The sequence below is a fragment of the Crocodylus siamensis genome, chromosome 6, assembly GCF_052110815.1.
Source record: "Crocodylus siamensis isolate JL-2025a chromosome 6, ASM5211081v1, whole genome shotgun sequence".
In the NCBI taxonomy this organism is placed as follows: Eukaryota; Metazoa; Chordata; order Crocodylia; family Crocodylidae; genus Crocodylus; species Crocodylus siamensis.
Window position 1 is genome coordinate 24128546 of NC_143400.1, and position 122097 is coordinate 24250642.

General features: G+C 59.0%; 9 protein-coding genes and 2 long non-coding RNA genes across 40 annotated transcripts; 4 read left to right on the forward strand and 7 right to left on the reverse strand.

Annotated features, from left to right (window-relative positions):
• Positions 1-8377: 8377 nt before the first annotated feature.
• On the reverse strand, positions 8378-18641 carry GAPDHS (glyceraldehyde-3-phosphate dehydrogenase, spermatogenic). 2 transcript variants are annotated; one of them, XM_090052763.1, is made up of 12 exons: positions 18507-18521; positions 15220-15346; positions 13500-13670; positions 12867-12963; positions 12087-12193; positions 11874-11964; positions 11571-11689; positions 11240-11321; positions 10971-11122; positions 10451-10613; positions 9808-9905; positions 8378-8785 (listed from the first exon to the last, which is right to left on the reverse strand). In XM_090052763.1, exons 2-12 carry the CDS (start codon positions 15249-15251, stop codon positions 8713-8715), a joined length of 1185 nt encoding a protein of 394 aa, XP_089908889.1. In that variant the 5' UTR covers positions 15252-15346; positions 18507-18521; the 3' UTR covers positions 8378-8712. The 2 variants fall into 2 exon arrangements, with proteins under 2 accessions (XP_089908889.1, XP_089908890.1); XM_090052764.1 differs by lacking the exon at positions 15220-15346 and having other exon boundaries at positions 18507-18641.
• Positions 18642-20070: 1429 nt separating this feature from the next.
• Positions 20071-27276, reverse strand: LSR (lipolysis stimulated lipoprotein receptor). Of its 2 annotated transcripts, XM_090054551.1 has the most exons (10): positions 26972-27276; positions 25475-25816; positions 24022-24141; positions 23102-23158; positions 22644-22790; positions 22191-22367; positions 22018-22077; positions 21647-21778; positions 20663-21159; positions 20071-20454 (listed from the first exon to the last, which is right to left on the reverse strand). In XM_090054551.1, the coding sequence occupies exons 1-10, from the start codon at positions 27039-27041 to the stop codon at positions 20419-20421; spliced, it is 1638 nt and encodes a 545-aa protein (XP_089910677.1). In that variant the 5' UTR covers positions 27042-27276; the 3' UTR covers positions 20071-20418. The 2 variants fall into 2 exon arrangements, with proteins under 2 accessions (XP_089910677.1, XP_089910678.1); XM_090054552.1 differs by lacking the exon at positions 23102-23158 and having other exon boundaries at positions 20072-20454; positions 26972-27273.
• A 4313-nt stretch (positions 27277-31589) lies between these two features.
• FAM187B (family with sequence similarity 187 member B) lies at positions 31590-33280 on the forward strand. Its single transcript, XM_090053575.1, has one exon. The coding sequence runs from the start codon at positions 31837-31839 to the stop codon at positions 32515-32517; it is 681 nt and encodes a 226-aa protein (XP_089909701.1). The 5' UTR covers positions 31590-31836; the 3' UTR covers positions 32518-33280.
• Positions 33281-34291: 1011 nt separating this feature from the next.
• On the forward strand, positions 34292-51608 carry MAG (myelin associated glycoprotein). Of its 4 annotated transcripts, none has more exons than XM_090054159.1 (11): positions 34292-34406; positions 40617-40707; positions 41219-41587; positions 42160-42456; positions 43033-43290; positions 43396-43656; positions 44381-44668; positions 44782-44878; positions 46749-46842; positions 47170-47244; positions 47995-48129. In XM_090054159.1, the coding sequence occupies exons 2-10, from the start codon at positions 40641-40643 to the stop codon at positions 47233-47235; spliced, it is 1797 nt and encodes a 598-aa protein (XP_089910285.1). In that variant the 5' UTR covers positions 34292-34406; positions 40617-40640; the 3' UTR covers positions 47236-47244; positions 47995-48129. The 4 variants fall into 4 exon arrangements, with proteins under 4 accessions (XP_089910285.1, XP_089910286.1, XP_089910283.1 ...); XM_090054160.1 differs by having other exon boundaries at positions 47203-47244; XM_090054157.1 differs by lacking the exon at positions 47170-47244 and having other exon boundaries at positions 47995-51608.
• A 3909-nt stretch (positions 51609-55517) lies between these two features.
• LOC149861734 (sialoadhesin-like) lies at positions 55518-66482 on the reverse strand. 3 transcript variants are annotated; one of them, XM_090053078.1, is made up of 11 exons: positions 63891-66482; positions 63123-63221; positions 62334-62690; positions 61855-62097; positions 61342-61614; positions 60457-60705; positions 59914-60001; positions 58459-58513; positions 57970-58120; positions 57195-57254; positions 55518-56466 (listed from the first exon to the last, which is right to left on the reverse strand). In XM_090053078.1, exons 2-11 carry the CDS (start codon positions 63184-63186, stop codon positions 56456-56458), a joined length of 1551 nt encoding a protein of 516 aa, XP_089909204.1. In that variant the 5' UTR covers positions 63187-63221; positions 63891-66482; the 3' UTR covers positions 55518-56455. The 3 variants fall into 3 exon arrangements, with proteins under 3 accessions (XP_089909204.1, XP_089909205.1, XP_089909206.1); XM_090053079.1 differs by having other exon boundaries at positions 57195-57251; positions 63123-66482; XM_090053080.1 differs by lacking the exon at positions 61342-61614 and having other exon boundaries at positions 63123-66482.
• LOC149861735 (uncharacterized) lies at positions 58969-66614 on the forward strand. The gene is made up of 3 exons (XR_016443108.1): positions 58969-59346; positions 59835-60057; positions 66478-66614. It is a non-coding gene; the product is annotated as an uncharacterized LOC149861735 (long non-coding RNA).
• Positions 66615-69688: 3074 nt separating this feature from the next.
• On the reverse strand, positions 69689-79707 carry LOC149861736 (uncharacterized). Of its 17 annotated transcripts, none has more exons than XM_090053082.1 (6): positions 79523-79700; positions 78660-78714; positions 78171-78321; positions 77177-77291; positions 75121-75180; positions 69689-74392 (listed from the first exon to the last, which is right to left on the reverse strand). In XM_090053082.1, exons 3-6 carry the CDS (start codon positions 78176-78178, stop codon positions 74147-74149), a joined length of 429 nt encoding a protein of 142 aa, XP_089909208.1. In that variant the 5' UTR covers positions 78179-78321; positions 78660-78714; positions 79523-79700; the 3' UTR covers positions 69689-74146. The 17 variants fall into 17 exon arrangements, 16 of the variants coding, with proteins under 16 accessions (XP_089909208.1, XP_089909210.1, XP_089909211.1 ...); XM_090053084.1 differs by having other exon boundaries at positions 78660-78742; XM_090053085.1 differs by having other exon boundaries at positions 79267-79700.
• Positions 79708-85689: 5982 nt separating this feature from the next.
• ATP1A3 (ATPase Na+/K+ transporting subunit alpha 3) lies at positions 85690-98012 on the reverse strand. Of its 2 annotated transcripts, none has more exons than XM_090053077.1 (23): positions 97922-98012; positions 96103-96192; positions 95894-95953; positions 95593-95796; positions 95313-95426; positions 95070-95204; positions 94869-94986; positions 94483-94751; positions 93898-94096; positions 93564-93673; positions 93277-93411; positions 91033-91225; positions 90550-90725; positions 90239-90375; positions 88672-88822; positions 88348-88516; positions 87790-87944; positions 87123-87246; positions 86890-87035; positions 86559-86689; positions 86374-86475; positions 86203-86294; positions 85690-86121 (listed from the first exon to the last, which is right to left on the reverse strand). In XM_090053077.1, exons 1-23 carry the CDS (start codon positions 97925-97927, stop codon positions 86093-86095), a joined length of 3045 nt encoding a protein of 1014 aa, XP_089909203.1. In that variant the 5' UTR covers positions 97928-98012; the 3' UTR covers positions 85690-86092. The 2 variants fall into 2 exon arrangements, with proteins under 2 accessions (XP_089909203.1, XP_089909202.1); XM_090053076.1 differs by having other exon boundaries at positions 96103-96231; positions 97922-98009.
• LOC149861738 (uncharacterized) lies at positions 86613-90232 on the forward strand. Of its 3 annotated transcripts, none has more exons than XR_016443107.1 (3): positions 86613-86726; positions 88325-88473; positions 89766-90232. It is a non-coding gene; the product is annotated as an uncharacterized LOC149861738 (long non-coding RNA). The 3 variants fall into 3 exon arrangements; XR_016443106.1 differs by lacking the exon at positions 86613-86726 and adding an exon at positions 87150-87268; XR_016443105.1 differs by lacking the exon at positions 86613-86726 and adding an exon at positions 87177-87313.
• Positions 98013-99864: 1852 nt separating the features above from the next.
• On the reverse strand, positions 99865-112533 carry GRIK5 (glutamate ionotropic receptor kainate type subunit 5). Of its 3 annotated transcripts, none has more exons than XM_090051788.1 (20): positions 112236-112533; positions 111004-111139; positions 110553-110717; positions 110221-110318; positions 109932-110097; positions 109591-109769; positions 108904-108957; positions 108637-108798; positions 107962-108114; positions 106947-107051; positions 106727-106834; positions 105942-106109; positions 104939-105052; positions 104337-104446; positions 104008-104181; positions 103398-103563; positions 101805-102030; positions 101362-101490; positions 101025-101146; positions 99865-100474 (listed from the first exon to the last, which is right to left on the reverse strand). In XM_090051788.1, the coding sequence occupies exons 2-20, from the start codon at positions 111086-111088 to the stop codon at positions 100142-100144; spliced, it is 2817 nt and encodes a 938-aa protein (XP_089907914.1). In that variant the 5' UTR covers positions 111089-111139; positions 112236-112533; the 3' UTR covers positions 99865-100141. The 3 variants fall into 3 exon arrangements, with proteins under 3 accessions (XP_089907914.1, XP_089907915.1, XP_089907913.1); XM_090051787.1 differs by having other exon boundaries at positions 99866-100474; positions 105921-106109; positions 112236-112532; XM_090051789.1 differs by lacking the exon at positions 104008-104181 and having other exon boundaries at positions 105921-106109.
• A 1162-nt stretch (positions 112534-113695) lies between these two features.
• On the reverse strand, positions 113696-117459 carry LOC149861740 (zinc finger protein 574-like). 2 transcript variants are annotated; one of them, XM_090054475.1, is made up of 2 exons: positions 117344-117459; positions 113696-117075 (listed from the first exon to the last, which is right to left on the reverse strand). In XM_090054475.1, exon 2 carries the CDS (start codon positions 116925-116927, stop codon positions 114489-114491), a length of 2439 nt encoding a protein of 812 aa, XP_089910601.1. In that variant the 5' UTR covers positions 116928-117075; positions 117344-117459; the 3' UTR covers positions 113696-114488. The 2 variants fall into 2 exon arrangements, with proteins under 2 accessions (XP_089910601.1, XP_089910600.1); XM_090054474.1 differs by lacking the exon at positions 117344-117459 and adding an exon at positions 117258-117319.
• Between the last annotated feature and the right edge of the window lie 4638 nt (positions 117460-122097).

Consider the following 122097-nt stretch of genomic DNA (forward strand, 5'->3'; position numbering starts at 1 on the left):
ATTTATTCTTTGTTAGCTGGAAACATATTAGTTTAACGACCGGCGGCACCTGCGCTCCCCCGACCCTCTGTGGCATAAACATCCAGCTCAGGCCCCACGGTCCCTGTCGGTGCAGAGAGACAGACATACAGGGTGAGTCTCCCCCACGGGAGGCAGTACAGAGGCTAGGGCAGTGTTAGCTGCCAAGAGCCCCGGCTCCTGGCGATGCCGGCAGGGGGTCCTGGGGTGCCAAAACCCCCATTCTCACCTCGTAGTGGGGATCTGGGTCCAGGGGGCCATGGTCACCAGCATCTGCAGCAGGGGTGGGCAAAATGCAGCCTGCGGGCCGGATGCAGCCCACCAGGCCATTATATCCGGCCCGCAGGGCTCCTAAAAAATTTAGAAAATTAGTATTTATCTGCCCCTGGCTGCCTGTCATGTGCCCCCCTGATCGCTTACTGAGTTTTGGCATGCTGTCCTCTGCCTGAAATAATTGCCTGCCCCGATCTGCAGGGAGAGAGGGAAGCAGTGTGGGGCTGGCTGGGATCTCACCCCCCGTCTGCCCCAAGAACCCAATTTACCCTTCTCGCATCTCCCGAGCCAGCACCTCGCCCCCACACCAGCCAGGAGGAGAAGGGCCCCAATGACAGCTTGGAGATGTTGCAAGTGCTCAGACCCCTGGGGGAGACAGAGGGGCCAGGGTCAGCTGGAGGCACTCGAACCTGCATAACCCAGAGCTTCCGGCACAGAGACCTACCCCAAATGGTGATGTTGGGAGACTCAGTGACCCCCACCTCGTTCTGCACCATGCAGTGATATATCCCAGCATCCTTTGCTGCAATGTTCTCGACCTCCAGCTCCTGCTCAACCTTCATCTCCTTTTTGTCCTTGTACCAGGTGTAGGTGACGGTGTCGAGGACACTGCTGTCAAAATGGAAGATTAAATGCAGGGACCCTCTTCTCTTGGGTCAATCCAGGACGGGGGCATGACCTGAATCCCCTTGGGGGCATTTGCAAGGGGAAGGGGAGTGGAGACTGCATGTAAAGAGGTCCAGAAGAGCATGGCTTTGTGCCCATTTCACAGAAATCCTAGCAGTGAAGGGCTGGGAGGGACCTCAAAAGATCGAGTCTATCCCCCAGCTCCACACGGCAACACGGCTGAGATCAGATGACCCCAGCAAGGTCTTTCCAGTTGCCTCTTGAAAATGTCTAAGGTTGGGGCCTGTGCCCCATCCAAGAGACATCTAGTCCAGGTTACCATCAAGTTTCCTTGCATCCAACCTTCAACCATCCTCCAACAGTTTATGCCCATTGCTCCTGGTCCTTCCCCAAACGGCTCTTCTCCCGATATTCCCCCCTTCCAGACTTATAAACAGCCACCACGTCCCCCCTCGCTCTTCGCCTTCCCAGGCTGAACCCTCCCAGATCCCTCAGTCTTTCCTCATCAAGTTTGTCCTCCAGGACCTTCGTCGTCCCTGTGACCCTTCTCCCAAGACTCCCCACGTCTGTTTTGGACATGCAGCACCCAGGCCTGGACACAGGATCCACTGGGGTAGAGAAGAAGTATCACTTCCTCAGTCCTGCTTGCCACCTCAGAGAATGCATTCCAGGATGCTCTTACCTCCGTTGACCCCAGTGTCACATGGGTGGCTCGTGTTCATCCTGTGGTCACCAAGGATCCTGGTTTCCTGTGATAACCACCTTCTACTCAGCTCCATTCAGGTCCTAACGCTCCATCTTCTTGTCCTCATTGCCATACAACGCATCCATCTCCTGCTCGTTGGCCCTGATGCTGTGCAGCCTACTCCCCTCCTCCTGGAGCTCCTTCACCTGGCTCTCGGGAGACCCCACCAAAGCACTCCCCACCCTGCAGATGCTTGGTGCTGGCTCTTTAAGAGTCCTGGGAGCCCTTCAGGGGTACTCCAGTCCTGAGTAATTGTGACCCTGGGGCCGCAGGGACCCCTGGAGACCCCTGGTTGGGGGTGATGGGGCAGAGATAGGGATGCGGGAGTGGGCAGTGGCGGAGGAGAGGCCGGAGTTGGCATCAGGGCCAGGGTGGGTGGAGGGGAGAGGCTCCCAGTCCAGGACAGAGCCAGGCTGGGGAATGGGGCACAGTTGGGTGCCTGCGGGTTTGGGCTGGGAAACCAAGGCAGCCATCAGACGTCACATCTGGCCCCTTGACAGCACTCACCGTGTTCAGGGTACAGTTGTGGGGGGTTCCCAGCACTCACAATGAACTGTAATGAATTGTTGGCAGAGGTGCCCAGGAGCCCACAGCTGGGACCAGAAACCCAGACGTTGCAGGTGTAGATGCCTCCGTCATCAACACTGGCATTGCAGATGTGCAAGTCCTGGCTGGATCCCTGCAGCCGCTTGTCCCCGTGGGACCGGACGTACCCGGCCCCAGGCACCTTCCTGTACCTGGTGCTTTCCCTGCAGCCACTGGATCCCGACCTGCAGCTCCCCTGGGGGAGTGAGGCTGACAGCAGGGCCAGGGCCATGTGCTGGAACTGGGGTCAGAGCAAAGGAGCCCTGCGCTACCCCCCAACACCACTCCCTTCCCAGGCAACCCAGGCCTCAGGGCTCCCAGGCCCCCTAATCCCCCCAGAGCTGGGAGAGAGCCCAGGCGCCTGGGCTGGGAGAGACCTCCACGCAGAGCTCACCTGGGTCGGTTCTCCTTATGCCTGCCCTCGTCCATATGTCCGTGCACCTGACAGCTCAGCACCGCATCACGGCCTGCCCAGGATGGGGACAACGGCAGGACCCTCTGGCCGTCCTGCTTGTACTAAGCTGGGCATCCCAGGCAGCCACAGTGCCCACAGCAGGAGAGGTCCCCCTGTCCCCGTCCTGTCCCCAGGGTGGGACTGCACGGCTGGGCTGGGAGGAGAGATGCCCATGAGCTCTGGGGGAAACTGATGGTCTCTGGAGTGACTCCCAGCTGCCCTAGACCATCCCAACACCCATCCCAGATTTAGCACAGCTAAATTCTGGCAGAGAGGGGGCTGGAGGGACAGAGCCAGCTCTGGAGCTGTCCTCTCCTCACGGATGCGGCCAGCGGGGGAAACGGGACCTGATTACCTGCCACGCGGAGCCGCACGGCCAGCTGCCATTCACGGTCCCAGCCTCTCTGAATCCAGACCCAGTAGGTGCCCTGATCCTCTGGGCGCAGCTCCATGAGCTGCAGAGAGCAGTTGCCCCGTGGTCTGCTGAAGAGCCGGGTCCAGCTTCTGAAGGCTATGTCGATGCGAGCCTCCGCCCAGCGATGCACGACGATGGATCCGTTCTGCTCCCACCACGCGGCTCTGATCTCCCGCCCTTCGTAGCTGGAGTTGAGGGTCCCACAGGAGCCCTCCTGCCCCAACACAGGGACTTGCGGCTGGGTCCCCAAGGCCAGTGGCTGGTGGGGAGCAGAGCAGCCTGGAACTAGCCTTGCTGGTAGGTGACAAGGGGCCATCTCCCCCTGAACAAGCCAGGAGCCCAAATCATCTGGTAACTCCCATGAGAATTAGGCTCTGAAAGGAGGTGATGTCCAGGGGACAACCCAGGTGTCCAGGCTCCCACAACCCCCCTGCTCTACTAACTTCCCCCGACCACAAAGCTGGGGGGAACCCAGGCATCCCAGCTCACCTCCCAGCAGGCCGAGGGGGGTCAGCAGGGCCTAGGTGCCTCCACCACAGCCCACCTCATTTGCATGGGGGTTTTGGGGGGGAAACCCCATGAAAAAAAGGGGCTGTGGAGGATGTTTGCAGTTGGAGCAGGGCAGAGGGGCCAGCAGGGAGCAGAACCATTACTTTATTCTGCATTAGCTGGAAACACTAATTTATTCTTCGGCAGCTTAGCAAGCAGTGCTCGCACTTTGGGGGACCCTCTTCTGGACTCTCCAACACGGTATAAGTGTCTGGGCTCCGGCCCCACAATCCTTGTCCCTACAGAGAAATAGACACTGTGTGAGACTACCCCGTGTGGGGCGGTACAGGGGCTAGGACTGCATTGGTCCCCCCATAGCCCCAGGGCCCTGACAGTATGATGGGGCCTGCACTCAGGCACCTAGGGGAGGCTGAAAGGGGCTGAGGTCAGCCAGGCAGGCTTGAACCCACAGCACTGGCAGGAGCCTCAGACACCCCCGCCCACGGGATGATGGGGAGAGATGGAGATGAGGGAGCAGGCAGGGATGGAGGGGGAACCGGGAGTCAAGGCTAGAGGGACCTAAAGCCACAGGGGCTGGGAAACCCTGTGGGAACGGTGGCTCTAAGGTGGCAGGGGGAGCCCCAAGGCCATTGGGCATCACGTCCGGCCCCTTTAAAAGCTGTGGCAGCACTCACCATGTTCATGGTGCAACTGGGAGGGGGACCCAGAGCTCGCACTGAACCCCGATGGATTTGTTGGCAGAGGACATCCAGATATTGCAGGTGTAGATGCCTCTGTGGGCAGTGCCGGCATTCGCAATGTATAAATCCCAGCAGGTTTCCTGCACCCGCTTGCCCCCACGGGGACAGGAGGTACTGGACACAGGCACCCAGGGGGGTACCGCAGAGAAGGATGCGCCTCCCAGCACTGGGTGCTTCCCAACCCACAGCACAATGGGTGGGGGAGGGAGGCCAAGAGCAGGGTCAGGGCCCTGCACTGGAGCTGGGGTCAGAGCAAAGGAGCCCTGCGCTACACCCCCACCCCCTTCCCAGGGAACCCAGGCATCAGGGGTCCCAAGGCAAAAGACATCCCCGCGTGGAGCTCACCTGGCCATTGGGGCCAGCTCTCTTCACCGCTGCGCTCACCTGCATGTATCCACACACCCAGCACCTCACTGAGGAGGAGCCGGGACGGGGACAACAAGAGCCAGCTGCCCCTGGATCCTCTGCCCGTGCACACTAGCCCAGGCTGGGGCTCCCTGGCAGTCGGGCTACACGGAGCAGGAAAGGAGGGTCCCCTGTCCTAATCCTGTCCCCAGGGTGGGCCTCCACAGCTGGGCATCTCTCCCCCCAGCCCATGAGCCAGGCTGAGCCCAGGAGTGCGGGCTCCCAGCTGACTTCCCAGATAGTCATGGCTCAATTCTGGGGCTGTCGTCTCCTCATGGCTGGGGGAAGATGGGACCTGCTCACCTGATGTGCAGAGCTGCACGGCTCCATGGACGAGCTGGTATTTACGGTCATGGTCCTTCTGAATCCAGACCTCATAGGTGCCCCAGTGCCCTGGGCACAGCCCCAGAGAGCAGCTGCCAGGATGCCCGCTGAAGGACCAGGTCCGTTTTTTGAAGGCAGCGTCAATCCAAGCCTCGTCCGGGTCATACATGGCAATGGATCTGTTCTGCTTCCACCAAACGGCTCCGATCTTCCCCCCCCCGGCCCCGAGATGTTGTAGCTGCACTCAAAGGTCAGGCAGGAGCCCCCTTCTCCAACATGGGGTCTTTTGGGAGGGTCACAGCCCAGTCCCCAAGGCCAGCGCCTTGCGGGGAGCAATGCACCCATGGTTGTGGACTGGAGCCACCTTGGCTGGGGGGTGAAAAGGGGCTACCTCCCCCATAATGAGCCAAATCCCCTGGTCACCTCTTAACAGAGCCTAATTCTCATGGGAATTAGATCCAGAGAACCCATATGCCCGGGCTCCTAAACGCCCCTGCTCCAACTCCCCCAGACCACAGAACTAAGGGGACCCAGGCCTCCAGGCTCCCAGCTCACCACCCAGCAGGGCCACGGCCGTGTTCTCCCAGTGCCAGGAGGCCATGGGGCAGGGGCCCAGCTGAGGGCAGCACCAGGGCAGGGGTTGGGGTGCCCAGCAATGTGCCCCCCCAGAGGCAAGGCCATGGGTCTAGTGCCCCCTAGTGGCCAATGGATCAACTCAGATGGGGCTGCAGTGGCCACCTCTGGCACCCCCTGGAGGACCCCATTGGCCACTACCTGGTGCCCCTAGAGCCACCCCACAGCTCAGTGCCCCTGTAGTCCGTGAAGCTCCCCTATAGCCCAGGGGCAAGGGAGCAGCCCCATCCCCCAGGGCCCACTCCCCTTGGGTGTGGTTTATAGCTGTCACCACTTCCACCTCCTTCACACATGCCAGTGTGATACCTTAATCACCCGGCCACAGCCAGGCCCCACATCAGCAACACCTCCAGCCCTCATTGTGCCCAGAGCCTTTCCTAGGGCAGTGGCACCAGGGGCATGAGGGTGACCCTAACATCCAGCCTGCAACCCCCCCACCACACCCTACTCCCCTCTGGAGAACCCGGGTGTCCAGGCTCCCTGCACCCCCATTCTGAACCCTCAGACCCCGCTTCCCCTCCCACAGCAGGGAGACCCAAGTGTCTGGGGTCCTGGGGGCCAGCTCTGCTGGGGGTGGAATGGAGGGTGGGGGGAGGTTGTTCAGCACCCAGGTGGCCCCGATCCTGGTTCTGGCTCTTACCGCCCTGGCACTCAGGCCTCTGTCCTGGTCCAGGAGCTGGCTCCACTGGGCAGGGTGGGGGGGGCGGGGTCAGGCAGAGGACCCCTCCTAGGCATGCCTGGTGCTGTCCACCCCGCACTGCAACTCCAGGCAGGAAAGGCTCCTATAGTGCATGCTCTGGGAGAGCCAGTGGTTAGGCCTGGACACCTGGGCTCTCTACAGCTGTGGTCAGAGCAGGGGGCTGGGGGCCTGCGCACCTTGGTTCTCTCCAGCTCTGGGAGGAGTGGGGGCTGGGAGGGGGAGGTGAGAGCAGGGGGTGCTGGGAGCCCACGCACCTGGGTTCTCTTCCCAGATCTGGGGGTTGAGTGGGTTTAGAGGAGCATGGCAGGACTCCTGGGTTTCAGGGTCAGAGGCTGAAGCTGGGATCCAGGCTCCTTTGCCCCTGGGAGGTGGGAGCCTGGCAGTGAAAGGGTTAAAAGGGACCTTTCCCCACCCCTCCCCCCAAACACCTTGAACCTGTGCCTCCAGGGACAGCGCCCCCCCCCCCCAGTGATGGGCACAGATAAGGGCATCCCCAGAACCCAGGCATCCCAGCTCTCAGCCCCCATGCCCCCCACCCACCCATCTGCCGCATACGAAAACCATGTCCCTTACATAAAAATGCAGGACAGTGGCTGGGGCAAGGCTGAGTTGTGCTCACAGGACTGCCACAAGACAATTAAACTCTGCTAATGGCTTGCAACCCATTAGGTGTCGAGACAGTGGAGGGCTTGCGGTACCCAATACCAGACTCATGCCATAAAATAATAAAAGTGATTAGAATTGTTGGCAGAGTCCTGATGCATTCATCATATGCGTACCTAAAAAAGCCCTTTAAAGAAAGGCTGAGCCACTGAAGGCAAGGAAACTGCACGTGCACTTCAATTGCCCTAGCAGCTAAAGAAAACAAAATACTAAATATACATCTTGAAAGAAACCTGTAAAAGCTGCATTGAGTACAGAGATCTTTCTGCATTTGACACCCTCACATTTCTCAAAAGAAGCATCCAATGTCACCCTAAAGGTGTTAGAAATGTCCAAACCATTCAGTGCACATCTAAAGTTATGAGCTACTGGGCACACTGGGGGTCTTGCTACATTTGGCTACAGCAGTGCTTGGACTCCTGGGTTCCTCCCCAGCCACAGGGCAGGAGTCCTGAGCTCTCGGACACCGGGGTTCTTTGGTCCTTGCGCCAGGAGGGGGGTGGGAAGCCCAGACGCTTGGGTTCCCCATTGCCCGTGTCCAGGCTCAGCCCCTGCCCAGGGGCCACGTGTTAACAAGAAACACCCTGAGAGCCTGGTAATTCAGCACAGCCTCATCCTGATTGAAGCCCACCTTGAGGTACCTCCCCCCACCTTCTGGAGCGGACACCAGCAGTGGGCTGCTGTTCTGGCCCAGTGTTAATGAGATGCATTAACCTCATTAAGCTAATGAGGACCACGTAATGTCTCTGCCTGGGTCCAGCTGGAGGTCCAGCTCCCAGCAAGCCCCTCTCATCAGGATGTCATGTCATCCATAGGGACAGGCTGCTGATAGGACCCAGGGCCCATGTTAATGAAAGATGCCTCAGAGTCCACCAATTCATTAAGAGACAGCTGGAGCGATGGAGGTGGGCAGCCAATAGGACCTGGAGTCTGCAAACTAATTAAAAAGGCATGTTTATTATGAGGAAGGCCCTTGGTTGGCCTAATAACCTCATTCTCATTCACACCCAACCCTAGGACCTCAGGAGAAGACACCACAGATGGAGATGGGCAGCTGATAGGCCCGTTTCATAGGTCCCATCTGAAGCTAACAAGGGTCACTTCATTAAGGAATGTAGATGGGCAGCCAATAGGACTCAGTCTACTCATTAAGGGGCCTCTCTCTCATTCACACCCAATGCCCACGGGTGGAAATGGGACATGGAGTCTGTGTGAAAACAGACCCATCAAACACTAACGAGGACTGGCTTTGCCCCCACAGAGACAACACCTAACGAGGCGGGGGTCAACGCTCAGGTGCTTTATTTCCGACATGGACAAGACCAACAGCAGCTACGTCCTCACAGGGCTACACTAACCCAGGGCCGGTACGGCCCCCTGCACAGGCAGTGGGGGTGGAGGAACCCAACAGCCATGTTTTTACATGGGGGAAAACCCAGCAGCCATGTTTCTGCACGGAGGGGGGGGCACAGCCAAGGCAGGATGGTGTGGGGCTGAAGCCCCTAGGTTTGTGTACACGCACGCGCACGCACACGAACACGACAAGTACACGCGGAGACGGGGGGAGGGGGTCACGAAAGCCATGGGAGGGGGTAGGGGGGGTCCTATGGCCCAGTGGGCTCAGTTCTCCTTAGAGAACATGTGGCTCAGCAGGTCAGCCACTCGGTTGCTGTAGCCAAACTCGTTGTCATACCTATGGAGAGAGAAGAGGCACAAGTCTCAGCCCTGCCCCCCACCACATTCATCTTGCCTAAATCACATGCAATTAGCAAAACATGCCAAAAGGAGGGGGCATAATCATAGGGTAAATCAGCCATCATATAGTTTCATAGTTTGTAGGGTCGGAAGGGACCTGAGCAGATCATCTAGTCCGACCCCCTGCCATGGCAGGAAAGAGTACTGGGGTCAAATGACCCCAGCTAGATGTTCATCATATGCTAATGACCAATGTGGGGTTCCTCTTTCACCGATCAGGAGGTAATTAGCTATTGTAGACCACTAATGAAGGAGGGTTTGTTTATAACCATGTGCTAATTAATCTATATTGATTGACTCTATACAGGTAATATACAACAAGAGGGTTGTCATTCATGAGATTGTAATTAGCAACTGCATACTAACAAGGAAGGCACCTAAATGACACAGGTAATTAGCTATCAAAGGAAGGGGTTGTTTATCATATGGTACTGAATACAGACTGTTAAGGGGTTGGTAATTTATAATCATATGGTAATTAGCAATCAAATAATCATGTCATTAAATAATAATCATATGGGAATCCAAGCTTTGATGGTCAGGGAGCTGGGAGCCCAAGTTCATTGCTCTTTAGGGCAATTGGTAATTAACCCTGGGCTGCTTTGCATTGGCTCCACCCTGGCCCTGCATCTGCATACAACTCACTACTAATTTGCATATTAAATAAGGTATGGGGGAAACTGTTCTTTGTTAACCCTTGGCAGGTCACTGGGGGCGGGGGGCACAGAATTAGGTATAGTTAGAATTGATCAGCTAACAAGGTCTCATTAACCCTGGGCTGGTCTCTTGATGACAGGGCTCGTTGGGCCCAGGGTGAAGGACATCAGGGTCCCCTACCCATGGGGCGTCACCAGGAGACCCCTCCCCCTACCAGGGAGCCAGGACTCCTGGGGTCTCTAGATGGAGCCACACCCCCAGAGCAGGCTGGGAGGGTCCTGGGTCCAACCAGCTAGGACTCACCAGGAAATGAGCTTCACAAAGTTGTCATTGAGGGAGATCCCAGCCCCAGCATCAAAGATGGAGGAGCGAGTGTCACCAATGAAGTCCGAGGAGACCACCTGGGAGCGAAGAGGGGGGTGTGAGAGCCGCCACTGAGGCCAGGGGGTGCTGGATGCTGCCAGGATGGCTTAGAGGGGTCCCAGCCCCAGCAGAGGATGTCTGCCTCAGGTTTCCCCCGCAAAAGACAGCATGGGTCACCCACAACACTTAGGACCTCAAGCTCAGCTCAAGATGGCCACTCCAGGTTTAGCCACCTCCCCCTTCCCTCCAAGATGGCAGCTACAGGTTTCCCACCTCAACACAGAAACCAAAATAGCTGGCCCAGGTTCTCACCCTCCCCAATCTCCACAACCCAAGGTGGCCACCCCAGGCTACCTCCCACACAGCACCCAAGATGGCCACCCCAGGTTCAACCCCAACTCCACAAGATGGCCACCCCAGAAAGCCTCCCATGCAATCCAAGACAGCTGCTCTGGCTCCCTCTCGCACCCTACCCAAAATGGCCGCCCCAGGTTGTTCCCCCCCTGCCCCCACCCAAATCCAGGATGGCCACTCCTTGTTACCTTCCCCGCACAGCCCAAGATGGCCACCCCAGGCCCCTCACCTCATCCTCTGTGTAGCCCAGGATGCCAGCCATGGGCCCGTCGGCCGCCTTCTTCACAGCCTCCTTGATCTCTGCATAGGTGGCCGGTTTGGCCAGACGGCAGGTGAGGTCCACCACTGAGACATCGGAGACTGGCACGCGGAATGCCATGCCTGTCAGCTTCCTGCGCAAAACAGGCTGCACTCATTGGCTGCCCCCAGACCCTGGGGTACCCCTCCCACCCCCCTCCACAGGGCTGCCCCCAACCCACTTGAGATAAATCAATCACCACCAAACCCTCTGGACAAGACGCCGCCACTGGGAACAGGTCACATACTGACCACATATTAAACGAGAAATGCCCTAGTCTTGGCTAATAGGTGCTCATTAGCAGAATGGGCCTCATGCCCATTCATAACATCTGGAAAGGACACGGCCCATGCAGCTGGGTCCACCAATACTGGGTATGTATGGGTGAGGAACACGCCCACCTTAGCAAGCTAACAAGGGCTTCTTAATTAAGATCCCATCCGCCCCATACCCGTTCAGCTGCGGGATGACCTTGCCCACGGCCTTGGCAGCGCCGGTGGATGCTGGGATGATATTCTGGTGGGCGCCACGGCCATCACGCCACGCCTTGGCCGATGGCCCATCCACAGTCTTCTGCGTGGCCGTGTAGGCATGAACTGTGGTCTGTGGCAACAGGAAGCCAAAGGGAATTAGGGGCCAAGCCGGTGCAGCACTGGGACCCCTGCTGGCCAGGGGTTGGCACAGGGAGTGGGGGGAAAACAGGTGGTCACAGGGTCTTACCATGAGTCCCTCCACGATACCAAAGTTGTCATGGATGACCTTGGCCAACGGGGCCAGACAGTTGGTGGTACAAGAGGCATTGCTGCAGGAGGACAGAGGTGTCACCTGCACTAGGTCAGGCTAAAGCCACGGGGCACCCAACCTGGCATCCCCACCCACCTCAATGGAGACATCTGCTCACGTCCCTCAAGGAAGCCTACCAGCCTGTTCTGAAGTAAGAGGCCACAATCCTCCTGCCTTCCCTAGCACTGGGGCCAACTGGTTTGGTGTTGGGGGACCCATCCCCAATACAGTGGCCACCCAACTCCCTCATGGCAGATAAAGATCTCACCTCACGATGGTCATGTGGGCCGGGTCATACTTGTCCTCGTTGACACCCATGACGAACATAGGGGCATCGGGGGAGGGGGCGCTCACCACCACACGTTTGGCACCACCCTGGAGATGAGTCTGGGGGAGGGCGGGGATGGGACACATGGAAGACATGGGGTCTGGTGGAAGCTCCTCCCCACCACAGATGGAGATGTGGGTCTGGCCCAGTTCTCCACTGCCTTAAAATTGAGGAAGGGGGACCCCAGGGACCCAAGCCAGCTCTTGGGATGAGACATGCCCCACCCCCACCAGACAGACTCACAGAAGCCTTGTCCACGCTGAGGAAGACCCCGGTGGACTCCACTACGTAGAGCGCGCCAGCCTCGCCCCACGGGATCTCGCTTGGCTTCATGCTGCAGTAGACGGGACCTTGGTTACAGACCTCAGGGCAACTCAGCACCATGCAGAAAAGGACAGACCCAGGCAGTGATGCCTGAGGGGTCTCGTGCCACATGTGCCACCTGCCCGAACTCACCACTGGAAGACAGAGATCTCATTCCCATCCACCACCAGCTTCCCGTCCTCAGCCTTCACCTCCCCCTTGTAGCGGCCGTGAGTAGAGTCATACTTGAACATGTAGACCTGTGGCAGGGGGAGGAAGGAGACACCTTGAAGTTGCCCCTCCACACCATTTGTGGCCTCACCAAGTCATGGGAACTCCTGCTCCATTTCCTTGTGACCCTCAAGGGGTCCACTGACCAGCCTAGGAAGGCAATGATGGCTGCTGGGAGGGAACTCAGGTGACCAAGGGGCTGTAGACTTTGCTGACAGCCTCATACTCCAGAGAATATGACAGGAAGGTGCCAACATAGGGCCTGAGCCCACAACCAAGTTCAAACATCATGGGTGGAGCCAGCCACCACCCTGGCGTGGCACAGGGAGAGCCAAGTAGACCACTACAACACAGATTGCTGGGTTGGGGCTCCACAGAAGGTTCAAAACCAATGCTGTGGTCTCTTACGTGCACAAAAGGGTCACAGGCACGGCTACTGGCCAGCTGAGCCCCCTAAATGATCTCAGCTTACTTGGCTGGACTAGCAGAGGGGGAAGAGGGCAGATCCCTCAATTTGCAGGCAGGGGAACCCTGCTCAGATATAACCATGGCACAGATGCAGCAGTGGGTCCCAGGGCTGAAGCCTAGGAAACGCCCTGCAGACCACGATGGGTGTTCAAAGGTGGGGCACGTCCTCCGGGGGGTCACCTCCCAGGGGAGGAGAAGGTCCCAGGCAGGGTTTGGGGGGTGGCTTGGCCTTACCATGTAGTTGAGGTCAATGAAGGGGTCATTGATGGCCACCACTCTGAGTCCCTTCTGCAGGCAGGCACGGAGGACCAGGCGGCCAATCCGGCCAAAGCTGGAAGAGGAAGGAGTGGGGTTAGCAGCTGAGACCCAGACCTCCCCCGCCCTCATTCCAACAGGTGCTTAGAACCAAAGCCAGGAAACTCTTCTGGGATCTGTGCACAGCCAGGCTAGGGGAGCCTGGACAAGTGACATCGCTGAGATGCAATTTGTACCAGTTCCCAGGGTTTCTGCTGGAATTAGGAGCTGCTGCCAGGCCAGCTCTTGCCTGCCCCAAGCTGCAGAGACCCTCTGCAATGGCTGCTTGGAGACAGTAGGCAGAGTTCAGGAGACTCAGACCCTGGTGTCTGTTTGCTCCACAGACCAGACATGTTGGTGCCACAGCAGTGCCCCAAGGGACAGTTGGGAGGAAACTGAGTCACGCCTGCTCAAAGCTACTGGCAGCTCCTGACATGTTTGCAATCAAGAGACAAGTGGAACAGGCAGCAACACCCCTGCTACGTCCCAAGTGAGGTGGGGGGTACTCCAGAGCCTGGAATCCCCTCCCCCATTCAGTGGGCAGAAGTAAGGGGATCCTGGGGGTGGGCTTACCCGTTGATGCCAACAGTGAGCTCCGACATGGCTGGTTCGGGGGGGTTTTCCACTGGCACTGGTGCCGGCTCCTCCGCCTTCTCAGGCTTGGGGGGTGATGGCGGTGATGGAGGCGACGGGGGTTTTGGGGGCGGTGGGGACTGGGGCTTCCTTGGCTGAGCGACCTCAAGTCTGCAGGCAGGGGTGGAGGGAGGAGAACAGGGGGTCAGTGCCCAGGAGGTCCAGAGATGATGATGGGGGAGGTCAGAGATCAAGGAGCTACAAGTGGAATCCTATGACTCCAGCTGACTTCCTGCCCTTTGGGCAGGGGGCTGGACTCAATCTTCGGAGGTCCCTTCCAGCCCTAATGTCTATGAAGTGGCCCAATCAGAGCAGCTCAGTGGGACCAGTAGCTTCTCCCAGCAAGCAGCGGTACCAATGTCGCCTCTTCCAGACCCCACAGACATTCCTTCCTGACCCACCCTTGAGCTTGGCCCCGACATGGGGGCTTGACGTACAAAAAATGCGAGGGCAGCGCTTGGAGGTCAGCACGCCCGCCCGGCCCAGCATAGTGAGATGTTATATGTGGCTGTCCCCTGGCAGCTCCACCCCAGAGCAGCTCAGCACCAGGTGAGCCACCCCCCCAGCGGCTCTGCCCCAGAACTGGCTGCCTCTTGCCACCATTCCCCTCCAATGTCTGTGTAAAGGTCTCTCTCAGGCATCCACTGGGCCACCAAAACTGGACACTGCCTGTCTTCGTGACGATGGTGCCGATTAGCGAAGCTAATGAGGACAAGACCCTTATTATGCTGGAGGAGGCACATGCTGTCCCTATCTTGGTTGATGGCACAATCTGCCTAAGATCCAGTGTCCCACATCTCATTCTCTCCTGCAACCTGAGACTGGCCCGGCTTCTCCTGTGGCAGCGCCCAGGAGAAGGAGGCCTTGTTCTTGACTCCCACTAATGAATGCCCTCGCCTTCATAAACTGGTGCCAGGCGGGACCAAAAGCCAACAGGGGATCCGGTTGCATGGGGCCAAAGTGGAGGGTAGGAGCTGTGGGACCCAAACCATGATGATGCAGGGAAAGAGGCAGGTACATTCAACCATGGAGATATCATATAGTCCTGGGCCTCCACATCCCCTAGAGAGACCCAGAGAGAGACTGGGGGAGCAGCGAAAAAGGTTGGACAAAGGTAGGGGGGAAGATTACAACCCCTCTCCATGGCTGTGCACGTCTTTCTGCCCCACCTTGGACACTGACAGTGGGAGGATAGTTGGCTAATGGAGAAATAGTAGAATTTGAGACCTCCACTGTGGCTAGAAGGGGGACTAGGGGATGAAAACAGAGGTCAGGCCAGGGGGCGAGGAACAACACACAGATTACAACCCTCTTCCACCCACCCATGGCTGCAGGGGTCTTTGCCCCTCAGACAGTGAGGGAGTGATACCTGGAAGGTATTGCAGAAATCACAGAATTTGGGACCTCCACCCTAGCTAGAGGGGGTGACAAAAGGTCAGTGGCTGGGGTGACAGCGACAAATACTAGAGGAACACAGTGGGGGGGGCAGAAGGGGAAGGGGGGGAAGACTCAGGACAACTCCCACCCCATGTCCCAGCTGCCTATTCTCCCCTTTAAGACCCAGAGCAGAGCAGCCGTCCCTCCGGGGTCCCCCCACTCCTCCCCAGGGATTGCGGGGGGGCAGGCTGTCCATCAACCAGGTGCCATCAGCTGCACTTACCTGAAGACCTTGACACTAACAGAGGATGCCATGGCGGCTCTGGGCCCTGCCTGCCTGCCTGCCTGAGACGCCGGGGAGCTGCTCTGTCTGTGGCTAAACACGCCGGCTCCCAGGAGCTTTTAAGCTGCTATGAAGACAAGGCCAAGGAGGGGGGTTTATTGGGGTGGGGGCAGCACTGGGGATGCCTGCAGAACGACAGCACTCAACCCCAGAGAGCTGGATGCGATCAGGGTAATAATCCCACTCCCCCATCTTTTTTAAGCCAGGAGGATGCCAGATGGGAGCCAGAAACCAGTTTAGGTTGAGTCTTGTTAATTAAGGGGGAGCGAGGAAGCCCTCAGTCTGGCCCCTGGTTGGTTAAGTACCATCCAAGGGAGGCCCCAGCACCCACCGCACACACACGGGGATCTGCGGTGCCTGGGGAAATGGCTGAACACAGACACGCACTGCACATGGGGGCCCCAAGTACCCACCACACACTTCTATGTTGAACCCAAGCATCCAACTAGACACACACCACACAGAACCTAGGCGCCCAGAACCGGGGGGTGAGGTGGTCAGACACTCCCTCCTGAAGGCCCTTTGCAGCAGACAATTGCGGCCGTGGTTCCTGTCTGGGCAGAGATGACGACCCCTGGGGACCCCTGTGCAGGTGGGCAAAGGTGGCAAGGGCCCAACAGCCCCTTCCCCCCCAGCAGAGAAGCCAGACGCCTGGGTTGCACAGGGCCTGGGTCACTGTGACCTTGCACTGGAGCCAACGGAAAGCCTGGGTGGATGTCAGAGATGGACAGGGAAAACCCTCAGGTATCTGGGCTCCTGTGCGAGCGCCCTCCAACACCAGGATGGTCTTAATAGATCTCATGAGATCCCCAGTGAGGGGACCAGATCCCTTCTGAAGGGCACAACCACCTCTCACGTCACCACCTGTGCACCTAAGCCCCTTTGCAACCTGGGGCCCAAATCACTTCTCCTTTCCCAGCCTCTGCCTGGAGGGGAAACTGAGGCATGAGCGTAGCCAAAAGCAAACACCATCCGCTGCAGCCATTGCATCCCCCATCCCACAGCACCGAAGCCAGGCATCTGGCCCTCCCCCGCCCATTTTGGCGATAGGGGCTTATTCTGGGCAAAGCAGCCAAAAGACATTGGCCCAGACCGAGGAGGCAGCTGGTACCAAGGGAGCATCCTTCTTCCCTGATCCCCTAGATGGACAGATGGACATGCGGGTGTGTATAAATTAGCTGCCTTAGACCCGGCTTTAGTCCCCCACTATTCTGGAAGCCAGAACCAGTACAGGTGGCAAAAACAGTTTGCCTAGCAGCCCCCTAAATTCCCCTTCCCCTCCCTGGTACCCCTGTTTGGGGCAGCACTGAAGCCAGGCAGATGTCACCCCCCTGCAGGGACTGCCCATCCCAGATGCCAACACCGCACTGCAGCAGTGACGGTGCAAGGTCACTGCCTGCAGACGGGTGCCAGACTGGCACGTACACACAGTGCCTGCCCCCCCCACCACTGGTGCCCAGCAGTGCCCCTCCCTCTCAACCTGGAGAGGGGACCCAGGAGCTGGGGAACAACCTCTCCTTAGCCCCTTCCGCTGTAGTGGAAACATCAGGGCCAGTCCCCAGGACAGACGTGGGGGGGGCCGGAAATCCCATTTGTATCATGGGGAGAGATCCTGTTCCCACCCCACCCAACTGTTACATGATGAAGGGATTGGTTTTGGGGGCCAAACAGGATCCAAGCAGACTCCTCTAATTTTGGTCCCTGAGAAAAGGTCCAGGCACTGGTACCCAGGACTGATCCAGGTCCTGGGCTGAGCTACCTCCTCCCAGCTGGGGAAGGGGCAGCCTCTACCTTTCCTCATCCCAACAAGGCGGAGGGGCCTGGGTGATGCAGCAAAATGGATGGCAGCACCGCCCCCCCGGGAAGATCTCAAAGCTGGGTTTTATTTTAGGAGGAGGGAAACTGAGGCACAGAGATTCTGCTGCCTCAGGAGATCATGCTCCCCCTTTAAGTAAAGGGACTGGAAGGGAAAGGAGTTGGGGGGGGTAGATGGAGGCCCCCCCATTTCCACAATGCAGGTGAAGTGCATGATGGTAATCTCTGAGGGGGGCAGTGGAAGGGAATAAACCAGTTATCTCCTGCCTGCCCAAGTCTCCATCCTTGCCCCGGGGGTGGGAGTGGTTCCCACTCGGCCAGAGGGCTCTGCTGATTCTCAGGTCCCCGGGCCCAGGACCCGCAGCCATCCAGCGTAAGGGGGTGTCAGAACAGCCCAGGGGCCTCACCGCAGCAGGGATAATACAGGAAGGTGGGGGGGTGCTCCTCTGCACCATTGTTTCCTCCCCTCCCCAGGGCACAAAGAGCCCTGGAGTAAGGGGAGGAGAGACCCTGGGTGGTCTTGGGGAACGCAGGTAGCCCTGCCCCTCCCCCATCCCATTGCAGGGCGGGGCCTAGCATTCGCATGACACCAAGGGATGTGGGATACAAGGTGAATCCCCATTTCTGGGAGGGGAAGGAGGGGATCCTCCAGCTGCACCTTCTAGAGAGATCCAAGATGCAAGCAGGGGGGCTGGGTGTAGGGGGGCTCCTCCCCCTCCAGGCTGCAGCCCCTTTCTCCCCTCCCCACACTATCCTCCAGAGCCGGCCAGTTTCTACCCCCCAAAAACACCAGTGCTCAATACCACCCCCGAGCGCACGCGCATGCGCACAACTGCCTGCACGTAGCCCTGGTCCCCCCTCCACACTGCATGGCTGTTCCCAGGCAATCAGACCCCACCCCCTCCTCATCTCCATCGTCCCAGCTCATCTCACAGCCCCTCCACGCCCAACCCTTGAGTCAAGTTACACCCCTGACCCCAGCCTCTGCAGGGAAGCCTCCAAAAGCTCATCCTCCCCTCCTCCTGGAGCCCCCCACCGCCACAACAGGCTCCCGGACATGCCCAAACACCCGCCCCCCTGTGCCCCCAAATCCCCTCCCCTGCTGGGCCCCAAAAACCTCCCCAAGGCCAGGACCAAAGGCAGCCCCCCCAACCCACTTTTGGGGGGGAAAGGGATTGATACAGCCCCCCACCCCAAGACCTTTGCAATACAGTCCAGCCCCAGCCCCCTCCCTCATCAAGGACCTGGAAGTGTGACCCACCCAACCCCCCACATCTCCACACACCACGTATATTCCCGCTAGACCCCCAGAAGGCCCCTGCTCCCCTACACATCCCCACTGCCCTGTGGGGCCCAGCCTCATCTCCCAAACGCACAGCGTCGCCCTAGGGCGCCGCCGCTGCCGCCCTTACCCGCGTTAACACCGTTAAGACGGCTGGCGTCGAACGAGAAGGATGGTGGCACCCAGCCACCCTTATATACCCCCAACCCCGGAGAACGCCCCACCCCTCCTGCCCCGCCGCTGGCCAATCAGGGGGCAGCGCGCGGGAGGCCTCCTTCCCCGCCCCGCCGCCTGGCACATGCGCAGAAGCAGGCCTGGAAACCGGGAGTAGCGGCGTGAGAAGGTTCTTTCCAACGGTCGAACACGCGCCACCCGCGCATGCACAGTGGCGGTCCGGAGCATCCTCGGGCGTCGTGCACCTGCGGCCCCCCACAACCGCAAGGGATTCTGGGGAATGGAGTTCCGTCCCCCCACCATAGACACAGACGCAGACATAAGACACGGCCTGGACCCAGAGTTGCGGGCGGGGGGGGACGGACAGCGGATAGCCCCCCAGAGAACCGGGGTCCGGGCTCCCCCCAGCGGCGGGCTGGAGGGCACCCAGGCGCAGGCTATGCAGGCCGCACCATGAGCCAGCACAATGGGCACATGAATAATTAATGAGGCGCGGGGCTGAGGCCTGGTCTCCCTTCCAACCCTTTGACTAGGCCCCAAGGGGAACCCTGTCGCCATGGCAACCCCTGGCATAAGCTAGCACCCCCCCCCCAGGGAAGGGGGAGGGGCTGTTGTCCCTCTAGGCCAGCAGGTGACTCAGCAACACCATCCTGACACCAGGGCCCAATTACGGGGTGGGGGAGGAGGGCCCTGACCCCTGGCTCTTCTCCAGTTCCTGAAGGGCAGTGGGCAGCTACAGCAGGGAGCCAGGAGCCCACCACATGAAGCAGGGGGCTACATGTAGGAAGCCAGGACACTTGGACACCTAGGTTCTGCCCCCCACCCTCCTACCCCCCCAACCCTCTCTGTGCCCCTAGACTTCTCCATCCTTCACCATGGACATGGGTGGGGGCAATCCTGGTCGAGGCCAGGGGCCAGCTCTGCCCTGTTGGGGGCGTTTGTACAGCACCAGCTGCAACCCCAATCCTGCCACACTGATCCTTCTTAGCACCCGTGAGGGATAATCCTGGCATTAAAATAGCAGCAGACAAGGGGGAGGGGGGTGGAAACCACATGACCACCACGGCCCTAGGGGGTAGAGGAGGGGCAGCTGCAGGGGTAGGGAAGATAGCTGCCTCCCTCCCAAGTTTGGGAAAGAGCCCAGGCAGCCAGGCTCCCAGCATCAACCAGCTCTAAACCCTGCTTACCCCCAACCTGGGGGGGCAGAACGAGGTCCTGCAACCCCTCAGCCCCAGCAATCTCTGTGCATGGTGAGGAGGGATTTAAATTTTGTATAGGCCAGGGTTGAGACGTGGCCAACTCTGGGGTGGAGTTGGGGGGAGATAGGGGGAATACTGCCAGAGGGGGAACACCCCCCCCCTTCAGGCCTCACTTGTTTCTTTTGTATAAGATTTATTTCTTCTTTAAAACATCCTTTTTTGTACAAATGACACATCTAAAAAAAAAAAAACAAAACAGTAAGAACAGTGTGGGGCAGAGACCCCAGTCATCAGGGCCCTCAGGCCTCCCCCCCTCCTCCCCACGCTCCACTGCCTCCCACAGCTCTTGTCCCCCCACCTCCCACAGAGGGGAAGGAACCCAGGCCTCTGGGCTTTACCCCTCCCCACCTACAACCCCACACAGAGGGGAGAAAATCCAGGTGTCCAGGCTAACGCACTCAGGCTACTGAGGGCAGGACCAAGCCCTCTGTAGGGGGGTAGAAGTCAGTCCACAGGCCAAATCCTTGGTAAGCATAAAGCTGCTGAGGACTGGGCCTTGCGAGGCCCCCCAATATCCCTCCCCCCACCACTATGGGAGCCAACATCCACCAGCATTTGCCCATGGTGGGGGAGATACAGGGGGGGCGGGGGCCGGCAGGATCCAGGCGCTCACACCACCAGGCTCTCACGGCTCAGGGCCTGATTCTGCAGGGGAAACACAAAGCGGGGCGGGGGGGTGTTGTTACTGGGTGCCAAGATGTGCCCAGCTCTGGGGTTAAGCAGCTGAGCATAATGATACCCAGAGATGGGAGCCAAGACTGGTACCACCTGACAGCTGACCCCCCCCCACCCCCCAATGCACCCAGCTCTGAGGCAGAGTGGCAGCACAGAACGCCCCCCACTGGCTCCTTACCCGCTTCAGCCGGCGCTCAGCCCGGCCCCGGGAGGAGCCGGCTGACTCAGTCTCACTGTAGGCGGGGGGTGGGGGCGGGAGGGAGCGCCCACTTGACCCGCTGTCGCCATCATCCTGAGCCTTGCGCCGCAGCACCCCCCGCAGGAGCTCCGTGTCATAGCCCTGCCCCTTGGGCTCCCATGGGTTGGCCCTACTCCGGGGGTCAGGCTCCCACAAGTCGTCTCGGCTACGGCTACGGCGCCCACGTCGCTCCTCCTCCCGCCAACGGGGGGAGCCACTCTCATGGGGGCGGCCCCGGCCCTGCCTCTCAGGTACTGGGGACCAATCGCGGTCCAGGTCATCCACAGAGCGGGAGCGGGTGCGCCGAGTGGGGGGCAAGAGGCGCCTGCTCTCACTGCCTTCTTCCTCCAGGTCACTGAGAGGGGACAGGGGGCGCCCACGGGCAGCACGGCGCTGGGTGTCCTCATGCAGGGAACTGATCTCGCTCATGACCGAGGCTGTGTGTGTGGGAGAACAGGGAAACAAGGGGTTAAACAGGGCAGGGGGCATCAGGGGGTGCTGCACGGTGGCCAGTAGGGGGTGCCAGGGCTGCATTAGCCCAACTGGGGGCTGTGGTGCCCAATGGGGACCAGTAGGGGGCACCAGACCTGCTACAATTCCCATGAGGGCCACTGGGGGGCACTGGGTCCCTTCTCCAGGCTGTTATAGAACTGAGGGGGCACTAGTGGGCACCATGCAGTAGCCAACAGGCACCCCCCAGGGGGCACCAGACCCATTGCCATGTCCCCTCTGGGAGCTGTTATGGCTGGGGGATGCACATGGGGATGCTGTGCATTGGCCAATGGAGACCCCCCCAGTGGCATCAGCCCAGCTGGAGGCTGCAGTGGCCAATGGGAGCCACTAGGGGGCACTAGACCCATGGGGAGGAATAGCTTTGGGGGGCACATGGTGCTGCATGGCGCTCCTTGGGGAGCAGGTATTCACCCCTTTCAAGCCGACTATTGCCTGGACCAGGATGCGTGGCGTCGAAGTTGGCTAGCTCCTTCTCCATGTAGTACAGCACCCGCATGGAGTCGTCCTGCTGGTTGGCCTGGATGCGGTACCCACTGCGCAGCCCTGGCGGGGGCAGATGCAACCAGTTTTGGGGTGCGGCAGCTGCACAGAAGGGCCCTTTTACCGCCTCTCCTCCCTTCCACCCAGGCTTGATTTGGCTCCAGCAAGCTGTCCCACGCCAGTCGGTCTCCTATTTGCCCACCAGCCAGGCCAGACCCTGCTTAGTTTGCTCACCTTCTCCCACCACCCAGTGAGAGGGCTAGGAGCCATGTGTGATTGACAGCTATCCGTCAATACTGTACCTGAGCTCCCGGTGCTATGGGAGTCCTGCAGCAAAGGCACCTGGGAGCTGTGGCCACCAACTGCGAGGAAACCACATGATTAACAGAGGGTCCTGGCAGGTGTACGGGACCCGCTTTGGGTCAAATGGGGGAACCGAGATATGAGAACAGGAAGAGGACTCAAAGCAACATACCTGAGCTGGCGCGGTCATAGTCGGCCCTGTAGCCGTTGTAGACGGGCCCCATGGGGATAAGGGTGGGGGGTGGCCCTGGCTTGAGGGCACCAGAGGGGCCGTAGAGGCTGGGCGCATAGGCACTTGGCGCATAGACGCTGGGCACCCCTGAGGTGGCCGCCTTGCCTGCTGCATAGACTGGTGGGGGAGAGGGAGGGGGTGGATGGGCATCTGGTAGAGAACCCACGTGTCCGGGTGGTTGAGTTCCCCCCACACTGTTCAGACCCTACTAGGATACAACCCAGGCATCCAGGCTCCCATCTCAACCCTTCACTCCCTTCAAAAAGTTTGGAAAGAACCCGGGTGACCAGGCTCCCCCGCACTGGAATACAACCCAGGCGACCCACCCCCCCTACCCGCCTGGCACCGAGACAAAACCCAGGAATCTGGGTCCCACTGGCCCCCCGTACTCACGGGCCTCGGGACAGCAGCAGCGCTGGGGGCAGCAGGGGCAGCGCACGTAGCAGCAGCAGGTGTGGGGGCAGCACTGGCACCAGCACACACCCAGTGCCAGCACCAGTACCAGTGCACCCAGTGCCACCAACACCACGAACAGCCAATCTAGGGGGGACACAGGTGAGGGGGAGCATTATATTGCAGTGCCTCATCCCAGAGCCAGCTGCAGCTCAGCCCCCACAGTGCTTATGGGGCTGGGGGGGGATTGAGGCACTAGGCTTTGCACGCTGTCCTCCTCCCCCCAGGCAGCCCTGCCTCTGTTTTCTCCCTACTTGTGGGGGGCACTGAAGTCAGAATAAACTGTGGGGTGGGGGGCTGCGAGCAGGGGAGTTGGGGCCTGGGACATCTGGGTTTTCTGGGGTGGGACCAAGGAGCCCAAGCCCCCCAGATAGTAAGAGCCAAACGGCAGTGGGTACCTTGCAGGGGCCCTATCTCAATGCCTGGCAAGAGCTCGGAGACCTCGGCTGACCAGCCTGTGACAGAGAGAGGAGGGTTCTGAGGGCGCAGAAAGAACCCAGGCATCAGGCTCCCCCACTTTCACCCCCAGGCCCCGTCCTCTCCAAGAACCCAGGCACCTGGGCTCCCTTGCTTAGCTGTGCCCCCCCGGAATGGCAAAAGCCCCAGGCATCTGCCCCCACGCCCCACCTAACACCCAGGAGACAGGTGGGGAGGCAGGCTGGTGCCCTCTGGGGGTGGGACGCTGTCAAGCAGGGGTGAGTAGGGGAAGGCATTAGGCTGGTCCTGCTAAGTCAGCAGCTCCTGCTCAGGGCAGACGCTCAGTCAGCGAGTCCCAAAATATACCCCCCTCCCAGGGGAAGGGGGGCGGGCAATGGAGCTGCCACCGCCCCCCCCAACAGCAGAGGCTTCTGGGTAAACAAACTCCCCACCCGGAAGGAGTTGCGTGATTGGCCACGAGCTGAAGGAGCCCATTTTCAGGTCTGTGCCTCAGTTTCACCAACTTAACTGCAAGCGGCCTGGGGGGAAGCCCATTAATCGTCATGCTAATTACTAATGAGACCCCTAACAAGGGGAGCACCAGGAGGCCCCCCAGTACAGCCCAGTTCAGACTGGCCGGCAACTGGTCCAGCCCAACATGTGCCCAGCTCTGGGGTGGGTAATGATCCTGCTGGGGAAAGAGGGGCAGAACTATGTGCTGCTAGGACCTCCCCCTACACCCCTCAAGTGTGCTACCCTCCTGGAGAACCCAGGGGTCCGGGACCGGTGTCTGCCAGGAACCCAGGTGTCCTGGTTCCCAGAATCCTCTTGGAACTTGGGGGGGGGGGGTAGAGGGCAGGGCTCACCTGGTGGGGGTTCCACAGACCCTGCCCCCGCTTACCCAGCACAATGAGTTCAGCATATGCCTCGTTGTTGCCCTGGAGATCCTGCGATGATGTCACAGTGCAGTAGTATACCCCGCTGTCACCCCAGGCCGTCTGCTCGATGCTCAGGTCTGCATCTGGGGGGCACAGGGGCATTAAGCACCCGGACAGCTGGGTTCCTTCCCCCCAACCCCATTGGCTCCCAGACCCCATCCCCAGTCAGAACCCAGGCATCCAGAATGCAGAGTGTGGGGGTCACCCTCTCAGGACCCTCCAGGCCCAGGCAGGATCAGGCCCACCAGTGCCAGACCAGTGACAATCACCAGAGCCCAGCCTGTCATTAACAGGCACTAATTATGCAAGTGAGGGAGGGGGAAAATTAGAAGGGGGTGCTCTGTGCCTCAGTTTCCCTACCTGGAATCACTGTCCCCACCTGCTTATAAGAAGCTATTGTAATGCACTTAATACACCCATGGGGGGCATCACAACCCCCCGCTCCCGATTGAGAGCCCTGGGAGCTGCTATAATGCAGCTAATATGCGAGTCTGCCCAGGACCCCACTACCTGGCTTGAGATGGGGGCACTGCCATAATATACCTAATACAGGAGCGGACGATTATTTCAGGCAGAGGGCTACTTATGGAGTTTTGGCAAGCCATTGAGGGCCACATGACAGGCTGCCAGGGACAGATGAATATTAATTTTCTGAAATTTTTAGGGGCCCTGTGGGCCAACCAGAATGGCCTGGTGGGCCACATCTGGCCCACAGGCTGCATTTTGCCCACCCCTGACCTAATACACAAGTCCACCCAGGACCCCTCTACCAGGCTTGAGATGTATGACGGCAGTGCCCCATAGCCCATCTACAGAGGGTCACTTTGTGCCTCAGTTTCCCCACCTGGAATCAGTGACCCCTTGCCTCCCCCCCACCTCGCTCTGTGGAGCGGATACCGTAATATATCTAATATACCCCCAAGAGTCACCACCTTGACCCCGCCCTCCCTGTACCTAGGGTAGGATCCCAGACCCTACCATAATACAGGTAAGGTGACGTGGATTTATGACCAGGACTAACTGCTGTACCTGACATTTTTGCATTACCACGAAGCACCTAACATCCAAACAGACCAAATTGCTTTACGCCTGGCACACACCACGCTCCCCCTTCCTCTGGGCACTACCATAATATGCCTAACATGACAGCACTCAAAAAGGCACAAAGGGGTTCTTTGGGCATTACCACAATACCTCTAATACAATGCAGGAGTATAAGGGGTGGGGGGAGCAGCCCCTGGGCACTACTATAATCCACCAAATAAGTGGCCCTTCCCCACCGCACACTTGTGTGCTACCATAATGCACCCAATATGCAGGCAGTCCAAAGGATCCTCCACTTGAGAAGGTGGTTTCTACCATAATACACCTAATATATGAGCAGTTCCAAAACCCCTCCCCACTGGGGGCACATACTGTTGGTGATGGTGATGCGCCGCCCCTGGTAGAAGTCGCCCAGGGTGACTGCGTTGCCCTGCTTGGTGGCCACAACCCGCACAGTGCGGACGGTATCCTGGCACTCCACATAGGGGTTGTAGCCGGGGATGTTCTGCTGCAGCTGGTCGGTGAGCTGGCTCTCCTGGCTGCTGGGGTTGAAGGCATTGGCCAAGCGGCTGCGGCAGTAGGATTTGTACTTCCAGGTGACAATGGGGGGCTGGGTGGCCGAGGTCTGGTAGTTGCACTGCAGGGTAGCTGGCTGGAAGAGGATCACCACATTGAACGGGTTCAGCACTGTGACCTGCAGCCCACCGGCAGGGCCTAGAAGGTGGGATGGAAGGGGTTAACAGCAGGGGGAACAGGGTCAGCAGGACAGCATCTAGGACCCAGCCCTCCCCAGCTTCCATAAACCCGATGCCCCAAAATGCGGCCACTTCTGGTGTGGCCCAGCCGGGGCAGTGCCCAATGGCCCACAATCCAGGTCATGACGTGAGCAATGTTCTCTCGAGGTACAGCACAGTTCACCTCTGTGGGTGGAAATCCAGGCCACCTATTACTCCAGGAAACAGGGCCAGGACTCTTGGGTCCCCACCCTGGCAGGAGACAGGGTGGGGGGGTCCTGGTTTCAGTGCCTTCCCTGGGCATTTGGGTTCCCAGGGGCAGGGAGATCCAGGGTGGACAGGAGGGCCCTTCCTGCCCTTCCTCCGTCCTTCCTGGCTTTTGTCTGTCTGTCCCAGCAGGGCAGGAAATGGCTCCCCCCACCCCAACCCCCACCCTAAGTGAGTTTCTTCAGCCCCTGGGCTCCAAGATTGGGGTGCCCGACCTGTGCCCCAGGGTGGAGTAGGACCCCCCCACCGCCACAATGTTAACTCACAGGGCGTGAGAGGCTCCCAGAGGCCCTGAAACCCAGGGCCGTGGGAAAGGTGAGGGCCAGGCCAGGAGCTATTCTGGGGCCCTGCCCATGCCGCTTCTCGTGGCCCCGGCAGGGGAGCGGCCAGGCAGGGAAGCAGGCGGCAGGACTGGGGAGAGCCGAGGAGTGCTAGTCTTGGGGACTGACAGTACCCCCCAACCCAGGCCTACAAGTGATGCCCCCTAAGGGACACTCCCTGGTTAACCCCACCCCTCAGCTGCTCCTCTCATCCCCCCAACCCAAGCACCCCTAACCCCAGCCCAGCCCCTCTGCCCCCCAGCTCCTACCCCCAAGGTACCTCCAGCTGCCGCCCAAACCCTCCTACCCCCCAGCCCCCCAAACCCAACCCAGCCTGCTCCCCACAATCTCCTCCTACCCCCCTTCAGCTGCCCCCACCACCCGGAGGGGAGGCAGCAATGGGTGGAGCCAAGCACCGCTCTCTTCCAACCAGCTGTCGAGGAGCTTCCCGCCGGGTGGACACCCCGCAGGTCCCCCCAGAGGCTGGGGGGGGGTTGCTGCGCTCTGGGGAAGGGGCTTCGTTAACCCCCCCGGCGTAAAGCGCTCACCTGGCGCCCACGAAGCCGCCAGGAGCCAGAGCAGGGCGGGAAGCGCCCCGCGGCGACCCCCAGGGGCCATGGCCGCGTCTCGTCCGCCTGACGATCGACTTCGCTGCGTCCGTCCAGGTGCCACCGCCGCCCCTGGGGCGGGACCTACCAACTCCGCCCCGGGTGTGTCTGAGGTGAGGGGGGCAGGACACGGGGCTACCTCCGCCCCTCGCCCAGGACCTTTTAACTCCTTCAACCCCTTCCCTTCGCAGCGCGGGGTTGAAAAATAACATTCAATAACCCCCCTCACCACCTGTTGATGTCCCCCCCAGTAGGAAAATGGTCTGGCCCCGGTACCCCCCGAGGGGTAAACCAAGTGCCCAGAGGGAATGAGGAGGGGGTGCGATTAGTTATTGCCCACCCCTCATAAGGGCAATGGGTTGGCTCAGGTGCAGTGCACACCTGAGACGGGGCGCGAGAGACCAAACGGACTTAAAAAATGGGGAGAGAAGGGATGCTTGTGTATCATAGACTTTATTCACTCCTTTCCCCCCCCCCGCCCTTATCGATATGGACTCGGTCAGGTGCCCACCCTGAAGCCGGAGTGGGAGAAACCAAAGAAAGTTTGAGAAGGGGAGGAGCCTAGTTTCAAACTCCAATGAGATATTCCACACATCTCCCCCCCTCGCGTTATGAACATGGGCTCGCCCGGGTGCGCGGCTTGGAGGCCAGGTGGGAGAAACCAAAGCACCTGTTGCCCAAGTGTCTTTCCCCCCCAGTTAGGAAAATGGACTGGGCCAGGTACGCGCTTTGGAGGCGGGGTAGGAGAAACCAAAGTGACTTTTCAGGGGGAGAGGGTAGCCCACTCCTTTGTTTGGAAATGGTTTGAGCCAGGGCAGATTGGGGGGGCGGTATATCAGACTTTGCCCTGGAGCGGGGGATGAGTCATGGTTTCAGGCGAGGGGAGGGGGCGAGTTTCTTCTGTCTCTTAGAAAGTAGAAGGAAGTGAGACAAGTTTAATAAAAGTTTTATCAACTTTTCTTCTTTGGAGAAGGGAGAAGTTTGGGAAACTTTCCTCCACCTAGAAAACAATTACAAAGTTTAGGAAACCGTATCTCAAAAAAAACAGTTTAGTATTACATGCACACTAAGTGTGTGCATCTGTAGGTATGTGTATGGATGTGTGCAGCATTATGGATGTGTACACATGATACGTATCTGGATCTGTATATGCATATCTATGTGTGTAGACACGTGTGTGTATATTGGTGTGTGTAAACGTGTGTATGCATACATATGTATGTATGTATATGGGGGTGTATGTCTGTATGTATATGAGTGGAGGTGTATATGTATGCATGTATATAATTGTGTGTGTGTATATGCATAGGTATGTATTGGTGTGTGTGTGGGGTGCAGGGCCCAGGGCAAATCAGCCTGTGTGGGGTCCGGACACAGCGGTGGTGGTGAGAGGGGGAGGTAGCAGCGAGAGGCCGGATGTGAAGCTGGCTTGGCTCCACGGGGTCCCCCAAAGCGCAAGACCCAAGGCAGTTGCCCCAGTTTGCACCCCCTAGGGACATCCCTGTTGGGGTGCATGTGTGTGTACATATACAGGTACGTGAATGTATATTTGTGTGTATACGTACGCATGTATGTGAATGTGCATATATATATGTGCATAGGTATGTGTATCGGGAGGTGTACATATATATGCATATATGTGAATGTGTGTATATCCAGATATGTATATTGGTGTGTGTGTGTATGTATATGAATGTGTGTATGTGCACAAGATATGTATATTGGGGGGTGTATGTATATGAATGTATACGAATGTGCGTGTACGTGCATAGGTATAAATATCAGTATGTGTGCCTGTGTGAGTGCATGTCTGCAATGTGTGTACATATACATGTATATGAGTGTGTGTGTGTGTGTATGCATAGGTATGTATATAGATGTGTGTATATGTTACATGATGCACACGTGCACGCTCACACGCACACAAATACGAAGCTCTGAGGGGGTTTTCTCCCCTAAGAAACAAGGAGAGTTTTGAGAAGTTTCTCTTCACTTGAACCAAAGTTTTAAGGAACCTTTTTTCCCCCATCTCCAAAACAAAACAAAGCTCCCACAGAAAAAAAAGAGCTTTTCCTTCCTCCATAAAGAACAAAGTGCTCAGAAAGGAGCCTGCACTGCCTCGCCTCTTACTGAACAATTTTATAAAGTCTTAAAAACAATTTGTTTCTCACAAAACAAGTTATACTGGAAATTACGCTTTCCCCTACCCACCCCCCGCTAAAAAAAAAAACCTGAACAAACAAAAAAACCCCAAGTTTTGGGATCTTATTCCGCTTTAATAAAGTTTTCAAAACTTTTTCCTTCTAAAAAAAAGGGGGTGGGGTGGGGAAGAGTTTGGAAAACTGGTTTTTTTCCCATTAAGAAAAATAAAAGTCGGGGGAGGTGTTAAAACCTGGATTTTCTCCTAAAAAGAAACCCAAAGAGTTTGGAAAACTTCCCTTCCCTTAAAACAACCCCTCCTTTAAAGCTTTTCCCTCCCTTAAAACTTCCCTCCTCCCCTAAAAATACCACTAGAAAGTTTTCAAAATGTTTTCCTTCTCAAAGAACAAATGAAAAAAAAAAACACCTGAAAACCAAAAAGCAGCTTTGGAAAGTTTTTTTTCCTTCTCAAAACCCAACAACTCTAATCAGGATCAGAGAGTATCATCCTCAGGGATCCTGGTTTTCTCTGATTAAAAAAAAGATCCCCAATTTTTTAATTTAAAGAAGGAACCCAAAATCCACATTTTTCCTTGATTAAAATGAAACACCACTATATTCTAATTTTATAAAAGCCTTAGTTCAGGGGTGGGCAAAATGCGGCCCACAGGCCAGATGCAGCCTACCAAGCCATTCTATCCAGCCTGCAGGACCCCTAAAAAATTTAGAAAAGTAATAGTTTTCAGCCCCTGGCTGCCTGTCATGCAGCCCTCGATGGCTTGCCAAAACTCAGTAAGGGGCCCTCTGCACAAAATAACTGCCCGCTCCTGCCCTAGTCTGTCTCTCTGTCCATAACACTTTATTCGCACTCTGATCGACTGTCTCAGTAGCCATTCAGAGTGCCCTACACAGACAGAGACAGACAAGGGAGACTGGGGGGGCAGGGGTGAGACCAGCAGAGCCAGCTGCACCCTCCTCCCCTGCTCCTTGGAGGCCGCGGGGGACCGGAGCACTGCCATAATGGAGGGGGCACTCCTTGGAGCCAGGGGCCGGGGCCCCCACAACAACAGCCGGCAGGGCAGGGAGGCGGCAGGGAACAGGGGAGGGAGGGAAGCAGGAAAGGGGGGGGGGGGGTTACCGGTGGCTGCGCCCCGCTGCAGCGGTGACCACCACAGTGATGCATAAAGCGGTTCGTTTCTCTGGAGGCCACAAAAATCACAGACACACACTCATTAGATGGCACAAAAGGTGTATTTGCAAATAGGGCCAGAGCAGAGTCAAAAACTCAGATTACTCTGAACCAACAAAGGAATTTTGCAGGCTGTATTTATCTTTTCCCTCCTGGGCACGTGTGCAGAAACAGGAACTACTTAAGTATGCAGGGCGGAGAGGTAAATATGCATCAGCTAATTAAGCATGCTCAGAGACTACTATAGGTCACCAAGAGTTCAACCCTCCCCCCCCCTTTTCAAGGACACAGTCAGTTGAATTCCAGCTTCTGTAATCTGTATGAGAAAGGCTAGGGAGAAGCTGGGGGAGAGTCTGCGATTTAGCATAAGAAAAGCTGTGGCAAGGCTGGGAAAGGAAAAAAGTCCTTGGCAGTGTTTCTTTCTTATCGGGTGCAAGATGCAAGCTGTGCATTTCTAACAATACTCCATTTCTAACAATATTCCATTTCTAACAACAGCCATGGGCCTCAGCCCCAGCCCCCAGCAGGGGCAGGGTGAGGTGGGGAGTGCCCCGGCCCCAGCCCAAAGTGGCAGGATGGGAGAGTGGCCCCAGCCTGAGGGGGAGGGTGTGGATGGGATGCAGACCTCTGTCCCTGCCCACTGCCCCCACAATCATTCTTGACAGGCAATTTGCTAGTATCTCTATATTAGTGGTGTTTGATTTTAATGATGGGAAAATGTCAATTTGGGGTTCCTTTTTTTAAATCTAAAAATTGGGGATTTTTTTTTAAATCAGAGAAAACCAAGATTCCTGATTATCATATTATTCTTTTATACATATATAATTATTATATATATTACTAGCCAATAGCCCATCAGGAATCATGGGGGCAGAGAAAAAGCACCAACCCCCACCCCCCTGCCATCTCCCAGGAAGGGAGGTGGGGGGGTTGTTCCACTGTCCCCTCTGCTCCCCTATATTTATAATATTAGAATTATCATATTATTCGTCTATACATATAATTATTATTATAAATATTATCACATATTATTATGTTTATATACTTCTATATTATGATATTCTTTTACATATATAATTATTACTTTATATAGCATCATATTATTGTTGTATATAGATATATGGATATTTATATATAGATAGATATAATCATTATATACATTATTCTCACATCATTGTCATTGCTATATAAGTGCAGCAACACCAAGTGATGGTGACACAAGTGACAAAAGGAGCAGCACAGCCGCAGAGCTGGCAGGGTGACGAGAAGGGCAGTAATGATGACAAATGCAATGAGGACAATGGCACAATTGCTAATGACATCCATAGCCATCGTTAGGACAGTCACCCCAAAAAACGGAGGGACCCAGGCTCAGAACCAGCGATTTCCCCCTGGGCCACAAGGGGGCAGCTGTTCCAAAGGCCCGCCCACCAGCACTATGACCTCAGACCTCTGACCTCACTGTGATCTCCCCGCCATGGCCCTGAGGGCTCTGGCATTGGCCGCGCTGCTGGCACTTACCCCAAGCCAGGCCCTGCCATGTCCCCGCGGCCGCCCCTGCACAGTGCCTGCCATCTCCCTCAACCCCGTGACGCTGCTCTGCCCAGGTGGGCCAGGCACCGTGACCTGGCTCCGTACCTCCCCCCTGCGCCTGCTGCGGTTCTCAGGGGGTGCCCGCCTGCTCCCGGGGGGTGCCCTGCGCCTAGCAGCACCCTGGCCCAGAGACTCGGGGGTCTACACCTGTCGTCGCGGCGATGCCACTGTGGCTTACTACGAGCTGGCTGTGCAGGACGTGGGGCAGCTGCACGTGAGCCACATGGGGCATGGGCAGGTGCCACTCAGCCCCCGCTGGCCCCTCTTCACAGCCTGGGCACCCTGGCAGGCCTGCGACCGCTGTGGGGTACCTGGCGAACGCAAGCAGGTGGGCTTCTGCTACGCCACCCAGCCCAGGGGGCTGCCCCGGCCCTGTGGCCTCACAGGGGCATCACACCCCCCCCGCGGCCCCGAGCTACGGGTCAAGGGCTGCTGGGTGCCCTGCGGGTGGCGACGAGGTGGCGACGAGCCCAGGGGGGCCCCACGGCTCCTCCTCACCCACTACCCACTGCACTCAGCGGAGGAGACCCGGCTGCGCTGCCCAGCGGCCTCCATCTACAGGTAGACCCCACCCCCAGGGGGGTATCTGCCCAGAGCCCCACCCACTCCCTGCCCCAGCTCTGCCCCCAGGGGGGTAGCCGCCCCACAGCCTCACCCACTCCCTGCCACAACTCTGCTCCTGGGGGTATCTGCCCCAGAGCCCTGCCCACTCCCTGCCCCAGCTCTACCCCCCAGGCCCAGCTGGTTAATCATTGGCTGCAGCCCTGGACTTCAACCCCTGGTGGCACCAGGGCTGGTCCCATGCCCGAGTCAAGGAGTGGGGTGAGACACAGTCATCCAGGCACCCCTACGCCTGACCCAGGGCGCAAGGTGGGACCCAGGCATCCTGGTAACTCTGTTCCCGACCCAGGAGTCTCAACAGCCTTGTGCCGAAGCCAGGGAGTGGGGGTGGGCCCCAGGCATCTTGGCGGCGCTGACCCTGCTTATGTCCCTGCAGCCCCGTGGCGTGGCAGGCCAACACCACAGCCCTGAACCGCCTGCAGGCTGGCGCCGGGGCCCCACGGCTGGACGAGGCGTCGGGGGGTGCGGTGCTGGTGCTGCCCCCTGGTGCCACCCCGAGCACCTACCACTGCTATGTCGGGGGCCACCTGGCTGCCCTCTTCTGGCTGGGGCCAGCCCCAGCCCCCACACCTGCCCGCGGTGCTGCTCACGCCTACAGAGCCATCGAGGCAGCGGTGGTGGGGCTGGCACTCTTTCTTGTTGCCCTCCTCGTCCTGGGGTTGCTGGAGGCCTGTCGGCGCCGCCCCGGGGCCCTTGGCAGCTAAGCAATAAAGAATGTGCAGCTCTGAGTGTGGGGACCCATGCTGAGTGGGGGATGTGAAGGGGCCCCTACAAGCCTCCAATTCCCACCCCTTAGGTCCCCAGGTCCCTCCCACAGCTGGAGAGGACCCAGGTGCTTCCCAGCCCCCACCTCCTCCCCATTCACCCCCCAGCCCCGACTCCTCCTGCAGAGCTGGACTGGACACAGGCATCCAGGCTCCCAGCACCCCCTGCTCACCCCCCAGCTCCCACTGCCCCTCAAGAGCTAGAATGGATCAGGCTCCCAGCCCCTCCACCCATCTCTGCCCACCCCCCCCAGCCCTTCCCCAAGCAGGGAGAGAACCCAGGCATCCGGGGGTGGCATCCGTACGGGGTGCGGGGGGGGGGGCACACAATGGGCCAATTCTCGGCCCTGCACAGCCAGGCCTTTGTGCCGGAGCTGACACCAGGCGGGCGAGCTCACTAGCATGTGCAAGGAACACCATGTCCCCCCACCCCAGCCAACCCCACTGCCCCCCAGGAGCTGGAGAGAACCCAGGCATCCGGGCTCCCAGCCCGCACAGGACCCCCTGTGCAAACTCACCTGGGGTTGCTCACCATGCCCACGTGTACCACGACCCTTTGCACGAGGGGCCTGTCCTGGCATGCGAGGAAGGCCCAGCCAAAGCCCTCCAATCCTGGCTAGCATGCAAAGGAGCCCTGGAGCCTTGTCCCAGCCTCCACACAGCCACCAAGTGTTCAACCGTCCTGTAAAGCCCCCTCCCCTGCCCCTGGCTCCACTTTGTGCACAAGGACCCCACCCCCCGGTGCCTAAGCCCCTGCCCCTGGGGGGGGATTGGGGCTCACAGTGCGCCCAGCTCTGGGGGAGGAGCAGCTGAGGAGCCCACTGTAATGCCAGCCCTGGAAATGTGTCTGTCCCTGTCCCCATCCCACCCCCACCAGCCAGTTGGGGGGAGGAGGAGAGAATGGGGGGTCTGGGGGTGGGGCCTGCATGGGGCGGAGCTGGGTGGCCCCTCCCCTTTCCTGCCCCCCCACAATGGGTACATAATCCCTGCCCCCGGGGGAGCCACAGAGGGCCCTTGTGTCCCCCACTACACCGGACAGCAGCTGGTACAGCCCGGATCCCCCAGACAGGCAAGTAGGACCCCCAGGGCACTGGGGCCGGGACACCTGGGTTCTCTGGGAGGGGAACTGGGGGGTGGGGTTGATAGGGGTTCGGACAGTGGGTTCTCTAGAAGGGGGATGGGGGGGAGTTGACAGCTCAACCCCCTCCTGTGTCTCTGCAGCCCCCCACCCCAGGTTAATGAATGCTGCTAGGTCCTTTTTTTTTTCTTTTTTTTTTCAAGGGACCCAGGCTCTAACGGGTTAATGGGGGGAGATAATACTTCATGACTGCCCCCCATGAGTTATACCCCTCCCCCACCACATGAAGTCCTGGATTCTAATGAGTGAGGTTAATTAATATTCAGAATTAGCCTCATTAGTGTGCAGCCCAGCCAGTAAGGGGTTAACAGGGCTGGCAAGAGGATCCCCATTTAGGCTTGGGGTGAAGTGACCCTGGGTGACAAGCAGTCCGATTAATTAGAATCCTATGATTAGGGACTCATTAGCACACACCCCTCATTAGCCTATGCTAATCAGAGCCAGGTAAGAGGCTTTTTTCTACCTGTAAGGTCTTGCAGCCTGGGGCAGGAAGGGTTAATGAGACCTTGATGTAGGGTGAACCAATGGAGTGATGCTATTAACAGCTTGAGCTGGGGTTCAACAGGTTAAATTTGCATCCATGAGCATCTAATCAGCATCCACTTCCCTGCAGGTGGCAGCCAGGGGAGGGTTAAAAGGACTTCTGGGCACTAATGAGCCAAAAGGGTTAATTAATGAGCTCATCAGCTATTCATAATAATTAGCAAGGGTGGGGTCTGGGGTAGGAGCCACCCGGGGCAGGGAAGCCAGATGGGGGCTGCTCCCTGCCACAGCCAGACACGGCTCTTCTCCCAGGGCCCCGTTATATGTGGCCATACCTAGACTCCCCCCCAAGAGCCAGCCGCCTCTTACCCAGGGCTCTGTTCTGCTCCACTGTTCCGAGTGGCTCCACCCTAGAGCTGGCTTCATCGTCCCCGGGACTGGGGTGTCCCAGGCACCATCCTGCTCACCACAAGGCAGGGAGGCCCCATTGGTGCCCCTCACTCCTGACTGACAGCCCCTGGCCCCCCAGCCCTGCCAGTGCCCCTCACTCCTGACCCACAGCCCCCTGCTCACCCAGCCCTGCAGGTGCCCCTCACTCCCAACCTGCAACCCCTTGCCCCCATCCCCAGCCAGGCTGGTGCCCCTCACCTCCAACCTACAGCCCCCCCAGGCAGTGACGTCAGGGGGTTGCTATCAGCAGTGCCAGGACAATCAGCTGTGTTGTGGGGGGGTGGGGAGGAGTGGCACTGCCAGGCTGTGCCCAGAGCAGCTGCACGGAGCCTGGCACCCCAAGGACCGGCAGGCCCCACTGCCCTCTTGAGCAGGAAGAGAACCCAGGCGTCCGGGCTCCCAGAGCACATCCTTGAACTGAAAAGGGAGTGGGGGGGGGCAGAGGGTGAGAACAGGGGGCTGGGAGCTCAGACACCTGGGTTCTCTCCAGCTCTGGGAGGGGAGTAGGGTCTGGGGGGGTGGAGGGGTGGGAGCTGGCAGCCTGGACCCCTGGGTTCTCTCCCCAGGGTACAGGGTATTGCGGGTGGGGGAGAATGGAACCCATGGAGGAACCAGGGCTAGACTCGTTCCCCCATGGGGGGGAAAATTACCATGGCAACGCCAGGCTTCCTTCCTGGGCTCCATCTGGTTCCTGTGGTGATACATCCCAGATCCTGTGTGTACCACCCCCACCCCCTCATCCTGTCCAGGATCAGGCCCATGACTCATCGCTGCAGCAGCAGTCGCCCACTCCGGGGTGCAGCTGGCTCTTGGTGGGGTTGTGGGGGCTGCTCGTCTGGTGCTGAGATGCAGCCTTCTCTGGGGAGGAACAGCAGGGAATAGAATGGGCATGGGGAAGGGGCCCCAGCCCCAGGCTCCTAGAATAGGCATGGGAGAGGGGCCCCAGTACTGAAATGCAGCCAGCTCTGCAGGGAGGAACGGCTGCCTGTACCACTCTGGCAGAGGTCTTACCTGGCACGGGGATGCAGCCAGCTCTGGGGTGGAGCAGTGGAGAACAGCCACATATAGCATCCGGGGTAGAGATGCAGCCCACTCTGGATGTAGCACATAATGCAGCCAGGGCTGGGTTCACTGGGTAAACCAGCTGGTTCTGGGGTAAAACAGCCACATATAGCACTGGAGTCATAGATTCATAGATGCTAGGGTCAGAAAGGACCTCAACAGATCATCGAGTCCGACCCCTGCCTAGGCAGGAAAGAGTGCTGGGGTCAGATGACCCCAGCCAGATGCCTATCCAGCCTTCTCTTAAAGACCCCCAGGGTAGGGGACAGCACCACCTCCCTTGGGAGCCTGTTCCAGATTCTGGCAACCCTTACCATGCAGAAGTTTTTCCTGATACCTAGCCTAAATCTGTCAGTTTGTGACCACTGTTCTCTGTCAACCCACACTGTGCTGCATATAATATACCCAGAGAGGGCTCGCCTGGTACAGAGATGTGGCCAGCTCTGGGGTGGGGCAACAGCTGAGTATAACACTGCATGGAGTGAGGAGGGGATGCAGTCAGCTCTGGGGTGGGCCATGGCCTAGCCTGCTCCACCCTAGAGGCAGCTGCACTGCAAGCCCCAGTGCCCACCTCTGGGAGGGAGCACTGGACTGTGGCCCTTTTGTGGTGGGGGGACCGAGTTGGCAGTGCCTGGCACGCCAGGAATGCTCTGGGGAAGGAATCTGTGAGGGATGGGACAAGGGAGGGGGGTCCTGGCTGGGGAAACGCAGGCCCGGCCGCTCTCTGCCAGGGACAGCGTCCAGGCTCACAGGACCCCCCATTTCCCCGACCTGGAGAAAACCCAGGTGTCCGGGCTCACAGGCCCCCTGCTCCCACACCCCAGCCCCACCCCCCTCTCAGAGAGCCCCAGCATCCGGGCTCCCCACTCAGTGCTCTACCCACCCCCCACTCCAGCTCCCCTCCCCTCCCCAAGAGGGGAGGGAACCCATCCCGGCTGCTGCCACCCCCAGGAGGCAGGCACCGGCAGCAGCCAATGGTGCGTGGCATCCATGGGTGGGCACCGTGGGCTCCCCCCAGTCCTGGCATCCCCTCCCCGGGCACCCAGCTTGCCCTGCCCTGCCTGGCCACGGAGAGGAGCCCACCACAGACCCGCCAGACCAGCCGGTACCCTCTCCCCCACGGGCCCCCCATCCTGAGGACCCCCAGAGGGAGGGGAGGGGGAGCTGGGTTTCACCCCACAGCTAGGAGGGAACCCAGGTGTCCGGGCTCCCAGTCACCCCTGTGGTAACCTCTGAGACCCCCACTCTAGCTGCCACCCCCAGACCCCACTCCTCTCCCAGGGAAGGCAGGCCTCCCTCCCCAACCCCCTGGACCCCAGCCCCACCCAGAGGACCCAGGTGTCTGGGCTCCCAGCCTCCCCCCTCTCAGCTCCATTGCTCTTACACCCCGAGCCCTGCTCCCAGTCTGGGGGCGCTGGGCCAGGCAGCTTCTGCCACATTGATGCTGGAACCACCAGGAGGTCCCCAAGAGGGGGCTGGACCCCAGGGTGATCTCCAGCGCTAGGAGGGGAGTTGAGCCTGGGAGGGGTGACAGCAGGGGAACCAGGACCCCAGATGCCTGGCTCTGTCCTCCCTGGGACAAGAGTGGGTCTGGGGGGATGGGGCGGGGGGATCCCGAGCACCAGGGTTCTCCGCAGCTCTGGGAGGGGGAGAAGGGCCCTGGGGGTTACAGCAGGGGAGACTGGGAGCTCAGACCCCTGGGCTCTCCCCATCCCCAGCTTTGGGAGGGGTGGGGGCAGGGGGCGCTGGGCTGTAAGGGCTCCAGGTGATTAACGAACCTGGCGCCTCCGGTGACATTTCCTCTCTGGAGACACAAAACCTTTTGATCCTCCCAGATCCTGTTTATCTCACCAGGAAAGTGTGGAGGCGGAGGGGGCAATGTCAGCACCTAGTGCAGAAAGGCTCCCAACCCCCCACAGTGATGACGGCCCCAGAGCACTGGCTCCCAGGAGCTGGGGGGACCCCAGGTGTCTGGCTCCCGACGGGGAAAGTGGGGGGGCTGGGTTGTATCCCCAACCCGGGGGGTGCAGACCTCGGCCGGCCGGGCTCCACCTGTGCGAGGGAGGGGAGTAGGGTTGGTGGGTCAGAACCGCGCGGACTCGAGCCAGGACAGCTGGGTTGTGTCCCCGGCTTGGGGTGAGCCCCGTGCACCTGGCTTCTCTCAGGGCTCTGCTGAGGGGCCTCGCTGGCACCCGGGGGAGTTGAAGGAGTGACTGAACTGGGCCGATCTACCCCTGAAGGGTTAAAGTGGGCACCCCCACCGCCTGGAGCGGCCCCACAGGGGGACGTGGCCAGCACCACGGCTCACAGGGTCAGGGCAGCGCCCGGTGCTCAATGGCCTGGCTTGTGTCAGGGCCAGGGGGTGGGGGCGGGCAGCCAACAATAGTGGCCTGTGTTCCTCGCCGCGGGTGTTTGCCTTGCCCTGGCGCCGCGCCCACGTGTCCCCAGCCTGGCGCTCGCCTTGTGCCCGGCACCGACTGGGACCTGGGCGCCAGGCATCCCCAGCGCCCATCTTGCTTAAGGAGGGGTCTATGGGGCCAACTCGAGCTCAGGCTTCAGAGGCTTGGGGAGCTGCCATGGGGCGGGGGCTGCAATGACTCTAGGACTAGGCCCTAAAAAGCCTTCCTAGAGTAGGCCCACAGAGACCGCCCTGTGCTGCACTGTTGTGGAGGCTGCTCAAGGACTAGGCCTTCAAACCCTGGCTAGAGCAGGCCCAATAGACACCATCACTGCCCACTGCCATGGCAACAATGCCAGGCCTACGCCTTGAAAGCCTGGCTAGTTGGCCCATTGCTACCCCCTATCTTGGCAAGAACTCAGCGTCTGGGCCTTCCCACCCCGGCTAGACTAGGTTCAACACCCCCTGCCCTGGGTGGTGGAGGGGGCCAGATAGAATTCATATGGGAAATTTTGGGCGCTGAAAAGCCCAAACGTCTAAATTTTCCTCAATGCGAAACGCTCCCCCCCCCCCGCCACTTCCTGAGCTGTTGGCTCAACCAGAGACAGAATCTGGGCTGTAACAAAGCAAAAACAGATAGTTTCGGCAACAGCCGTATTTATCCGCAATTTCTGAGTGCTGGATTTCCGGAGGGGTGGGGTGGGTCATATGTGAATGATACAGGATATGGTTTTAATAATAAAATAGGTATTTTAAGAATGGAAATGTAATACTTCAATCTAAGATGAAACAGCAAGGGCATAGAACTAGGGTAAGATTGTATTAATAATTCAATGCAGTGCTGTGTTGTACTGTAGCTAATATACCTCAGTTTTACCGAATCACAGTATTTTCCCCTTCTGGCAGCTAATTGGATGTGACTGAATTAAAAAAAACCCAGAATAGTTTAAATGGTTCATTTTGACTTGTTTCCTGGGTCCTATCGCAGCTCTGGGGGAGGGGAGAGCCTGGGAGCTGGGACAGGTCACATTTAAGAAGGGAGTGGGGATGAGGGGTTAGAGGACAGGGAAGCTGGACACCTGGGTTCAGCCTCTGCCTTGGGAGGATAGTGGAGCCACAGGGGGGCGGGGAGGGGAGCGGATTGAGAGCCTGGACACCTGGCTTCTATCCCCACTCCACAGTTAATTTGGGGTAGGCGGGTGTGTTCGGGTGTCTGTGGGGTAGTCAAGGGTATATCCCAGAGGGAGAAACCCCCTGGCTTGAGAGCGAGCAGGGGAGCTAGGAGCCCTCAAACCAACTCCCAGGCTCCCACTCCCTTCCCAGAGCAGGGAGGGAACCCAGGTGACCAGGATCCAAGCTCTTCCCCACCTCGTTCTAAACCCTTCAGCCTCCGGTCTCCTCCCAGAGCTGGTGTCTGGGCTCCCAGCCTTGCCCACAGTTCCCCAGACCCCTACCAGGGGGGTATTTGTGAATTTTGCTGCTTCATGTGTGAATCTATCCTGAATGGCTCAGTTATGTGCATCCCGGATGCCTGGGTTCTGTGCACATTGTGTATGGGATGCCCTGGGTTCTGTGTGTGTGTTCGCATGTGTGTCCTGGATGCCTGGGCTCTGGGTGCATCCTGGACACCTGGGTTCTGTGGGTGTGCGCACACACTTGCATGTCCCCGATGCCTGGGGTCTCTGTGTCCCCTGCCCCATTCTTGTTCCCCACCCTCCATTCATGCCCTCCCTCTTCTCTCTCCCCAGCTCCCACCTTCTCTTCTGCCCACCATGCCTCGGTCTGAGCCAACCATGACACTCACCACGGTGCTCTCGCTCCTCTGGGTCCTCCTTGAAGGTACCAACCCCTCCGCAGCACCTCAGCCTCCATCCAGGCCTGGATATTTTCAAGCATCCTAGCCATGAGCCAGGGAACAGGAAATTGGTTGAACAGTAGAAGGACATCATTCAGTCTGGAAGGAGCTGGGTTTCCAGATAGGCTGGGCTGCCCCAGTAGGATGGTCCTACTCGTTTGGCTGGGTCTGCATTCGTCAGGGTCTGCTACAGGGCATGATGGTCAAGACCAGGCTGAGGGACAGCAGGGATCAGAGCCAGAGGGAGAGAGAAAGGATGGATGGAGGGAGGGAGGGAGGACTAGGAGAATGGCTGGGTGGATGGATAGAGGACTAGGAGGGTGGATGGTTGGAAGGGGGTGTGTGTGTGTGTGTCCAGAAAGACAAACACATGCACACTAACAACTCCCAGTTCAGATCTTGCCCTTCCACCCCAAAGCTCTGACCAGGGAAGGGCCTGGCAGAGGGGCACGAGACAGACCCAAGCACACCCCCGACTTCCTCCCTTCCCCGCAGGCGTGGCAGGCGGGCACTGGGGCGCCTGGATGCCCCTGCATATCTCTGCTTTCGAGGGCACATGCGTGGCGATGCCCTGCCGCTTCGACTTCCCCGAAGAACTGCGCCCAGCCACTGTGCACGGGCTCTGGTACTATAACAGCCCCTACCCCAAGAACTACCCCCCCGTGGTGTTCAAGTCCCGCACCAGCATTGTGCACGAGAGCTTCCAGGGCCGCACACGCCTGCTGGGTGACCTCCAGGCTCACAACTGCTCACTGCTCATCACCCGCCTCAGCCCTGAGCTGGTCGGCAAGTACTACTTCCGAGCCGACCTGGGTGGCTACAACCAGTACACCTACTCCGACCACAGCAACCTGGAGGTCGTCAGTGAGTGCCACCAAGGCCATGGGGCTGAAGAGGCCAAAAGGGGGAATGGATTACTGGGGGGTGGGAGAGGGAAGTCTACCACTAGGGGGCACTAGAAGTGGGTAATGCTGGGGTGGGCAATTAATTTGGGTGGAGGGCCGCTGAGTTTTGGCAAGCCATGGAGGGCCGCATGATAGGCACCCTGGGGCAGATAAATATTAATTTTCTAATTTTTTTTAGGGGCCCTGTGGGCTGGATAGAATGGCCTGGTGGGCTGCATCTGGCTCCCAGGCCACATTTTGCTCAACCCTGGGGTAATGGATCACTAGGGGGTGGGAGAGGGGGGATCTACCACTATGGGGCAGTAGAAGGGGGTAATGGATCACTAGGGGGTGGTAGGAGGGGATCTACCACCAAGGGGTGCTGGGGGTGGGTAAAGGACCACCAGGGCTGACACAGCACCTGGGTCCCCTACCTGCCCAGACGCCTGGGTTCCCTCCATGCTCTGAGAGGAGAGTTGGGGTAGGGATTGGGGCCCAGTGTGCTGCCAAGTGGCCAGACACCTGGGTTCACAGTCTGTCCCCCCCCACCAGACAAGCCAACCATCATGGTGCCACCAGTGGTGGTGGAGGGGGCAGAGGTGGAGCTGCGCTGCCTGGTGCCTGACAACTGCCCCGAGATGCACCCGGTGGTGACGTGGCAGGGCCACGAGGAGCTGGCAGAGCAGGCGGTGCAGGTCCGGCTCGAGGAGACTGATGGCAACTGGACCCAAGTGTCCGGGGTGCGGTTCCTGCCCAGCCGCCGTGACCACGGCCGCACCCTGGCCTGCCGCGTGGCCTACACCAACACCACCTTTGAGTTCGAGGACCGCACCACCCTCGACGTCAAGTGTGAGCCCAGATGCTGGGGTTCCCTCCCGGGGGGCCAGGACACCTGGGTTCTACCACAGGGTTGGGGTGGGGGGAACACCAGAGATCCCACCTGGGTTTGGGGTGGAGCCAGGACACCTGGGTCTCCTCACCCTGCTCTGGGAGGGGAACATGGCCTAGCAGGGGAGCCCGGATGCCTGGGTTCTCTCCAGCTCTGAGAAAAGGGGTGGGGGGGGGAGTTGGAGGAGGAGGAGGGGCTGGAAGCCCAGATGCCTGGGATCTCTCCTGGTAAGAGGAGGAGGAGTGGGGAGCCCGGACACCTGGGTTCTCTCCTGACTGTGGGTGGGCAATGGGGGCTGAGGGGTTAGACTGAGGTGGGGCCTGTTTCCCATATGCCTGGGCTCCCCCCTGATGCTGGGAGGGTGATAGGCCTAGCAGGGCACCTGGGTTCTGCTGGAACTCTAGCACCTGGGTCTGGGTAAAAAGCAGAGGCTGGGGGTTCAAGAGCATGAGGGACGGATGGTCTGGTATCCGGACACCTGGGTCCTCCCCAACCCTAACCCCTGACCCCTTCTCCCCCTCCTCTCTCCTCTGCAGATGAGCCGCACATCGTGGAGATGACAGACTCTCTGGAGGCCACGGAGGGAACATCTGTGGTGCTGGCATGTGCAGCTGATGCCAACCCAGTGGCACTGCTGACCTGGGCACAGGGTGCAGCAGTGCTGGCCGAGGAGCCGGGCACGCGTCTGGAGCTGCAGCTCTACAACGTCACCCCCACCCACGATGGCATCTACACCTGCGTGGCCGAGAACGTCCATGGCCGCGCCAACCGCTCCCTCGGCCTCACCGTGTTCTGTGAGCGTCCCCCCACCCAGACGCCGGGGTTCTCTGCAGGGTGGGGGCTGGAGGGGGGTGGTTAGAGCAGTGAGGACTGGGTCCCATCCTTCCCCAACCCTGCAGATGCTCCACGGCTACCTGTGATCAACGCCTCAGGGGTGGCGGTGGAGGGGGAGCCCGTGACCATCACATGCAGCACAGAGAGCAACCCCGAGCCCATCCTCAGCCTGCTGAAGGAGCGACGGGTGCTGGCCACAGCTGTTTATGAGCAGCAGCTGGCGCTGGACCTCCCCGGTGTCACCCACGAGGATGATGGCGAGTACTGGTGCGTGGCTGAGAACCAGTATGGGCAGCAGGCAACCGCCTTCAACCTCACTGTGGAGTGTGAGTCACCCATGTTCCCCTGCCTGGGTTGTAGGGGGGAAATGGCGGACCCTATGGGCGTCCTCTGCAGCCATTCCACCCCAGAACCAGCCGCATGGCGGCACTGAACAAGTCTCCCTGCCAGGCTGTTATACATAGCTGCTCCTCACCTGCCAAGGCTGAAAGCTGGCTGTATCACAAGCCCTCCTCAGGCTGTTATATACCACCATCCCCAGGACTTGGCTGCATTTCAGCACCAACCTATGCAGTGCCATACACAGCTGTTCCCCAGATGTCCCACCCCAGAGCTGACCGCATCTTAACCTCAAGCAGCCTTTAGCTCTTTCCCACCCCAGAGCTGGCTGCATCTTAGCACTAAACAACCTAGTGTTATACTCAGCCGTTCCCCAGCTGTCCTGTCCCACTCCAGAGCTTGCCACATCATGGCCCCAAGCAACCTGTAATGTTATATGGATCTGTTCCTCAGTCGCCCCACCCCAGAGCTGGCTGCATCTCAGCACCACACAACTTCTGTATTGTTATACTCAGCTGTTCCCCAGCTGTCCTACCCCAGAGCTGGCCACATCATGGCCCCAAGCAACCTGTAGTGTTATATGGATCTGTTCCTCAGCTGCCCCACCCCAGAGCTGGCTGCATTTCAGTCCTGAACCCCCTGCCTAGCATTGCTGATGGCCACCCACCTCCCCTGTGATTGACCAGCCATGTTCCACCCCCCTGCCCACAGTTGCACCGCTAATCCTGCCGGAGTCGCGGTGTACAACCGGGCGGGACACGGTTCAGTGCATCTGCGCTGTCAAGGCCAACCCTGAGGCGGCCGTGACCTTCGAGCTGCCCACGCGCAACGTGAGCCTCAACGAGAGCGCACGGGAGGTGGCCCAGACAGAGCGGGCTGGCTATGCCATCACCACCATCCTCACGCTGCGTGGCGAGCTCGACTCCCAGCTCTATGTGCTGTGCGCTGCCCGCAATGCCCACGGTGCCCGCCACCGCCAGCTGCACTTCCACCATGCCAGTGAGTGCCCCTGCAACACCCCTGGGGTCTGGGCAGCATCCCTACAGTGCCCTGTGGTGGGCCAGCCTGCCCAGTCTTCTGTCTCTAACTCCCCCCTCTCTGGCTCTCTACAGATAGCCTCATGTGGGCCAAGGTGGGGCCGGTGGGGGCCGTGGTGGCCTTTGCCATCCTCATCGCCATCGTGTGTTACATCAGCCAGACCCGCAAGAAGTAAGTCCCTGACCCGGCAACTGTCCCATCGCCTCCCCAACTCCGCTCTGAAAGAAAAACACCCAATATTGGAATTTAAGGACAATTTTGGGGCAGGAAAAGCAGTCTGATGCTTCACATTCCCCTCCACGCCGGGCATTTTAAAGGCTTTTCTGACAAATACACCACTGAAACGGTGATCGCACTCAGAGTATCCCTGTCCTGGTCTCACAGAAACCATTCTGGTAACAATGACACAAATACAGAAGCACTGAGTCGCCCCAACGCTTCCATCATACAGCTCATCCCAAGTCTATTCCCATTTCACAGACAGAAGGAGGGGGAGCAGTGCCTTCAATCTAGGCTAGTGGTTTTCAGCCTGCAGTTCACAGACCCCAGGACATTCACAGGCTACATCCAAGGGGTTCACGAAAGATGATTGTGCTCTATCAGAAGTATGTGAATACCCACACCTACCATTTCAAGGGGTCTGTGCCTCCATTCCAAATTTTTTAGGGGCCTGCAAATGAAAAAAGGTTGAAAATAACTGCTCTAGGGCCATAGTCATGTGATCAGTGCTGTTGTAAGAAAATACAGTGAATCTAAAAAGTGTTTCATTATTATCCATGACAGTAATACCATACATTCATCGTATTATAACAAATTGCATTATGTTACATTTATATTGCACTTCACTGGTTTTGGGACAAGCTGGCTAGTATGTTATAGCTAAACCAATGCAAGGCAAGGCATAGCATCATGTAACACAATACAATAAAAAGTAGCTTGTAATGTAATTTTTAAACAAATATGTGATGCGATTCCAAGCTGATTTATATACCATACCATGTCATGTCATATTCTTCCAGCCTAAACTGATCTACAGTCTATAATCTGTATCATGTCTACAATATGATGTGATTATATATAAATCAGCTTGTAATCACATCACATCACGTATCAGTTTACATTAGATTATAAAACAATTTCTACTGTATTATGTTACATTATGTTGCATTGGTTTGGATCTATATAAATTGCCTTGTAATTCTATTGTAATGTAATATAAGGTAATGTAATATTTTACATTATACTCATGTTATATTACAATGTATTATACAATGTTATACTGTTAGATTATGTTATATTGCATTATATAACAACATAATGTAATATAATATATATGATGTTACATTATATTATATTCTAACATAACATAATGGAAAGTAATATATTACATAATATAATGTAATATAATGGAATGTAATAATATAACATGACATAGATTTCATAGATAATATAATGGGATGTAATACAATGTAACATAATGTGACATATAATACAATATAACAATGTAATATAATGAAATATAATATAGTGAAATATAATGTAATATAATTCAAGCTGATGAATATACATATCTAAACTAAAGTAATGCAATATAATATAACATCACGTAAACCGGTATGTGATGCAGTGACCACTTGATTTATGTATTATAATCGTACCACATCATATATCAGTTTAAATTAGATTATAGGATGATTTATTACAGCTATTACATTATAGCCTATGGCACTGGACTGGTTGAGAGAGATACATCAACTTGTAATGTATTCTATTCTCTACTGTTCTGCTCTTTACGCACAGCTGCAGCTCGACGTGCCATCCCTGGAATTATATTGTATTGTGTTAGTTTCCAGCCATGGTATATTGATCTGCAGCTACTTCTGAATGTTATCACACCACATCACACTCAGCATTACTGGATGCTCCAGGTGTGACAGAGCTGAGACTAGAAGCCAGGTGTCATCCCTCACCACTCTGCGCGGATAGGGCCCTGCAGGCAGTGGGTGTTTGCAGCCCCATCACGTTGTGTCTCCTCCTCCAGGAAAAGCGTGAATGAGAGCTCCAGCTTTGTCCAGACTGAGAACCCGCCTGTGGTCTACAGTGGGGACCTGCAGCCCAGCCTGCACAAGTCCGAGGTGCGGGTGCAGGTGCCAGCAGGGATGGATGGACAAGGGGGTGGGAAAGTGGCACATGGGTGGATGGATTAGAAGGTTATAGAGGGGGATAGATGGATGGGTGGATGGTTATAGAGATGGATGGATGGATGGAAAGACTGATAAGACTGACCCTCCAACCCACGTGTGGAGGCCCAATCCCCGACTCACCCACTCACAGGATAAGGACGGGGCAGGGGTCTTCCCCCTCTGGACACAACCAGCCCAATCTGAACCTGATTCAGGGGCTCTGGCTGTTTTGGGGGGGGGGGTGACACTGGGATTTTCCCTCCATCCCACTCCCCCCAGGTGCCCCCCATGACCCTCTCCCTTCTCTGCCAGTCCAAGGAGATCTGCTCCCTGGAGAGCCACTGACCCGGGGTGGTGAGTAGGGACCCCCATGTCTGCCCCCGCCTGTGTTACATCCCCGCCCCATCAGGGGTCACTGCACTGGTCCCACCCCCCCGCACGCGGCTGTCCTGTGTCTGTGCTGCAGAGGGGGGACCTGATCCTGGGCCTGGGGTGGGGGGTGCATGGCGGGTGTGTGTGCCTGGCTGGTCCCCCCGTGTGCCCGTCTGCTGCCTCCATGTCATCTTTGTGGGGTCCCCACCCATGGGGGTGATGCGGGAATGGGGAGGCATCCCCCAAGTCTGCCCTGGGGTGCTGGTGGGGAATTTCCAGGGGTTTAACCCTATAACACCCAGCAGTAGTGGGGGAGGGGGTGTGCACTATGGGTTAACTCTTTAATGCCCAGTAAGGGGGTGCCCCCAGCCCATGTGGGCTAACCATTCAATGCCTGGGGGGGGTCTCTGAGTTAAGCCCCTTGTGGCCATTTAACCTTATAATGTCAAGCTTTCATGCTTAGGGGCAGGGAGCCCCCCCCCCCATGGGTTAACCCTTTAATAGGCAGTGGACCAGAAGCCTCAGGGTTAAACCTATACTGTCTACTGGCTGCCCCCCAACCCTGCAGGTTAACCCTTTAATGCCCAGTGGCCAAGTGTGGAATGTTAACCTTTTAATGCCCAGCAGCATGGAGACCTAAGAGTTAGCCCTGTTGTGCCCAGCAGCACAAAGACTCCCTAGCCTATGCTAACCCCCCTCCCTCCCCCCTGGCCCCTATGCTCTCCCCTGCAGTTTGGGTGGCACCCAGCCTCCGACAAACGCCTGCTGAGCAAGCGCGAGGGCTCTCTGGACCTGGATGTGGACTACGCCAACATCGACTTCGCCAAGCTGAGCACCAAGGACAGCTACACCCTGACAGAGGAGCTGGCCGAGTACGCCGAGATTCGTGTCAAGTGAGCTTCACCCCAGCCAGGAGGCCACACCCATCAACAAAGACCCCCTCCACCCACTGCCAGATCCACAGTGACAGGCCATGCTCATTGGCCCTGTCAGGCCACACCCATTGCCGTAGGCCCCACCCACCCACTGCCAGGCTATGCCCGCTGACATAAACCCCTCCCCTGCCCTCTCAGGGACAGGCCACTCCTGTTATCACAGACTGCCCTTGACACCCATCGTCATGGCCCCCTCCCACCTGGCCTGGCCACATCCTCCATTCCCTCCCAGCTCCTTTGCCATGGAGGCAAGATACACGCCCACAGACACATGGAGACAGAGGTTGACAGCCCACACAGAGCTTGGCCACGCCTCCCTGTGCAGGCCACGCCCCCTGCCATAGGAAATCAAGACCCCATGAGCCTGTCCACACCTGCTGCATGGACATTCCTGGTCATGGCCATCAGGCATCCCAGCCACGACTGCCCCGGCCTCTGCCGCAGGAATGCAACTGCTGACCTGCCATGACCCTGAAGCTGAAGACACACCCTTGAGGCAAAAGATACACCCGTGTCCACACCCCACCTCCTAATCCCACCTCCCTGGAGGGACTTCCTCATTTCCCCACCTCAATGATTCAAGCTACCCATCTCTAGATGCAGCTGCAAATGGATCTAATCGCGGCGGGGGGGACAGAGCGGGAGCTGGTTTTCCACAGCCTCTCCCAACATCATCATCCTTCCACACATCTTTCCCAGTCCTGCCAGCATGCTGTGCCTCAGTTTCCCCATTGCAGCCTCCATCCAGGGGCTCTTCCTTCCTTTTTCCAGCTCCCACCGGGCCGGCTTGAGCCAATGGACCTTGCAATACTTTCCATCCTAGACCAGTCAAGCAACTGGTAGCTCTCTCTGCTGGACCCCAGTAGCCACTTCTCTGTTCCCCACCCACAACCCTCCAGATCCAGCCCCCTCCCCCTTTTATTTTGCATTGAAGTAGCTTTGCCTAAAGATTAACATCACTTACAGCAGTCCCCAGCCAGGAAGGGACCCATATACTGGTCCAGATGGCCTTTTCCTCATACAAAGGCATCCCACCATTAAGACTTGAACTGGTATCTGGGGGAGGGGAGGGGAGGGGAATTGCGGCACAGCCTTGATACCTTTATTCACGTCCGTCCATCCTCTCAGAAGAACTGTCAGTTCATCCACACTGGGCCCATCTAGTCCATCCATCCAGAGCCCAACAGCCAACACGAGTAGGAATTCCTGATTAATTCTTCTCACACTTGTCCTCCCAGAAGCCCCCTGCCCTCTGCTGGAGGACAAGCAGAGAGACTTGGATAACGGAGTCATCACTGATTATTTTCGGTGCCATTTTTAGTCGGGGAACTTCCCCCCCACTGGTCCCCAATATTTGCCCAATGCACTGGAGACAAAACGATGGCTCAAAACTAACATCACCACTTTCTAACCAGAGCTTAATGCTGTTTGGATGCATCCCTAACTCTTGTAACTCTCCAGGCAACCTCAATCAATGGTCTATTTATTGGTAGGTGTTAGTGGATGTAGTTAGGTTTAAAAGCAACTTCAAATTGGCCAAGTGACGGGGCTCTGACAGGGCTCTGGAGGGCACAAGTTGACACTCACAGTAGAGCCAATCAACAATCCTCCTCTTGTAGGGTTTTCCCATACAGAAACAGCTGCTTTTTCCATATGAATGTGTCTGGCTTTTACATTACCGTATTTTCTCACATACCACACGCCCTCAGCTAAGACCTGCACCTTGCTGTGGGCCAGCATGATGAAAAGATGTTTTCCAGGCTTCCCAGTCACAGCTTGGCCTTGCCATGAACACGGGCTGTGGGGAGCAGGGACTGAGTCATTCAACATCTCCCCCCACCAGCTACTTACACAAAAGCTGCTGCCAAAGTGCACCATGCAGCCTCCTGGAAGCCATTCTGGCATCCCCACAACTCCTTTCTGGCATGGAAAACATGGTTCTCAGTTAAAACACATGCCCCTTTTTCGGAGAATTAATTTTTGCTGAAAAGTTGCATGTGGTACACGTGTTAATATGGTACTTTGAGGGGGTTTGGTGGGGGACAGGAATAAAAAAAAAAAATCAAGCTTCTCACAAATCACAACCTGAGACCCATGTTCCTTGTCCTATCCCCTATGGCAACAGAGAACAGTCCATACTATTAAAAAGATCCATTTTGTAGTGCTCTTTTTCATTTTCCCAGGAAATATTGTTCAAAGCTCCACTGGGTATTGTAGTGGAAATACCAGTTTTGGTTGTGATGTAGCTTTGGCTTTTCAGGGGTGGGGAAGAAAAATCAAAACAAAACTTCTTTTGCATTTTTGGAAAAGTTGGATTTTTCATTTGGAAATGAATGTCAGGGTCAAACCTTACTGGATATGCTATTCAAAGGTAGCATGCTGGATTTTGATGATCTCGCTTCCGGGAGGGTGAAAAGAATCTAATAAAAGCATTTGGATGATCTGTTTTGACATAAAATCATAGGGCACTTATACACGTGATGAAAATTGCCCCTTTTTTTGCAATTTAACTGCATAACAATTTAAATGTATAGGTTTTTTTGCGACTCAGAGAACTGGGGCTTGAAGGGACATGCCAGAAGTTACAACTAGTTCAGCCCCCTGCCTGAGGCAGGATCAGCCCTGTCCAAACCATTCTATCCACATCCATAATTTAGTAAATTAGTTAAAAAAAAATCAACCCTGACGCAACAAAGGATATCACACCTGAGCCAGCCATAGGTAAAGCAGGGGAACCAGGGTGGCCAACGTCTTGCTACTGTAAAAGGTTGTTAATGTACACACATAGTTGCAAAGGAACCTTTTCAGTTCTCATTTGGAAATTAATCTTTTCCTTTAACCTCAATTTCATACAAATGGAGAAGTCAGGAGGGAAAAGGAGTGAAATTTCCCAGTCCTGGAACATTGTAAAGTGTCAAAACCAAACAAAATCACTGCATTTCCCAATGGAAGAGAAATCCTACTTCCTGTCCCATTCCAGAGCTCACGCCTCTACCAGCACCCTGTGAAAACCCCGTCACTGAAATGCTGAATTCAGGTCCTGATTTGTTTATACTAATTTGTTTGTAAAATTTCCTTCCATTCTTGGTTTCTCTGTAAATAAGGACAAATAAAAGAAGCCAGGAATTTCTCTCCATAACTTTTTAGGATCTTCTCTCTCTCTCTCTCTCTCTCTTTGTACACGTAAGAGAGTGTGTGTGTGTGTGTGTGTGTGTGATATGGGGGGAAGTGGCTAAGGTATAGCCCTGGTCTGACAGTGGAATGAAAACTAGGAAACATATCAGGCGAACGGTATTAATCCCAGGCTCACATCAGTCTCGGCGCAGGCTAGTGTTTGGTGAGACACCGGAGCATATAATGCCTTTAACCCAGCCAACTTTGTACTCTGGAGGAAATAAATGATATTTTACCAATCGACCCCTTCTCTCTGTTGTCTGCTTCAAGGTATTCCTACCTGCAGCCTTGGATAGTGACCAGTTCATTGATCCACCCGTCCTGTGAGTACGTGCTACACACAAAGACCTAGAGTAGGGGTGTCAAAGATACAGCCCATGGATACACTTCTACCCACCTGCCAGGGCTCCTAGAGAAGCTGGGGTGAGGCCTCCTGCTGAAATCTGTGGTGGAGCCCCACAGGAAATATGAGTCTGTGTTTGTCCCCAGACCACTGTGTTTCACAGGTCTGTATCCAGCCCACAAGAAGCCCCATGGTCCATGTGTGCCCAGCCACACCTCCTTAAAAGCACAGCAGTATTTTGTCTCACCATCCACGCCTTGTTAAAGCTTACTACATTTTGTGCCAACATCCAGTCCATACCTCACTCAAAGCCACTTAGCTGTCCACAACTCATTAAAAACTTGCAATAGTCCAGACCTGGGTTCAGGTCTTGTTAAACCTTGTTACATTGCACATGTTATCCACACCTGGTTCAAAGCTGTTTACATTGTGCATAGACCATTCTGAGAAGCCAGATCTAAGGCAATCAGTTCACAACAGAGCCTAATTAGCAAGATGCAATGCCCTACGGATCATGGGACTCAAGAAAAGGGGAGAAAACTTCCAGCTAACATAGCCCCTTCCAGCCATAAAGCTCCACTGATCCTCTCTCCTACCACTGATCCCAGACCGTGACCCCCAGTCCCCACTCCCAAGACTGACATCAGCATGGGGATAATGGGGATGCTTGATGTTGGCATATTTGCTGGAGAAGTCTGAGGCAGGCACGTGGCTCTGGGGGGCTGGTTGGATCTTAATGGTGGAGTATTGGACATTGTCGGGGATGGTCTAGTGGGGAAAAGCTACTGGGCATTAAGCTGGGGACTAGCACCATCAGTCGGGCTGGTAGGGCTACAGCATGAGGAGCTGGGAGCCAGGACAACACCATTCACTTCCCAGGCAACCCAGGTGCCTGAGCTCCCAGGCCCCTCTGCACTCACCCCCCCAGTCCCCAGAGTGGCGAGAACCCAGCGGCTGACTTCCCGGGCCCGCTGCTTCCCTCAGAGTGGGGACAGAACCCAGACACGTGCACCTGGCAGGGGAAACACCATGTATCTGGGTCCAAGAAAGCAGTCTTCCCAAGGATAACCGTTCTTCTGGTGTGGTTTAGTACCTGCCGAGGTGTTGGGGCTTAAAGGCCGTTTTATATAAAGGGCAGACTCCTCCCCAGCTTGTTCCTGTGGCCATATGGCTGAGGGCAGGCAAAACTCGGGGGCATCTGAACCCCAAGCCTCTGGGCTTGGCCCTGCATGTAGGATGGCTGCCAAAAGACTTTGGAAATACCTGAAGCCCCTGGTGGGGGGTGGCCGGTTGTAGGACCACTTATGGTTCTGGACTGACTCATGGGTTTGGACTTTTGATTTGGCTTGGAATATGAAAAAATTCTTTAAAAAGAAAAAAGAAGTCCAGGGTCATGGGCTGAGAGAGACCTCATAGCAGAGCTCACCTAGTTGTAGGGCCAAAGTGTCTTCAAGGCTGCACTGGTCTCTGTATCCCTCCACCCAGCAGCTCAGCATCATGTTGGGACCCAGCTCTGCTCCATCCCAGCCTGGATCCTCTGGTCATCCCAGCTGTCCCGGGCCGGGGATCCAAGGCAGGCAGGCTGCATGGAGCAGGAGAGGGACCCCTCTTCTTGTACTGTCATCAGGGTTGGACGGCATGGGTGGGCTGGGAGGAAAGATGTCTGTGAGTCTGGCTGGGCCCTGGGGTGGGGATCAACAGTCTATCAGACCAGCTCCCAGGGGCCAGACACATCCCAGCTGCCCCGGACCATCTCATCAGCAGCGCTAAATTCTGGGATGGCCAAGAAGGGCTGACAGAGCCAGGGACAGGAAGTAGCCAGCTCTGGGGCCGTCCTCTCCTCACATGTGTGGCCAGCAGGACAGATGGGACTTGCTTATCTGTCACATGAAGCTACACTGCTCCATAGCTGTATTGCTGTTCAGTATAGTGGTCATTCTCTTTCCCAGGGCAGATCCAGTAGATGCTCTGATCCCCTGGGCACAGCCCCACAAGCAGTTGCCTGGCTCCTCACTGAAGGACTGGGTCCGGTTTTTGAAGGCCGTGTCAATATGAGCCTCGGCTGCATGATACACAGCGATGAATCCATTCTGCTTTCACCACTCAGGTCTGATATTCCCCCAAGAGATGTTATAGCTGCAGTTGAGGGTCATGCAGGATCCCTCCTGCCCACACAAGCAATCTTTCAGCAGGGTCACACCCCAGTCCCCAAGGCCAGCACCTGGCACAGAGAACAGTAGCCCGGGGTTGTGGCCTAGACCCAGCTTTGCTGGGGTGTGACAAGGGGCAACATCCTCCTGAAAAAGCCAGGAACACAAATCCCATGGTAACCTCTTATCAGAGCCTAATTCTTATGGAAATTATGTCCAGAGGAGAACCCAGGTATCCAGGTCCCAGATCCCAGGTCCAGGGGAGAACCCAGGTGTCCAGGCTCCCAGAGCCCCGCAGCTCTAAGTCCCCCAGACCACAGAGGGGGAAGGAATCAGGCCTCCGGGCACCCAGCTCACCTCCCAGCAGGCCGAGAGGGGTCAGCAGGACCATGGCCACGTAGTTCCAGCGCCAGGAGGCCATCGGGGCAGGGGCGGGTGAAGTGAACAGGGATCCAGCTGAGGACAGCACTGGAGCAAGATTTGGGGAAGGGCCTGGGACCTGGCCAGAAGCACCCCCCCGCCGCCACCCTGGTCCAGCACAGCGCCCCCTACTACCTCCCCCCCCCCCCCCCGCCAGACTAGAGATATTGCAACATGTCTAATGTCCCCTAGTGGCCCCCGTTGGCCACTGCAGCCCCAGCTGAACTGATACCTGGGTTTCCTGGCTCCAAATCCTCCCCGCTACCCCAGACCCTACTCCCTTCTGGAGAATCCGGGTGTCCAGGCTCCCTGCACCCCCGGCTCTGAACCCACAGACCCCGCTTCCCTCCCACAGCAGGGACAGCCAAGTGTCTGGGGTCCTAGGGGCGGGGGGAGGGTTGTCTGGCACCCAGGTGGCCCCGATCCTGGCTGAGGCTCCTACCTGTCCTGGGTCTCGGGCTCCTGTCCCAGTCCAGGTGCCGGCTCCACCAGGCAGGGGGTCCAGGCAGAGGACCACTCCCAGCTGCGCCCGGCGTTGTGCACCCTGCACTGTGCCTCGGGGCAGGAAAGGCTGTGATGGGCCACACCCCTGAGGTGGCAGCTGGGTGGGCCAGTGGTTAGAGCACAGGCCTGGCCGCCTGGGTGCTCTGCAACTCCGGGAGGAGAGTGGGGGCTGGGAGCCCGGCCGCCTGCGTTCTCTCCTGGCCCCGTTACACACACGCACAACCTGGCACCCCCGTACCAGAGCCAGTGAAAGAAAACAGGAGCCCAGAGGCCTCTAGCAACAACAGGCCTAACGAAGCAGCAGCCCTTAATTGGTTTTCAACCTGGTGCATTGTGGGATATGTGTCTCTGTGTTTGCCACTACACAGCCGTGTTTGCCGGGTTCGTATCCAGCCTACAAGGAGCCCCACGGTCCATGTGTCCAGGGGGCAGAAGAACCTGCCAGCTCTGCTCTAGAGGGGTTGCTCAAATTCACTAGGGACTGGGGTCGCAGGCACTGCCTTGTCTCTAGCCTTCATGCCCTGAACCCAGGGCTATGACCCAGAGCTTGCTTCTCTTCTGACAGCGCTTGGCCATCCTCTGTGTTACCCACCACACAAATCATCCATAGAGTCAGGCAGCAAAGACACCGATTTCTCCTTTTCTTTCTTCTCTCTTTCTGTGTAGGATCGGGCGTTATTTGAAAGCAAAAAGGAATCACACAGGAAAAAACAGTGGGCATCCATGGTGTAAGGCAGCAAAGACATTTAATTCTTCTTCTTCTCTTTCTTCCCAAACTGAGCAGGATGGAGCTTTATGTGAAAGCAAGAAGGAATCACACAGGGGAGAACAGCGGCGGGCTCGGAAAGACACCCACCCAAGGTGGATACAATCAGGGTAAAATACACATTACTCATTGTTATACAACAGCTAAAATCTCAGCCACTTCCGAAGCCTATAGGGAAGATGGGTAGGTAGGTCAATTATGCAAACAGCAAATACCATAGATTTCCATATGGAAATTTCAGCCAAAGGGTGGGGAAATAGCCGTCCATACCTCATTAAGGCTTGCTGCATTATGTTCTGCCTCATTAAAAGCCTCTTGCATATGCTTAGCCACACCTCCTTAAAGCACCCCTAGTATTTGGTCCTGCCATCCACTCCTCTTTAAAGCTTATTATTACATTTTGTGCCAACATTGAGCGCATGCCTCATTCAAAGCCACTTAGCTGTCCACAACTCATTAAAATTTTGCCATACCCCAGCCCCGCACTCAGGCCTCGTTAAAGCTTCTTACATCACACACCATTATCCACACTTTGTTAAAAGCTGTTTACATTGTACTTAGCAGTCCTGAGAAGCCAGGTCTAAGGCAATCAATTCATAACAGAGCCTAATTAGCAAGATTCAATGCCCTATGGACCATGGGACTCAGGAAACGGGGAGAAAATTTTCAGCCAACATAGTCCCTTCCACCCACAAAGCTCCACTGATCTTCTCTCCCATCACTGATCCCAGACCGTGGCCCCCTGTCCCCACTCCTGAGACTAGAGCCAGGACTAGGAGTGATGGGGGTACCCACGGCTGACACGTAGTGCTTGATGTTGGGGTAGTCACAGGCAAGGTCTGAGGCAGGTCCACGGCTCTGCGGGGCTGGCTGGAACTTGACACTGGAGTATTGGACGTTGTCAGGGTTGGTCTAGGGGGGAAAAGCCACTGGGCGTTAGGCTGGGGACTAGCACCATGGGCTGGGCTGGCAGGGCTGCAGCATGAGGAGCTGGGAGCCAGGACACTTGGGATCCCTCCCCAGCTCTGCCCTCAAGAGTGCCAGCTCTGGGAGGGGAGTGGGCGGAGGAAAGACCCTGACTACTGCTGCCAGACCTTCCCCCCCTGCCTCGCCAAGCTCAAGCAGCAGAAGCCAGCGCTACCATGAGGTGGGGGGTGGGTTGGGGCCAGTGCCTTGCAATCCTAGATCTTGGATTAAACGTCTTTGTTGCCCTAGCAGCTCTGATATACCCTGCATGGAGCTGCGGTCCCCTCTGCCCCCACCCCAGCCCCAGCTGGGACTGACTCGTTCCAGCTGTGTTAGCGTCCAGCACATCTGCTTGGGGAGGCAGAGAGGTCAGCTTGTGTCTCCCCCACCTTCCAGCCCGTCCCTGGCGCTGAGCTCACCCTAGTTCAGCCTGAAAGCTAAAAGGGCCCAATTGTGCTCCACCGGGGTGACGTCGGGGCAGAGCTGGGGAGAGAACCCAGGTGTTTGGGCTCCCCGTCCTAACCCCCAAGTCCTCGCTCCCCTCCCAGAGCTGGACACAACCCACGGATCTGGGCTCCCGGCCCCTGCTCTTACCCACCCCCTCCACACCCCACTTCCCCTCCCAGAGCAGGGGTGGAGCCCAGGCCCCTGGGATGTACCAGCGAGCTGCTCACCTTGGGGGCTGTCTTCATGGGCTGGCTGTAGATGGTGCGTCGCTGTACTCTGCGGCTCTGCTGGGTAGGGGGGAAATGAGAGAGGGACACGTTACTGGGGAAGGTGCAGGGGTGGAGAAGAGCCTTCACCACCCAGCAGAGCTTCAGAGGAAGGAAGGCAGGCAGTGGGATTGCGGTGCTAGGGGAGACATCACAGCATGGTCTGAGGTCTAAGGACCAAGCACCGGAGGTATGCGGAGTGGTGATCCAGGCCTGACTCAGAAGCATCATTGTGGACAGGGGGTGAGAGAGTGGCAATGTTTTTTCATCTCCATCAAGGCATGCTGAACATACCCTCACACACACAGAGAACACAAGGATCAGAAACATGTGCAAACACACACACGCATGCACATCTACATGTTTAGACACTCACAAAGAACCCAGGCATCTGGACCATGTGCGTGTGCACACGCACACACACACAAAGAGAACCCAGGCATCCAAAATACGCCCCCTGTGAACCATGTCATACACACTCCACCCCTGCCCAGACATCCAAGACACACCCCACAAAACCCAGGCGTCCGATACAGCCCCACCGCCCCGAACCCAGGCATCTGTAGTACGTATATGCACACCCCACCTCCCCCAAGGCCCAGGTGCCTGACACATGTACACATATACAAACCAGGCACCTGGGGCTCACATACACACATAAACCCCAGGTGTCTGGGACACCTCCCCCACCCCCCCAAAACACAATTCCCCTGAGCAGAGAGCATTAGCACACTACCTCCCCATCTGCGCTGAGGAAGATCCGGGGGACTATCCGTGCCCAGCTCCTCCCTGCCCAGCTCAGGGGCATCCTGGGGACCCGGATCACCCGTCTCATGCTGCGCTATGTTCTTGTATGTCAGCTCTGACATCGGGGCGTCCACCTGGGCCTGTGGCGGGGGAGAAGGGGAGGGTGAGACACCAGCCCAGGAAACCAGGAGTCTGAGCATCCAGCCCTGTGCCTCTACCCTGCCCGCTTCTGGACACTGCAGAGCTCAGGAGAGACCCCAGGCATCCCACGCTCTGTGCCCCCGCATCCCAGATCAGGGGGAACCCCAGGTGTCTGGGCTCTCTGTCCCCCAACTCTCACACACTTTACCCCCTGCTCCCCTCCAACATCAGGGGAAGACCCCAGGTGTCCAGACCCCCAACCACTCCTGCTCCAACCCGTAGACACCCTTCCCCACTCGGAGCTGGGACAGAGCTGCAGCGTTCCCCCTTCACTCACCGGCCTCCAGCGTCCTCCTACGCTGGCCTTGCTTCGCTTTCTCCCCCATTTCTTCCTGCACATAAACACCAGACAACAAGCATCTGGGTAGGAACAAAAGCCCCTGACACATGAACTCGGTGGTATCACCCCAGATCCCACCCCTGGATTCAAAACATTTGCTTGTTTTCATTAGTAGCATTCATTTCCTTCCCGTTATACAGGAAAGAAACTTGCAGTCATTGCCAAGCAAAACACTACAGCAATTTGGCACGGAAAACCATAAAGTGAACCTTTCGGGGGCTTTTTCACCCTATTATGTCCTCGTCCAAAACGGTTGCATGTTCTGATGTTCCCAAATCTGCCTTTTTTGGCCGGAAAAAAGCACCCCCAACAGTGTTCCTCTCTAAACCAGCCCTTTCTAGGCTTTTTCAGCCTATTTCTTCCCTCCATAACATGGCCAAAGGCTTCTAGGATCCCCAAATCTGCTTGTTGCCCCCAAAAGCCGCTAAAAATGCCGCTTTTTACCTATAACCTCAGCCCATTTCTAGCTGTAAACAGGTGGGGGGTCTCTGCACCAAGTGCGTGCTGCACAAACCCTTGCGCTTAAGCCAAGGAACCTCCTTACATCAGTGAAGTGCTGGAATAAGACCCAACAGTCACATAAAAACTGGGCCAGGGCAGAAAACGGGGCCAAAACATTCCCATGGCCCCGCGGCAGCCGAAGGCCCGTGGCGAGGGCGTGGCCCGGCGGGACTACATCTCCCATGATGCACCGCGGGGGCGCGGCGCCGGTGCATTGTGGGACACGTAGTCCGGCCGGCACCGCGCACCGCTGCCTCCGCTTCCCCGTCTCCCGCCTTCAGTCGGCGCGGACCCCAAACCTGACGCTTTTCCAGCTGGCAGCAGGTGACTTGGGGAAGGGGCAGAGTCTCTCTCACTGAACACTGAAAACCGTAACCCTTGCCGAGCCTTCAAATAGCCGTCCCGCTCCTGCCGCCGCCATGTGGAGCGCTGCAGCGCCTCTCGGCCTCCTTCCAGCCCCTCGTCACGCCTCTTTCAACCCCTTAAAATCTCCCTGGAACCCACCTGAGGCCTTCAGGCCCGTTTAAACCTGGAACGCCCCTTCCCGGACCCCTTTCAAGCTTCAAAAACACATTTGACCCCCATTTCCACTGCTTTCAGCCCTTTCAAAACCCTTTTCATCCCCTTGAGCCCCTTTTAACCCATTAAACCCCATTTCAACCCTCAAAAAACCATTTAACCCTTTCAATGTTTAACCCCCTTTTCAATCCTGTCCTCACCCCTTTCAACGCCCTGTTTAGCCCCCTTAAAAACCCTTTAATGCCCAATGTGAGCCTATTTTAACCCTCTCCCTTCTGGTCTCCCATCCACAGCTGCACCCACGTGCCTTTGCTGGCGATGGTGACAGAGCAGGAAGGGACCCCCCGCCCTCACATCGTGTAACGCAAGTACCTGCAGGCCAGAGCGAGCCCCAGCAGAAGCAGCAGGAACATGGCACCGATGATGCCCCCAGCCAAAGCGTAAACCAGCCCTTGGGAGTCTGCAAGGGAGAAAGGAGGGCGCAGGAGGGCTGTCAAACCCCGGCTCTGCACCAGGGTAGGAGAGAAGGGAGAGTCTCCCCCTGGCATGGGGGGGTGGTAGAGGGGGCTAGGACAGGTGGGTGGGCAAGGTGATTGCTCCCCTAGACGGGCACAGATGGGCACACTCAAGAGTAACTGAGATGGCCTGCTTATCAGGGGACAGTGGTGTCTCAATGCACATATTCCCACACCCACACCCCCAGTATCCGGGACACAGAGCCCAGACATCCAGGACGCGCTGCCCAGGCGTCTGGGCTGCACACATACAGGCAGGACCCAGGCGTCCAGGGTACACGCGCACACACACACTCACACACATGCAGACCCCAGGCACCCATGTGGCTCTCAACCTCTGTAAGATGCAGCTAGAAAGATCCCCCTGCCCTTGCACTGGGCACCCAGCTCAGGCACTTACCCTGAATGGTGATTTTGGAAGACACAGTGGCCCCCACCTCATTCTGCACCACACAGTGATATATCCCAGCATCCTTTGCTGCAACCACCAGCTTCTGCTGGGACCCCTTCCACTCCATGTTGTCCTTGTACCAGTTGTAGGTGACCACGTCGGGGACGCTGCTGCTGAAATGGCAGGTTAAGTTCAGAGACTCCCCTTTGCTCAGCTTGGGTGGGGTCGCAGGCATGATGTTAACCCCCTTCGGGGCATCTGTAAGAGGCAGGAGAGAGGAGATAGCATTTAAAGGGGTCTAGAAGAGCTTGGCTTTGTGCCCTTCTCTGCTGTGTTGTAAGCACAGTTATTGGGCACTGTCCATTTATGTGTCCTGCACATCGTCTTACCTGATGATTGTATAGGGGTGGCCGGCCCCAGGGAGGAGGATGGTGCCCCGTAAAGCACTGAGCAGAGACACAGCCCTGCCCTTCCCCCCTCTCTTCCCCTCGTTTCCCGCAGCCCCAGCACATGGGGCATCCAGGGAGAGATGGAGACATGGGGAACATTATAGAGGAGGCAGGATGGACACAGAGTTTGGGGCACAGGGTGGGTGGAGGGGAGACATGGGACAGGGTGAGGGTCCAGGACAGAACCAGGCTGGGCCAGGGCAGGAGGGGGACAGGAACTGCTCTCCAGAGTGCCCCAGGCAGAGTTAAGGCAGGTCTGGGTCAGAGCCGGGACAAGCTTGAGGTGGCCATGAAAAGCCCCAGGTCAGTCAGGTAATGTCCCAACAGCACTCAATGAGTTCAGGGTTTACTGCCAAGAGCTCTGGGCAGCCATGAGGCGGGTTGGGGGGGGACACACAAGGTAGGACAGGACCTTGAGCTGGGCTCCAGGGCTCCCAACACTCACAATGAACCGTGATGGATTTGTTGGCAGAGGAGACCAGGAACGCCCACCCGGGGCCGGAGACCCAGATGCTGCAGGTGTAGACACCTTCGTGAGCAGTGCTGGTGTCGCTGATGCGCAAATACTGCCCTCTTTCCTGCAGCCACTTGTCCCCATGGGACCAGAGGTACCTGGCCACGGGTATCCGAGTGGCATCCAGGCAGCGCATGTTGACGTACTCATGTTCCCGCACCACATGGTTTGTGTGCAGGAGCCAGACCACCAAGTGCAGATTCCCTGGGGGTGAGCGGCAAGAGCGGGGTCAGGGCCTGGCACTGGAGTTGGGGTCACAGCAAAGGAGCTTGGTTCCTTGACTCTGAGCCCCAGCGTGCTCCAACACACCAACACCACTGCCTTCCCAGGGAACCCAGATGTCTGAGCTCCCAGCCCCTCTGCACTCACCCCACAGCCCCCAGAGTGGGAGAGAAACCAGGTGCCCGAGTTCCTGGGAGAGGGAGACCTCATAGCAGAGCTCACCTAGTTGTAGGGGCTTGTTCTGTTCGAGGCTGCACTGGTCTTTGTGTCCGGCCACCTGGCAGCTCAGCGTCTTGTTGGGACCCAGCTGGGATGGGGACACCAGCAGCACACTCTGCTTCATCCCAGCCTGGATCTCCGAGTCATCCCATTTGTCCCAGGCAGGGGATGTCTGGCAGGCAGGCTGCACAGAGCAGGAGAGGGACCCCTCTTCTTTTACTGTCAGGGTTGGACGGCATGGGTGGGCTGGGAGGAGAGATGCCCATGAGCCAGGCTGGGCCCTGGGGGGGATCCAGTCTCCAGAGCAGCTCACGAGGGCCAGATGCATCCCAGCTGTCCCAGACCATCCCATCAGCAGCACTGAATTCTGGGATGGCTGAGGAGGGCAGAGACGGGGCTGGTGGGCCAGGAGTAACAGAGCCAGCTCTGGGGCCGCCCTCTCCTCACAGATACGGCCAGTGGGGCAGATTGGACTTGCTTACCAGTCACACGGAGCTGCACGGCTCCAGAGCTGCACCGCTGTTCAGTACTGTGGTCATTCCCTTTCCCAGTGCAGAGCTGGTAGGTACCTTGATCCCCTAGGCGCAGCCCCATGAGCCATAGAGAGCAGTTGCCCTCTGGGTGTTTGCTGAAGGACCTGGTCCGGTTTTTGAAGGCCGCATCAACCCAAGCCTCGTTTGGGTGATAAGCGACAATGACTTTGTTCTGCTTCCACAACACAGCTCCGATGTCCTTCCCCTGAGAGATGTTGTAGCTGCAATCAAGGGTCACGCAGGAGCCCTCCTGCCCATCCACAGGGTCTTTTGGGAGGGTCACAACCCAGTCCTTAAGGTCAGCACCTGGCAGGAAGCAGAGCAGCCAGGGTGTGACTAGGGCCAACCTCCCACCAAAGAGAGCCAGGAGCCCAAATCCCCTGGTCACACCATCTACTGGAGCCTAATTCTCATAGGAATTAGGTCTCGGGGAGAACCCTGGTATCCAGGTCCAGAGTCCAGGGGAGAACCCAGGTATCCTGGACCAGGGCCCAGACAGAAAAGGGGCCTGAAAATGGTAATCTTTTCCCCCGTTGTCCGATTATTATTATCATTATCCCTGGCAAAGAGGGACGATACTAGAAGTTTATCCGGGGCTGCCAGGAGTCTACATATGGTGCTGATCTAGGTCCAGGTCCAGGGGAGAACCCGGGTGTCCAGGCTCCCACAGTCCCGCAGCTCTAAGTCCCACAGACCACAGAGGGGGAAGGAATCCAGGCCTCCGGGCACCCAGCTCACCTCCCAGCAGGCCGAGAGGGGTCAGCAGGACCATGGCCACGTAGTTCCAGCGCCGGGAGGCCATCGGGGCAGGGGCGGGTGAAGAGAACAGGGATCCAGCTGAGGGCAGCAAGATTTGGGGAAGGGGCTGGGACCTGGCCAGAAGCACCCCGCAGACCAGAGATATTGCAACTTGTCTAATGTCCCCTAGTGGTCCCCGTTGGCCACTGCAGCCCCGGCTGGACTGATACCACCCTGGCGCCCCCTGGGGGGGCCCATTGGCTACCGCACAGTGCCCCCTGGAGCCCCCCACACCTTGCCCCCCACAGCCCCGGGGCCCCCTGGAGTCCCAAGGGGACGCTGAAGATCTATCCAGGGGCCAGGGAGCAGCACCATCCCCCAGTGCCCACCCCCTTGTCTGCCAGCCACAGCCCTGTCACCACTTCCACCTCTTTCCCTTGTGACAGCAAGATATTATCACCCGCCTCGTGATGCAGGACCCACATCAGCATCCCCATCCCCCCAGTCTGTGCCCAAAGCCTGCCTTTGGGTGGTGGCACCAGGGGTATGAGGAAGACCTGGGTTTCTGGGCTCCAAATCCTCCCCGCTACCCCAGACCCTACTCCCCTCTGGAGAACCTGGGTGGTCCAGGCTCCCTGCGCCCCCGGCTCTGAACCCACAGACCCCGCTTCCCTCCCACAGCAGGGACAGCCAAGTGTCTGGGGTCCTAGGGGCGGGGGGAGGGTTGTCTGGCACCCAGGTGGCCCCGATCCTGGCTGAGGCTCCTACCTGTCCTGGATCTTGGGCTCCTGTCCCAGTCCAGGTGCCGGCTCCACCAGGCAGGGGGTCCAGGCAGAGGACCACTCCCAGCTGCGCCCGGCGTTGTGCACCCTGCACTGTGCCTCGGGGCAGGAAAGGCTGTGATGGGCCACACCCCTGAGGTGGCAGCTGGGCGGGCCAGTGGTTAGAGCACAGGCCTGGCCGCCTGGGTGCTCTGCAACTCCGGGAGGAGAGTGGGGGCTGGGAGCCCGGCCGCCTGCGTTCTCTCCTGGCCCCGTTACACACACGCACAACCTGGCACCCCCGTACCAGAGCCAGTGAAAGAAAACAGGAGCCCAGAGGCCTCTAGCAACAACAGGCCTAATGAAGCAGCAGCCCTTAATTGGTTTTCAGCCTAGTGCATTGTGGTCTGTAAGTAGTCTCCAGATACACACCCAGGCCCCAAAGCCAGGCCTACCCTGTCTGGGTACACACATGCACGCATGGAACCCGGGTGTCCGGGACACACACACGTGGATCTCAGTGTCCAGTGTGGACATGCACTTACATACATGGAACCCAGGTGTCTGAGATGGACACACACGTATGGAACCCAGGCACCTGGGATACACATACACACACACTCTTTTTCTCTGCCCCCTTCACACCCCTCCCCAGCAGGCCACTTGTTGCCTCATTCTCTCATTCTCTTTCCTTCTGTTCTTTGTCTGCTCCTTCCTCCCCCTGCCGTGCTCCCCCATCCCCCACACCAGTGCCACTCACTGCCGACACACAGCCCCAACCTCAAGTCCTGCGGGTGCCCCTCACCCACAGCCTGCAGCCGCCTGTCCCGCTAGCCCCAGTCGTGCCCCTCACTCCCAACCCGCAGCCTCCAGGGACCCCAAGACAAGCCCATACCACACCAAATGCCTCTTCTATACCGCCACACTGACTTGAGGGGCTAAATCTACAGGGCCATGTCCACACCGGGACTTGGGGGTCATGATTGACCACAAGATGAACGTGAGCCACCAATGCAACACCACAGCTGGCAAAGTGAACAAAACTCTGGCTTGCATCTACTGATGCATCTCAGTCAAGATGTCATCCTCCTGCTGTGTTGGCCTCAGTGAGGCCACAGCTGGAGTACTGCATTCAGTTCTGGGCTCCACAATTTAGGAAGGCTGTGGAGAAGTTTGAAAGAGGAGAGCCATGCGCATGATCAGAGAGCGTGAGAAGAGGTCTTATGAAGAAAGGCTGAGAACTATGGGACTCTTCATCCTGGAGAAGCACAGATCTGGGATGACTTGTTGGCAGCCTATAAGTATATAAGGGGTATGCATCAGGATCTGGGGGAACACCTGTTCACCAGGGCACCCCAGGAGATGACAAGGTCCAATGGTCATAAACTCCTCCAAGAACATTTCAGGCTGGACATAAGGAAAAACTTCTCTACTGTCTGACCCTGCAAGGCCTGAAACAGACTGCAGCCAGAGGTGGTGCAAGCACCTACTCTGGACTCATTCAAGAAACACTTGGATGCTTATCTTGCTGGGATCCTTTGACCCCAGCTGAGTTCTTGCCCCTGGGGCGGGGGGCTGGACTCCATGATCTTCCAAGGTCCCTTCCAGCCCAAATGTCTATGAAATCTGTGAAAATGAGGGTCAGAGGGGAGCTCAGGAGGTCACATCTAGTCCAGTCCCCTGCTTCAAGCAGGACCAGCTCCAGCTACATCATCCCAGCCAAGGCTTCAGCTACCTGGGGCTCCAAAACCTCCAGGGATGGAGCTTCCATCACCTCTTTGGGTAGTGCCTTACTACCCTCCTTGTTAGAGTTTCTCCTAATATCCAACCTCAACTTTCCTTGCTGCAGCTTGAGCCCACTGCTTTTTGTTCTGGCATATGCCAGCACTGAGAATAGTCCAGCTCCATCCTCTTTGCAACTGCACTTGCAATTAATGGCTGCTATTACATCCCCCCTCAGTCTTCTCTCCTCCAGACTAAATAAGTGCATTTCTCACAGCCTGTCCTACCCCATCCTGTTCCCCAGCCCCTGAACCTTCTTCCTTGCCCTCCCCTGGACTCTCTTCAATCCTTTCTGCAGTGGGGGGCCACAGCTGGACACTGGAGTCCCAAAGGGCCTCACCAGTGCTGAACAGAGGGGAAGAATCATTTCCGCGGATCTGCTGGCAACGCTCCTACCAGTGCAGCCCAGGGTGCCCTTAGCCCTCTGTGCATGTGACAGGAATTGCCCTTTTTTGTGATTTTACTGTATTATGTTTTACATGTATGGGGTTTTTTGCGACTTGGGGTTAGAAGGGACCTGCCAGAGGTTACAACTAGTTCAGCCCCCTTACCTAAGGCAAGATCAGCCCTGTACAAGCCACATTCTACCCAGATCCATTATTTAATAAATGTTAGTAAAAACACCATCAACCCTCACCAACAAAAGACGTCACACCCAAGCCTGCCATAGGTAAAGCAGGGGGGTCAGGGCACCCAACATCCTGCTGCTGTAAGAAGCTGTTGCCACATCCTCATATTTAGAAGAGAACATTTCCAGTTTTAATTTGGAAATTATTTTTTCTTTTAAACTCAATTTCATACAAATGGAGAAGCCAGGAGGGAAAAAGAAGTGAAATTTCCCGTTCTTGGAAGATCATCAAGTGTCAAAAGCAAACAAAATCACTGCATTTCCCACTGGAAGAGAAAGCCAACTTGCTGTGCCATTCCAGAGCTCACGCCTCTACCAGCGCCCTGTGAAAGCCCGGTCACTGAAATGCCGAATTCAGGTCCCCATTTATTTATGCTAAAGACTTTGTACCAATGTCCTTCCGTTCGTGGTTTCTCTGCATGCAGCAGGCTCACCTTTCAGAGCCTGGGTTGAATCCCAGGCCTGAGATCCTGCTGTTTTGATTGGTGGAACCCATCCACCAATCAGGAGGCAGCGAGAGAAATAACATCACGCCCCTTTCCGGAGGGGCGGGGAGAAGAGCTCTCCTGGACCTGATTGAAGACTACAACCTGTCCGGTCCAGACTTTGGGGGCGGAGCCCTGGAGTGTATAAAGGGACCTGCTCCCCGGCATAAGGGGAGACGTGTGGGAGCGGGGCTTAGGAGAGCGGGGGAGAGCTGCTCAGCAGGGCACAGCAGTAGCCCAGGAAGAGCCCCTGAAGACTTCCGGCAGCAGGGAGTGGGGGCGGCCCCAGCTCTCGGTGCGCAGCACAGCACACGGCATCCAGACCCTGGGAGCTGCATGAGGCGGCTCAGCTCTGCAACCTCTGGCGTGCAGGCAGAGACACGGTGCACAGGCCGGTGCATGGAGCAGGACCTTTAGAGCCCCTGGGGCGGCTCAGGTCTTCAGCAGCAGCTCAGTGCAGACGACGCAGCCCAGAGGGTCTGGGAACAGGCCGCGCCCCGGTGCTGCACAAGGCTGTCCAGGCCTCCAACCCCTAGCACAAGGCGAAGCGCCCACTACACACAGCGGTGCCTGTGGCCCTAAGCCAGGACGGCGGCAGCAGAGTCAGGCGGCAGAAAAACCCAGCAGGGACATAGCGTGACCTGGAGAACAAGAGGCAACCCTCCAGGACTGTGGAGTAGTAAATTACCCTGGAGAAAGGGTCCCCACAGGGGAGCCCCCCTCCCCCCCAACTGGCTGTGGTATATCTGTGTGTGTGTGTGTATATATATATATATATATAATTATAGGGTTGATTGTTTTGTAAACTTGTACATAGATTATATATATGTCCTTACCCTTTAATGGTTTTGTTGTGATAATAAATCTGTATAAAGTTAAGTAATTGATTGACTGGATCTGACTCTATAGGGGACAGAGGCGGCCACTGGGCTGTTGTGTCCCTCCACAGCACACTGCCTGGCCAATAATTCCCTCAGTTGGAGGGGGAAGTACAAACCCATGTACACCCAGGCTACATTTTGGGGGCTCGTTCAGGATTTTATTAGCAGGAGCTTAATTTTGTGATGTGCTTTATACCCCTATAGAGTCAAGCAAGGAGAAAACATGCCCCAGGCACCAGGAAGAGACGATGCCAGGGGAAGATGGTCCCCATCTTCAAAAACAGGAGGAGGGAGGAACCGGACAACTATAGGCCTGGCAGTCTTACCTCAATCCTTGGGAAACTCTTTGAGAAGATCCTCAAGGAGCACATCTGTGATGGGCCGGCTTCAGGGATGATGCTGAAGGACAACCAGCACGGTTTCATTAGGGGCAGGTCCTGTCAGACCAACCTGATTGCCTTTTATGATCAGGTCACAAAGGCAATGGATGCAGGTGTTGCCGTGGACGTAGTCTTTCTAGACTTCAGCAAGGCCTTTGACACTGTCTCCCACCCCACCCTCATTAAAAAACTAGGCGACTGTGGCATTGATGCCTACACAGTCAGATGGATTGCAGATTGGCTTAAGGGTCGTACTCAGGGTGGTGGTGGACGGGTCATATTCGACCTGTGGGGAAGTGGGCAGCGGAGTCCCCCAGGGCTTGGTGCTGGGGCCTGCGCTGTTCAATTTCTTTATCAGCGATTTGGATGACGGGGTGAAATGCAACCTGTTTAAATTCACTGATGATACCAAAATTTGGGGTGAGGTGAGCACGCTAGTAGGGAGGGAAAGACTGCAACAAGATCTGGATAGGTTACAGGGGTGAGCTGACATAAATAGGATGCATTTCAATACTGACAAGTGCAGGGTGCTGCATTTAGGCAGTAGAAACCAGCAGCACACTTAATAGAACGGGAAACTCCCTTCTTGAGAGCATGGAAGCAGAAAGGGATCTTGGAGTTGTTATTGACTCCATGATGAACATGGGCCGACAATGCGAGGTCACGGTCGGCAGGGCTAACTGCACCTTGTCGTGCATCCACAGATGCATCTCAAGCAGGTCCAGGGAGGTGATCCTCCCCCTCTATGCGGCACTGGTCAGGCCACAGCGGGAGTACTGCGTCCAGTTCTGGGCGCCCCATTTCAGGAGGGATGTGGACAACATTGAAAAGGTCCAGAGGAGGCCACCCGCATGATCCGGGGACAATAGGGCAGACCCTACATTGAAAGACTGTGGGACCTGAACCTGTTCAGCCTTCACAAGAGAAGGCTGGGGGGGGACCTGGTGACTGTCTGTAAACTCACCAGGGGGGACTAGAAGGGTTTGGGGGAGACGCTGTTTCCCCGAGCGCCCCCTGGCATGACAAGGAACAATGGACACAAATTATTAGAGAGGAGGTTTAGATTGGACATCCGCAAGAACTACTTCACAGTCAGGGCGGCTAGGAGCTGGAACCAACTTCCAAGGGAAGCGGTGCTGGCTCCTACCCTGGGGGCTTTAAGAAGAGGCTTGATGACTAACTGGCTGGAGTCATTTGAGTCCAGTCTTTTCTCCTGCCCAGGCGGGGGGTCGGGCTTGAAGATCTACAAGGTCCCTTCGACCCGACTTCTATGAGTCTATGACTCCCTGGAGCCAGCGAGGCAACAGCCTCACCCGGCATCACCCAGGAATGGGCCCTGGCTGTGCAGCAGGTCCTTAGGGAGGTGGCCACCTTCTCCGATGACCGGGCTGCATATAAAAGACTAAGAAACTTTTCTGGGAACCTCCCAGGCCCCACCAGAGAGGAGGGATTTGAATCCTGGGCTGCCCATGTATGAGACCCTCATGACATGGCAAATACGAGGCAAAGAAAAATGTCATTGTCTTCTGGATGTGCCGCGAGAACCGGCATTTGGGGTAATCGGGAGAGCCGAGCTCCAGAACGCCAGCATTACCACTCCCCGGTACCTCCAGACACTGCGAGATATGTTTGGACGATCCACCCAGGGCAGAGGGGCCTATTACGAACTGCTCAGCACCTTCCAGCGCAAGGGCGAGGCTGTTTCCTCATACCTTCTTCGACTGGAACAGGCGCTACAGCTACACCAGGTGGTAGCCCAAGGGGCCCTCGGTGTGACTGAAGCTGACCATACAAGGCTCTGGCAAGTACAAATAGGGGCCTGCTATAGTCTACCCCTCATTAGGGATCTCAGTTTACCTGAATGTAAAAATAACCCTCCCAGTTTTGGCCAGCTTGTAGAAGAAGTACAGGAGAAGGAAGAAATCCTCCACTTGAGAGAAGTTATGTGGGCTCCAAAGGCTGTTTCACCTTGAAGGGGACCCATTAGCCAGGTCTTGGCGGTAACTCCCCAAGAGGAGGCCCCTCCAAGGACTAAGAGCCCCTGTCCCCGATACTAGCAGCTGCTGTCAGCAGGGCCCCTCCTGGGGTGCAAACCCGACCGAGCCTCCATGCTCTGGTCAGGCCCAGGGTGAGGAACCGCGCTCGAAACTCAGCATTCTGCTGTAGGTGCAGGGACTACGGGCACGTGGCCCGAGGATGTGCACAGCCGGACAACCCAGACCTGGTTTTCTAATGGTTGAAGACCCAGTGGGAGGCAGGAAACGGGGAAGGGGCAGAGCAAGGGACAGAGCAAGGGAGTCAGCTCCGCTCCGGGCCCCGTCAGGCTCCCAAACCCCAACCCTGAACTCCCTGCCAGAGGGATTAGTGGGGCTTAGGGCTGAGGTCCCAGTTAAGGTGAATGGGTGTGAATGTCGCACTATTCTGGATAGCAGATCCCAAGTCACCGTTTTGTTTTGAGTCTTTTTATAGGGAAATTTCAGGCATTTGCCATTGTGCCCGCTCACGGGTCTGGGGCTCTGTGGACTAAGGCAGGACCCCTACCCCTATAGTGGTTATGTTTCCTTATGAATAAAGTTTCCTGCATCTGTGGCCGGGATAGAGAAAGAGGTATCCGTTGTTGCACTGGTATGCTCTGATCTGGGATGGATGAAGGGAGCCTCTCTTATCTGCTGGGACTAACTCCAGCATATTCCAGGTGTCAGCCTAGTACTGTAGGCAGCAGGTGGGCCCAAGCTATCAGAAGCAGCTTAAAATGCATACCCTGTGCTCTGATGCCTATGCCAGGTGGGAGCAGAGGGGTATGGGAACTAGGTCCCAGGTCCTGGGGACTTTAGACTTCTCTGGGGTTACCCCTCAGAGGATCCCTGGGAAAGGTCAGTGGGCCCTGCCCACAGTTTGTAAGTGGGAGCAGCAACCCCAGCAAGCAGGGTTCGTAGTGGTAGAGACCTACCCTGGGAAAGAGGGACCAGGGACTTTGAAGGCTGCAGAAGGGGTGTTTGAAACCCCAGGTCTGAACAAGAGTCCAGTTAAAGTTATTGTGGTCAACCCCACCATGGAGATGTTGTGGTGCACCTGGGGCAAAAAATGGCTACTGTAAGGGCAGATGAAGTGGTAGGCCGGATGCCACAAGGTGACTCCCCACTTGTCGACTCCAAAAGATTTTTCTTTGGGGACTCCCCTGTGCCTGAGGAAGGGAAGGCCTGGCTCCAAGAGAAACTCCAGAGCAGATCCACTGTTTTTTCCCTGCATGAGTGGGATGTGGGAGAGGCTAAGGGTGTCGAGCATCAGAGCCGCCTTAGCGACCCACGTCCTTTCTGCGAGAGGTCTCGTCGCATCCCACTAGCTGAGATGGGGAAGGTCAGGCGCCACTTGCAAGAGTTACTGGATCACAAGATTACCACGGAAGTGAAGAGCCCTTATCCCTCCCCCATAGTCACTGTACAGAACAAGAATGGGAGTCTGAGAATGTGCATTGACTACCGAGCCTTAAATGCACACACTGTGATGGACCAGTACACGGTCCCACGAGTACAGGAAGCCCTGGATGGTCTGGTGGGCAGCAAGTGGTTTTCTGTACTTGACCTGCGTAGTGGGTATTATCAGATTCCTCTGCAGGAAGCTGATAAGGAGAAATCGGCTTTCATTTGACAACGCAGCCCAGAGGGTCCGGAAACAGACCAAGCCCCGGTGCTGCACAAGGCTGTCCAGGCCTCCAACCCCTAGCACAAGGCGAAGCGCCCACTACACACAGCGGTGCCTGTGGCCCTAAGCCAAGATGGCGACAGCAGTCAGGCGGCAGAAAAACCCGGCAGGGACAGAGCGTGACCTGGAGAACAAGAGGCAACCCTCCGGGACTGCGGAGTAGTAGTAAGTTACCCTGGAGAAAGGGTCCCCACAGGGGAGCCCAACTGGGTGTGGTATATCTGTGTGTATATCTGTGTGTGTGCGCGCATGTACACACACACACACACACACACACACACACACACACACACACACACACACACACACACACACACACACACACACACACACACACACACACACACACACACACACACACACACACACACACACACACACACACAGTTTATTATTTTGTAAACTTGTACAAAGATTATATATATGTCCTTACCCTTTAATGGTTTTGTTGTGATGATAAATCTGTACATAGTTAAGTAACTGATTGACTGGATCTCACTCTATAGGGGACAGAGGCGGCCACTGGGCTGTTGTGTCCCTCCACAACACGCTGCCTAGCCAACAATTCCCTCAATTGGAGAGGGAAGTACAGACTCGTGTACAGCTAGGCTACATGTAAATAAGGACAAATAAAAGAAGCCAGGAATTTCTCTCTGTAATTTTCTAAGATCGTCTCTCTCTCTCTGAACGTATATGAATGTCCATGTGATATGGTGGATGTGGCTAGTGGAATGAAAACTAACAAACATATCAGGAGAACGGTATTAATCCCCGGCTCACATCGGTCTCGGTGCAAGCCAGTGTTTGGAGAGATGCCAGAGCATATAATGCCTTTAACCCAGCCGACACTGTACTCTGAAGGAAATCAATGATATTTTACCAATCGACCCCTTCTCTCTGTCGTCTACTTCAAGGTATTCCTACTTGCAGCCTTGGATAGTGACCAGTTAATTAATTCACCTGTCCTGTGAGTACGTGCTACACGCAAAGTCCTAGAGTAGGGATGTCAAAGATATGTCCCATAGATTTCATAGACGTTAGGGCTGGAAGGGACCTCGGAAGATCATCGAGTCCAGCCCCCCACCCAAAGGGCAGGAAGTCAGCTGGGGCCATAGGATCCCAGAGCTGGGGCCATAGGATCCCCAATGGACATGCTTGTACCCACCTGCCAAGGCTCCTAGAGAAGTTGGGGTGAGTGGGTGTGACACCTGCCATTGAAATCTGTGGTAGAGCCCCACAGAGGGTAAGTGCCTGCATTTGCCCCAGACAGCTGTGTTTCCCAGGTCCGTATCCAGCCCACAAGGAGCCCCACGGTCCATGTGTGTCCCAGGGGGGCAGAAGACTCTGCCAGCTCTGTTCTAGAGGGGTTACCTGAAAGCCATCTGCTCAAATTGGCTGGAGACTGGGGCCACAGGCACTGCCTTGTCTCTAGCTGAGCCCATGGCTATGACCCAGAACTTGCTTCTCTTCTGACAGTGCTTGGGCATCCTCTGTGTTACCCACCACACAAATCATCCATAGAGTCAGGCAGCAAAGACACCGATTTCTCCTTTTCTTTCTTCTCTCTTTCTGTGTAGGATCGGGCGTTATTTGAAAGCAAAAAGGAATCACACAGGAAAAAACAGTGGGCTTGGAAAGGGGCATCTGTTCCCCCTGTTCTAAATCTCTGTTCTAAAATCGCCCCAGAAAGACGCCCACCCAAGGCAGATAAAAGTTAGGGTAAAATACATACTACTCATCATTATAAAACGCCTAAAATCTCAGTCACTCAAAAGGTCTGTAGGGAAGATGGGTAGGTAGGTCAATTATGTAAATAGGAAACACCATGGATGTCCATTTGGAAATTTCAACCAAAGGGTGGAGAAATAACCTCATTAAGGCTTGCTACATTATGTTCTGCTCCCCAAGCCTTGTTAAGGCTTATTACATAGCGCATTATACCTAGTTAATGATCAATAGCCCACACTTCCTTAAAAGCATTAAAACACTTGGCCCCACTATCCCTGCCTCCTTAAAGCTTGTTACAGTCTGTGACCACCCCCCATCGTTAAACAACACTTGTGTTTGCTCAACCACAGCTCCTTAAAAGAACACCAGTATTTTGTCCCACCATCCACACCTCATTAAAGCCTATTACATTTTGTGCCAACATTCAGTCCATACCTCATTCAAAGCTGCTTAACTGTCCACATTTCATTAATAACTTGTAATACTCCAGCCTGCCACTCAGACCTTGTAAAAGCTTTTACATCCCACACCATTATCCACTCCTTGTTAAAAACTGTTTACATTGTACTTAGCAGTCCTGAGAAGCCAGGTCTAAGGCAATCAATTCATAACAGAGCCTAATTAGCAAGATTCAATGCCCTATGGACCATGGGACTCAGGAAACGGGGAGAAAATTTTCAGCCAACATAGTCCCTTCCACCCACAAAGCTCCACTGATCTTCTCTCCCATCACTGATCCCAGACCGTGGCCCCCTGTCCCCACTCCTGAGACTAGAGCCAGGACTAGGAGTGATGGGGGTACCCACGGCTGACACGTAGTGCTTGATGTTGGGGTAGTCACAGGCAAGGTCTGAGGCAGGTCCACGGCTCTGCGGGGCTGGCTGGAACTTGACACTGGAGTATTGGACGTTGTCAGGGTTGGTCTAGGGGGGAAAAGCCACTGGGCGTTAGGCTGGGGACTAGCACCATGGGCTGGGCTGGCAGGGCTGCAGCATGAGGAGCTGGGAGCCAGGACACTTGGGATCCCTCCCCAGCTCTGCCCTCAAGAGTGCCAGCTCTGGGAGGGGAGTGGGCGAAGGAAAGACCCTGACTACTGCTGCCAGACCTTCCCCCCCTGCCTCGCCAAGCTCAAGCAGCAGAAGCCAGCGCTACCATGAGGTGGGGGGTGGGTTGGGGCCAGTGCCTTGCAATCCTAGATCTTGGATTAAACGTCTTTGTTGCCCTAGCAGCTCTGATATACCCTGCATGGAGCTGCGGTCCCCTCTGCCCCCACCCCAGCCCCAGCTGGGACTGACTCGTTCCAGCTGTGTTAGCGTCCAGCACATCTGCTTGGGGAGGCAGAGAGGTCAGCTTGTGTCTCCCCCACCTTCCAGCCCGTCCCTGGCGCTGAGCTCACCCTAGTTCAGCCTGAAAGCTAAAAGGGCCCAATTGTGCTCCACCGGGGTGACGTCGGGGCAGAGCTGGGGAGAGAACCCAGGTGTTTGGGCTCCCCGTCCTAACCCCCAAGTCCTCGCTCCCCTCCCAGAGCTGGACACAACCCACGGATCTGGGCTCCCGGCCCCTGCTCTTACCCACCCCCTCCACACCCCACTTCCCCTCCCAGAGCAGGGGTGGAGCCCAGGCCCCTGGGATGTACCAGCGAGCTGCTCACCTTGGGGGCTGTCTTCATGGGCTGGCTGTAGATGGTGCGTCGCTGTACTCTGCAGCTCTGCTGGGTAGGGGGGAAATGAGAGAGGGACACGTTACTGGGGAAGGTGCAGGGGTGGAGAAGAGCCTTCACCACCCAGCCCTTAGGGTATGGGGCATTGCAGTTCTGGCCCCCATGGGAAAGAAAGGCAGTGGGCTTGGGGGGTTGGGGGGGGTATCACAGCATGGTCTGAGGTCTAAGGACCAATGGGTGGGGGCATGGGGGAGTGTGGTTCTGATCTAGGGGAATCATAAGGGAGAAGAAGTGAGCTTGGCAGTGTTTTTTCACTGTCAGCAATGAGTGGTAGACACACACATAGGACCCAGGTATCTTAGACACACATGCATAAACACACACACAAACACACACATACACACACAGGCATCCAAGACACACCACCCCGTTGAACCATGTCACACACACAAACCCCAGGTGTTTGACACACCGCCCCTGCTACGCTGCCTAGCACTACAAATGAAAGGGACTTGGGGGTCATCACAGAATCATAGAAGTCAGGTCGAAGGGACCTTGTAGATCTTCAAGTCTGACCCCCCACCTGGGCAGGAGAAAAAACTGGGCTCAAATGATCCCAGCCAGGTAGGCATCAAGCCTCTTCTTAAAGACCCCCAGGGTAGGAGCCAGCACCACTGCTCTTGGAAGTTGGTTCCAAATCCTAGCCGCCCTGACCGTGAAGTAGTTCTTATGGATGTCTAATCTAAACCTCCTCTCCAACAACTTGTGGTCGTTATTCCTTGTTATGCCGGGGGGACTAGGGGAAACAAGGTCTCCCCCAAACCCCTCTGGTCCCCCCTAGTCAGTTGACAGACGGTCACCAGGTCTCCCCCCAGCCTTCTCTTGTGAAGGCTGAACAGGTTCAGGTCCCGCAGTCTCTCATCGTAGGGCCTGCCCTGCTACCCCTGATCATACGAGTGGCCTCCTCTGGACCCTCTCCATGTTGTCCACATCCCTCCTGAAGTGCAGTGCCCAGAACTGGATGCAGTACTCCAGCTGCAGCCTGACCAGTGCTGCATAGAGGGGGAGGATCACCTCCCTGGACCTGCTTGAGATGCATCTGTGGATGCAGGACAAGGTGCGGTTAGCCCTGCCAACCGTGACGTCGCATTGCTGGCCCATGTTCATCTTGGAGTCAATAATGACTCCAAGATCCCTTTCTGCCTCTGTGCTCTCAAGAAGGGAGTTTCCCATCTTCTAAGTGTGCTGCTGGTTACTACTGCCCAGGTGCAGCACCCTGCACTTGTCAGTGTTGAAACACATCCTGTTTTTGCTAGCCCACCCCTGTAACCTATCCAGGTCTTGCTGCAGTCTTTCCCTCCCTACTAGCGTGCTCACCTCACCCCAAATTTTGGTATAATCAGCAAATTTAAACAGGTTGCTTTTCACCCCATCGTCCAAATCGCTGATGAAGAAATTGAACAGTGCAGGCCCCAGGACCGAGCCCTGGGGGACTCCACTGCCCACTTCTCCCCAGGTCAAATATGACCCATCCACCACCACCCTCTGAGTGCGACCCTTCAGCCAATCTGCAATCCATCGACTGTGTAGGCATCAATGCCACAGTCGCTCAATTTTTTAATGAGGATGGGGTGGGAGACGGTGTCAAAGGCCTTGCTGAAGTCCAGAAAGACTACATCCACGGCGACACCTGCATCCATTTTGTGACCTGATCATAAAAGGCAATCAGGTTGGTCTGACAGGACCTGCCCCTAATGAAACCGTGCTGGTTGCCCTTGAGCATCATCTCTGAGGCTGGCCCATCGCAGATGTGCTCCATGGGGATCTTCTCAAAGAGTTTCCCTAGGATTGAGGTAAGACTGATGGGCCTATAATTGCCTGGGTCCTCCCTCCTCCCTTTTTTGAAGATGGGGACCACGTTAGCTATCTTCCAATCATCCGGCACCTGGCCCGAGCACCACGAGTGCTCGTAAAGCCGTGCTAAGGGCCCTGCAATAACCCCTGCTAGCTCCCTCAACACCCTGGGGTGGAGAGCATCTGGACCCACTGATCTGAACACGTCCAGCCCCTCCAGAAGCTCTCTAATCCAGTCCTCCCCAGCCTGAGGTCTGGAGGCATTCCCCTCGAGTCCGTCTTGCATCACAGCGGGGAAGTCCCAGTCCCTGCATGAGAAAACAGACATGAAGAATTGGTTAGAGGTCTGCTTTCTCCTCTGGCGCAACCACCAGATTGCCCAGGGGATCTTGCAGGGGCCCCACATTTCCTGGCACTTTCTTCATCCTCCCTATATATTTGAAAAAGGACTTTTTATTATCTTTGATTTTGGACGCTAGTCCTAGCTCTATGTCCGCCTTAGCTTTCCTGACAGCCCCCCTACAGACCTGAGCAGAGGAGGTATACTCCTCTTTGGTGATTGCACCCCCCTTCCACTGGGTGTATGCCGCCTTTCTGGCAATCAGGCATTTCCGTACACCCTTGGTGAGCCAGGGGGGCTTATGGGCACTGCTGCCCCCCTTGCTTTTTGTTGGGATGGTCACCCCTTGGGCCCTGAGTATCAGCTCCTTAAGAAACAACCACTCATCTTGCACAGTGAGTTCCCCTGCCCTTGAGAAGCCTCTCATGATTGACCACAAGATGAACATGAGCCTGCAATGCGATGCTGCAACCAGTAAAGTGAGCAAAACGCTGACTTGCATCCATAGATGCTTCTCAAGCACACGCACACACACACAAAGAGAACCCAGGCATCCAAAATACGCCCCCTGTGAACCATGTCATACACACTCCACCCCTGCCCAGACATCCAAGACACACCCCACAAAACCCAGGCGTCCGATACAGCCCCACCGCCCCGAACCCAGGCATCTGTAGTACGTATATGCACACCCCACCTCCCCCAAGGCCCAGGTGCCTGACACATGTACACATATACAAACCAGGCACCTGGGGCTCACATACACACATAAACCCCAGGTGTCTGGGACACCTCCCCCACCCCCCCAAAACACAATTCCCCTGAGCAGAGAGCATTAGCACACTACCTCCCCATCTGCGCTGAGGAAGATCCGGGGGACTATCCGTGCCCAGCTCCTCCCTGCCCAGCTCAGGGGCATCCTGGGGACCCGGATCACCCGTCTCATGCTGCGCTATGTTCTTGTATGTCAGCTCTGACATCGGGGCGTCCACCTGGGCCTGCGGCGGGGGAGAAGGGGAGGGTGAGACACCAGCCCAGGAAACCAGGAGTCTGAGCATCCAGCCCTGTGCCTCTACCCTGCCCGCTTCTGGACACTGCAGAGCTCAGGAGAGACCCCAGGCATCCCACGCTCTGTGCCCCCGCATCCCAGATCAGGGGGAACCCCAGGTGTCTGGGCTCTCTGTCCCCCAACTCTCACACACTTTACCCCCTGCTCCCCTCCAACATCAGGGGAAGACCCCAGGTGTCCAGACCCCCAACCACTCCTGCTCCAACCCGTAGACACCCTTCCCCACTCGGAGCTGGGACAGAGCTGCAGCGTTCCCCCTTCACTCACCGGCCTCCAGCGTCCTCCTACGCTGGCCTTGCTTCGCTTTCTCCCCCATTTCTTCCTGCACATAAACACCAGACAACAAGCATCTGGGTAGGAACAAAAGCCCCTGACACATGAACTCGGTGGTATCACCCCAGATCCCACCCCTGGATTCAAAACATTTGCTTGTTTTCATTAGTAGCATTCATTTCCTTCCCGTTATACAGGAAAGAAACTTGCAGTCATTGCCAAGCAAAACACTACAGCAATTTGGCACGGAAAACCATAAAGTGAACCTTTCGGGGGCTTTTTCACCCTATTATGTCCTCGTCCAAAACGGTTGCATGTTCTGATGTTCCCAAATCTGCCTTTTTTGGCCGGAAAAAAGCACCCCCAACAGTGTTCCTCTCTAAACCAGCCCTTTCTAGGCTTTTTCAGCCTATTTCTTCCCTCCATAACATGGCCAAAGGCTTCTAGGATCCCCAAATCTGCTTGTTGCCCCCAAAAGCCGCTAAAAATGCCGCTTTTTACCTATAACCTCAGCCCATTTCTAGCTGTAAACAGGTGGGGGGTCTCTGCACCAAGTGCGTGCTGCACAAACCCTTGCGCTTAAGCCAAGGAACCTCCTTACATCAGTGAAGTGCTGGAATAAGACCCAACAGTCACATAAAAACTGGGCCAGGGCAGAAAACGGGGCCAAAACATTCCCATGGCCCCGCGGCAGCCGAAGGCCCGTGGCGAGGGCGTGGCCCGGCGGGACTACATCTCCCATGATGCACCGCGGGGGCGCGGCGCCGGTGCATTGTGGGACACGTAGTCCGGCCGGCACCGCGCACCGCTGCCTCCGCTTCTCCGTCTCCCGCCTTCAGTCGGCGCGGACCCCAAACCTGACGCTTTTCCAGCTGGCAGCAGGTGACTTGGGGAAGGGGCAGAGTCTCTCTCACTGAACACTGAAAACCGTAACCCTTGCCGAGCCTTCAAATAGCCGTCCCGCTCCTGCCGCCGCCATGTGGAGCGCTGCAGCGCCTCTCGGCCTCCTTCCAGCCCCTCGTCACGCCTCTTTCAACCCCTTAAAATCTCCCTGGAACCCACCTGAGGCCTTCAGGCCCGTTTAAACCTGGAACGCCCCTTCCCGGACCCCTTTCAAGCTTCAAAAACACATTTGACCCCCTTTAAACCCCGTTTCCAGCCCTGTCCCTGGGGCTGGAGACAGCAGGGCCCGGGCAGGAGGAGGGGGCTAGAGTGCCCCGGTCAGCGTCAGAGCTGGGGCAGGTCTTGGTCGGAGCGGGGGCAAGCCTGCGGTGGCCGTGAAAAGCCGCGGGGCAGTCGTGCACAGACATCAGGTCAAATCCCAGCAGCGCTCACTGCGTTCGGGGTTCAGTGCTGAGGTCTGAGGGGCCATGAGGCCGCCAGGGTGGTGGCAGTGTGGGACCTCAAGCTGGGCTCAGGGGCTCCCACCACTCGCACTCAACCGTGATGGATTTGTTGGCAGAGGAGACCACAAACCCCCAGCCAGGGCTAGAGACCCAGCTAGGGCTATTCAAAATGTCACCACTAGTTTTGTGTTGACACTGTTTCGACCTGTCTTGAGGTCAAAACAGTAAAATCAAAATGAAACAGATATGGTCGAAACAGCCTCGAAACAAAATGAGGCAAATCGAAACGTCTTGCCATTTGGATGCTGTTTCAACATTTCACCCATAGGTTATAAAGGGGAAGTTGAGACAGCCTATAACTTTGTTGTTTCTGGCCAGATTTGGATAAAACTTGCAGAAGTGGTAGTCCCTGCTGATGAAACCTAGCAGGCTTTGTAGCAAGGAGATAGGTGCAGGGAGTTCAGAGAAATTGACACATGACATGAGTTTTGCTTTCAAGATTTTGGGGTGCAGTGTCCATAACTCCCTGCACCTATCTCCTTGAAACTTGACAGACTTTTTTGCCGCAGCAGGAGCTACCGTCTCGGCAGTCTGGACCCTGCTGTGGCTTAACACATACACGTAACATGAGTTTTGCTCTCATGATTTTGGGGTGCAGTTTCTCCGAACCCCCTAAACCTATCTTCTGGAAGCTCGGCAAGCAGCATGCCCTCAGAAGGGGCTACCATTTCTGCAACTTTCATCCAAATCTGGCCAGAAATGACAAAGTTATAGCCTGTTTTGAGCTTCCCCGTTTTATCCCATGGGTGAAACAGCAAAACTTCTCATCAGAATGAAATGGAACAGCTGTTTCGACTCAAAACAAAAGTTGAAGTGAAAGACTGTTCTGTCAAACATTGAAACGCTGCCTCTTCTCACAGCCCTACCAGGCACAGCGGGTGTAGATACCTCCATCAGCAACACTGACACTGGAGATGTGCAAATCCTGCTTGGCGTCCTCCAGCCACGTGTCCCCATGGGACCAGAGGTAACCTGGTCACAGGCGCCCGGGTGGGACGCTCACAGCTCAGGGTGAAGGAGTCATGATCCCACCCCTCCTGGTGCCTCACCTCCCAGGACAAAATCTTCTTGTGTGGCTTCCTGGCAGGGGAAGCAGTGTGACCACGTAGGCGAGCTCCCCAGGGTAATTGTCTCTGATATGTCCTCCATAGGAGGTCTATATTGAGCAGATTCTTTTTGGTATTGGGTGGGAACCGGAGCGTGCTCCATCCACTCCATGCATTGACCTGGTATTGCAGTGCTTCCAGGACCGGTGCAAAAAAACAGAAAAAAAAAAAAAAAGGCTTCCCTGGGGGAGGGAGACCAAGACCGGGGTCAGGGCTGGGTGCTGGAGCTGGGGTCAGAGCGAAGGAGCTGATTCCTTGACTCTGAGCTGCACTGCGCTAACCCCCCAACACCACTGCCTTCCCAGGAAACTCTGGTGTACGAGCTCCCAGGCCCCTGTGCACTCACCCCACAGCCCCAACTCCCCCCTGGAGCTGGGAGAGAACCCAGGCATCCGAGTGCCCTGGCTGAGACACACCTGAGCAGAGCTCACCTGGCTGCGGGTCCGGGTTCTCTTCAAGGCTGCACTTGTCTGTGTATCCATGCACCAGGCAGCTCTGCACCACATCACGGCCCAGCCGGGATGGAGACACCGGTAGCCAGGCCTGGCACTGCCCGTGCCCATCCTGGCAGTACCAGGCCAGGGATCCCAAGCAGCCACACTGCGCGGAACAGGAGAGGTTTTTCCTGTGTCTCCCTCCTGTCTCCAGGGTGGGCCTCCATGGGTGAGCTTGGAGGACAGATGCCTGTGAGTCCTGGTGGTGAGGAGGGACTGACGGTCTCCAGAGCGCTCCCAGCTGCCCCAGACCATCACAACACCCCATCCCATTGGCAGAACTGAATTCTGGGGTGGCCAAAAAGGGCAGAGTGGGGCTGGAGGAACAGCTCTGGGACCATCTTCTCCTCACCGGTGCAGTCAGCGAGGGAAATGCGACCTGCTTACCTGTCCAGCAGAGCTACATGGGTCCGGGGCTAGGCTGTCATTCACTGCCTTTCTGAATTTGGACCCCATAGGTGCAGTGATCCTCCAGGCACAGCCCTGTGATCCACAGGGAGCAGTTAGTTGCCCAGGTGTTCGCTGAAGGTCCGGGTCTGGTTTTTGAAGGTCACGTCAATCTGAGCCTGGTCTGGGTGATACATGACGCTGGGTTCATTCTGCTTCTACCACATGACTCCAATCTTCCCCCCCAGAGATGCTGTAGCTGCAGTTGAGGGTCAAGCAGGAGCCCTCTTGCCCCAGCACAGGGTCTTGCAGCAGGGTCACATCCTGGTCCCCAAGGCCAGCCCCTGGCGGGGAACAGAGCAGCCGGGGGTCATGGCCTGAAGCCAGCCTGGCTGGGGGGCGACAAGGGGCCACCTCCCCCAGAAGCCCAGATTCCCTGGTCACCTCCAGTCAGAGCCTAATTCTCATGGGAATTAGATCTAGGGGACAACCCAGGTATCTAGGTCCAGGTCCAGGGGAGAACCCAGGCTTCCAGGCTCCCAGACCCCCCTGCTCCAAGTCCCCCAGACCACAGAGCCGGAGGAAACCCAGCACCCAGCTCACTGCCCAGCAGGCCGAGGATGGTCAGCAGGACTATGGCCATGAGCTTCCAGTGGCAGGAGGCCATCAGGGCAGGGACAGGTGCAGCAGGCAGGGACCCAGCTGAGGGCAGCATCTGGCAGGGGCCAGGGGCCTGGCCTGAGCCTGGCCCCCGCTCCCTCATGACCAGTTCAGCACCCCCTAGTTTCCCCTCAGACCAAAGAGACTACAATATGTCTAATGCCCCCTAGTGGCCCCCAGTGGCCACTGTGGCCCCAGCTGGACTGATACCGACATTGACCACCGCACAGTGCCCCGTGGAGCCCCCCGCACCTTGCCCCCCACAGCCACGGGCCCCCTGGAGTCCCAAGGGGACACTGAAGATCTATGCAGGGGCCAGGGAGCAGCGCCATCCCCAGTGCCCACCTCCTTGGCTGCCAGCCACAGCCCTGTCACCACTTCCACCTCTTTCCCTTGTGACAGCAAGATATTATCATTGGGCTAATGCAGGGACCCACATCAGCAGCCCCATCCCCCCACTAACATCAGAGCCTTTGTTCGGGCGGTGGCACCAGGGGCATGAGGAGGACCCAGGTGTCTGGGCTGCAAACCCGCCCCCCGCCCTCCGACCCTACTCCCCTCTGGAGATCCGGGGTGTCTGGGCTCCCTGCACCCCCACTCTGAACCCTCAGACCCCCTTCCCTCCACGGCAGGGAGAGCCAAGTGTCCAGGGTCCCGGGGGCCAGCTCTGTCTGGTGGAGGTGTCTCCAGCATCCGGGTGGCCCCAATCCTGGCTGTGGCTTCTACCTGGCCTGGTACTCAGGCCCCTGGCCCAGTACTCAGGTGCTGGACTCTGCCCAGCCGTGCCTGGGTTCTGCCTGCGTGGGTGTGCTGCTACCACCCCCTGCTGGATGGCAGTGGCTCTGCTCCACGCATCTCAGGGACACACGGGTTCTGTGCGTGAAGGACGGATGGGCAGACACTGCTCCCTGGTGAGACAACCCGGGCACACGCGTGTGGAGATGGGTGGGATGTGAGCAAGCCTGGACACTGCTGCACAACTACCACCCCCCCACACATACACGTGTCCCACTCTTTCTCTGCCCCCTTCACACCCCTCCCCAGCAGGTCTCTCTCATTCTCTTTCCTTCTGTTTGTCATCCACTCCTTCCTTCCCCCTGCCCGGTTCCCTCTGTCCCCCACCCCTCTACTCTTCATTCCTCCTCTCTTCCCTCTGTCACACTCCCCCTTTCTCTCCCTCCCCTTACACTCCTCCTTTCCATCCCTCCTCTTTCACACTCACCCTTTTCCACCACCTTGATCATGTTCTCTCTCAGACCGAGGCCTGGAGCAGGGGGCTACGTGTCTGGACACCTGGGTTGTCTGGGAACCCAGGTGTCCTCACTCCCCTCCCAGAGAACCCAGGCAACCAATCCTCCTGGTGCCCCTCACTCCCAACCCACAGCCCCAGGGACCCCAAGAAAAGTCTATACCTCCCAAATGCCTCTCCTACACCCCCAGGATGACATGAGGGGCTACATCAGCAGGGCCACGTCCACGGTGGGGCAGTAGGAGAGCACAGAATCATGGGAAATGGGGGTCAGAGGGGAGCTCAGGTCACATCTAGCCCAACCCCCTGCTCCAAACAGGACCAGCCCCAATTACATCATCCCAGCCAGGGCTTTATCTAGCTGGGTCTTCAAAACATCCACCTCTCTGGGGAGCCTGTCCCAGTGCTTCACCACCCTTCTTGCTAGAGTTTCTCTTAATATTTAACCTCAACTTTCCCTGCTGCAGCCTGAGCCCATTGCTCCTTGCTCTTTTATCTGCCATCACTGAGAACAGCCCAGCTCCATCCTCTTTGCAACCCCACTTTGGGTAATTAATTGCTGTTATTCAATCCCCCCTCAGTCTTCTCTTCTGCAGGCTAAACGAGCCCATTTCTCTCAGCCTCTCCTCATCCATCCTGTGCTCCAGCCCCTGAACCCTCTTCCTTGCCCTCCACTGGACTCTCTTCAACCCTTTCTGCAGTGGGGGGCCACAGCTGGACACAGGCCTCCAGATGTGGTCTCTCCAGTGCTGAATAGAGGGGAAGGATCACTGCCCTCAACCTGCTGGCAACGCTCCTACCAGTGCTTCTGCGTGTGATGAAAATTGCCGTTTTGCAATTTCACTGCAGTTTACCTGGATGAGTTTGGCACCAGTGGCACCCTCTGGGCTCTGCTTCAGCTTCTTGCCCCCCAGCACCCCCCAGGACCATTCATGCCAAGCTGCTGCCCATCCAGTCAGCCCCCAGCCTGCACCGCTGCCCGGGACTGTGCCGTCCTAAATGCAGATTTTGCACTTGTCCTTAATGAACCTCACGAGTTCCTATTTGGTCCAGTCCTCCAGCGTGTAGATGTCGCTCTGACCCCAGCCCTGCCCGCCAGCGCATCCGCTGCTCCCCCCAGCTGTGAAATGGGGTCATCTGTGAACTTGGGGAGGGGGCAGTGCCCCCCTCTCCGGGCGCGTGACGATCGGCTCTGGTTCCGTACGGGGCATGGGGAGGTGAGGACCTCCACCCCAGAGCCAGCTGCCCCGCAGCCCCTACCTCGGGGAAGCAGCGCCACCTGGAGGCACCCGCAGGGAGGCGGGCCCCTCCCCCGGGGCGGGGCGTGCGCCGCAGGGGCAGGACTGACGCCCGGCCGCTCCCTCGGGGGTGGAGGCTGCCTCCCGAGCGCGTCACCAGCCCTCAGCCCCTTCGCCACCATGGCAATCGCCATCTCCCGTTGCCGCGGCGACGGCGGCTGGACCAGATGGAGCGGAAAATCCCATTCCCTGGCGGCGGCACGGACGGGGGGGTCCCCGCCTGCCCGGGGTCTGTCTGGAGCCCCCACCCGCCCCCTGCACGGGGGGGGGGGAGACGCTCAGGTTTCCCGACTCCCCCCACGCCCTCCTATAGCAGCCCGCCCCCCCGGCTTCCCCGCCCCCGCCCCGGGCTCTCTGTCCCCCCCCACGCACCCCGGGGGCTCGGGTCCCGCCCCCCGAAAAACACAGGTCACGTGCTCGAGTGGGGTTTTTTTGGGGGGGGTTCCCCATGTTTATTTGTTAAATCCGCATTTCCGGTTGGTTGGTTTTTGTCACATGACGACACGACTCCGACATGGGGGGGAGGGGGGAGACCGACGGGAGGGCGCCCCCTGCCCCGCCCCCTTCCCCCCAGGGGAGGGCTGGGGCCCCCCCCAGGAGAGGCGGGGGGTCTTGGTCCTGTACATGCCGTGATGGGGGCCGCCCGGGCTCTACTTCCAGCGCCCCGAGGCGGCGGCCCGGCCGCCTGGGGTGTGCGCGCCCCCCGCCGCGAGCCTGCAGGCGCCCCGGGGGGGCCGCCGGGCTCTGCCTACACGCCCCCGCCGGGCAGGGCTGGGGCGGGGGGGCGTGGCCGTCCGCAGGCGGGGGCCGAGCCGGGGGCGGGGGGCTCAGTAGTACGTTTCCTTCTCCACCCAGCCTGGAAAGGGAAGCGCGGGTGAGGACCAGGGTGAAGCCCCTCGCCCCCCCGCCCCGCCCTGCAGCCCCGGCCCTCTCCCACCTCCCGGGTTCCGGCGCAGGATGAGCTTGCGGATCTCGTCGTAGACGAAGATGAGGAAGCTGTAGGGGAAGGCACAGAACCACCAGCTGGGCCTGCACGGGGGGCAGACGGGCGGTTAGACGCGGGCGGGCAGACGCGCCCGCCCCCAGCGCCAGCCGCGCCCGGGCTCACTTGAGGGGGTACATCCGCAGGGCCACGTCCATGCCGGGGCAGTAGGAGAGGAAGGCGGCCAGGGCGGTCTCCTCGAACAGCCCGAAGATCAGGATCTTGTTCCTTGACGGGGGCAGCAGGACAATAGAGGCCCCGCCCCGAGCCGGCCGCCCCGCCCCCCGCCCGTGCCCCGCCGCGCCCCTCACTTCATGCCCTGCTGGAAGACGGAGTTGCGGCGCGTCTTGCAGATGATGAGATCCGCCCACTGCACCACCACGATGCTCACGAAGAAGGCCGTGTGGCACGTGAACTCCACCACCTTGCGCTGCTCGTAGGTCTGGGGGCGGGGCCGGGGGCAGGCCCCATCCACCCCGGTTAGTACTGGGTGGGGGGTTACCCCCCTACCCCCCCAACCTCAGCTTGGCAGGTGCGAAGCCGGGGGCGGGGCCTGCACCAGGCCCCGCCCTCAGGCCATGCGCCCCATCTTGTAGAAGAGGGGTGGGGTCGAGCCCGAACCCTGCCCCCGTCCCGCCTCACCCACTGCTGCCCATAGGAGTCCTCCAGGTCGTTGATGGTGCGGTCGTCCCAGGTGAGGCGGATGCCCACGAGGCACGAGGGCAGGAAGCCGTTCTCGGCCAGGATGACGAAGTAGGCGAAGAAGCCGCCCAGCGCCTGGATCATGCCTGGGGGTGGGGCGGGGGTGAGACCCCAGGGGCCGGAGAGCACCCGGGCGTCAGGCGCCTAAACCCCCGGCCCGCCCCGGCCCGCACCGATCTGCCCGTAGGCCATGCTGATGAGCCGCTCGTTGACCAGCTTGTCAGTGCGCGGGTTCCGCGGCTGCCGCTTCATGATGTCGCTCTCGGCTGCTTCGTAGGCCAGCGAGATGGCGGGGACCTGGAGGGGGCGGCGGTGGCAGGTCAGGGCCAGCCCCGGGACCTCCGCCCTGCCTTGGGGAACCCAGGTATCTGCGCTCCCCATGGCCTGGCACCCCCTCCTCCAGGTCCCCCATTTTGAGAGGGGGGTCCTAGGGGCTGCTGGAAAAGGGATGCCTGGGGATCCCGACATCACTGTGAGAAAGGAGGGGGGGGGTCCTGTGGCATCCCCAGGGACCTGGGGCAACAGCTGGAGACGGTGCCTGGGGGAGCTCCTGGGGGTTATGGGGGAGGTCCCCAGCATCTATGGGGGGGTCCCTAGAATTTATGGGGGATACCACAGGGATTATAGGGGTGGGGGGGTCCGGACAGACCCAGGGATCTATCTGGGGGTCCCGAGGGGCTGGGTGGACCCCAGGGATCTATGAGGGAGGCCCTGGAGGCTGGTTGGACCTTGGGGGGGTCTATGGGGAGGTCCTGAGGGTTTGTGAAGGAAGCCCCTGGGTGCCAGGTGGACCCTTGGGGTTATAGGGGAGTCTTTTGGGTCAGGGGCCAAGCTGCTCACCATGTCAGTGCCCAAGTCGATGCACAGGATGGTGATGGTCCCCAGGGGCAGGGGGATGTTGGCCATGATGAAGAGCAGGAAAGGGGTGATCTCTGGGATGTTGCTGGTCAGGGTGTAGGCGATCGACTTCTTCAGGTTGTCAAAAATCAGGCGCCCTGTGGGGTGGCAGGGAGGCCAGATGTGTGAGAACCCAGACATCTGGGCTCCCTGCCCCACTCCCACAGCTGGGGAGAACCCAGGCATCCCCCTGCCCCAGCTCCCTCCTCTCCTCTCCTCCACCTCCTTTACATACACCCTACACACCCAGCCTTGCCCCAAAGCCCCACCTGCCACTTGGTCTTACCCCTCCCCTACCTCACACCCCAAAGCTCCACCCACCCCCTGGCTCTGCTTACTGTTTGGCCATGCCTCCACCTAGCCCAGCTTCTCCACCATTTTTACATACTCCATGCTCCAACGCACTGCCCACCACTTGGCTGTGCCCCCTCCCTTGAGGTACGATGCCCACTGCTCAAGCCCCTTCTCCTTTTCCCAGGCTCTGCCCCCAGCTCCACAGACCCTCCTCGACGCCGGTGACAATGGAGGCAAAGTTGTCATCCAGCAGGATCATGTCAGCTGCCTGCTTGGACACATCAGAGCCGGCAATGCCCATAGCCACACCAATATCAGCCTTCTTCAGTGCTGGTGAGTCATTCACACCATCCCCAGTCACTGCAACGATCGCCCCCTGCCAGGGGGGGCACAAGGCAGTGTCAACCTGGGGGGCCCCAGCTCCAGCTGGGGGTCAGAGATGGGGTTGTGGGGGGATTTGGAGGGGTCACGGGGGATTCATGGAGGGATGTGGGGGTCTTGGGGTCATCGGGATGTCTGGGCAGTGCCAACCTGACGCTGGCATCCCTCTACGATGATGAGCTTCTGCTGGGGTGAAGTGCGGGCGAAGACGATCTCAGTGTGGTTCTGCAGGATCTCGTCAATCTGCTCCACTGTCATGTCCTTCAGGTCCGTGCCATGGATCACACAGGCCTTGGCATCCCTGGGTGGGCAGGACAGAGGTCAGAGCTGGGACCTGGAATTGCGGGGGAGAAGGGGGCTGGCCTGCCCCCCTCCCCAGAGATGGCTGGATTTCAAAGGCAGGGAATGGGGCCCTGGGATGCCCAGCCCTGGTCATAGAATCATAGAGTCAATGAGTGGGAAGGGACCCAGACAGATCATCTAGTCCGACCCCCTGCCAGGGGCAGGAAGGAGCACTGGGGGTGGCAGGGGTCATAAGACCCCAGCCAGGTGCCTGTCCAGTCTCCTCTTGAAGATCTCCAGGGAAGGTGAGAGCACCACCTCTCTGGGAAGCCTATTCCAGGCTCTGGCCACCCTTACCGTGAAGTAGTTCTTCCTAATATCCAACCTAAACCTATCCTCCCTCAGCTTGTGGCCATTGCTCCTGGTGACTCCAAGGGGGGCCCTGGAGAACAGACTTTCCCCGAGTCCCTGCTGCTGGCCCCTGATAAGGTTGTAGGCAGCCACAAGATCCCCCTCAGTCTCCTCTTGCGGAGACTGAAGAGATTCAGGTCCCTCAGCCTCTCCTCCTAGGCCTGGGCACGGAGGCCCCCAACCATACGAGAGGCCTCCTCTGGACCCTCTCCAGGTTCCCCACGTTCCTCCTGAAGTGTGGCGCCCAGAACTGGACATAGGGCTCCAGCAACGGCCTGACCAGCGCCGCATAGAGGGGGAGCAAGATCTCTCTGGACCTGTTAGTGATGCCCCTGTTAGGCAGAGCCAACCACACCCTGTCCTGCATCATTGCTTCGTCGCACTGGCGACTCATATTCATATTCACTCCAAGATCCCTCTCTGCCCCCGAGAGGGGCATCCCCTAACCTATAACCATAATGCTGGTCCCCTCTCCCCAGGTGCAGCACCCTGCACTTGTCCTTGTTGAACCGCATCCTGTTCAGATCCGCCCACGTCTCCAACCTCTGCAGGTCGGCCTGGATGCGGTGCCTGCCTGCCAGTGGATTCACTTTACCCCACAGCTTGGTGTCATCAGCGAACTTGAACAGGGTGCTCTCCACACCCTCGTCCCGGTCACTAATGAAGATGTTGAACAGCACCGACCCAAGGACCGAGCCCTGGGGGACTCCGCTGCCCACACCCTCCCAGGTCGACATGGACCCGTCCACCCCCACCCCCTGGGTGTGCCCCTGGAGCCAGTTTGCCACCCATGCGACCATGCAGTCAACAGTGCCACAGCCCCTCAGTTTGCCCACCAGAACTGGGCAAACTGTGTTGAAGCCTTCTGGAAGTCACAGAATCATAGCTGCCATCCCTCTGTGCCAGGTGGATCCAGAGCCAGCTGCATCCCAGGCCTGTGAAACCAGCCCCAACACCCACCCCAGAGCCAGCTGCACCTCATGGCTTTGTGACACCCAGCCCCTAGACCCTCCCCCTGCCTCACCTGGGGTTGACCTGGCTGACAGGGATGTTGAGGCGGGCAGCAATGTCCTCCACTGTCTCATTGCCCTCAGAGATGATGCCCACTCCCTTAGCAATGGCCTTGGCTGTGATGGGGTGGTCGCCTGTCACCATGATCACCTGTGAGGGGCAGGGTTCAAGCATGAGGGAGTAAGGACTGCCCCACCCCCCTCCAACATACGTACACCATCCCCCCACCCCAGATCTAGCCACATCCCAGGTCTGTAATGCCTACCCCAGAGCCAGCAGCACCCCAGTCTTCTCCCCTCCCCCCAGCCTAGCAGGGCACACCACCTTGATGCCAGCGCTGCGGCACTTGCCCACAGCATCGGGCACAGCGGCACGGGGGGGATCGATCATTGACATGAGCCCCACGAAGCAGAGGTTTTCAGTAGTGAAGTTGACATCATCACAGTCGAAGGCAAAGCCCTTGGGATATTGGTCCTCAGGCAGGTAATAGTGGCAGAAGCCTGGGGGGAGGGTCCCGGGGGGTTAGACCCACCTGTGCCCCACATTTTCAGGCCTCCCAAGCACCAGACACCCCTCCGGGGTCCCCTAGACACCCCATGTTCCCTCCCTCCCCACATTTCCAGACTGCTCCAGGGTCCCCGCCATTTTGGGTCTCCCAGATCCATTCTGGATGTCCCAGACACCCCTCACCCCCCTGCCCCCCAGACCCCTCCAAAGTCCCCTAGACATCCCTCACCCCCATCCCTGAACCTTGCAGAGCCCTCCAGGGTCCCCCAGTGCCCTGAACTCCCCCACGCCAGGCTGTACCAAGGACGCGCTCGCCCAGGCCCCCCAGCTCCAGGTAGGCATTCTGGAAGGCCTCCTTCATCTCCTCGTCCAGCGGCTGTTCCTTGCCATTGAACACGATGGTGGAGCAGCGGTCCAGGATGCGCTCAGGGGCCCCCTTCATCACCAGCAGGTACCGATTGTCATTGGGGTCCTCAGTCTCGTGGATGGAGAGCTGGGGAAGCCAGAGGCAGAAGTCAGGGGCCCCCTAAAGCACTCCAAAAATGCTCCCACCCAAGCCCCTGCAGAGGTACAGGCTCCAATTTAGGGGATGCCCCCCAGAGCAGGCTGGGAATCTCCCAAGCCCCCTGGGATGGTCAGATGCACAGCCCCCAGGATCCCCCTGCTTGAAAGCAGAGCTTGGGGAACAGCTGGGGCTTTTAAATTCACCCCTTGCACTCAAAGGGGATAGTGGGGGAGATGGGGGCGGGGCCTGGGGAAAGGAGGCAGGGCTTAGGGTCCCTCTATGTGGTACAGGTTGGGGGAGTGGATGGGGTATGGGGGGGTGGGCTTAGTGGGACTTGGTGGTGAAGAATGGGGTCTAGGGGTGGGGTTTCAGATGCTGGGAGCTGGGCTTCCACAAGTGGGTGCAGCTTAGGGTTCTTAATAGCTGGGGTGATGAAGGGGATCGAGGGGTAAGGTTTTGGAGTACTAGGGGGGTGAGGCCAGGATAACAGGGGCAGGGCTTAGGGTTCCTAATAGCTCAGGGGTGGGCAAAATATGGCCTGCAAGTCAGATCTGGCCCACAAGGCCATTCTATCTGGCACATGGAAAGCCTACAAAATTTAGAAAATATTTATCTGTTCCTGTCAAAGACTACAGGAGCCAGGGGCAGAAGGACCCAGGAGGAGCTGGCTGCAGGACACAGGAGCCCAGCCCTGCCCATTCCACCCCAGCCATTTTCCTGCTTCCTGCCCCCACCCTGCTCCACCACCAGCTGGTGACTCCCAGCTGCATGGCTGGACCCAGAAGCATGGGGCCTCGCCCATATGGGGGGCAGAGAGGGGTTTCTGTACAGGCAGGGGCAGAGAGTGTGACTGAGTGCATGCTTGTGTGTGCAGGCAGGGGCAACGTGCATGTGTGTGTGCGTGCCTGTGTGCATGCACAGGCAGGGGCAGCATGTGTGAGCATGTGTTTGTGCGTGCATGTGGGCAAGGGCATCATTTGTGTGTGTGCATGTGCACATGTGGGCAGGGGCAGCGTGTGCGTGGGTAGGGGCAGCGTGTGTGTGTGTGTGTGTGTGTGTGCACGCGCGCGCGCATTTCCAGACAGGGGCAGTGTGTGTGTAAGTGACAGCATGTCCAGACAGCGTGCATGTGTGTCAGCAGGGGCAGCACATGTGAGCACCAGCATGTGTGTTGGCAGGGGCAGCATGTGTCTGTTTGTAGTGCAAGTCCTACAAGCACACCCCACCATACACATGCACCCATACCCCTGCCTTGCACTGCCATACATGAACACACCCACACCCCCTCCCACACCCCAGCCACCCAACCTCCCACAAACCCCATACCCACCCACACCCCACATATCCACACGCACCCACATGCTCCCTCAACGTAACACCTACAGCCCCCCACAATAAACAAGTGTAAGACTTAATTTTAAGCTATTGTGCGATCACATCTATGTGCACTACAGAGACCCATGTAAACCAGGCCAAAAGTAGTTTTTGAAATCAAATTAATGAATGTTTTCAATGTGTGCTTTTTAGAATATAATTTAGTATTTTTCTGGTTCTGAGATGGCAAAACCCCTTACTGAACAGAGTACTTCTGGTAGCAAAGGTGAGGGGGTACGAGGTGGGACATTCAGTCCCAAGATGGTGACCAGGGGCAGGACATGTCCAGGGGCAGGGCTACCCATGTGGCCCTCCATAGCTTGCCAGGTTTCAGTAAGTGGCCCTCTGCCTGAAATAATTGCCTGACCCCACTGTACCTGGTACTTGATGATGAAGGGCATCTAGGAGTGGGGTTTGGGGTCACTGGGTGGGGGCCTGGAGGAGGGGGCGGGGCTTAAGGTCCTGAAGGTGGTACTTGGTGATGATGAAGGTGATCTAGGGGTGAGGCTTAGTATCCGTCTGCCTGGTACTTGGTGATGATGAAGAACCTAGGGGTGGGGTTTTGTGGCCCCTGCATACAGGGGGTGGAGCTTATGGTCCTAAAGCTGATACTTGGTGCTGATGAAGAGGGTGTGGGGGGCAGGGCGGGGCATGCCCCCCCTTACCTGGTACTTGTTGGTGGAGTTGAAGGGGATCTCGGCCACCTTCTTGTTCCGCTCCCGCATGAGTTTCACGGAGCCAGACGACAGCTCAATGCACTTGAGCAGTGCCGACTCCGACGCATCTCCGGCCACGTCCCGCTGCGGGGGGCGAGGGTCAGAGCAGGGGCCGGCACCCCCAAGGCCCCCCCCCAACTCTGCCCCCAGGACACCCTCCCGAAGCCCCCCATCCCTCCTGCACTCCCAGCCCACCTCTGGTCCCCACCCCACTCCCCATGGTTCCCAGCCCCCACCTTGAGGATGGGCACGTTGTCCTGCCCCCCCTTGAAGACGGCGCGGTTGCAGAGTCCCGCGATGTGCGACAGAGCCACCCACGTGGCCGAGCTCTTGTCGAAGGCCGTGCCTGGGAGGGGCGAATGGCGGGGTCAGGGAGCCCCCAAAGCCCCTAGCCCCGCCCCCAGGGCCCCTCCCAGCTTCTGCGTCCCCCGGGAAGCCCCCTCCTGCCTGCCTCCGCCCCGACGCTCCCAAGCCCCGCCCCCGAGTGCCAGCCTCCGCCCCCGAGTCCATACCCCTCTCCCTTCCGCAGGCCCCGCCCCCAGAGCCGCCCGCCGCCCGCGCCCGGCTGACCGGACTGGTCCTCGGTGGTGTCGGCCTCGTGGATCTGGTTGTCGAACCACATGTGGGCCACGGTCATGCGGTTCTGCGTGAGGGTGCCGGTCTTGTCGGAGCAGATGGTGGAGGTGGAGCCGAGCGTCTCCACCGCCTCCAGGTTCTTCACCAGGCAGTTCTTGCGCGCCATGCGCTTTGCCGTCAGCGTCAGGCACACCTGGGGGCGGCCGGCGTCACGGGTGCCCGGCCCCTGCGGCCCGTAGTCGCTAGCCCCGCCCCTAGGCCCCCGGCGCCCCCAGCCCGCTCCCCCCCCCGCCCCGCGGTGGTCTCTAGAGCCCCCCCCCACATCCCAGTGCCCCCCTGGGGCGTCTCTGCCTCCCCCTGGGCCCCCCGGCGGTCCCTAGACCCCTCCTTATCCCCCCCCAGCGAAACCTGGTTGCTTCTGCTTCCTCCCCAGCACCCCTGAGGGCCCCTAGGCCCCTTCCCAGCCGCCCTTGGCGGTCTGTGCCCCCTCGCTTTCCCCCCAGGACCCCCTAGGGCCCCTGTCCAGGGGGTCTCTACCCCCGCGCCCCTCTGTCCCTGCCGCCCCGGCCGGGCGCTCACGGTGACGGTGGCCAGCAGCCCCTCGGGCACGTTGGCGACGATGATGCCGATGAGGAAGATGACGGCCTCGAGCCAGGTGTAGCCCAGAATGAGCGAGAGCACGAAGAAGGAGACGCCGAGGAAGACGGCGACGCCGGTGATGAGCTGGATGAAGTGCTCGATCTCTACTGCGATCGGGGTCTTGCCCACCTCCAGCCCCGAGGCCAGCGTGGCGATGCGGCCCATCACCGTGCGGTCGCCCGTGGCGATCACCACGCCCCGGGCCGTGCCTGCGGCGGTGGGCGGGGGTCAGGGCGGCCCCGCCGCCGCAGCCCTCCCTCCTGACCCGCACCCCCGCCTCCCCACCCTGGCGGGGCCCCCCGCCGCCGCGCCGCCCCCGCACTCACCCTCCACGCAGTTAGTGGAGAAGAAGGTGATGTTGCGGGTCTCCAGCGGGTTGTCGTGGGTGCAGTCGGGGGAGCGGGTCTGCGGCTCGGATTCGCCCGTCAGCGACGAGTTATCCACCTGGGGGGGGCGGGGTTGGCTCCAAGCGTGGGACCGGCCGCGGGGCGGGGAACTGGTGTCCCCGAGGGGTCTGGGGGGCTCACCTTGCAGCCATGGGCCGAGATGATGCGCAGATCGGCGGGGACCCGGTCTCCGCCCTTGACCTCCACGAGGTCTCCGACGACCACCTCCTCCGCGTTCAGCTGCATCTTCTCGCCCTCGCGGATCACCAGGGCTTGCTGGGGGGGGGGGCACGGCCGAGTCAGGGACCCTCGGGCAGGACCCCCCAGCCCTGCCGGCGCCCTCCCGCCCCCGCCTCGCAGCCCCTGTTCCGTCCCTCCCCGGACCTGGGGCACCATGTTCTTGAAGGACTCCATGATTTTGGAGCTTTTGGCCTCTTGATAGTAGGAGAAGCAGCCGGTGATGATGACCACGGCGGCCAGCACGATGCCGAGATACAGCTGGTGGGGGAGGGGGAGCTGAGCGTTACTCCCCCAGCCCCTCCGGAAGGGCCCCCACCCGCCCGCTCCGACACGTCCCGCTGGGCCCGGCCCCCAGGCCCACTGAGCGCCTCTCCCCTCAGGCCCCGCCCCCTTCGCCCGGCCCCGCCCCCAGGCCGGGGCTCACGTTGTCGTTGGAGGGCTCGTCCTCCGTGCCGGCCAGGATGCCGTAGGCCAGGAAGCAGAGGATGGCGCCGATCCAGAGCAGGATGGAGAAGCCACCGAAGAGCTGGCGGCAGAACTTGACCCACTCGGGGGTCGTGGGCGGCGGCGTGAGCGCGTTGGGGCCGTCGCGCGCCAGGATCTCCGCGGCTTTGCTGTGGGTCAGGCCCTGGGGGGGCGGGGGCGTTACCCCAAGCCGGCCAGGCGGCCCGCAGGCGGGCGGGACCCCGCAGGGGAGCGGGGCTGGGGCGGTCGGGCCCCCTCACCTGCACGCAGTCCGTGTTGTACTTCCGGCAGACCTCCTCGATGGACATCTTGTGCTCGGTCTAGGGGCGGGGGGCAGTGAGACCCCGCCTCAGCCCCCCGAGTCGGGCACCGCCCCCTCGGCCTCCCCTGTCCCCTCCAGGTCCCAGCATGAAGCCCCCACCCCGCCCCCACGCGCGACCGCTCCCCCGGGGTTCCTGCTCCCACTCACCATGGCCACCTCCTTCTTGAGGTCATCGAGGTCGCGGGCCTTGGCGCCCTTGGAGCCCTTCTGGGGCGAGTCCTTCTCATTGCCCTTGTCCTGCGTGGTAGCCACGCGGTAGCTGTCAGAGCGGCCGTACTGCGTGGGGGGGTGCGAGGGGGGTGCGGACACACGTGGGGGCGCGTTAGCGCGGGGGGTGGGGCGACGGCGCCCCATGCCGGCCTGCGGTGACACCCCACCCACACCCACGCGTGACCTCATCCTCCACGCCCCCTGCTGGAGGACAGACCCCACTCGCGACTGATGTGCGGGGCCTCCAAGGGACTGGAGTTCAACCTCAGGACCCCACGAGTAGGTAATGGCTCTTACAAGGGCTGGGGTTGGACTCCAGGACCCCCGCGTGTGATTTATGGGTCTTCCAATGGGCGGGGGTCCGACCCAGCATCCCCCGCGCGACACTAAGAGGTCCTCCAAGGGGCCGAGGTCCAACACCAGGAGCCCCACGCGTAACTAATGGGTTCACAGGTGGGTGGGATCCAACCCCAGGGCCCCCACGAGTGTTTAATAAGTCTTCCAAGAGGCTGGGTTCTGACTGCAGCACCCCGCCCACGCATGACAACTGTATCCCCACCTCTTTCCCTGCCAGCCCCATCCTCCATTCCCAGCCCCCACTCATGACAGAACTGGTGTTCCCCCCTCTTTGCCTAGTGACCCCCAGATCCTCCATAATCACCTTCAGCCCCCCACGCATGACAGCCCCCCTAACCCTCCGGCCCTCCCATGCGGGGTAGACGTGAGGGTCTCCCCAGCACCCCTGAACCCACATAAGTGGCCCCACGCGCGACTCACGTGGTTCTTCCCCTCCCTCCTCCCCACGTAAGAAGCCCCCCCTCCCCCTCCATGGGATTGTCGGATCAGCTGCTCCAGTTAATCCGGCTCCAGACGGGCTGGGGGGAAGGGGTGACGGGTGTGGATGTAAGGAGGAAGGGGGCATCCCTAATAGACCCCGCACCCCGCAGACACGCGTGGGGGGCGACCTCTTTATGGGATCAAAAAGGGGTGAATCTAGGGGGGGCTAACCCCCGGCAGACCTGGCTTGCCGCCAGCACTGCGGACAGCTCTAGGTCCCGCCTCCTCGCATGACCCCCCCACGCGTGTCCTTAAAGCCCCCCGGCATTTAATACCCCCTCTGGGGGGGGCAATGCAATGCCCCCTAATAGAGGACACACGTCACGTGGCACGGGGGGGTCGGAGAATCAGCACGCAGCTTCCCCCCCGCCCCCCCACGTGTGACGTAGCCCCGCCGCTGGCACGTGACCAGATTCCCGCCGGGGGGGGGGGCGGGAAAGCGGAGGAAGGGTCCGTCTGTCTCCTTCTCGGCAAGGTGACACCAGCCCGGCTCTGCCCCTCGCAACCTCCCCCTCTACGCGGGGAGATCACGCGTGGGAGGGACTGCCAGAACCCCCCGCCAGGACCTCGGGAGACCCCAAATTGCCACAGACCCCTCTTCCCCAAAAGAGTGACTAGCAGAAGGGAAAGCCCGGAGATGCGGGGGGACATGCGTTGGGGAGCAGAATCACGCGTGAAAGGAATCATGCAAGGGGGCAGAAACAGCTATGGGGGGCTCAGGGGGGAGGGTTGGGAGCCAATGTGATCTTCCCCCCAGGATTCACATCGGGGGCTCTCGTGGGTTGTCACGCTTGGGGGACCCCCATACTACCTCCCCGGGGCTCCCCGCGGGGTTTGGGACCCCAGTGGTGGGGATCGGGAGACGCGCTCCTTCACAGAGACCCCCCACTCCCCGGACACGCGTGGGCCCCGGACCTACCCCCATGGTGTCCGGCGGGCCCGGGGCAGAGCACGGACGAAGCGCAGCCGTGGCCGAACCGCGTCGCGGACTGAGCCCCCCACTCGCCGGCCGCCGCCTGTCTGCGCTGCGCCGGCCAATCAGCGCCGCCGGCCACGCCCCCTCCCCGCCCGGGCCCCGCCCCCGGTATTGCGGATACCCCCCCCTCCAGCCGCAAACCTGGGACCCCCGCCCCCCACTGCAGCCCCCACCAGTTGCCCCGGGGGGGCTGATTTGGGGGCAGGACAATCCGCAGACCCTCCCCACGCAAGTGGATGCAGGTGGGCGTAGCGGGGGGGGAAGGGACGGGTGCAATCCGCCGATTTTGGAGAGGGGAGGGCTGCCGTCAGTAGGGGTCAGAGTGAACTTTCCCCCCACGCCACGCAGGGGTGGTAAGGGAGGAGAGGGGGTAACTAGATTGGCTAATGAGGGCCGGGGTGTGGGGGACTGACCCCTCTGGGGTGTGTAGCTGAGTCCCGCCCCCCCAACACGCAGCTGGTGCCCCTCGCTCCCGCCCTGCAGCCCCCGCACAGCCCAACTGGTGCCCGCCGCTTCCGACGGCAGCCCCTGCCCATAGCCCAGCTGGTGCCCCTCGTTCCCGCCCCGCAGCGCCCCGCAACTGGTGCCCCTCACTCCCCACCAGCAGCCCGCTACCCCCCCACAAAAGGGTTTCCCGCTGGCCGCATCCCAGCGTCACTGCAGCATCCCTCTAGCCCATCGCCATGGCAACGCGGCTGCCTGGAGACGGGGAGGTGGGAGGGGCGGCGCTGGCATGGCAACGGCGCGGGGAGGACCGAATTCCTGGGCTGCGTGGGGGGCGACAGGGTGCGAGGAACCCCCCCGAGATCTGCCCGGGGGGTCCCACAAGCCTGGGGGGAGACACCCCCAACCCCCCCAGTACACGGGACAAGAGACTGCGACGCGGCAGGGAGAGGGTTAAGCCGCGCACCCGGCATCGACATGGATGCCGCTGCCGCAGCCCAAACCCGCAGCCCGCCGCCCCGCCCGCGGTGCTGAAGGGACAGCTCCGCCGGGCCCGGGCACCGCCCCCCGGCTGGGGGCGTGTCTGAGGCCTGGGAAACTCGCGGCATCGGCCGGGACCAGACTCCCGCCGCAAGCCCGTGCCCGCGTGGGGGGGGCTGCCCTGCAAACCGCCCCGGGCCAGCTCCGGGGCTGCGCGTCCTCGTCACCTTGGGCTGCCCTTGTCCCCGGGGCGACTGAGACCCCCGGGTGCCCCCGCCCCCACTCTTCCCGCAGCAGCCCCGGAGCGGGGGAGGGGGCGCAGCCAGGGCTGCGGCCGCGAGTGAGCGGGGCTCGGAAGAGCCTCCACGTCGGGAGTGGGGGCTCCAGCAGGGCTGGGGGAGGGGACGTGGGGGGCGACCCTCAGCCTTTTCCTTCCAGCGCCCGGGGGTGACGACACGTCTGGTTTCACAGCAGCTGTCTCGAGCCAATGGGGCACGAGGCAGGACCCCCCCCACCTTAACATGGCTTGGCGGGGATCCCCCAGCCTGGCTTTTGCTGCGGGCGGGGGAGCGCAGGGCCGCAGCCCCCGCGAGAAGGGAGGAGCCCCGGGCCAGGGAGCAGGGCCGCGGCCGTCTGCAGGGAGGGGGGGGGCTCCTGCCCCCCCTCGCACGCCCGCGGCAATTTACATCTAAGTTGCATAACAGGCAGGGCCAACAAACGGGGGCGGCTTTCTCCCCCTTGCCCCCCATTAGCACTCCCCACTGAGCCCCAAGTCTCCGCCGGCTCCGGGACTCGAACCCCAGGCCCGCGTCTCGTGGGAGAGTCCTCGGCCCCCAAACAGCAGCAGCCGGGGAGCTCCGGCCCAGCAGCCCTGGGGGCAAGTCGGGAGGGAGGGGCTGTGGGTCGGGGGGAGGGGCACCAGTTGGGCTGGGGTCTCTGGGTGCTTAGGTAAAAGTCTCCGCTTCGCTCTTTATTGGGGGGGGGCAGTACTTTTTCCCCCTCTGACAAAAAAAAAAAGAACACAAAGCCCTAAAAGGGGCGGGCCCCACACCCTCCCCCACGCGTGTCCACGCCCCTCATCCCCCCCCCCCGCGGCCTCCTCCTTGCCCCACCCCCGGGGCGGCCCCGCCCTCCGGGCCGCAGGTGGGGGGGGTCGCACGTGGGATTGGTCCATGAGGCACAGCGGTGCATGGGCGGGACCTGGGGGCAGGGGGCGTGTCCTGGGTGCCAGGGGTGGGGTCAGTCCGGGGGAGGTGGGGCATCATCGGCCCCCCCACGCACAGGCAGGGGCGGTGGGGCCCGCAGCGCCTGGATGCGGCGACACTCGTGGCAGATCCGCACATGGGCACAGGGGGGGGCGGGGCCTGGCTCCGATGCCTGGGTCCCGCTGCCTGGGTACAGCTTCCCGTTGCTGAGGCGGGCATCACGGGGGGGCCGGGGGCCGCCGCGCGTGGGCGTGGATGCAGGCGGCACAGGCGTGCGGCGGGGACGGCGCCGGGCACGGGCCCGTGGTGGCTTCCGGCAGGACACAGCGCCACGCAGCTCCCGCAGCATCTCCTGGCACAGCGAGACCTGCAGGTGGCACATGGGGGTCAGCCTGGACACACGGGTCCCCGGACGGGGCCCACCGCCCCAGGGGTGAATGCCTGGGATCCCCAAGAGAATGCCCCCACCTGGCCGGACACCTGGGTCCCCTAGGATCCCAGCCCCGGATGCCTGGGTACCCCAGGAGAACCCCCTGCCCTGGCCCAGATGTCCAGCAGAGGTACAGCAAGGAACTGAGGCACCTGGGTTTTCCAAAAGACCCCCCAACCTTGCCAAGGTGCCTGGGGCCCTTGCTGTGCCCCACCTGGGTCCCCTCAAAGGACCCCCCCTCCCAGTCTGGGACACCTGGGTTCCCCAGGAGAACACCCCGCCCACTCGCTTCACCCTCCCAGGCGCCTGGGTTGCTTTGAAGGCCCCTTCCCCCAATCAAGGCCCGGATGTCTGCGCTCCCCGAGAGAACCCTCCCTCCCACCAACCTATCCTGGACACCTCAGTCCCATATGCTGTCTGTCCCCCGTGCTGCCACCGGCCTCTGGACACCTGGGGCCCCTGCTCCCCCGGTCTGGATCCCACGCACCTCCTGGGTCTCGGCGGAGCGGCGTGTGGCCCACACAAACTCCATGACAGCTACGAAGACGGCAATGAGGAGGCCGCAGACAAGCACCACGAAGATGCCCCCGATGTTCTCCATGCCCAGGCCTGGGGAGAGGTGGGGGGAGGAAGGGCAGCCTCGGACACATGGGTTTTCCCAGCCCTGACCCTCCCCTTGCTCCCAACCCAGCACCAAGCCCTCATCCCCAAACGCCTGGGTCCACTGCCCCCGTGACCGCTCTCCTGGGACACCTGGGTCCCTTCCCAGACCCCTCCCTGGAGACCTGGGTCCCCCCACCTGCCCAGTACACCTGGGTCCCTACCCTTGGCATGGTGGTCCTCCTCCTTGGGGCAGTGGCTGCCCTCCCACCACTTGCGCTTGAGGATCTCGAGCCGGTTGTTCTCCTGCAGCTGCAGGATGGCCAGTGTGATCTCATCTCGGAATGGCGATCCTAAGGGTCAGGGGCCGCAGTCAGAGGGCTCAGGCAGGGTTCCAGGTTGCCAGGCCCCGTGATGAGCCACGTGCTGGAAGCTGGCCCCACCCCCTTTGCCTTAGTCCCACCCCTTCTGCTATAGTCCTGCTCCCTACTGGCTTCATCCCACCCTTCCCAGCCACACCCTCCAGCTGAAACTCCACCCTCTCCCAGGCCAAACCCCACCTCTTTCCTCCATCCCAGGCACACCCTACCCCACCCAAGCCCCGCCCCTCCCAGCCACACCCTTGCCCCCAGCAGGCTGAGCCCTGCCCCCAGGCCCCGGGGCCTACCGAGGGGCATGCCGATGCCGTAGCCCTTGGTGTCGAGCAGGCCGCCGACCTGCGTGAGGTTGCAGTTGCGGCGCCGGTGGTACTCGTTCATGGTGGACTCGAGCAGGAAGGCATAGCGGGAGCTGAGCACCCGGGCCACCCCCTCCTCCGTGCTCTTCACGAACACGCTCGGCTGCTTGGACTGCATGTAGTTCCACATGCGCTGGTAGGTCTGGTACCGTGAGTTCTGCGGGGACGCAACGCAGCTCAGCCAGGGGCGGGAGGGAGGGGCACCAGGAAGGGGTGGAGGGGGCTGTGGAGCAGGAGTGTGGGGCACCGATATAGAGAGGAGTGGGCTGCAGGGTGGGAGTGAGGGGCACCAATGGGAGGGGAGGAGCTACGGGTCAGGATTGAGAGGCACCAGCAGGGCTGGAGCGGGGGGAGACATCCTGCCCCCTACATCTGATGGATTCCCCCTCCTCGGTTGTCTGGCAACTGCTGTCATGACAACAGGTTGCTGGAGCAACTGGATAGACAAAAGGGCCTGGAATAGCCTGGAGAATGGTCCTGCCCCCGCCCCCATTGCCATGGGCAACCTGATCTCCCCAGGCCCAGTGCATTCTGGGAAACAGGGGATGTCCCCTCTTGCTGCCCTTTCCCTTCCACCAGAAATGGTGTTGGCTGGGGGGCCAGGGCATAGAGACCACTCAGAGGTTGGGTTGTTTCCAGGGAAATGGGATGGCTGCCCCAGTGCATTGTGGGCACTGGGCCCCACAACCCCTGGGGTTTCAAATGGGGACCTCAGAAGAGGCAGGGGTCACTGGGTTGGGTGGAGGTGAGGTGGGCTGAGGTGTGTTGGGTGGAGGTGAGTCAGTCTGTATTGCGTTGGGTGGAGGTGAGTTGAGTTGGGTTGGGTTGAATTGAGGTGGCTTGGGTGGAGTAAGCTGAGGCGAGCTGAGCTGAGCTGAGATGGCTCAGGCTGAGGTGGCTTGGGTGAAGGTAAGTTGGGGTGAGTTGGGTTTAGATGAGGTAGACTGGATGGAGGTGGGTCAGGTTGAGAGAAGTTGAGTGATCTGGGTTGAATTGAGATGAGCTGACGTGGGTTGGGTTGAGGTGCATCAGTTTGTATTGGGTTGAAGTGGGTCAGGTTGAGGTGAGTTGGGTTGTGTTGTGTTGAGGTAAGTTGAGGTGCACTGGGTTGTGTTCAGGTGGGTTGAGGTGAGTTGTTGGTGGAAGCTCACGGGGGGGGGGCGGTACTCTCCTCTGCGAGGTCACGCCAGGGCCAAGGCCAAGACAGGGTTGAGTAGTGACCAATAGTGCAGGCCCGGGTGGGTCACAGTGCTGGCTCAGCTGGTTGAGTTGGGTGGCACTGGGCTGTATTGGGCCAGGGTAGGGCCCCACACGGCAGGTCAGAGTGGAGCTGGCAGGGGTGGTCTATTGGGTTGGGTTTAGATGAGTTCAGCTGGTTTGGACTGGGCTAAACTGGGTGGGGGGCCTCACCTGAAAGGTCATGGTGGAACTGGTATGGGTGATCTACTGGGTTAAGCTGAGTTGGGTTGGGTTGAATTGAACTGGTTGGGACTGGTTTGGACTCTGCCAGACTGGGGGGCTCACCTGGAAGAAGGTCATGGTGGAGCCGGCATGGATGGTGCCATATTCGATGTTGGTCTGGTCGGCCAGGTCGTCAGCCGACTCCACGGGCACCTCCATGCGCTGCACCGTGAGGAAGGCGGCCAGGTTGGCCGTGTAGGACGAGATGATGATAAGCGTGAAGGCCCACCTGTGGGACATGCCCGGCGTGCGTCAGGGGCGGGCCCAGATGCCCAGCGCACAACCAGGCTTGCCCAGGGCTGCGTCACAGAGGTGGGGCTGACATGCGTGTGCCTCCTACCCCCAGGCTGCCTGGAACCCACCCGCACTGAGCTGCCATCTTGGAAGAAGGCATTCTCCCCCAAACCCCCACTCCCTGAGGCACCATCTTAGAAGGACCCATGCTTCAGCTACCATCTTGGAAAGCACCGCCCCCCGTTTGCCATCTTGGAACAAACTCTGTCACCGCCTAAGCTGCCATCTTGGAGGAACCCCCAAGCTGCCATCTTGAAAGGGGTTCTTGTTCCCTCCTAAGCGGCCATCTTGGAAAAGGCTTTGCACAACCCACCCCCCCATCCCCAAGCCACCATCGTGTAAAGCCCGGCCCCTGCACCACCATGTTGCAAGTGCTCACCAGACCCCACTGACGCATCGCGTGGACAGGGCACGGGGCATGATCTCTGAGCCCTGCTGCATGAAGCCGCCCACAGGGAACCAGAGGCTGTTGCCCAGCGTGTACTGGTTCTCCAGCACGTGCGGTCGCTCCCGCAGGCAGGGGTGAGGGTTGTACCACTCATACGGACTCAGCCTGCAGGGGGCAGGGGGCAGACCCACGATGCCTTATGCCCTGGACCCTCCCCTCCCTTTCCCCCACTGCCCCCCAGGAACCCAGTACCCCTCCCATGATGCCTTGTGTCCAGCCCCCAGATCCTTTCCCCCTGCCCCCACTCATTGGGGTCTTACCTGGCGGCGAGGAAGAGGACGCAGCTGACAGCCAGGTAGGCCAGGAGCATGAAGAGCCAGACAGCCGGGGAGAAGGGGTCCAGGAAGGAGAAGTACCCCGGCTTGCGGCCCTGGGGTCAAGGGTCACCGGGCTGGAGCGTGAGCAACTTCCAGACCTCCTGAGCCCAGCCCAGAGCCCCCAGTCCAGCCTGGACCCCCACAAACCAAAACCCCCCAAATCTACCCTGGACCCTCTAAGCCATGATCCCCAAAATCCAGCCTGGATCACACAGGTCCAGTGCCCTCAAATTCAGCATGGATCCCCCATACCTAGAACCTCAGATCCAACCTTGACCCCCCAAACTAGAACCCCAAATCCAGCCTGGACCCCCAAACCCAGGAACCCCAAATCCAGCTCCCATGAGACTAGAACCCCCAAATGCAGCTGGGACCAGAAACCTAGAACCCCAGGACTAGCCCCCAGACTGCACCTAGACCCCAAACCCCAGCACCCCCACATCCAGCCCAGCCCCCAAACTTAGACCCCAAAATCCAGCCCCAACCCACACCTGAACCCCCAGACAAGCCCCCAAGCTCTGTCCACCCCCCTCCCGGCCCCATACCAGGTGCACGCGGTAGAGGATGCTGATGCCGAGGGTCATGAAGGGCTTGGAGAAGTCGATGACCTTCTCGCGCTCGGCCGTGATGGTGAAGGCTGCCACCGCCAGGTCAGCTTTCTGCAGGGGGCGGGGTCAGCGCAGCCCGGGGCTCAGCCCCATGTATCCCCATTGGCTCTGCCCACATCTACCCCCCCAATAGCTCCACCCACCTCCACCAGTGCCCCCTGCTGGCCCTGGCCCCATGTGTCCCTACTGGCTCTGCCCACCCACTAATAAGCTCTGCCCACTCCAGGGTGCCTCCTACTGGCCCCACCCACCCCTACCATCCCTTACTAGCTCCACCCCCTCCAGTACCACCTCCTAGTGTCTGTCTACTGGTTCTCCCCACTCCTACCAACCCTCACTGGCTCTACCCATCCTGAACTCCTTATATGGGCCTGTCCATTCCCCAGAGCCCCTGGTGGCCCCGCCTACTCCTACTAGCTCTGCTCATCTAGTGCCCCCTACTGGCTCTGCCCACTCCGACCAGCCCCCACTGGCTTTATGCACCCTGTACTACTTATATAGGACTCACACCCAGCAGCCGTAGTGGCCCCACCCACCCTACTAGCTCCGCCCACCCCTACCACCCCCCCACCGGCTCCACCCACTCCTACCACCCTGTGCTCCTATGGGGTCTACCCAGCTGGCCCCACCCACCCCTACCACTTTCTACTAGCTCCGCCCTCCCCTACTGTTCCACATACTCCTAGCACCTCCTATTGGCTCCACCCAGCCTGTGCTCCTTATATGGTCCCCCCCACACTGCCCCCCCACTCTATGAGCTCTGCCCATCCCCCAGTGTCCTCTACTGGCCCACTGCACCCCCAGCTCTGCCCACTCCTACCACCCCCATTGGCTCCACCCACCCTGTTAACTCCTTAGATGGGGCTCATCCCCCCTCCCAGCGCCCCCCACTGGCCCCACCACCGCATGGGCGGCCTACCCGGTTGATGAGCTCGCCCACCATGCCGGTCCAGGAGCCGTTGGGCTCGGGGGCGCCATAGAGCCCGTCCTCCACCAGGCGGATGTGGAAGCGGAACTTGAGGATGTCGGCGAGCTCACGCAGCATGTCCACGCAGAAGCCCTCGTATTCAGCGCCCGTGCCCGCCCGCCGCATCACGTACGGGTTCTCCTGCCGGCAGGGGGTGGCAGTGAGCTTCCTCCTGAGAGGACCAAGGGGCTGCGATCTTCCCCCCAGTGATGCCCTGAGCTTCCTTTGAACAGTGTCCTGGAGTTGTAAACTTCTCTCCAGTGGTGCCCTGGGTTTGCAAGCTTCTTCACCAATGGTGCCCTGAGGCTGTGAGCTTCTCCCTGACAGTGCCCTGAGGCTATGAGCTTCCTCCAAACAGTGCTCTGGGGTTGTCAACTTACCCCCCCAAAAGTGCCCTGGGGTTGCAAGTTTCCCCCAGCCGTGCCCTGGGATTGTGACCTTCCTCCTAGCAGTTCCCTGAAGCTGTGAGCTTCCCCGCAGTGGTGTCTTGGGGTTGTGAACTTTCCACTAACAGTGCCCCAGAGCTGTGAGCTTCCTCACAACAGTGCACTGAGGCTGTGAGCTTCCCCCCCGATGGTACTCTGGGACTGCAAGCTTCAACCCAACGATGCCCTGAGGCTGTGAGCTTCCCTCCAACGCTGCCCTGAGGTAGCAAGCTTTCTCCTAACAATGCCCTGAGGCTGTAAGCTTCCCACCAACAGTACCCCAAGGCTGTGAACTTGCCCCCTGCCCTGCCCAACCCCCCCCACCAGGCTCACCAGGATGGTGGTGACAACAAGGGTCTTGTTAGCCAGGGTGTCAGGGGCGTCCAGGGCCAGCGAGGTGGCGTTCATGGCCAGCGTTCGGTTCGAGTACCACACGCCCACCTGTGGGGAGGGGGACACAGGCTGTGAGGGGGCCTGGGGGCCCCCAGGCATGCTTTCAGGGATCCAGGGAAGCCTGGGGAGGTTCAGGGGTCCCTGGGGGGGCGGTCCTCACCTCGCGGTGCCCATCAGGTGCCTTCTCCAGCACACGCAGAGTGTAGTTGGTGCGCTGCCCCTTGCTGTTGAACTCCACGCGCCCTGTCAGCCCGTCGTACTCTACCTGGCCGGGGGGGGGGGGCGGGGCACGGGTAGGAACAGCCGGGAGGGAGGAACAAGGGAGGGGAACACTGTGAGAACAGCCCCCAGGGGTGTGTGGGGGGAACCATTTATGAGGCTTTGGCTGGGTTGGGGGGTGGGGCCTGGCAGAAGGGGCAGGGCCTGGATGGATGGGGTGGGATTTATAGGCTGGGGACTGGCTTGCTGGGGGTGGGGCCTTGGCAGATGTAGGTGGAGCTTATTCAGAGAGGCAGAACATTGGGGGTGGGGATGGGAGACTGGGGGCAGGGCCTGGATGGCTATGGGCGGGGTTTAGACTGGGGGTGTGATCTGTGTATTGGAGGTGGACCTGGATAGCTGAGGGCTGGGATTAGAGCCTGGGGGCGGGGCATCGAGGCTGGGGTTATGGCAGGGGCAGGCAATTGTCTTGGGCAGAGGGCCACTTACTGAGTTTTGGCAAGCCATCAAGGGCCGCATGACAGGCAGCCAGAAGCAGACTAATATTAGTTTTCTAAATTTTTTAGGGGCCCGCAGGCTGGATAGAATGGCTTGGAGGGCGACATCCAGCCCCCAGGCTGCATTTTGCCCACCCCTGGGTTATGGTCTGTGTCCTGGAAGAGCAGCCTGGGTTGCTATGGGGGTGGGGTCTAATACACTTTGGGTGGGGTTTGGGTGCCAGGGTGGGGCCTTTCATGATATGGGCAGGGCTTAAAGATTGCGGCCTGGGCTTGGGTGCCTGGGGGCAGGGCTTAGAATCTGAGGCCCTGGTCTTCATGCTAGCAGCGGGACCTGGATTGCTGTAGGTGGGGCTCCAGGGCTTGGGAGAGTTCTAGAGCACAGTGGGTGGCATTTGGGTGCTGGGGGCAGGGCCTAGATGGCGGGGGGTGGGGCAGGGAGGCGAGGGCAGGACTCACCATGCGGAGGTAGTTCATGAGGCTGGTGCCGTGCTGCCAGATACTGGCGGAGGCACAGGCAAGTTGGCGCACACCGATCTCCTGGCTGCGGTTCAGCTCCCGCACGGCGCCCACCACCACGTGCACTGCGTCGAACATCAGTGCCGCCGAGAGCTGCGGGGGCAGCTGTGAGCTTCCCCCAGCAGTGCCCCAGGCCTACGAGCTGCACCCCAGCAGCGCTCCGGGGCTGTGAGCTACCCCCAACAGTGCCCTGGGCAGGGGTGATGTGCAGGGGGTGCACGAGGCAGTGTACTCCCTGCAAAAAGGCGCTGCTGGCTCCGCCAGCCACGTCTGCAGGTGGTCTGCAACCCCTACTGGCCACCGCCGACAGCGGCTGCACGTGTCGCCGACCCTTGGTTGGCACTTGCCACCCTGTGTTCCCCCCCCACTGACAGCACCAGGGGCATCTGCAGGAGCTCCCGCTTTCTGCCACCACCATCGCTGCACTCCTGGCACTGCCGTGCCCCCCCAGCTGCTGGGGGCACGAGTCATTCATGGCCCCGGGGCTGTGAGCTACCCCCCAGCAGTGCCCCGGGGCTACGAGGTTCCCCCCCAAGAATTCCCTGGTGCTTGAGCTTCCCCCCCACAGTGCCCTGAGGCTCTGAGCTTCCCCCCAGCAGCGCCCTGGGGTCTCACCGCAGGGCCAGGGTAGGGGCTGAGCTCGCAGTTCTCACGCCAGGACATGTTGAGGCTGCGGACGAACTCCAGGTAGAAGGGGTGGCTGGTGTTGAACATGGAGAAGCCCAAGACATTGGAGGTTTCATCCACGATGCCATCCAGGTGGAGCGTGGGGAAGTCCTGGGGGAGGCACAGCATGGGGAGGGGCGTCAGGGGGCTGCAGGTCGGGAGTGAGGGGCACCGGCTGAGCTGGGCTGTCCCCCGCCCCACAACCACAGGCCTTACCATGGTGGTCAGGATGTACTTGTAGAAGGCCGATGTCATGCCGAGCTCCGACGCCTGGGAGAGAATGGGGGGGTGGGGTTCAGAACTCATGCGGTGAGCTTCTCCCCAGTAGTGTCCCCAGCCTCCCCAACTATTGTGAGCTTCCCTCCTGAAGTGCCCCCAGCCAAGACCTCCTTCAGTGCAGTAAGTTTTCCCCCCCCAACAGCATCCTAGGGGCTGTGAGCTTCCCCCATACTGCTTTGGTCCCGGAGGTGACCCCTCCGCCATGCTGCCAGCCAGGACATCCCAGTGCTACAAGTTTCCCTCCAACAGTGCCTCCAGCCAGGAACTCCCCCCCGCTGCAGCACTGTGAGCTTCCTCCAGTAGTGCCCTGGTCCCAAAGTTTGCAAGCTTCCCCCAGCAGTGCCCTGGTCCTGGAGATTGCAAGCTTCCCCAGAACAGTACGCTAGGGCAGTGCCCCCACTCTCCTCAAAGTATTGCAAGCTTCCCCCCAACAGTGCCCCCAGCCAGGACATCCCACTGCTATAAGTTTCCTGCCAGCAGTGCCCGAGTCCTGGAGGTTACGAGCTTCCCCCCCCAGCAGTGCCCTAGTCATTACAAGCTTCCCCACAACGGTGCCCCCAGCCAAGACGTCCCAGTGCTGTGAGCTTCCCCCAGCACTGCCCCCACCACTGGGGGCTCCAGCACCTTCTTGAGGATGAGGCAGGAGACAGAGGCATTGGCGTCGATGATGATGGTGGAGACCTTGTCGTCACGGATCTCCTTGAGTAGCGGCGTCGGGTCCTGGCTCTCGTCCAGCATCCGGATGGACAGCGTCTCCTTGGAGATCAGGAACTGCCGCACCAGCTCCTCCAATCGCAGCAGGCCTGGGGCATGGGGCCAAGGGGGGGGGTCACCCTGATGACCCCCATCCCCTCCCTGACCCCCAGCATCCCCTAAGGTACCCACCTGACACACTACTGGCCCCTCCAGCTGCATGCTTCCCCCCGGAGTGCCTTCCCCCGCCCCCCCCCCCCACGGGGACTCACACTCGGCCTTGGCACAGAGCAGGCTGGCAGCAGGCGTGTGGAAAGCCTGCAGCACCCGGGCCACGGCCAGGCTCAGGTCTTCGTTGCTGGGGTAGAGGCTGACAGCAGCAAAGCGCAGGTACTGCAGGCGAGGGGTCTCCTCTGGGCCCACCTTGATGTGCGGGATCTGGTGGAACCAGGAGCGGGGGCTTCAGTGCCAGGGGACGGTGGTCTGGGAAGGCACCCAGCTCTGGTGGGCAGCCCCAATCTGGGGGGGGGGGGACCGGGGCAACCCCCACTGTCCCATTACCTCCTTCTCCCCACAGATGTGACTGACAGTGGAGGCCGAGGCCGGGCTGGACGCGGGGCCCAGCACTGAGACGACACCCTTGGGCAGGATTTGGCACACTGAGGGTGGGGGGCACAAGTCAGGCCTTGCACACCTGGTTCTTGTACACCCAGTTCGCATGGCTCCTTGCATACCTGCACTTTGCACACCCAGCCCCTCATGTGCCCATGCTTCACACGCCCACCCGCTCACATGCCTGGCACCTTGCACACTCGCCCTTGTGCACCCAGCCCTTTGTACACCTGCCCTTGCATGCACAAGCTCCTTGCACACCCGCCACCTCGCACGCTCACTGGTGTCGGTGGTCTCGTACTGGCTGTCCCGCTGCAGCTCGAAGATGTCAACCTCCACACGAGCCTTGGCTGGGACCTCAATGATGCTGTTGATGTGCTCCCGGGCCAGGGCCAGGGCCAGGCGCTCCCCCCGCCCACACACTGTCTGGTCATCCAGGATGGCCGCTGGGGAGGGTGGAACGGGAAGCGTGGGGGAGGCCTGGAGACACTCCTCAGCCCTGCTGGTACCCCTCACTCCCAACCCACAGCACCCTGCCTCCCCCATCCCACTGGTGCCCCTCACTCCTGACCCACAGCCCCTGCCCCCCACCCTGTTGGTGCCCCTCACTCCTGACCCACAGCCCTTGCCCTCTCACCCTGCTGGTGTCCCTCATTCCTGATCTGCAGCCCCTAATCCCCCAGCCCTGCTGGTGCCCTCACTCCTGATTTGCAGCCCGCTGTTCCCCCTTACCCATGCGCAGGGACGAGAGGACCTGTAAGCTTCGGGGTATAAAGGTGACAATCAGCAGCAGCAGCAGTGGGGGCAGAGCCGGCATCTTCCTCCCCTCCTCATGGGGAAGGCTCGGCCGTGGCCCCTGCGCCACCACCTGCAGGGTGGGGGGAGAGGGTGGGAGCATCATGAGAGCCCTGGGGGCCATTTGGGCCCTTATGGACTCACCTGCCCCACAGAGCCCCCAGCTCTGGGGCACTGTTGGAGGAAAGCTCACAATGGAGGGGGACACTATGAGGGGGAAATTCACAATGGCGGGGCAGGGGGGTGGCACTGTTGAAAGGAAGCTCGCAGGCCTGGGGAGAGGCACAAGGGCACTGTTGGTGGAAGCTCGCAGCATTGGGGGACAGCTGCTCCGGGCACCGGTACCCGTTGCCAAGCAACCGGAAGCAGCGACCAAGGATGTGGCTGTTGCTAAGCAATGCTCCCCAGCAGGCCCCAGGCAGGGGCCATGAATGGGGCCTGGGGGGGTCCTGAGATTGCCCTGGGGGGCCACAAGGGTCCCAGGAATCTGGGGGGCAAGGGAGACCCTGATACCTGAGAGAACCCAAGGGGGACAGATGTGGGGATGGAGCCCAGGACAGACAGATGGAAATGCTCAGGGCCAGGTCCAAGCCCAGGCATGGACCCGTCTCCCCCCTGCCCTGACCCTCCTTCCTGACCCCCAGCCCCTTGCGCCCCCAGCTGTACTGGTTCCCCTCCTTCCTGACCCCCTGCTCCACCAACAGCCATGATGGTGTCCCTCACTCCCAGCCTGCAGCCCCTGCGCCCCCCATCCCTGTTCCTGCACACAGCACAGAAAATGTAGATGGGGTGACCTGGCTTTGGGGGGGAGGGCTCCATAGGAGCAGGTGAAAGGATCTCGGCCCAGGCTGGGGATGGTAAATGCCAGGCCCGGAGGGTGCCATCCAGGCCTGTGGAGGGATGGTGGGACCCTTCCCAGGCCCAGGACACCCCTGCCATCAAGGCCCTGGGCCAGCTCCCTGCCACTTGCCCCCAGAGCCAGGATCGGGCCCGGACTGAGGCCTCCACATCTTGACTGGGCTGGGGGGCAGGGGCTGCGGGCCAGGAGTGAGGGGCTCTAGGACCCCACAGATGGACCCACCCAAGACCCTCCTTTCTCTCCCCCCTGTGCCCCTCACTCCTGCCCCGCAGCCCCCCCAAGCGAGACTCCCGCCCGCCCAAGCACTTACGCAATCCGGGCCCCGTGCGGGGGGCCCCGCTCCAGTGCCCCCGCCCCCCCCTCGGCTCCGGCTGGGGGGGGGAGCATCCACGCGTGGGGGGGCTGCGGGGGGGGCGGGGCGGGCACGGCAGCAGCTCCTCGGCCGCGATGCAGCTCCAGGCCCGTGGGGGGGCAGTAGCCAGAGGACCCCCCCCTCCTCTGCGGCGGGGGGTCACGCGTGGGGGCCCCACGCACGGCGGCGGCGCCGCCCCATGGGGGTGGGGGGGGGCTGCAGGCCGGGAGTGAGGGGCACCGGCCAGCCCGGGGAGGGGGGCTCTGTGGAGGCGGCTTCGTGTGTGTGGGGGGGTCCCCGGAAATGGAGGGGGAGGGGGCTCTTCCGGTGAGGATGCAACGGGGTGGGGGTGCAATGGGGGTGGAGCCAATGCAAAAAAAGGGGGTCCCTCCCTCCCAGTGTGGAATGGGCTGCTCCAGGGGGGAGGAGAGGGGGCGGCGCTAGCTGCATAGTGATGAGCTGCCGCTGCCTGGCAACGGGGAGCGGGAGGGGTAAGGAGGAAGCTCACAGCCCGGGGGGGGGGGGGGCAGGACTCCCAGATCCCCGGACACTGTTGGGGGGGCAAAACTCACAGCCCCCAGGGCTCAGGGCACTTAGCAGGGAAGCTCACGGCATCGGGGCACTGTTGAGGGGGAAGCTGGCAGCCCCCAGGCCACTGTTGAGGGGGAAGCTCCCAGGTAGCTCTTAGCAACACGCCTCAGGGCCATGTCAGGGAGAAGCTTGCAGCCCCTGCTCTTCCAGGCACTGCTGGAGGGGAAGCTCACACCCTCCAGGGCAGGGAAGCTCACAGCCCCCAGGGAGCTCAGCAGGAGGGCTCAGGGTACTGTCTTGTGGGAAGCTCACAGCTCCAGGGCACTATCAGAGAGAAGCTTGCAGCCCTTGGGGCTCAGGGAACTAGGGCGGTGTGGGGAGCTCACAGTACTGTAGGAGGGAAGCTAATAGCCCCCAGGGTTGAGGGCACCATTATCATTCACAGCAGCAGGGCACTGTTAAGGAGAAGCTCACAGCATGGCTAGGGCACTGTTGTGGGGGAAGGTCACAACCTCCAGGGCTCAAAACACTGGAGCTGAGAGCTCAGAACTCACAGGCACCATTTGGAGAGAAGCTCACAGCCCCCAAGGTTCAGGGCACTGTTGGGAGGAAGTTTGCAACCCTGATAGCCAGGATTGGTGGGGGGGAGACCAACAACCCCCACTGTAGATCCTGCAGGGGGGGAGCCCATGAGAGTCAACCTACACTGGATTATCCAGGATTAGAAGTAATCCCATTGGGGTCAATAAAGCTACTTCCAGGATGGGAGAGAAGGGGGCTGGGGTGCATAAGGGTAGCCAATCAGGACTGGGGACCCCCTCCCCCACCCTCATCAGACATGCCCCAGCCCCACCCCCCCGCCCCCAATTAACCAGCTGAGGCCCAAATTTCCAGTCTCTTAGTTTTAATTAGAACAGGAATTAACAAGACCTGGCCCCAGAACCCCCCAACTGGGTGGGGGGGGGTGCAGGTAGTGTGGGGGGGAAGCAATTGCTGCAATAGAAAAAAAAGCCCAAATGATTGGGGGGCCAGGGCACAAGGAAGGAGGCAGGTGCCAGGGCAACACAGAAGCAAAGGCAGAACCACAGCTTGGTGGGCAGAGCCATGGTCAGCTGAGGGTGGAGCCTGCTTAGACCCCACCCCCAGAACAGAGCTGGTCCGGAGGGGGGTGGAATCCCTGCCACACTAACTGTGCCCCAGGCCCTGCCCACAAAGGACAGCCCACCCAGGGGGAAGAGCCACAGCCATGTATGGGTAGAAGCCCACCCCAACCCTGCCACCCACCTACAGCCTGTCCAGGGGGTAGAGCTAGGGCTCTGTTAAAAAGGGCAGAGCCCAGCCCTCAAATGCCACACATCTGGGGGGGGGGGCCTTCTCAAACCACACCCCCATTTACAGTTCAGGGAATAGGCCCTGGAGAGGGGCAGAACTACTCAGCCCACCCAACCAGGGGGACAGACCTGTGGCCAGCTGAACCCTCCTGGCCAACCATTCAAGGGACAGAGCTGTGCCCTGGTCAAGGCAAGCCCAAGCCCTACTCAGCTCCTGACCCCGATCTCACATGCAATCCAGGGGGCAGCTTCTGGCAAGGGGGGGCACAGAGCTGCAGCCTCCAACCATCAGCCCCCTAAGTAGGCAGAGCCCTGCACAAACCACCACCCACTAGGGGCAGGGCCCCACTCAGACCCCATCCCCCACATGCAGCCCATCCAGGGGGGCAGTCGCAGCTTCGGTAGCAGCAGGAGGTGCCGGGTAGATCTCGATGGTCTCCATGATGGCCAGTGCTGGTGCATAGTTGGCAGCTGGAGGTACAACTGGCTCCTCCTCCTGCTCAGGGATGGCAGCAGCAGAAGGTGGGTCTGGTGCCGCGGTGCGGCGCTGGGCCTGGTGGAGTTTGCGGTGCTTCCAGAGGTTGGAGAAGGAGCGGTAGGCTTTGGGGCAATGGGGACAGGCATAGGGGCGCTCTCCAGTGTGCGTGCGGCGGTGCTCAGCCAGGCGCACGGCAATGGCGAAGGCCTTGCCACACTGCTCACACTTGTACGGCCGCTCACCCGTGTGCAAGCGCCGGTGGTCCTTGAGGTGGGTGGACTGGCGGAAGGCCTTGCCGCAGTCCGGGCAGGGATAAGGCCGCTCCCCAGTGTGGATGCGGCGATGCACTTGCAGTGAGGTCTCCGTGCTGAACAGCTTCTTGCATTCGCTGCACTCAAAGCTCTTGGGCCCGGCGGGGCGGCGTGGTGCTGGCGGTGGTGGTAGTGGTGCTGGCACAGGCTGTGCAGCCCCAGCACCCGCCTCGTGCACCCGTTCATGCGCCCGCAGTCGAGCTGCGGTGCTCACCTTCTTGCCGCACGTGGCACACTCATGGCGCCGCCCAGCCTTGCCGCACCGATGCTCGCGCAGCTGCGGGGCTGTGGCAAAGGCAGCCCCACAGGCCCCACACACATGGGGCTGGCGCCCAGCGTGGCCCAGGCGGTGCACGTCCAGCAGGCGGCGAAGCAGGAAAGAGCGCCCACACTCGCCACACTTGTAGGGGTACTCACCCGTGTGGTGGTAGCGGTGCATGAGCAGGCGGTAGGGGCGGTGGAAATGCACACCACACTCGGGGCACTGGTAGGGATAATGCCGGCTGTGCACGAAGAGGTGCTGCTGCAGTGTGGAGGACTGAGTGAAGCGCTTCAGGCAGACCTGGCACTGGTAGGGCCGCTCCCCAGTGTGCGTCAGGCGGTGCCGCAGCAGGTTGGCCTGCGAGTTGAAGGCCTTGGGGCAGTCGGGGCAAGCGAAGGGGCGCTCCCCAGTGTGTGTCAGCAGATGGTTGCGCACATGCGACTTCTTCTTGAACCTCTTCCCACACGTGTGGCACTCATGGCGTCGCTCTAGCCCATGCACGAAGCGCTGGTGCCTGGCCAGCTGCAGCTGCTTGCCAAAGGCCTTGCCACATGCCAGGCACCGGTGCCCACCGCTGCCCCCAGTGCTGCCATCTGAGTAGATGATGGTCAGCGGCATTGTGTCCGGCGCTGGGGCCTCTGGAGCAGGCACTGGGGCCGGCTCAACGGGCACCGGAGCCTCAGGGGTAGGCAACAGAGAGCCGTGGGTGCGGCGGTGGTAGAGGAACTTGGTCATGTTGAGGAAGGCCTTCCCGCAGGGGCAGCAGTGCAGTGGGTTGGGCCCATGGGCGCGGCGGTGTGCTAGCAGCGCAGGCTCTGTATCAAAGGCCAAGCCACAGTCCAGGCAGAGCAGGCGTGACTCCCCACTGTGCTGCGCCGCGTGCTGCGCCAGGGCAGCTGGCGAGGGCAGGGCCCGGCTGCATAGGGCACAAGGGAAGGCGCCGCGGCGATGGGCACGGCGATGCAGCTCCAGTGCACGGGCTGTGGGCAAGGCCAGCTCGCACTCCCCACACCGGTGCGGGGCACCACCCTTCAGCTCATAGCTGTGGTCACCTGCAGGCTCCGCCAGCGCTGGCGCTGTGCCGTTGACAGCAGGGGGTGCTGCGGGTGCCAGGTGCCCAGCTTGGTGCTCCAGGAACTCCTTAGGCGTCTGGAAGAGTTGCAGGCACTCGCCACACTCATATAGCAGCAGCTGTACTGTGCTCAGGTCAGCAGTGCCACCCACTGCTGCTGCCTCCTCCTCTGGCTTGCGGTAGGAGTGCTCCAGCCGCACCAGTGCCTGACTCTGTGCTGGTGCCTCAGGGGCACGGTGGGCAGCACGGTGGGCCAGCCACACCTCCTGGCTGGTGAAGAGAGCTTTGCAGTCCACGCACTCGTAATGGATCTGCCCCGCTGCAGCGGCAGCGGGCACAGCAGACACCGCCTTGGGGGGCGCCTCGGCTTCAGGGCTGAGAAGCTTGAGGTGAACATCCTGGTGCTCCAGGAGCTGGCTGGGTGTCAGCAGCAGCTGCCCGCACTCCAGACACTGGAACTGGCTGCTCTCGGGCACGGCCACAGCCTGGTAGAGCCCGGCAGCCGCCTCACCTGCCAGGCCCAGCACCTCGTACCGTGGCTCGGGCGCCAGGTGGGTCTGCTGGTGTAGCACAGCCTCCTCCAGCGAGCCGTACAGTTGGCTGCACTCCGAGCACACGTACCGGTGTTCCATGAACACAAGCGTCTCTTCCTCCGGGGCCGCCATGGCGGCGGGCGGCACTGAGCCGGCGGGGAGGGGTGCAAGGACAGGGCTTGCCTCGAGCACTGGACTTCCAGGGGCCCCTCAAGCCTGAACGCTGGGGGGTTGGGGGGGGCACCAACCTGGCAGGCGGCGCCTGGGGGTCTCCAAGCACCTGGGGGGAAACAACCAGGCCAGGGGTCAGGCCGAGGCAGCTGGGGGCGGCCATGCGCCCCCGCCCGCGAGACCCTACAGGACCCCCCTCGAGGGGCTTCCCGAGGAGACCCCCTACCCCAGTGCAGCCCCGGCCCAGGGTGCCCCCTCCCGCGTCCCCGGGTTCCCCTCGACCCCCCTCACCTCCGCCTGCTCAAACCTCCGTCAGTCCCCAAAGAAAACGCCGCCCCACTGGCCCATTGCTGCCCCCCAATCCGCGGGCGTCTTACTGCGCGGCAGCCAATCAGCGCGCGCGGCGAGGCGCAGCGCGGCGCGGTGACGTTAGAGCGCGAGGCGGGACCCGCCATGTTGAGGAAGCTCCACCCAGGGCGTTGGGTCAAACCATTGTGAGGGGAGGCGGGGAATGCGAGGCAAACCACTGGCGGGGTTAAACCATTGTTACACACGCTGCAATGCGGAGTGGGGCTTGGGCTGAACCAAAACGAGAGGGTTGACTGGGGGATTGGGTTAAACCATTGTGGCTTTCAGCCAGCCCACGCAGTTAACCAGGGGTGGGGTCAAACCATAGAAGCAGGCACTGTAGGGGGGGTTGAACGGAACCATTCTGGGATGTTCATGGGGTGGGTCAAACCATTGTAAGGCTCGATGTACGGGGGGTCTAATCCGTGTGAGGCGGGAATAGTGGGCCGGGTGAAACGATTGGTAAGGTTTGCAAAGTTGTATTGGTCAGACCATTGTGAGCGAGGGGTATTAGGGCAAGCCATCTTGAGAAGGTTTCTAGGGGGACTATTGGGTCAAACCATTGTGAGGATACCCCGAGTGTATAGAGTAATACCATTTGAAAGGGGTGTTTGGGTTAAACCACGCTGAGAGTTGGGGGAGGGGGTGATAAGGGCGCTTGGACCACACCACTGTGAGGGTCATAGGGGAGGTGGGACAAACCACCCTGCCAGAGGCTGTGGGTGAGAATGGATGAAACGAATATGGGGCAGGGGGGAATAGGCAGTATCGGACCAAACTAACAGGAGTGGAAATTATATGGTGGGGGAGAGGACGAAACCAAGATGAGACATCTGGGAGTGGAGGTTGGAAGAAACCAATGGGAGAAGAAATTTGGATCAAACCAATCTGACGGAATTATAGGGGAGACTGGCCTGAACCAATAAAAGGCAGTTACGGGGGGTGGGGTAGGGGGAAACAACAAATTGGAACAAATCAATAAAAAAAAAGACTGGAGGCGCATTCGACCAAACCAATATAAGTGTGGGGGGGGGGGAGTCGGACCAAACTAATGTGGCAGGGGACAGGGGGCAGTGAATCAAACTAATATGGGTCGGGGAAGGGAGGCATGGATCAAACCAATATGGGTTCTGGGGGGTGGATCAAACTAATGTAGGTTCAGAGGATGGGAAGAGAACTGGACCAAACCACTGGAGATTGCAAGGTGGGTAAATAAATTACTCCCAGGCTCATACAGCCTCCCCCATGGGCAATTTCCCATCCCACAGCACTGGGATCCAGACCTGGGGTCCAGTGAGCTAAAGCAGGAGGTCCTGGGAGCTGGGTTCTCCCCCCCCAGCAGTGGTGAGTCCACTGGAAAGGGCAGGGCACAGACATTGGCCTCAGAGGGTGTGGTCTGGGCAAAAGGGGTGGGGCCTGGAAGGGGGCAGGGCTCAGGGGCTGTGGGGAGCACATGGAGCTTGGGGCCTCGGGGGCCTGAGGGGACAGAGGCAGGCAGAGGCAGGCGTCTGTACACGTCTTTATTGTTCCCCGAGGGCGACACACGCAGTTACAAAAAGGTCATTAAAAGAAGCAAGAAAAAACCACGAACAACGAGAACGAGCTGGGAGACTGGATCGCACACACGGCTACCCGGGTGGGGGGCAGGGTGGGAGGGCAGAGGCGTGGGGGTAGGGTCCCTATGGGTGGGTCTGGGGGTGTTCCCCTACCAGCTCCAGCCACCACCCCCTCACCCCAGAGAGTCACTTGTACTGGAGGAACCCAGGCGTCTGGGCCCCCAAATCCCTCAGAACCGTACCCCAACCCCTCTCCCCAGCCCCACTCCCACTCCCTTCCCAGAGCTGGAGAGAAGCCAGGCATGCGGCCCCCTGCTCTCACCCCCAGCCCCACTCCCTCCCCACAGCTGGGAAAGAACCCAAATGTCCTGGCCCCCAGCCCCCCCCTCCGTAGCTCTCACCCGCCTCCCCCTGCCCTGCCAGAGCTGGAGAGAATCCAGGCTCCCCCCTACCCTGATCTCACCCCCCAGACCCCCGCCAGAGGGGAGGAGATGGGGGCAGGATGTGGAGGGCAAGGAGGGAAAGGAGGTAGGTCACAAAGGGAGCAGAGCTAAGGCAGGAGAGGAGGGGCCAGGGCAAAAGGGGGAGGGGCTAGAACAGGGAGGGAGGAGCCACAGGTAAAAGGGGTGAGGCTAGGGGGTCACGGGGTCAGCCCCCCACGGCCAGGTAGCGCATCACACAGGAGACACCAGCTGGGGACAGAAAACCACAGAGGTCCGGCGGGACCCACGCATACTTGCTTGCACACTCGCCTTGCATGCCTGCCTCGCACACATGCCTCGCACGGCCCCTCAGCCACAAGAAGAAGAAGAAGAAGCAGCTAAAATCCCCATTTCTCAAGGACAAATAGTTAAAAATATACATTTTTCCTTTTTTTTCCCTTTCCCCCCCTTTTCCCCCCTCCCGGCCTTCTCACACGACTGCCAGTGTGAGATGCAGGGGGTGGGGCTCAGGGGGACCCAGCTCTGCCCCCTGCTTGGTGACATCACGGTAAGTGTTATTTTGTCATTTTTTTCTTAATTCTTATTTTTTTAGCTTTTTTTGGCTTTTTCGAGGGGGTTTTTTGGTTTTTCGGCTTCTTTTTTATTTTTTTATTTTTTTATTTTTTTATTTAGTCTCTTATAAAAAGGTAGCAGGGTTGTGTGTGGTCAATGAAACATCTTTGGTTTGCTTGATCTGCCCTATGCCCACCCTGGCCCTGGCCTGGGGGGGAACTCCATGTCCTAGTCTCCCCCCACAGCCAGGGCCAGGGCTGCTCAGTTGTGTCCCAGGTTGGGGGAGGGGGGTTGTAGGGGGGTCTCCAAAGCCCTTGGGTCTTGCACATGAAGCCCCTAGGTCAAGGGCATGGTGGGGGTGGCGGGGGTTTGGGACCCCCACAAATATAGATGGGTCTGGGGGGCTGGATAGGCAAGAGGCCGGCATATGTGTATGTTGTGTGTGTTCCGGGGGGAGAGGGCAGATGACTGGGTCTCGGTGTGTGTGGACAAAGTTATGTGTGTCCAGGCATGGATGTGTGTGTGTGTCCCCTGGATGCCAGGGTTTGTGTGTGAGTGCACACAGACGTATGTGCACATGTGTGTTGGTAGGTACGAGGGTGTCCTGGACACCTGGGGGTGTCAGTGTGTGTGAGAGAGGGGAGACTCAGACACCTTGGCTCTGTGCATGTGTGTGTGTGTCCTGGAGGCCAGGGTTCATGTGTGTGTACACACATGTATATGCACATGTCTGTAGGTAGGTGTGACTGTGTCCTGGACACCCAAGGAACATGTGTGTGTGTGACAGACTTGGACACCTGGGCTCTGTGCATGCGTGTGTCCCAGAGGCCAGGGTTTGTATGTGTGCACACAGATATATGTGCACATGTATGTAGATATGTGCATGTGCATCTTGGACGCCTGAAGTGTATGTGTGTGTGTAAGTGTGAGAGACTTGGACACCTGGGTTTTGTGTGTGTGTGTATGTGTGTGTGTGTGTGTGTGCATGTGTATGAGAGAGGGAGAGAGAACCAGGTGCCTAAGTGCTGTGCGCAAGTTGGTATGCGTGTACCTATCAGTATATGTGCAAATGAATGTGTGTGTATGTATGTGACCTGGATGCCTGGGTTATGTGTGTGCATGTGTTCTTGCACATAAACCAATATGGGTGTGCATATCAGTATATGTGCACATGAATATTTATGTGCATGTGTGCATGCGTTCTGGACACCTGGGTTCATATGTGCAAATGTCCACGCATGCGCGTCTCTCACACACCTGGATTCTCTGTGTGTGGGGTGGGGGGGGGACACCTGGTTCCGTGTGTGTGTGTGGAAGAACTGGGTTCCGTGTGTGCGTGCATCTGTGTGTGTGCGTGTGCATGTGTGCACATGCCGGCCAAAGCAGCCGGGGCCCGATCCGGGAGGTGCTTGTTTTGGGCTCTCTGGGCCTGGCTCGGGCTCCGTCTATCTCTGTCTGTGCATCTGTCCCACCTGCCCCCCCGGCCCCCCTTCACTGCCCCCACCTGAGGGTGTGGGGCTGGGGCCCCCTTGACACTGGAGCAGACAGGGTGAGTCTGCCCAGAACAGGGAGGTGGGGAGTGGGAGGGCCCCCACCCCATGACCTAATAGGCTGACATGGTGTAAAGACTTTGGTATCTCTTCTGCCCTTGACAATGGAAGAGCAAGTCCCGCCCTGTAGAGAACAGGAAGTCCTGCCCTGATGCAAAGAGGAAGTGTGCCTGGGAAAGAATGGGGAAGCCTTGCCTATATGCAGAGAGGGCCCACAGAGAAAAGGAAGTCCCTCCCTACAGAGAACAGGAAGTCCCACCCACCCTGCAGAGAACAGGACATCCCACCCTACCAAGAACAGGAAGTCCTGCCCAGCAAAAAACAGGATGTCCCACCCCTTCCCAGCAGAGCACACATGGCCCTGTCACCCCAAGGATGTGCCCCACCCCAAAGAGGAAGGAAATTCTGCCTTGCCACCACACAAGGACCCCCCTGACCCAGTCAGCACACAGGAAGTCCTGCCCTCAGCCTTGTTGGAACAGGAAATCCCACCCTTTTGTGCTCCTGAGAAGTCTCTGCCTCCCGGCTCCATCCTGGTCTCCCCAGCTTCACCTCTTTCCCCCCATTCCAGGCTTGAGAGCCTTGGGGACACCACGAATGGCCACCACAGACCGGGGCAGTCCATTTCCTTGCCAGCCAACAGAAACCTAGAATGCTGGGAGGAAGCCAGAGCAGCCACCAT

Coding starts and splice junctions, on each gene's coding strand:
- LOC149861736 (XM_090053082.1), bottom strand. Junction 75,181..77,176: donor GGCTGGACGTGTTCAGATCA/GTGGGTCCAGAT, acceptor CCCCCTACCCAG/CAGAGCTGCAGAGTACAGCG. Junction 74,393..75,120: donor CCATGAAGACAGCCCCCAAG/GTGAGCAGCTCG, acceptor TTTCCCCCCTAG/ACCAACCCTGACAACGTCCA.
- LOC149861734 (XM_090053078.1), bottom strand. CDS start 63,186: ATGGCCTCCCGGCGCTGGAACTACGTGGCCATGGTCCTGCTGACCCCT. Junction 62,691..63,122: donor CCCTCTCGGCCTGCTGGGAG/GTGAGCTGGGTG, acceptor GCTTCCTGCCAG/GTGCTGACCTTAAGGACTGG. Junction 58,121..58,458: donor TAGGAGGACGCTGGAGGCCG/GTGAGTGAAGGG, acceptor CCCCCGCCACAG/GCCCAGGTGGACGCCCCGAT.
- LSR (XM_090054551.1), bottom strand. CDS start 27,041: ATGGCCCCTGGGGGTCGCCGCGGGGCGCTTCCCGCCCTGCTCTGGCTC. Junction 22,368..22,643: donor CTGCTGCTGTCCCGAGGCCC/GTGAGTACGGGG, acceptor CTCCCCCACCAG/TCTATGCAGCAGGCAAGGCG. Junction 20,455..20,662: donor CTGAGCGCCGGCTGAAGCGG/GTAAGGAGCCAG, acceptor TTTCCCCTGCAG/AATCAGGCCCTGAGCCGTGA.
- GRIK5 (XM_090051787.1), bottom strand. CDS start 111,088: ATGCCGGCTCTGCCCCCACTGCTGCTGCTGCTGATTGTCACCTTTATA. Junction 108,799..108,903: donor AGTACATCCTGACCACCATG/GTAAGGCCTGTG, acceptor TGCCTCCCCCAG/GACTTCCCCACGCTCCACCT. Junction 105,053..105,920: donor TGGGCGAGCTCATCAACCGG/GTAGGCCGCCCA, acceptor CGCCCCCTGCAG/AAAGCTGACCTGGCGGTGGC.
- LOC149861740 (XM_090054475.1), bottom strand. CDS start 116,927: ATGGCGGCCCCGGAGGAAGAGACGCTTGTGTTCATGGAACACCGGTAC.
- GAPDHS (XM_090052763.1), bottom strand. CDS start 15,251: ATGGCATCCTCTGTTAGTGTCAAGGTCTTCAG. Junction 13,671..15,219: donor GTTAGTGTCAAGGTCTTCAG/GTAAGTGCAGCT, acceptor CCCTGCCTGCAG/ACTTGAGGTCGCTCAGCCAA. Junction 11,965..12,086: donor GAGATCTCTGTCTTCCAGTG/GTGAGTTCGGGC, acceptor CGTCTACTGCAG/CATGAAGCCAAGCGAGATCC.
- FAM187B (XM_090053575.1), top strand. CDS start 31,837: ATGGCCCTGAGGGCTCTGGCATTGGCCGCGCTGCTGGCACTTACCCCA.
- MAG (XM_090054157.1), top strand. CDS start 40,641: ATGCCTCGGTCTGAGCCAACCATGACACTCACCACGGTGCTCTCGCTC. Junction 42,457..43,032: donor CACCACCCTCGACGTCAAGT/GTGAGCCCAGAT, acceptor TCTCCTCTGCAG/ATGAGCCGCACATCGTGGAG. Junction 43,657..44,380: donor CTTCAACCTCACTGTGGAGT/GTGAGTCACCCA, acceptor CCCTGCCCACAG/TTGCACCGCTAATCCTGCCG.
- ATP1A3 (XM_090053076.1), bottom strand. Junction 93,674..93,897: donor CACCACCGAGGACCAGTCCG/GTCAGCCGGGCG, acceptor CGCCCCTCCCAG/GCACGGCCTTCGACAAGAGC. Junction 86,295..86,373: donor CTGCGGATGTACCCCCTCAA/GTGAGCCCGGGC, acceptor CCCCCCGTGCAG/GCCCAGCTGGTGGTTCTGTG.